Here is a 144,179-nt window from a genome sequence, read left to right as displayed (position 1 = left end):
CTTTGTCTGCCACTGGAAAATGAAATAATTTGGTTACTTAATTTTCTGCACAATTGAACATTTTCTTCATTTAAGCTCTTCCAGTTTTCTCTATGCTTTCTTGATATTATCTTTCATAAATAAATATGTGTTACCCCAGTTAATGGCCTCCACATTCATGTGAACATATAGCCAACACTAACTGGACTCAGTTAAAAATATTAATGAAAATACGAGAACATAGAATTGGAAACATGATAATATTAAGGGTCCGGAGGAGAACTGGAGGGAGAGAGGTGCAGAAACATTGTATCTATGTAGGAAACTTTTAAAGAATTCATAAAAATGATATTAAAAAACAAAATTTTCTCTAAGAAGTTTTTATTGCACTATTTTGGCCAGTTGAGTCAGTACTTTGGCTAGCTTTATAATAATAATTCATTTTCTCTCCTTAGCAACTTTATCTGCCTAAAGTCATAGATTAAACAGTATTATCCCATAGATTCATTAATGATTGTATGTGACAATCAGGGGGTGATTACATAAGCACTCTTGACCTCTTGCTGATCTCTGAGAAGCTTTGAGAATAAACTGAATTATTGCTTTCCTAGGGTTATACTGTTGTTTCAGATGTAAATATTGAATGGCTTCTCTCTTTCCCTCTTTCCTTAGAGCTGGCCTTTATGATTCTTTATTAAGTTTCTTTCTTCTTCAAAACACTTACCTTTAATCTCTGTGAGGGCGTTAGGCAGATTCAATTAAAACTCTGCATGGCCACTCCTCAGATAGTCACCAGGAGACAGCTAATGGAGAAGCCACCAGAATGACTTATCTCAGAGCTGCCAAATAAACCAGAAAATCATTTTTATGAAAGCATTTGATATTGTGTAAAAGACTCAGAATAGTCAAAGATTTGAAGAACCTTTGGAAATGATGGGTGTTAGTGAAAAATGTTAGCATTTGTGGGTATGGGATCTTTTTAAATCCTGAAATACTTAAGAGGCAAGTTGCAAAGTTTCGAAGTCTGCTTATTTATTGTATGTTGAGTATATCCAATTCTTTATGTGGCCATTTTAAAGGATTTAACAATGCTGTTCCATAAAAGAACCTCAGAAATATGATAAGGTGAACAAAGTCCTCCAGGAAAAGAGAGATTTCAAAGAACTGATTCGTTTGATAGAGCCCTTCTATGTTGAATAACATGGGTCAGGAGTAACTGCATTAAAATGGATGAAACTCCATTTTTTCCCATCTGATTTTTGCATCAATTTCTTAGTCTGTTTAGGCTGGTGTAGTAAAACCACTATATATACACAGTTCATAAACATGGAAGTTTGGAGGATGTTAAGATCAAGATCCAAGTGGTGGCAAATATCATGTTAAGTAACAGACACTCCACTTCATAGATGCTCATCTTCTGGCTCTGACTTCTGATGACAGAAAGGGCATGAGATTCATTGTAGATATATTTGTTAAATGAATGATTAATTCTTCTAGGAGTATCTGCCTTCATGACATGATTGCTCATCCTGCAAGACCATCACATTAGAGACACGTTATGTACTGGAGGGGTCACAGATATTCTCATTGTGAACATTAGAATAGAAGGTAATCTGCAACTTTCTTGCTTCATTCAACATTCTTATTACTGTTCATTTAAACTGTTCATTTCCAACTCTGGAATCTATAAACATGTGTCATAATAACCTGTGCTATCATGTTTATGCTATAGTAACGTCCCACTTTGTTCTATTTTCTTGTACATACTTTCATGCTGTGTGTGTGTGTGTGTGTGTGTGTGTGTGTGTGTGTATGTTTGGTTTTTTGAGACAGGGTTTCTCTGTATAGCCCTGGCTGTCCTAGAACTTATTCTATAGACCAGGCTGGCCTCGAACTCAGAAATCCACCTGCCTCTGCCTCCCAAATGCTGGGATTAAAGGCATGCACCACCACTGCCCAGCTATGTGTGTGTTTTGTTAGGGGTTGAATTTATGGCCTCATCCACGGTAAGCGAAAATCTACCACTAAGCTATATCCATAGCTATTTCTTATTTTTACTTTTGAGATACGGTCTCTTTAAGTTAGCCATCCTGACCATAACGTTAACACTGTAGCTCAGACAGGCCTTGAACTTGTGATCCTCCTGTTTCAGCCTCCCAAGTAGCTGGAGCTATTGGACTGTGACACTACCCGTAACTTTTAGAGAATTTTATTTTACTTTTTCTGTTAATTAATTTATTAATTTTACATCCTGGTTGCAGCCCCCTTCCTCCTCTTCTCCCAGCCCCACCCTTACAAATCCCTTTTCTTACTACTCTGTCTCCTCCTCAGAGAAGGGGAAGCTCCCCCGCTCAGTACCATCCCACCTTGGGACAACCAGTTGCAGCACAACTAAAGACATCATCTCACACTGAGGCCTAACTAGGAAGTCCAGCTAGTGGAAGGTGATCCAATGGGAGTCAAGGACAGCCCCAGATCTAATTGTTAGAGGACCCACATAAAGACCAAAGTACACGTCTGCTACAAATGTGTAGGGGACCTAGGTCCTGTGGAGCAAATGAAACCCTGCCACCAGACAGAAGAACTGGTAAGGTTGATTAAGGAACCATGGCAATTCTCATAATTGAAAAGGGTTGGCATTTGAACCCACTCCCAACCAGGTTCCTGTCATAGAGCAGGTGACCACAACATCCCACTAAGAGGACCATGACAACTGATCATATAGCATAGAGCTGAGAGTTCTCCATGCTAATGGGGTATCTAGATAGGTCTCGAGGGTTTAGCCAATAAAATTCCCTTTCTAACCATATCTTCCTGCAAAAGGTATTTAATCTCCAGTGAATCCTGAATAAGTCTAATGCATCCTTTTCTGCCATGAATAAATAGTTGGGACAAACAAGGACTGTCTCTCTCATCAAGGACCACCTTGGGGGAAGCCTTCGTCACAGAGAGCCACATCTAAATCACCCACAGGAGGTCCCTCCACACTCCTGACACTCACTCTGAGCTAAGCTGGAATCTCCCCACCCTGGGCTCATCTCAGGCCCATGGGTCCTAGTCCTCAACTCTTTGGGGTTCCCAGTAAAGTCTGTGTACCCAGGAGTTTGAGAACCATAGCTTCTGTCCCAGCCCATCCATTTTTCACCTGGAGAAACATGGGCTGGGACCCCTATCTTAGGTTATGCTTTGTCTCCCCTGAGCTCCATGTTGGTGTCCCATGAGCCCAAGAACCCAATAAGGAATGTAGCACCTCTGTGTTTTGCCTCCTCCAGCAGCGTTCTGATACCCAGCAGTGAGGTGAAACACAGAACCACAAGGTCCAGTCCCTGAGTGCTTTTCGGTTGGTAGTCCAGTCTCTGGGATGCCCCATGGACCAGGTTACTTGTCTCTATAGGTCATCTTGTGGTGTCCTTGACCCTTCTAGCTTGCTCAATTCTACCCCCTACTCTTCCACCAGACTCCCTGAGCCTTGCCTGGTGTTTGGCTGTGGGTCTTTGTATCTGTTTCGATTCTATACATTGGAAAAAAAAAAGCATCTTCAACAAATTGTGCTTGTCTAACTGGATGTCTTCATGTAGAAGAATGCAAAAAGATCCATATTTATCACCCTGTACAAAGCTCAAGTCCAAGTGAATCAAAGACCTCATTAGAAACCTGAATACACTGACTCTAATAGAAGAGAAAGTGGGAAACAGCCTTGAATGCATTGGTACAGGAGAAAATTTTCTCAAGAGAACTCTAATGGTTCAGGCTCTAAGATCGATAATTGATAAACTGGACCTCATGAAACTGAAAAAGAGTCTGTTATGCAAAGAACAATGTCAACTGGGTAAATCAGCAGCCCATAGATGGGGAAAAGATCTTTACCAACCCTACATCTGACAGAGGACTAATATCTAAAATTTACAAAGAACTCAGGAAGTTAGACACCAACAATCCAAATAACACAATTAAAAATGAGGTACAGAGTTAAACAGAGCATTCTCAACAGAGGAACTTCAAATGGCTGAGAAGCACTTGAAATGTTCAACATCCTTAGTCATCAGGGAAATGCAAATCAAAAAACCCTGAGATTCCACCTTACATGAATCAGAATGACAGAGATCAAAAACTCAAGTGACAGCACATGCAGGTGAGGATGTGGAGAAAGGGGAACCTTCTTCCATTGCTGGTGATTCCTGATTCTTATAAATGTGATGGATGTAGAGACATCTGCCATGACTAGAATCAGCAATGAGGCCGTTAGACTGAGGGCAGTTGCAGATAGTAAAGGGTAGAACATTGACCAGTGGGATCATGGGAAGCTTCTAAACTTCAGTGAAATAGAAATAAGCCAAAAAGACTCTTAGACATTAGACTCATGTCCTGGCAGTTGACAACACATGCAGCTAAAACTTTTCATGCCAAAACAGTGATTAGGAAGGCTGTTCTTTCCAGCAACCAATGCTGCAAGGAGTCACAAGGGGAATGGGATGCATTTCGAATGGGGTGGGCATGCTTCCATATTTATATTTATTTCTATTTCTATTTACATTTATATTTTATTTATTTATTTATTTATTTATTTATTCTTTTTAGATTTTCCAGGTTTCTTTGAATACATATTTTTATTTTATTTTTATTGGATGTTTTATTTACATTTCAAATGTTGTCCCCTTACCCCATCCTCCACCCACCCAGGAACCCCTTATCCCCTCACCCCTCCTCCTGCTTTTCTGTGGAGGTACCCCTACCTACCCCCCCACTCCCACCTCCCCACCCTCAAATTCCCACCCCCTGGGGTGTCCAGCCTTCATGAGGCCAAGGATCTCTTCTCCCACCTATGCCCAGCAGGGCCCTCTGCTCTTACATATACAGCTGAAGCCATGGGTCCCTCCTTAAGTGCTCCCAGGCTGGTGGTTTAGACCCTGGGAGCTGTGGTTGGTTGGTATTGCTGCTCTCCTCATGGGGCCACAAACCCTTTCAGCTCCAATGGTCTTCACTCTAATTCCTCCATTGGGAACCCCATGATCAGTTCAATGGCTAGTTGTGAGCATCTGCCTCTGAATATGTCAGACTCTTGAAGACCTCTGAGGAGATATCTATATCAGGCTCTTATCAGCATGCACTTCCTGACATCCACATCAACATCTACCTTTGGTGACTGCACGTGGGATGGATACTCAGGTGGAATGGTCTTCAGATGGCCCCTCCTTCAGTTTCTGTCCCTCACTTTGTCTCCATATTTGCTCCCTTGAGTATTTTGCTGTTCCTTCTAAGAAGGACCAAATCACTCCCACTTGGTCTTTCTTCTTCATGAGCTTCATGTGGCCTGTGAGTTGAATCTTGGGCATTTCAAGGTTCTGGGCTAATATCCAATAATCAGTGAGTGAATACCATGTGTGTTCTTTTGTGATTGGCTTACCTCACTCAGGATGATAATTTCTAGTTCCATCCATTGGTTTTTTGAGACAGGTTTTCTCTGTATAGTCCTGGCTGTCCTGGAACTCACTCTGTAGACAAGGCTGGCCTCAAACTCAGAAGTCCACCTGCCTCTGCCTCCCAAGTGCTGGGATTAAAGGCGTGCGCCACCACCGCACAGCTTATTTATATTTATTTATAGGAAAGCTTATTAGAACAGGAAGAGAGGGCATAAGAAACTGCCTTCCTTAATTGTTAGAAGTTTGTAATCAAATTCAACATCTTTACATTAAGCCCTGTTCACAACCAGCTGGGGCCACAGAGAACACTTTGTTAAATAAGAAATCATTGAAATCTAAAAGAGAAAGAAAAATATTTACAGTCAGGTCATAAAAATGATAATGTTAAAAGTATCTTATATAAACTGACATTTTAAATTTAACCAAATAAAACCTAGTACTGTCAGAAACCAAACAATTATTTGTAAATCAGATGCTTTGGGTTTAATAATATCTTGTCATTCCTCTCATGGGTGGTAAATTCTCCCAGACACCATTTAGAACTGGGACTTTACAAAGTTATCTGATTTAAGCCCTTTTTCTTGTGACAGAGAAATGCCTTCATCAATTAGGGCAGATTGTTATTGATTCTTCCAGGAAATCTTGCAACTTTTGTTTTTGGCAGTGCACTCTAAGATTTCAACATCAAGGCCAGGAATTTAATCCTTGTGTCTAACCAAGCTCTCTCCTCACTCTTCCAATTTTAGTATATTTCTTTTCATTGTTTCCTTGGTTAGCATCAGGAATATTTAGTTCGATTTTTTACTCACTGTATTACCTTTTTAAAAATTTTTTTCCATAGCAGTTTCTTTTCTAGTCTGTATGATTCCAGTCCCATATTGGTTTATCTTTTCTCAAAATAATGCTTTTCCACTTTTTTGAAGTCTATGTAACTATCTTTCATGATTTTACAGCTGCTCCCAAATCTCTTCATTATTTTAACCTACAAACACAGACACCAGTCTCATTGTCAGAAGTAGAGGGTTGCTTCTGTTTCTTGAAGCTTACTCTGCTGTTATTACATCCTGTGTCCCGTTCTCTATCCATCGCCAATAACATTAACTTCAAAAACATTTGTTCAGCATCTATGTGAAGACCAGCTTGCAAAAGTATCAAAAGAAGTTTGGACACTCATCAGGGAGCCCAGAGGGATAGACATAAGAAAGATTTTCAAACCCAAATTACCATCTACTTATGCAAGTCGGAAGACTCTAAGAGTGTAAGGTGCTGCTCTTGCTTAGCACGCTGGCACTGAGTCCAGAAGAAAGAACAATATGGGAGATGGAACTTTGTCCTCAAGCCTTTGGTTATGAACAGGAACATTTACTTTTTGCTCTGAATCTGTGGAATTTGCCCACACATCTTCTTGTCTTACATCTGAGGGCCTTTGTTAGGTCCAGTGTGGCTTGTGGTATTATATTTTTGTTGTTGTATATTGCACTTTTGGGAAAATATTTGCTTGTCTTCCAGAAAAATGCAATATACATCAACAAAATATAATAGTCAGTCGTGTGTTTTATAGGTATTTTTATTCTTAAGTTTATTCATTTTTGTCCTTTTTAGCTCCTATATACAAAACACAAGCTTCTTCTATGTTAAGGATTCAATTCCTCTACCCTCAGCACTAAGCCAAATATGGGGCATGGAAAGTTTCTTTCTTTCGTTCTTTTTGTTGTTGTTTTTCAAGGGGAAGGTGATATTTGAGAGGCTTTAGTTTTGTGCACTGGGCATTCTAAACCCCTTGAACACTTCCTACTCTACCTTTAAAAACAGTCAAGATGAGATCATTAACTATTATTGTTGTCATTAGTGAATAACATCCAAATATTTCTCTCAGTGCAGTTCAGTAGAAAAGGCTCAAACTTCCCCTCCTGAAAGAAAAATGACCAGAAACTTAGAAAAAAATTAAAACAATAGGAACACCCAATTCACATAGGAGATGCTCATGTTTCTGAGGTTTCATGGTGGATATTATTTGGTACACTGTTTGTGTTGTCTTATTTATTTAGCATTTCTCAGTCTCTACAGATATTTGATGTTGTGAGGACACAGATAAAGGAATTCTTTCTTAATGAATGAACCATTTGTAGTAAAATGTCTGGAAATCTTGCATACTCACTTTGGCTTAGAATGATGGATTTTGATTAAGAGCATTGACATAAGAAAAATCATCATTAAGCAAATAAAGATAAAAAGAATAGGAACTGAAAAGGGGTGTACATTAGAACACATTCCAAGAAAGACACAACTGTGCTATATGAATAAGACTGACTTGCTCACAGGAAATGATCTCTCTCTTTGTTTCTCTTCTACTTTCTAAAAGTTAAAGGGGTGAAGTCAATTGACATTTATGCTTATTATTTAGAGAAATTGGTTCTTCCCACAAAAGAGAGAAAGAAAAGTATTTTCTTATACTCCTAGGGCAACCTCAGTGCTGTTTGGAAATTGCAGATAGAGTTAGGAAGGCAATTCAGTGTTATAACATCCAAATAAATTCACTTTCATCATATTCAGTTTACATATCCACTAGTACAAATGTACTATTTCCTATTAAATGACATTAGTGTGTATGGACTAGCACTGTGATTGGTGAATAGCAAGGCAGGGACAGGAAAGCAGATGGTTTTTCTGTGAAGAGTGGAGCTCTAGTCATGTAGCAAACGGGGTGTAATGACCTCATTTGTTTTTCAAGATGCTATTGCTAGAACCCAGGAAGTAATTTTTAATTTTTTTTTAGTGTTTCAAACATGAAAGTTGCTCTGTGGTAATGCTGCCCCTGTGTTCAACCAGGGAGACCTTAGAATTTTAGGACTGGAAAGTCAGACTCAGAGACTGGTGAAGACATTAGAAACCAAATAGTCTTCATATATGGAGCCATTGAGACCAGAAAAATGGCAAATTACTTTCCCAGAGCCTCAGCATGAAATGCTAGAGAGACATGGGATTCTGGTCTCTCGGCATTTATTTATGAACTGTCTTTCTTCTGCTACATGACTTGAAAGTCTCATCTCTGTTGACCTAGAGATAGTTAAGTGCATGGAGATTAGTAAAAAGTGCTAGTTATGTTTACAAAGTACTTCCATTAATGATAGTTTTTCAATGTCAATAAGTCTTACTTCTATAGTCTCCTTTAAATAGCATGCCATCTTGGTTATTCCTTGTTCTATCTCCCAAAATTTGTTATCCTATTGGTTAATGTTAGCAATTACCAGTTGTTTGTTTATTTATTTATTATTGATCCTATCTATGCATCTATTGCCTATCTATCTATCTATCTATCTATCTATCTATCTATCTATCTATAGTTGAATGCCATGGCTGTGGATTCCATACCCATGGTCTTATGTTTTTGTGGTATGCATTCTATTATAGCTCATCTGTATATCCAACTCTGTCAGTTATATTTTTATCTATACAACTTATTTATGCCAATGTAAGGTAAGGTTGCAGGTTATGAAATTTTTGCCCATTTTAAGGTTTTTCATTGTCTAAACAGGATCACTTCTGAAAGAATGCAAAATAGGTCCACAGTGTTTGTGTTGAATGAAAGACACCTTGGCAAACCAAAGAAAAATTTCTATTGTTTAAAGATTACATAAAACACAAACCTTAATAACCTTTGTTCTAGTTGGCTTTAATTGTCAACTTGGTATGGTTTAGAGTCATCTTGAGAAGGAAGTCTTACGTGAGTGATTTCCTAAATCATATTGATCTGGGGGGATTATTTTGATTGTTATCTGATTCAGGAGAACTAGCTCCAGTGTGGTCAGTTCCATTCCCTATGCAGGTGGTACTTGACTACATAAGAAAGCTAGCCAAACCCGACATAGAAAGCAGCATTTATGCTACTGGTTGACCACCTCCCCTGGTATCCCTCAACATTCTCTACATTGCTTTGGTAGAAGTATTTTTGCCATAGTGTCCAAAGTAAACCAACTTCAAAATGAAAAAGAAATCTTTGTGTGTCTAGGGATATGATTTAGTGTTAGAGTACTTTAGTGCTAGCTAGAATGTGAAAGGCTCTGGGTTCAATTTCCAGCACTGTGAAACAAAAGAAGCAGCATCAAAAAGAAGACAAACAAGAAAGCAAAATGATCTGTGTGATCAGTTTGTGTTTTGATTAAGTATTATTGTATCTTTAGGTAGTTGGTAATAAGTCATTTCCTTCCTAATTGCCTTTAGCTCAGTCTCCCAGTACTTCTCCTTACATGCTCCAGACATCCCCATGCTTATAGAAAACAAAGGGTTAAGGACAGGCACCGGAGTATTCTGAAGTTCCTATTTATCACCAGGACTCCTGCTATGCAAGCTTGTTGGATTTAGACTATTTTGGGCAAAACCTGTGTTTTGTAAATAGCATGAGTATTTCTGTATAAAAGCTGAGACTGATTACTGGATACATATTTTAGCTTCTCAGCCAATGTGATTTACTCAGTTCTTCTGCTAATGTTATATTTGGTGACTGACTAAATGGCTCCTCAAGCGCCTATATACCCATCATGCGACACTGCCTTTAATGGTCTGTGCTCTGCTCTGGCCAAGTTCCGTAATGCTGGCCCAACTTTCAAATCCCAGGAATGTCTTCTCTGTCCTCATCTTTATATTTTTTTTCCTGAGACATTTGACACAACTGACTGATCTTTATTTTGAGAACGTCCACAGCAGCTCAGCAGTTGTTGCTTTAGTCTTCTCTAACTGAATGCTATTTCTCACTGTCCTTCATTGTGTTCTCTTATTCTGTCATCTCCTTAAACCTAATGCTTTTCAGGATCTTGTTTACAGGATGACAGACTCGTACTTACCCCCTTGACTTTTCCACAGCTACCAACTGACCATTGCCCTATCTTTACCTATTCTTCAGGTCTCTCTTTTGTTTTCCTCCTCATCAGCCTTTTGAAAGTGAATAAGTTCCTCAATATATCATCCATATCAAACAGATCTTGAAGTGGTGCTGAATGTTTATGCCTCTCAAGTGGATGCCCCCACATCTGTCAGGCTACATCACTGGAATCGTTAGCTCAGGCCCTCATTTCCAGTTCTTTCATTCCGATACACTTCAAACAAAAAATATCAGCCAACAGGACCACCCAGAGCTCCCAGGGACTAAACTACCAACCAAAAAATACACATGGAGGGACCCATGGCTCCAGCTGCATATGTAGCAGAGAGTTGCCTTATCTGCCATTCAATGGGAAGGGAGGCCTTTGTGGAAGATTGATGCCCCAGTGTAGGAGGATGCTAGAGAAGTGAGGCAAGAGTGGGTGGGTGGGATGAGGAGCACCCTCATAGAGGCAAAGGGGAGGGGAGATGGAATGGGGGCTTTGCAGAGGGGAAACTGGGAAGGGGGGCAGCATTTGAATTGTAAATAAATAAAATAGACAATAAAAAAGATATAAAAATGAATTAAAAAAGAAACCAGAATGTATTTGTGTGTGAGATTTGGGCCTCTGACATCTCTGTTCCTAGTTTTCACTGTATGAGATGCCATGTACAATGACACAAGACTGTACTGTTTCTGGATGCACATCTTCTATGAGGATGGACATTCTAACCCAGGCTCTTTTGCATTTGACTTCAAAGCTATCATAGTTAATCTTTTCTCTCTCGACATTTGAGAATCAGGTTCATGATCTTTAAAATGTTGGTGGTCACTATCGGCAGTAGTGATTAGTATTTTTGTACAGTATGGGTGTTCAGTATGGGCAGCCTAAAAGTAAGAATTGGCCCACTGTGAGTGTCTTGCTGTAAATGACCAGCTTTGAAACAGTTCCTCTGGGAATCGAATCAATCTTTGTGAGTAGGGACATCTTGCACTGCTGCTTTCCAGGAAGCTGCCAGATGGTGCACAAAAAAGCATCCTTATTTAAAATCCTCTGAGAGGTATCCTGGGAAAAATGTGGGCAAGCACTCAAACCAGATCAGTAAGTAAAACAGTGGCTATGGGAAGGGCCATCATTTAACACACCTACTCCCTGTCGGTTCTTGTGCCAACATCCAAGAAAGACTGATGGACTGGCTAATATTAGTCCTTAAGCTCTGACTGTTAACTCCTAAGAGGACTCTGCAGTAAGCAGGCAAGCAGCAACCCCTCGGCCTTGAAAAGATATCACAGAGACAGTGCTGGGCTGCTCATAGGACTTTCATTAAGAGAAACTGTGGATGGTAGCTCTTCCATTCAAAGTAGTTCTCAAATATAAACAAGTTTTGGAGCATAAATGGCCAGTATTCAAGAGCATATGAAAACAACGAGGGACAGGGAAGGGACTCATTGGCAGAACAAAGACTCCAGTGTCTCCTTCATGAAGGTTTTTACCGAATCTTCTCCAGTCTTTCATGTGACCACATCAAAGGAACTTTATATGCTAGCAAAAGTTGGATATAAGATACGTTCATATCTACAAACAGAAATTTCTAAGAATTTTCCTGGAACCAGAAAGATGAAGGCACACTAATAATACCAAGCCTTCCAACTTGGGGACTAAATTACCCTATAGGAAAAAGGATAAGAAGTTGAAAGACCTGTTTTCAAGGGCATAGAAAATGTACATCCTCATAATTTCTTGAAAATATAAGATAAAAAACATTTATATTCAATCAAAGATGAAACTAAAACATTGTAAAAATGGTATAAATAAACAACATACTATGACTCCCCACCCTTAAACCTTGAATGCATAAATAGCTAAGCAGTCTTTTTTTTAAATTTTAAATTAATTGAATTTCTGTTCTCCATTGTGAAGAACTGAGGATGCAATCAATTTGCTTTCTTTGTGCTGGATGCGAGGTCAGACTTTTAATGAATTCACATTTTTGGTCTAGAAGGAAGATTTATCACAGGCTGAAGGGGGGATTTGGGCATTTGTCCTCAGATGGAGTTCCTTTTGAGTTCTCTTCCACGATTCTGGTGCAGATGTGAGAGCCGACAGGAGGATGGGTCTTCTGTCCGAGGCTGGGTGGCTCACTGGCCATCTGTGAGTAATTATGTGAAACATCCATACCTGGGAGGGGGGAACTGTTTTACTGCCAGATGTGAACACTAAAAAGGAACTTTCCAAAAACTGGTGAGAAGCCAGCTAGATGATGGAATGATGTCGCTTTCCCTGAAACAAAAGAAAAGAAAGAAAACTCAGAGAAAATACAATTACTTTAGCATAAATACAGTGAGTTCTTAATGAAGCTCGTGGGGCTTGTTTAAAGAAACACTTCCTTTATGGAAAGGTAGAAGTAAATTCTCTCCCAAGATGTGGACAATGGAAAACATTTCCTTCACTTACTCTATCAAAATGTGATGTGGCAGAGGTTTTCTTTGAAATCAATCCCTTCTCCTCTTCATAGATCACTTCCAAAACTGAGGAAGGTAAATATACCATCTAATCTGTTAATCTTTGTCAGACACAGTTAACTGTCAGGGGTGCTTATTTTTGTCATCTTGCTTTGATACATAGATACATAGAATCACCTAGGTATAAAGACTCAGAGGGTGACTGTCTGGAAGGCATGTCTGTAAGGAACTGAGGTAGGAAGACCAAGCATGGAAGTAGGTGGTACCATTTCCTAGTGATTAGGTCCTTGACTATATACAAAAGATGCGCTGAGCCAATGCATGCATGCATTCCTGCCTTGCCCTGGACTGTGGGTGTGAGTCTCTTCAGGTTACTGTCACCTGTGATTTGTCTGTTATGATTGACTGTAACCTGGACTTTGAGCTAACTTCTTTCCCTTCTAAGTTGTTTTTTTCTGGGTATTTTGTCAAAGCTACAGGAAAGGGGACCAGGACACTGTAATTCACATAAAATAGAGCCAGATTGTGAAAGGAGTGCAAGAAGACATCACCATACCTTTCTGTCTGGAAAAAGACCTTTTTATAGCCCCTGTGCCTTTGGTTTATGCTTCAACTCTTGCACTGAAGACACACCCTATTCTGCTTTGCCTCTATTATGTCTTCCTTTTAGCTCACCCATTCGTGACCTTTCACATTGATGTTTAAAGAAAGCATGAGAAAAAAATAAAGGGACTCAGTTAAAGTGAAGTCACTTTATACTTAATCTCTTAATGGCTTTTATTTTTCCATCAATAAAAAAAAATTCTCTCAAAATCACAAGCATATGCTGTTATAAGAAAGGGTATTCAGAGTACACAATTATGCCATGTTTCTCTTTAACCATGAAATCATTTATTCAAGAGACTTGTTAAATAAGAGATTATATGAATTAACATAATATTCATGTTTAGCAATTCCTTTAAAAGAGGAAAGCCACCTTTGAAGCCAAAGTGAAATAATTTTTTTTATGTATGCGATCATTAAGGGAATGGTTGATGTGTGTTCCATAGTTTACATGTGAATAAACCATAAAGCCATATAATTTCATCAGAATAAAAGGAAATTAAAAATAAAGAAAGAATATCTTTGGAATGAACCCATTCACATGCAAGAGATACAAGCATGCACACACACACACACACACACACACACACGTACATGCACTCACGGGTGCACAACACACACACACACACACACACACACACACACACACACACACACGGCCCATAGACTAATATGCTCAAATCTAGAGTTAATTTATTACAGTTTATAAATACTTAGCAATAATATTGCAAAATTCAACCGTGGATATGCTATAGTAGGAACTAGCACTTCATTTTCAGAGTAAGTGTGTACATATACTTGTGGAGGAGACTGTTGTCTGTTATGTAGGGACTGACGCCAGTGTAAGTCAGTGTTTGTTTTATAAGGGATTGTTTTGAGTTTGTTTCTAGTGACTTGAGGTTTATTTTCCAGACAAAAAGTTTGGCTTAATTATCAGGGAACGTCCATAGACATTGTCCTATTCTCACTGCTCTCGTGACCTGACATAATCACCGCTGATTCTTGTGAATAACTCAGATATTTTTATGGCAACGAGATCTATTTCTGAGCCCTTTGATCTATTTTAATCCAGTTACCAAATATCTGGAAATGACTATTTTAAATATTTGCCATGATGCTACAGATCAGTGAGGGAAGAAACTGCTGGCTTCTCCCTCATTTTTTTTTCAACACTCCACATCGTCCAACATAAAATATAAGCTGGGAACATCTGGAAACAATCAGTAAACAACAGTTTGGAAATTTCTACTTCATTTAGACTTGACATACTTCAGAAAAAAGCTGTTCACAGGAAAATTAAATTTACATTTTGATTTCATTTAGAAAATCCATCTATTTGGCGTCTCCAAAAATCATTAACTTTCCTTTTCCGTCGTCACTATCTTTATTTGTCACTGATTATACTTTGTCCCCCCCCTCCTCAAAATGTGCACATCTGGTCTCCAGTCATAAAATGTTTGTTATGAAAACTTAGAATAGGAACTGTATTTCTCTGAACTTCATAAGCCTCCAAGGTCTCCTAGTGTGTGATGGAAAGGTGCTGCACCCACTGTCTTCAAACTCAGCACCCTTCACAGACTGGGCTCCTCTGGCTCCATCTTGCCTCACCTCTTCAGACAGCATCCAGCCATGGCTTTATGCTTTAGTGTTTTCTCTTTGCTTCCTTCCTCAGCCCCTCCTTTACTTGTCTTCTTCCTTTTGACCACATTTACTTTCTTTTCCTCCTCCCTGTCAACATTTTACTTTTAATTTTGATTGTGTATTCTGTCTTCAAAAGAAACCCCTGTCACTCCCTCTCCCATCACTGTAAACTGGTACTTTCTTTGCTCTTTGTAAGTTCATATACTTACAACATATTTGTTCCATTTCTTAACTTAAAGATAATGTCTCATCACTTGCTTTTCCCTTGACACCCTAGGCTCAGGATCTCGTTCACCATTTCGATGGTTTTTAGTTTTGATTGTCAACTTGATGGGATTTAGAATCATGGTTGAAATAATCCTAGGACAAGTCCCAGAGCGACCTTCTTGGTTGGGCTAATTAAGGTGGGAAGATCTATCCTCATTGTGGGCAGCAGCAGTCTATCAGCTAGAAACCATTTACTCTGTAAAAAGGAGAGGGTGAGCTGAACACCAGCATCCATTGCTTTCTGGATGCCTTGTGATGGTGTGCTTCAGGCTCTTGCTGCCATGATTTCTCAGACATGATGTGTTAGACTCTTTAATTGTGAGTTAGTAAACCTAATCCTTAATCTTCTCATGCCAAATATTTTGCCATGACAATGAGAAAAATAAATTAATATATCCCTGTATCTTACAACACCTAGTATTTTAGTGTGCACCTAAAGTAAGCTGAGTAAAAGCAAAGAGAAAAAGGAATGAATGCACAGGTGGCCCTGTATTAAAAAAAATGTATGACTCACCAGACCAAGTGTTTCAGGTTTAAAATGACTTAATCACAGTGTTAACAACACAGCTGCATGTGGCTATCAACAGAAGCTAAACTAAACACAAGAGAGTTGTTTTGCTACCAGAAAACCAGGGCTTGTAGTTTGGAAACAATATAGGGATTCCGGTAATCTTGTATACACTCACTATGAAATTTTGATTTATAATTTTGTACAGAAGTATTCTGTGTTTTATTGGATTGATGCCTGTGTATTCAGAGTGACCTATCTGGCTCTGAGCTGCAAAGAAATGATGGATAGATGCTATTCTCAGAACTTTAAGTTTGTGAACTTAAGCTTCAGCGAAATTGATGGTATCAGAGGCTATCTTAGTTCTGCCAAGACTGTAGAGGTAGTGTTCTAAACTGGGGCTACAGTGGCTAAGACACAGGAATTGGGGGTATGCTCCAGATGATTTTTGAGGAGTTTTCCAGGAGCTTATAGTCTTTTTGTGTCCCCTAGCCATTCTACCATATATTAATCACTAAGGTTCTAGTCCTCCAATGACTGAGGTATTTATGCTAAAGAATTGAGCTAAGACAGTAGAAGCATGGTGCATTGTAGAGAGAATATGTATGGATGTGGTACCTGTCAATAATAAGTTTAATGGCCTATGGATTAAGCAAGAAATAGGAAGTGGAACATGGGGGAGGGGGAGTGACACACAAAGAATTCTGGGAGAGTGCCAGGCAGGAGATTTGCTTTGAAGATGTGATGGAGATGGACACATCATACCTGAGCATAGGTAGCCAGCAGAATGTAAATTAGAATAAACGGGTTATTTTAAGTGTCACTAGTCAAAGAAAAGTCTGGCTATATGGCCAAGGTATTTGTAACTATATTTTGAGTCTGGGTCTTATTTCAGGGAGCATGGAAGAACCAGGCCTAACTTCTACAGTGCATTGTTAGTGTACTATATTGGCATGCAGGTGATGGCACACTGGCTAATGTTTAGAGAAAACAACCTCTTTTCCAGTCGTGAAATCATGTTGCTTTGTGTCTCTAAACCTTAAAAGCAATTCTATGTCTTGCCGACACTCTTTATGGCTTCCTTTCCTTGAGAAGTCTTGATGTAGTTTTAGATAATTTTATTTTCAATTTCTTACCCTAAAGAGGGGATGTAGGGCTGAGTGGAACTTCAGTGCTGAATCCCACAGAGCTTTCAGGAAGCTCTGGATACGACCATCCTCCAGATAAGGTCAGAGGAGAAGCAGAAGTCTTGCTGAGAAACGGACCCCACCACTTTGTGCTGAGGTCAGAGAGCTATCTGGCCATGGTGGACTGCTTCCTTAACAACAGGGTCTTCCAATATGTTTTCTTTGCAAGTCGAGACTCCCTTTTGGGGAAAAGGAAGTTTTATAGGAGCCATGATTAGTTTGTCTGTAGCTTTGTGGAAATAATACCATTCAGTAATGCGGACACCTGATGTATCTGCTTAAGTTCTTCCTTTAAAGAATATTATGCTAACATGACTAAATAAAAATCATTAATTCTCAAATTTCTTTCTAACTGATGGGTTGAGAGCATAAATGAATTCCTTCAAGGTAGTCTGGGTAGTTTTCTGTTTGTTTTTTCTTTCTTTCTTTTTTCATTCAATGTTTCCAAATATAAAAAAGGAAGTCAAGATTCTTACAATTCTTACAACAGTTCGAATGCAACCATCTCAGATGAGACCATGCAAAGCAATTCTTGTATACTGAACCATTTCTCCACCTTTGCTGCTTCATACAGTGTGATGGAGAAAACTGGATGGCTTGTGCTTGGTGGGAAAATGCCATTTCTTTACACCAACACACAGCAGGTTTTACTTTTCTGGAAGTCAATTTCTAACAAGCTACTTTGCTTTTTCTTTTAAACTTAGGAGGCACGTGGAACTGGAGAATTTAGCTGCCCTGTTTTATTCAGTTGTTTTTTCTTTGTTCTAATGATTCACTGATGACTTTCTTGAACTAAAGATCAAAAGACAAGGTATCTCATTCCTTTGCATAACTTAGAAACATAGACCACTTTATGGTCACTCAGAAGTTGAGAGGTAACTAATGATGTGGTTGCATTCAATTATATGTATATGTATATATATAATTTTTATATACGGTAAACAGAAATAGGAAAGGTGAAGTATGAAGAAGGAGTATTGTAAAGTAAGAACACCATTCACAATGTTAGTTATTAATATTAAAAACATTTAAGAAGTTTACAAGTAGTTAACATAACTGATGGTTTCTCAGCCTGGATAATGAGGCAGGTTTTCATTAGAGATGGATATTGATGCATAGGAAGTCCTTTTATGCTAAAAATCACAATATATGAATTCTTATGAGAAAGTAAAAAGTAACTATTTAAATAAATCAATTATTTAGGAAGCCCCCTAGAATAAGTTTAAAAAATAGATTTTCCCACTTCTCTATCTAAATCCAGGATTTTTTTGGTAGTACATAAAAGTACCTGAAAACATAATACTGAACACTTATTATTGAAGCCAGGCACCATGGCTTCAGAATGGGTATTCCAGCTGTAGAGAAGTTGGTTGAAATGTATAGACATTGGTCTGGAAAAGTGCTATCTTGAGTGCTAATATTAATATAGTTGTGCAATTCTTTTGTTTGTAGGTTCACTACAATAAGGTGATTTTTGTAATCAAAATAAATCCTGAACACATTGTTAAAATATCAAACAACAATATTGTAGCATCAATGAGAATTTTTGGGCATAATATATCAAATCTAGATGAATTCTGACTTCTTAAAGGTGGATATGACTTTAATTTCTTTGAATAGTTTAATATACTAAACTACATTACTGGCTCTCTTCTGGAGGTGGCAGAGAGGAACTTAGTGATGGAGGACCTTCCACTTAGTGATATAGGACGCTCCTTCCCATTTCTGTCTTATTTTTCTAATGCGAGATATCTGCTAGGTTAGTCACCCTGGGCTCTTCCCCACCCACACTATTTTAAACTGTGGAAAGGAATGAGTATCTTTGACTTAGTAATTCATTCTACTTCGCAGATACCCTAGAGTAGGGATTATAGGTTTGAACGACCATGCTGGTGCTTAGTGGCATATTTTAATTTGTTAGTTTATATGCAATACACTAAACTAGAAAGTGCTATTATTTTTAAATATACATACCCAACAAAGAACAATAAATGATTAAAATAACAACATGAAATAAAGTAAAATTAGAGAAATATTAATTTATTGAACCCATTTCTTGTTGTATTCAGGCAAGAATGCTATGGTATTAAATTTTTTAATCAAAAATAGATTCTTCTCCCATACAATAGATCCTGACCACAATTTCCCCTTCCTCCACTCTTCCAAGCTCCGTCCTCCTCCCAACTCCTCCACATCCACTCTTTCTCTGTTTCTCTTCAGAAATAAACAAATCTCCAAGAGACAATAACCAAACAAGACAAAACAAGATGCAGAAAGACAAGGCAAAAGCCACCAAAGCAAGGCTGGTCTAGGTAACCCAATACACAGAAAACAGTTCTAAGGGCAGGAAAAAGAGTAAGAGATACAATGTTCCCTCTGTTAAAAGTCTCACAAAAACACCAGTCTATTAGCTGCAACACACAGAGGGACTGGCAGAGACACACGTGGGCTCTGTGCTTGCCGCTTCAGTCTCTGTAAGTGCATATGAGCTCTGCTTAGTGGGTTAGGTGGGCCAGTTTCTCTTGGTGTCCTCTACCCTTCTGCCTCCTACAATCTTTCCTCTACCTCTCCTGCAGGGTACCCAGATCTCTACAGGGAGGAGCCTGATGGAGACCTCCTGTTTAGACTCTGTCTACATGATGTGCGACTGTGGGTCTCTGCACCTTCTCCCATATGCTGCCAGAGGAAGCCACTGATGAAAACTGGACAATGCCTGATCTATGAGTATAGCAGAGTATCATTACGAATCATTTCATTGATTTTTTTCTCATCATGTTTGTTTCTACCCTAGTTCTCTGGGCTATCTAATCTCCAGTTCTTGGCCATCTAGGTAATGTAGGGTATGGGTTACCTCTCACGGCATGGATCTCAAGTTAAAGCAGACATTGGTTGACCATTGCCACAAGTTCTATGTCACCATTGTCCCAGCACAACTTACAGGTAGGATAGATTGTAGGTTGAAGGCTTTGGGCTGAGTTGCTGTCCGGGTTTTTCTTTCCTTAGCTGCAGAGTACCTTTTTACAACAAAGAAGCTATAGTGTAGGGATGAAGGCTCCATGCAGGCACCAGTTTGACCTATGTACAGTGAGCTGTGTGGATGTTGGTCTCATCAATGAGGCCTTGCTGTCAGTTTTTGGAGAAGAACCTTGTTTTCATATCAGCCTGGTTTCTTTAGGGATCTCCCTCCACTAACAACTTGACCTAATGCAACCCTGCCTTACCACTGGAAGCTGTTGCTGTCTACAAGAGATGTGTAGTCAGACTCCTCATCTTCTAGTACTAGCTTTAAAATGTTTTATAAGAGCTTTTAATGACCAAATTCAGGCTGATTTTTCTCCCTAACATATCACATTGTTAGCAGACTGGCATTTCCTGGCTCCTCAGACTTTGTGTTTTCTGAACTCATGACTTAACTTCAGTGTTCTTCTATGAATGATTCCTTATGAAGTACAAAAAAGGGCTGATTTCTATGAAGTACAAAATCGGCCCATAGGGGCTGATTTCTATTTAAATGTTGCTTCTTTAACAAGGGACCATGCTTTCATGTCAACTCCTCCTTGCTTTAGCATCTGAAAACTTAGGATTCTCACTCTGTTATATCAATAAATACAACTTCCATAAAGTTCCTCAAAGTGTATAGTCTTTATTTGAGTTCTAAGCAAGAAAATCAACTGATGCTTTGACTGTTTACAAAAGCCTTATATGTATTCTGAAAATAATTTTGGATAATCAAAATTAATATACATTATAAAATTTTTGAACAATGAATATATTTTTGAACAAATATATGCTATATTTTCAACCATGCTATGCGTTTTTTTCAACCTAAGGGGCACATCAAAGATGGACTTTTGGTAACTGGACAAAATTAAATTGAACTATATAATAAAATGAAATAATTAGTTTGCTGATTGTTTTTTTGAGTTTTTCTATGTTTAATTGGATATCTGGAAAGCATAGATAATTGATCCTTTTTTATCTTAAATCATAAAACTATATTATTTCAAGAATCTCCAAGTTAGATTTAAGGCTAGATATAATGCTGCATTTATCACTCACTGAGCAGATATGTCATGGGCACCTTTCATGACTCAATGAGAAGATGGCCAAGGTCACCCCCCATAGTCCCCCATAATCTAACTCACAAAACTAATCAACCCACTAAAAATGTTGGTAGTTGTTTCCTTACAACTCTGGTTATAAGACCATCCCTGACATTATCAATGACACTCGGTTATGCTTGCAGATAGGAACCTAGCATAACTGTCCTCTGAGAGGCTCATCCAAGCAACTGACTAAAACAGATGCAGATGACTTACAGCCAAACATTGAACAGGGGTTTGGGACTCTTATGGAAGAGTTGGAGGAAGTATTAAAGTACCTGAAGGGGATAGGAACCCCGTAGGAGGATCAACAGAGTCAACTAACCTGGACCTCTGGGAGCTCTCAGACTGAGCCACCAACCAAAGAACACAACTGGGCTTGAACAAGTTTCCATGTAGCCCCCCTCCTCCAACAACTGGAGCAGAGGTTCTCCCTAAAGCTTTAGCCTGACTGAGTTGTCCATTCTCCAGTAGGACTGTGTGGTCTGGTCTCAGTGAGAAAGTGTGTGCCTAGCCCTGCAGAGACTTGATGTATCAGGATAGGGGATATGGAGGGGGCTGTCCAACCTCTCAGAGGAGTAGGAAAGTGGTGATGGGAGAGAATCTCTGTGAGGGGGGAGGGGGCAGCATTTGAATTAATTTAAAACCTAGGGTTTTTGTTGATTTGTTTTCCAGCGATATGCCCCTCTTTGATTTCTCATATATTAGACATAATTTCAAAGTTACTTTTCTCACTCAACCTGTAGGGAGAGTCAGTGAACATAAATCTAAACCGTATTTTACGTTTTTAATTGTCTGATGGTTTTTAATTGTTTGATGACATTTATATAATGAAGTTTAGTTATTTCATCTCCACGTTCTCCTCCCTCGCACTGCTCCTTCGGCTCTCTCCTCCACAAGTCCTCCTCTTTTTTACTTCCACGTCTTCTCTTTGTGTGTGGCACGTTGCATTTCATAATTGTGTGCCCGAGTATGGATGGGGTGTTATTCTGTAGCAACGGCAATTTATCTGTAGGTACACTATTGAAGAAAGCGACACCTTCCACAATTCCTAGTTGCTGACGTCCTTCAGGGAAGAGTGGGGCCTCATACACTATTCCCTCATTCAGGATGAAACACTGAGAGAATATGTGCAGGTGACCACAGCCGTAGATAACTTCACGAGCAGAAGGTCATTTTACGTTCAGAAAGCATCAGAACTTGTAATGTCCTCATCTTCCATCAGAGTCAGGAGAAAACAATGACAGTGTGACGTCAATCCCTTTAGAGATGGGTTGGGAAATGCCTTCTGGTTACATTTATTGATTGCTATTGGTTTCCTTGCATAAACTTCCTGTTTGTGGTGCAAACAGCATTTCAGGAATTTGGAACTGAAACACTTAGAAAACTTGAAAGGAGACCAGGGTAAAGAGGATTAAGATAGATTCAATATTTTCAGTTCTTGGGATAGGTATATCAAGATAAGGAAACTATATTTTCATACTACTGAACATTCTCTCTACTCACTTCCTGTTAATTCTTTGTACTTTCCATATATATGTACATATATATGAATATATATCCATATTCATATCCATATCGATATCATCTATCTCCATCTCCATCATCTCCATCTCCGCCTCCGTCTCCGCCTCCGCCTCTGCCTCCATCTCCGTCTCCTTCTCTATCTATCCATAACAGATATTAAGTAGTGAGTTTAACGCAGAAATAATCTTCACTGGGTTTAAACCATAAGCCCAATATTTTAAAGTTTTAAAATTTCTTAAAAATAAACAGAAGATAAGATATGAAAGGAAAACAAGTTTTGCTTTTTGAAGTACCTGTTTTCTGTGATAGCTATACTAATTTACTGTGAGCAGCATAGAACACCAACTGTGATCTTGCTGATCTGAACTGGGCAGTTCTAGCCTCACATGCTAGAATCTCTTGTTTTTCTTTCTCTTTTAATTGCAGACTGTTTTCTTCTTTTGGAGACTCATGATATCAGAGAGTCTATATTAGACAGTCAGGATAATGTTCTTTATTACTATAATTTTAGTTGTATGTGCAAAAATTTTTTTGTCATATAATATAAAATGTTGATAAATTATAGGTAGGGTACCATCTGGGTACCAGTCTATCCACTACAGATAAAGAGAACTGAAGAGGAAGAAAAAATTTCAATATAGACATGTATTGGGGTGGGATTAGGTTTTATTTCTTTCTTAATTATTGTGTGTGAGTGTGGTGCTACCTGTGACTGTATGTGCTTGCCTGTGTGTGGATGGACATGTTTGTGGCTGTGGATGCCCTTTTGTATTCCTGAGTGTGAATATAGGTACCTGAGTTAATACTGGATAATGTCCTAAATTGCTCTCCACTTCATTCACTGAGGGAAGGTCTTTTGCTTGCCCTGGAGTTCAGGAGTCTACCTAGTCAGCTTCCTCCAGGAATTCCCTGTCTCTGTCTCCCAAACTTTGGGGCTTCTTGTGGTCTGCCACATCTGCCCAGATTGTTAGGTGGGTTCTGGGAATTTGAATCCCAGTCCCCATGCTTGTAAGCAAGGACTTTATCCACTGGGTCATCTCCCCAGCCACTGAAGCATGTACTGATACATTCTGTTAAATAGTATTTACCTGAAAATTGAAGCATTTAATGATTATTTTCTGGGCTAGCCAAACATTTGTAGGTAAACATACAGCTTTGTAGTTCTGGGTCTTATTTTTATCTTCCACTTCTTGTATTGGGTGGTTTTATTTTGAATTTTTGGTTCTAACATTTCAAATATAATTATAATGTTTAAAGATTTTTTTTGGTGGTTCATTTGGAATACATTTTCTTTGACCACTGATGATTTTGGTTTGTTATATGTAGACTTACTTGGATTGCTATAGTGACTCTAATCATAGCTGAACACAGAGGGCTGGAAATTCTTTACACTTCTAAAGATCTAAACTTCAATGAACATAAGGTTGACAGTAATGATTTACACATTTAAGTTGTATTTCATTTGGAACATCACTCTATCCCACAAGGAATTATGCTGAGTATTGTTTATCAAAATGGTTGCTATTTAGATAAGTTTTGTGATTTTAGTAAACATAGTCGTATCTTCAAATACTAGTTCCTAAGCTCTTTAAACTAGAAATAGCTGTACTCTGCTCTGAAGAATCTAAGTGGTTTGAAGTTAAGCAGAGCTTCATTGTGATGTCAGAATTGCCCCTGCTTCTCTTCTCCATAAATTTTCTGTCCTATAGCCTACTTCAATAGAAAAATATTGACATAAATTAAAATTAAGCATGAAGTTACGCTTTGGGGAATTATTTCCTCTTTTTCTTCCTGTACTGACAGCAAAATCCTTCATTTTATTTTGCCTGGAGAAACATATCAGTTCTATCAGTTTTCTATTTACATTTTCCTTGAGAAAAGTGTGGAAGACAGCTGTTTTAAGGTTGAACTTGTTCCAGTTTCTATTAAGGCTGTCCTCAGAAGCTTTAGAAAGTTTATTTTTCACTCTGGCAGAATTTGTTTAAAATAAAACATAAATGACCATTGTTATTTCCCTTACTTAATTTTCTGAAGAATGTATGGTCACCCATGCCTTAATTAAGCAGTAGAAATGTATGCTCTCGAGTAAACCCAAAGTGCACCACTGCAGGATAAACTAGTGCACTTGTGTAATGACTGCTCATTGGATCTGACTAGTGCTTTCAACATGAGATTAGTGAAGCTATTTGTTCTGTTGAGACTCTTGTGTAGTTTTTCAGTCCTGTTTTCTGAGATGTTGTGATTTATGTATAAGGTTTTGTTGGTGGCGAGAGGATGAAGCGGGAGGAGGATGCTTATATTGTTTTAAGTTCTACTGAGAACTACTGCCTTGGGAGGTCAGCTTCCAATGTTTGACCTAAGGGACCTGGGCAGTTTTCTTATGATATGATCAGGAAAATCAATAGGTCCTGAAATACTGCTTAGGAGTCTGAGTCTCTCACCTGAGTCACACATGTATGTACTGTGTATAAAGGTGATAATATGTATATTCCCTGTGCTGAGATGTGCGCAGAAATAGACTATTTTCACCTTGTTCCAGTCTTTACTGGAACAAGAAAAGAATAACAGAAAATACATAGTCCTAGAGTAGTCGGGATCCCAGTTTGCCTTATGATCCTATTCTTGGTTAATTCCTGTGTGAATAACAACTCCATAATAATATTGAACACTGGAAATAAGTTGATGCAAAGTATCATGCACATTCTCAGTTCCATTGTGAAGAGTTAACAAATTATAATAATTATTGTTACTACTGTAAAACTTTCACGTTGCTGGATTTAATTGCTGCATTCTTCATTTGCAAGAGGCATGTACGTAGAATCAGTCACTATCCTTCATCACAGACACGTTTCCAGCCTCAGACTGCACTAGCATCAGTGGCTTTACTAGCACTGTAGATTTTGAGCATGTAGGTGATGCCAAAGGACCTTCTGGGATCAGCTCTCTCTTGGTTGTTTGCTTATCTGCTGCCATGGAAACAGGTATTTAATCATGAAAAAAAAGAAAAAAGAAAAGAAAATGGCTTTATACAAAGCTCTATTTCAAATGATGTTAGTGGTGAGCAGTGATTCTTTCTTTTAAAAAATATGATTTCTAAGTGACTAACCTCATTTTTGGCAACCTGATTTGGGTTTCCATGGAAACAAGTGACAGCTGAGGTCTCTATGCTCTTATAACTGGGAGGGCTCAGGTTAAGTCTTACAAATGTCAGTTGTCTCAAGGCACCTAGCTAGGTACCTTGGGTAAACAAAAGAACAACCCCTCCAAACATTTACAAACTTAAATATACACAGTGGTGTGTAGCAGCAGGCATGCAGGCATGGGGCTAGAGAACTAGCTGAGAGCTCACTTCTTGAGAAACAGCCACAAAGCAGGAAAAGGCACACTGGGAATAATTGGGACTTTTAAAACCCACAAAGCTCTCCCCACAAAGCCAGACCTCCTAATCCTTCCCAAACAGTTTCACCAACTGGCTACCAAGCATTCAAACATGAGCCTACAGGGGCATTCTCACTCAAAACACCAAATACTTGAAAGCTTACCTAGAAGGACACAAAAGAGATATAAACTGTCAAGAAGGAAGTACCTTTACTTATACATTATTTAATTATATACATAAGAGACTAAGGACTCAATGCAAAAACTAACTCTGAGAGCAGATACCATCAACAAAGTGGCAGGATGCAGTAAAAAATTAGTATTGTGAATGGAACTATTTTCTTGATTTCTTTCTTATTACAATTGCTATTAGGATATAAGAAGAATACTATTTTTTTATTTTCTTATATCCTAATAGCAATTGTAATAAGAAAGAAATCAAGAAAATAGTTCCATTCACAATTGTTTCTATTCCCCCAAATTTTTTCTATGAAGCCTAAGGGTGTGAAAGAACTGTAACATAAAAAATCCAAACCAAATCAAACGGAACGAAACCGAACTGAACCAAACCGAACCGAACTGAACCAAACCAAACCACACTGAAGAAAGAAATTGTGGAAGACACTAGATGTGATGACTTCCCATGCTTATGAATTGGAAGAATCAATATCATGAAAATGACTACACTACTAAATATATTATATAGATTCAATATGATCCCCATCAAAATACCAACATAATTTTTTCATGCACATAAAAATACATTCACATGAAAACACAAAAAAACTCTATATAGTCAAAGACAATCTCAGCAAAAGTAAAAATTCTTGAGGCATGACACTTGCTTGGCTTCAGGTTATACCACAGAGCCTGTGTCACAAAGCAGCATGATTCTGGAATGAAAACAGACACACAGATTAATGAAATAAATGAGTCAGCTATAGTTTCTTATTTAGGAAAAAATTCTCCAAAAATATGTATTGGACAAATGATAAATCTTTAACAAATGTTGCTGTTAGAATTGGATACCTAAATCCAGGAGAATGAAACTGAAGCCTTACTATTCACCCTGCACAAACATCAGCCCCAAATGGATCAGACAGCCTAGTATAAGCCCCCAAATCATGAAACTATAAGATCAAAAATGTAGGCTAAACGCTTCAAGATAAAGGCACAGGCAAAGACTGTCTGAATAGAACTCTTGTCTATTCAGGAGATAATGCCGACAATGACAAATGAGACTGTATGAAATTAAAAATTTCCACATAGCAAAAGAAACAGTCAATTGAATGAAGAGATAGTTTACATAAAGAAGAAAAATATTTGTAAGCTGTACATCTTATAGATGGTCAACATACAAAAGAAATACAAAGAAATTACTGAGGTATGTTTGAATGCCATGTTATTGCACTAAAAAAACAACAAAAAATAAATAACAAGAAATTAAACAACTCAATAAATTGGCTAATGAAATAAGCAGCAAGTTCTTAAATAGAAATGACCAATAAGCATATAGAATAATGTTCAAACTCAACTCTAGAGACCTAAAAAATAATCAAAACTACACTGAAATTCCAGCTCACCCTAGTTGAAATGATATTATAAAGTCTCAGTGGGAGAGGATGTGCCTAATCCTGCAGAGACTTGGTGCACTAGGGTGGGGGATACTGCGAGAGTCACCCTCTCGGAAGTAAAGGGGAGGGGGACGAGGGGAAAGAACCCTGTGAGAAGGGACCTGGAGGGAGCAGCATTTTGGATGTGAATACATAAATATATTAATAATAAAAGAAAACAAATGAATTTTGTAAAAATATGGACAAAAGATCCCTTAGTCCATCTCTGATGAGAGTATAAACAAGCCCAGCCACCGTGGAGGTCAGTATACATGGTACTCATAAAACTAACGATGGAGCTAACTCTGATCCAGCAACACCACTCTTAGTTTTTCCAAGTCTATATCTCTCAGAGATCCTTGACCATCCATGTCTACTGTGCAGCATTATTCTCATTACAACACAGGCACCCAAAACAGAGGGGTGGATAAGGATAACGTAGTATACATAAACAATGGAAACATGTGCATTTATAAAGGAATAACGTTATCATCAGGTGAGTGGATGCAACTGTAGTTTATCTTTTTAAGGGAATTAAAAAAGTCTAAGATTAAAGAAACATATGTTTACTATCTTTTATAGTTACTAATTCCATATGGTTATATAAATTACTATATATCCATATGTGTATGTGTATACACACACACACACACAGACACACACACATACACACACATACACACATATATATATACATTAAAGTACAAGTGAAACAAAAGTAGCAAAAGGATGAACAGGAGGAAGGAATAATTAAACAGGAGAGTTGTGTGTTATTAGGATATGCTTAACATACATTAAGTATGTGGGGAAAATCTTTGATATCTATACATCTGAGAGAAGATTAAATATTTAAAATATTCACTCACAAATTAAACAAAAAAACCCAACTTAATCAGTGAATGGATTAGTGAGATGAATAGACAGTTCTCAAAATATAAAATGAAATGGTTGTTAAACATATGAAGAAATTTTTAATCTCATTTGATATCAGAAAAATATCTATAGGTAACTCTATACTATATATGATGAAGATACTCAAGGAGTATTTTTAAGTATTAAGAAATTGAAATAAAAGAAGAATGAAATTACCATTGACATAATTACCTTGTAACTATTACCAGTTAGCAGCCATCAACAATGAGGCAAGAGCCTACATAAGCATAAAAGATTATTATTCATGGATGCCTCAGGATTGTTGCTATTTAAAAAATATCATGATGTAACTTTCAATTGAGGTGTATGTGTTTTTAGAAATCATGTAGTTGAAGTTTAATAGAATATAGTACAGTAGAGCTATAACTTTTATAGGCACTTGGGAAGCAAAGAGGAATTGTGTGGCTTGCTTTATTACAATATTTATTTTATTGCTGTGGTCTGGAATCACATTTCTGAGGTATGTCTGTATAACATGTTATTGAGTTTGTGAAATTTATAGAAGCAATATGTGTGTGACAGTAATAAAACGGGCAGAAATGAAACAGAATAACAAATGGGCAAGTTTTCTATGTCTCACATGAATTAAGTTAGTATAAATCTGGGTCCAATTCTAATAAATTAATATATGTATATATAATTATACATAATTATATATAATACAGTATATATTATTTATATGCCTTATATATGCACACATATGTATATCTTAATTTATATGTATAATATATATATATATATATATATATATATATATATATATATATATATTCCTTAAAGTCATGGTAAGAAAAAAATGTAATAACTTTTGTGTTTTCGTGGTGCATAGATAGAACCTAGGGCATCATGTATAATAAGTACATGTTTTCCACCCAGCTACATTGCCAGTCCCTTCACATGATTACTAACGTAAGTTTTATTATAATACCTGGTCTTCTTACCTTGCTGAATTTTTAATCTTAAATTAAATTTGAAATATCATTCCTTGTGCACACTCAGACAGTAAATGCTAACTTAAACATTCACCATATCCCATCATGCAGCTGCACAATCCTTACTTAACAAAGCCCATGTGTTGATGCTGTCATATATCACTGTTCCTTTTCACTATATATGAAGATTTTAATAAATATCACTATGCATACACCTTGTTGTGATTTATCAAGTTACTTCCTTGGGATACTCTCCTAAAGATCTTACATTCTGCCTTTTTATAGTCTATATGAAATGATAGATAAAACTTGTAAGTTTTGCTCTGGAATCCTGTGTCAGTTGGTACTGCTCCTTATAATGTGTTTTGTTTGGTTTTTCTTTGTGTTAATGTTACTTAAGGGGTGGAAGCAGTCTTTCACATGCTAGTTGAGCACTGAGCTGTATCTCCAGCCCTTCATTGTTAGCTTATAAGCTTTCTTATTTGGACAGACAAAATATACCTTAGTTTTATCCAATGTGCATTTTTTTTATTAGTAATTGAATTTATTTTGTACACTATATGTTAATCTGGGTTCCTTTCTTTAATTGCTGGCTTTATTTATTTGTTTATTACTTGGTGGAATATTCCTGAATTCTTTTGGGAACAGATTTATTGAAATATATTTTATAATATATAAAGAAATCAAAATACATAATGTATACAATTTGATGAGTTTGGATATATGCATACAGTTATGTTAGCAATACCACAATTAAGGAATTAGACAAACATATTGACTCTTAAACTTCCCTTCGTGTCAATTTAGTATGTATATAGGTACATTTGTCTGTATTTGGTAAGAATATATACTTTTAGCACGAAATTTACTCTCTTACTAAGTCTGAAGTGCACAGTGATGTGTTGTTAACTACAAGTACTATACCATACAGCAGATCTCTAGAATATATTCATCTGTTGCATCAGAAACTTTGTACTTATTAAAGAATGTTTTCCACTTACCCCTCTCTGCAGTTCTTGGCAACCACAACTGTGCTCTGTGTTTCTAGGTATATTTGATTATTCTAAAGACCGTTTAAACATGAAAGCATGCAGTATTTATCTTTCTGTGACTGCCTTGTTTTATTTTTAGCATAACGTCTTCCAAGTTCAACCTTAGTGTCATAAATGGCAGGATGCTCTACTTTTTAAGCCAAACAATGTCATTATATTTATAAGCTACATTTTATGTGTCCAGCTTTAGTGGGCACTGAGGTCATTTCTACATCTTAACTATTAAGAGAATGTTAGGGTGCAATCATGAGGTGCTTATTTTAAATCCTCCTCATATATACCTAGTAGTGAGAAAGATGGTTTGTCTGACAGTTTTATTTTTAACTTTTTAAGAAACTTCCGTACTTTCCATACCTTCAGTATGATCTTTTGATGTGGTGCATATTAATCCTTTATCAGACATACTATTAAAATATTTTCAGTTTGCCAAACATATATAAAATACTTTAAAATTAAAATCTTTATATAGTCACTATAGTTACTTATAAATTTTTGCCTTTTTCATCATCTTGAGAACTCTACCATAAATTTTATCAAATAACCTTAGATTTCCCTTTAATTAAAAATCTGTAGTTTAGTTGTTTTATATTTACTTTGACCTCAAATTTGCAATTCTGATTCATCCTTCTAAGTGTTGCAATGACATATGTAAGATGATTTTCACACTTTTCGAGTTTATTACTCTCTATTGGTAAATTATTTACTTTTGCAGAAATATTATACTATTTATTATTCCTGTACAACACCTCTTAATAAGGAAAGTCCTTCTTGATTAGTATTTGTTTATATTAAATTTATAGGTTCACTTGGTGAAACTATCTTTATAAGATTTGCTTGCTGTTAGGAATCATGGGTAATATTGTTAGTATCGTTTGTGATCTTCTGTTGGTTGTAGTTCTCTGCCCACAACCCCAACCCCAACATTTCCCCTTTACTGCTTTTTCTTCTGTCTATCGAGAACATGATGTTGTACACGATTCCTGTATGTGGCATTATGTTGCATGCTCCTATCTCCATCCCCACATTCTACACTCTGTGGTCCACTCCTAGTTTTTTCTATTTGTAGGAAACTCTGCAGTATCTGCATTACAGGGAAGTTTATATGGTGGGAAGTTTCTATTCATGGGATGATGGTTTCCTTGGAAACAGGTAAAACCAGGGACAATTCTAGTTTTCCTTTTCTTTTTGTTTCTTTTTTTCGTTTCTTTTGTATTGCTTTCAATTAATTCTGGATATAAATTATGCTAGATCACATGTTACAGTTCTATTTCAGGGTATGAGTGAAAAAAAATGAAGAGGAAGGCTCCTGTCCCTGACAATATACTTTCCTTTGCCTAGAAAAAAAGATTGCATTTTATTATTATAAGGTTATTTTATTTTGATTAAAGCTTGTAAAAGAAAAAGTGTGTGTGTGTGTGTGTGTGTGTGTGTGTGTGTAACTCTTTGTAGAATAATACTTAAACCATTGTCTTAGTTTGGGTTGTTATAACAAATTGATATAGACAGGGCCACAAAACTAGCAATACTTATTTCTCATAGAAATAGGGAAGTTAAAGATCAAGGTGCCAGCAGATCCAGTATCTGCTTCTGGATTTCGTCTTCTCCCCGAGTGCTCATATGATAGAATGAATTTCCTTGTTTCTTATGAAGGCACCAATACCATGTATAATTCTGCAGACTGTATTTCCCAATGTCATTGCACAGGAAACATATGCAACATATGAATTAGAGAAGAACAGAAATTCAGCTCATATCAGTATCACCACCCATGAACACCTTAACAAATCAGAGCAGCCTTGTCTATACTGCTGTATGAGAAGCATAAAATTCAGGCTATATAAGTAGTAGTAGTGTGGTGATAACCGCAGATAGGTGTCTGGAAAAGTAGACCACAGCTTTATAAATGTGGGCTGTGATCATATATTGGGTTGTGTAGTTGAATATAGGGGTTAGCATTAGTGAAAGACTGTTGAATGATCAATACACAAAACTTAACTTAGAATCACATACGTAATGAATCTGATGTATTTCTGGCAGCACTTGTCACTGTTTCGTTATGAGATGTCACTGTCACCTTGTTTCAGACCATGCAGTGTCTGCAGAGTGTTGGCCAAAAATACCTTGGCTCAGATCTGAGAGTACTGCATGTTAAAAATGTCAGTGATTTTGTTATAGGTAGAAACTTTACTGCTTTCATAGAAACATATGCTTTAATTATGAGAAACAGACATAATACTTTACTATCATTTCCAGAAGTCATCACACTAGTATATTTTCAGATTTATTATATTTATATGTTTGACTTGAAAACATATTTGTGTGGCCGACTTGAGTTTATAAAAATATTGTTAAATGAATTTTGGCTTGGAATAAGACATAATTTCTAATTTCGTATATTCCTTAAATCTGATTCAACCATTGTGTGCCACGTCTTTATAAGAAATGGCACCCTCGGCACTGATGATGGTAAAGTCAAATTGTCAATCTGTAGTTCATCTTGGAAGAGTTTGTCCTTATGGATCCTTCTCTCATCCAGGATGAAATGTTAGGAGGTCCAAAATTATGCAGATAATCACAGCTGCAATGAATTCATAAGTGTAATGACTGACATATCCAGAGCCATACATGTGGTTCTGATATTCCTTTTGCTATCTCTTTTTTGATGTTCACCATCCTTTGGATACAGCTATCTTATTTTGGAGCTGAATGCACTACCATCATAAGAAGCATTTCTGATGAATACTGGGAGCTCTACTGATTCATGTGGATGATTATTTAAAAGGCAGCTTGCCAGCAGCTGACAGGAGCCTGGTATGGCTATTCCCTGAGAGGTTCTACAGCACCTGACCAATACAGATCCAGATACTCTCAGCCAACCATTGGACTGAGCCCTGGGACCCCAATGGAAGAGCTAGGGGAAGGACTGAAGAAGCTGAAAGGGATTGCAACCCCATAGGAAGAACAATATCAACTAACTGGATCCCCCGTCCCCCCAGAGCTTTAGAGTCTAAATCACCAACCAAAGAGTACACATGGAGGGATCCATGGTTCCAAATACATGTGTAGCAGAGGATGGCCTTACCTGACCTCAATGGGAAGGGAGGCCCTTGGTCCTGTGGAGGCTTGATGCCCCAGCATAGGGGGATGCTAGAGCAGTGAGGCAGGAGTGAATGAGTGGGTGGAGGAGCACACTCATTGAGGCAAAGGGGAGGAGGGAGAGGGAGATGGGATGAGGGGTTTGTGGAGGGGTAACTGGGAAGGGGGATATCATTTGAAATGTAAATGAATAAAGTGATTAATAATAAAAAATAAAAATAACTGGAAAAAAAGGCAGTTTGACATTACTGTTTAACAAAACAATAGTGAGAGGATCTTCTCTAGAGCCTATGATCTCCCAGTCCTTGGTCTTTGTCCTGGTTTACAGAACCAGAAGTGAGTTTCCTCCTATCCTGTGGAATGAGCCTTAAATTCAATTGGAAAACAGTTGGTTGTGTGTACAATAGCCATGTCATTATTGTACTAAAGGACATATGTTGCTTAATATGTTATTATTGTATTTTACACACACGCACACACACATACACACACACCATGGAAATGGTAAAGATGCAGTATCAAGCATTGTTGTGGGAGTTAATTTTTATGCATAAGTTATATAAAAACAAACAAATGCATTCATCTCATTAGTACTCAGATTTCCTTATCAAGTATAAGATTATGTGTATGTCAAAGGTTCATTATCAGTAAATGTTATCCTTGTATACATGTTTTATATTTGTATAGTTACATAAATATGTCTCTTCTGAAAGAGGGTTGTTAGCGGGGACAGTTGAAGCAGTTAGACTGTTAGAAGAGTAAGAGCAGACATTGCAAAGTGACAAAGTTGCAGAAGAAGATATGGAAAATTTGGGGAAAGAAAGGCTATTAGCAGGAACTTAGGATAGCTCAGAAAATAAAGCTTTTTTTCTGTCTGCAGTTTGTCTTGCTTAGTAGCGTAGAAAAATTACATGAAGAACAGAGAGGGTAGACATTGTAGCTGCTTTTACAGTAAGATCCATTAAGGCTCCTTCCCACCAGTCCAATCTCAGCAGGCAGAAGGCAGGGCTATTAGTACTAAGGAGTGAGGAGTTAGGATTTCTGTCCCAGCTTTCTTCATCATTGATGCAACCACTTTAGTGACACGTGCAAACAAGTGTCCAGGGCAGAATTACTTCTTTAAAATGTGTTTTCCCTCTCAACTGTAATCATTAGGATATCATTCAACATTGAATTTTCTAATAAAATACAACCATTTAATTTTATCTAGACATCTATGCAGGGCTATCATTACAGATATGACAAATTAAAAACAGGCAGCTTGCTTCAAGCAGCCATATTTTATGTGTAGCACACACAGCTGCCACTTGAAGCATAGCTCACAATCAACTTGATAAGTCAATCAATTTTCATCTTTGTCCTCATCTCCTAGGTAACCAGAGCATCCATCCAGACCCTTGTCAAAGAAGAACATTAAAAAAAAGCAATATGTATTCATAATCTGTTTTCTTCGAACAGCGACTTAGTAGAAAAGAAAAGATCTTTCCACGCAGGATTTTAAATCACAGCAACTCTAAATTTTCTTTGATTCTGGCTGGAGAGCCTGAGGGGGAACATTCCACAGAATACAACATCATTATACCGCAGTCTCTTATGATCCATCAGGATTGAAAACGGGACCACCTGCTATGTCTGTTATGTATTTTATATGAATAAGAAGTATCCCACCGCTGGTCATTAAAAGAAATTGTAAGCCATCTGACATTCCATTTATCACCCATGCCCTGCCTCATGGTTCTGAGAAACACACAGATTGAGGGTAGATTCATTAGAGTCAGTCCTTTGATGTGAATGCAAGGCATTTGACCCCAAAGGAAGTCATTTATCTGTCAAAAAACATCTCTGAGACGAAGCATTGTGTAAAATATAATTATAGAACAATATTATTGGCACAAGGTAGAATGGAAAAAAAATCCAGCAGCTGCAAAAGGCATTAAGCTTGTCTTACCTGAAATCTTCATGGTCTGTGAACACATGAGAAAAAATAGAACATTTGGTGTGTTTAGCAAGGATACATCCAGGAAGTCATGGATCTTGGCTGTCTTGTTGACATGGCTCAATGACTATACAAGTTTCTCTGGGCCTAACTCCAGCTACCTGAACACAGTTAACCAGCTTGTCCAATAGTTCCCGAGGGATATTTTAACCCATGCCCTGTAAAGGTTCAAAGCTAAATGTGGCCATATATAGAGGGAAATGTTTGTTAGTTGTGGAGAGGGATAACTGGAAGCTACCAACATGAATGAGACTCAGAAACAACCTTTTGCTTGAATGTGTTGTGCCTTGCAAATCACCTGAGTTTCCAGATCCTAAACAAAAGGAAGGTCAAGTTTAGCTATTGTGTTCACTTTGAGAAATTGCAGGTCTGAAAAATCCATCCTGGATCTCTGAATCATTTTCTGGGAACTGTAGGAACTTCTTGTTTTTATCTTTAACATCAATTTTAAAATAGGAAGCGTTAGTGGAGAGGCTGTGGTACTTGATCCAGTTTTGATGTTTATCATGTTGAGATAGGTGATGAACACCTTAGGGATTATTTTCATCCTCACTTACATTAATATAGACTACACTCATTTAAAATACCCCCAAACACAGAAGACACAAAACCGAAAATGTTTCACATTTAAGAAGATATCGTTAGGAGTTGATTTGAGTAGGTGTCCACAAAATATAACACCGCAAAAGCCAAGTAATGCTGCTGTGATGGTCAGTCTTGATTGTTAACTTGATTTAGAATCACCATGGGAAAAACTTTTTTGTCTATCTGGGAGTTTCTAGATAAGGCTAATTAAGGTGGAAAGCCCCATTCTAAATGTGAGCAGCACCGACCCGGGGTGGAGTCCTGGACTCAATAAAAAGGAGAAAGCCAGTCAAATGCAAGGATTCATCCCGTTCTGCTTCAATGTAATGAATGCAATGTGACCAGCTGTCTCTGGCTCATGCCACCATGACTTACCCTTTCATGATCAATAGAATCCTTTAAATGGGAGCCAGAATAAAGCCTTTCTTCTGTATTTCTTGCAGAAACTAGAAAAGAGCTAATATAACTAGGTATTTAGACTTTTTCTCTGAATGAATCTTACTTCATACCAATTTGCCACAGAAGAGCCCAACTCCAACTACTGTGAGATGGTTTCAGGTAGGGATGAAGCAGTGAATGTCACAGTTAATGCAGGGATCCTGACACTGTGCTCAACCCACATAAATGCTGACTGTTTTTTTTTCTGAAACAATGGGGTACTGCTGATGAAGCTGACAATATTTTATGAACAATTGGCACAAAGTTGCATCTCTCAGGTACCGATAAGAACGTGTAGTAAAGAGTTAAACATCTGGGAGCCTCTTGTTTTATTTTATTTTGTTTTGTTTTCTTGATAAACACAAAGAGTCAGAGACTTTTTTTTCTAAATATAACACAAGTTAGTGAGAATTGAAGTTTAATAAGAAGTTTATCTTCTACGTCCCTCTAAGGCTACGATGAGGACCTTGATGAGAAGGAATTCAGTCAGTATACAGCACACTGAGAAGACAAGTATCACAGGCTCTCAGGTCTAAAATGGTGCAGTGTCACCTACGATTGATTTTAATCTGAATCATGGTCAAACTTAAAAGAGTTAGTATGTATACCAAATTATAAAATAGGTTTAATATAAATATAATAACTATTATAACATTTTTTATTTAATATAAAAGATTAAAAGAATTTTTTTCTCCCTCTCTCCTTTAATTCTCTATCCTGTCTGGTAGATTCCTCTGTTTCACCATCTTATGGTCCATCTATCTCTGTTTCTCTCTGTCTCTGTCTCTTGTCTGTGTTAAACACATTTTCCCAAATGTTAGCTGCAATGGTTGGGAAAATTCACAACGAAAACCACCAGAATCTGAATGTTTTGAAAGCAGAAGTGGTTTCCCTATCAACTGTTGTTAACATGAAAAACATATGTTTTATTCTGAGAGAAAACTATGAAAAATAACTTTTGTATTCAGAGCATTCAGTGCATGAAACTGTTTTCATCAATCTTTTGTTTCCCACTGTCTCTTTAAGTTCTACTGTAGCAGGAGTCATTCTCTATTTCCCGAAGAAAACCTTGATCACAGCCATCATCTAAATAACCCTTTGTCAGTAATTCATGTCTAGACCCATGTTGTGGGTATTATTTTATTCTTCAAGTTTCTTTTCTTCTTATGCAAAGATTCAGGAAGGCATTTTGGTATCTTGTGTTCTCCCAATCTTGATTTCTATCTTTGCTTTTTCTCTTACTGTCTGTGTTTCTGGCTACACCAAGATCATGCAGCAGAAGGGAAGAGAGAGGACTTACTAACTCCAGCGAATATTCCAGCACTGCCTGAGTAGCTGTCAGCATCCTCAGGGGCAGCAGATGTTGGAGAATGGCTCTTTTGCTGCATTGTGTGGAACTGGGCTGCAGCTGTTTTGTGAACCTTCGTTAGCCGGAAACTGCTTTCCTGTACTTAGTATGGTTGGTCACCTTCCATCCTGGTCATACTGGGAGTCAAACACCACTGTGTCTGAGTGGATCTATTGAACAAGATGAGAAGAGAAACTCTTTTCCTTAGTACAAGAGAGGGAGGGAGGGGGACATTATTTTTTCTCCATAGCACCCAGTTTCTTCCTCTTACTAAAGATCTAAAGTGGTTGCTAAAATAAGAGTTTCAGCATTGGATTTTGACCCCAATTTCCAAATAGCATCACATTTCCTGGGTGCTGCAGACCCTCTCACAACGTGAGAGTAAATGATCTTTTTGGTGTAGTCTTTTCAGTTTCAAGAGAAGGTCAGTCTCGGCAGCCTTTCCCATGGATTATCCCAAACCAAACAGTGCAATCCACTGGGCACTCGGCAGTGGCATCACAAGCTTGTTTCTTGCCTTTCAGGAAACGTGAAAGTAAGGAAGCATTACATCACATTCTTGATGAGGCATGATGGGGTGTAGAGTGCTCCTCAGCTCACTTCTTCTGATGTTTGGAACTCAATGTGAGTTTTTATATCTGCACTGAGGCAGACATCTATTTGGCAGTCTAAGCTCTGCTTTCCTTTTTGTGTCTAGTCCTATCAATTCACTTTTCAAGGAAGCATTTTTGGTGCTAACAGTTTAAGCAAGGTAGTCCTTTAATACAACTTTTTCCTTGCTTGTGAACTTGAAGAATTCCATGGGGGATAAGAGAAGCTTACCTGATGCTCTATGGGAGGTTTTCTCCTCATTGCTCACATGGAGAGCTTCCTTAGATTCCCCATACCAATAATAAATTAGTAAAGAAGTCTCACAGGCAAAAGAAGGGAACTATGGGCTTACCGGCAGCACATGATAAATACACATATTAATTACACATATCAAGGGAGAAATTTCAAAATCCAGTTGTGTTTCGAGAACAACTTACTCTTCCAGAGGTTCAACTTTTGACATCGAACTTCCTCAAATACAGACCACAACTTAGTCTTAGAAATGAATTCAGCACACCCTATTTTTGGCCTTATTTGTAAAAATAATGAAAAAAGGAGGGGTTGAGAATAAACCATCATTACCAAGACCATGATGAATTCAGTGTTTTGATCTCACTAAGAGGAAAGGAAAGGCTCCCCAAGCCCTAGGGAAAGGTCCTTCTACAAATATAGAGGTAAGTGAGGAAGAAAAGGACTTTATCCAGGAAGTTACACGGGTAAGTAGACAGGGAACAAAGAATCTCCCAAATCTTTTAGACGACAACTGAACTGAACAGCAGAGTTGATGGAAACTCCAGGCAGAGCATATGTGAATGAGGGTCACCACCTCAGGGAATTTTGATAACAAGCTTGATAAGATGCCAAGCTTCAGTTTTATTGCTCCTGCTCGTAAGGAGAGCTATCCTGTGAGTATGTTTAAGGAGCCCAGGAGGCTCTAGGAAAATAGTCCTTATGGATCCCTTTTTATTATAAATACAGTGTAATGACATGCCTCATTTACCAGTTAGAGCCATAATGGCTTATTCAGATCCATCACAGAAGGGTAACTTAGGGACTGTTGTGCATACACGTGCTTTGCTGCCAACAAATACATCTAGACCTCTTGTTACACTGCACTTCACTGTGACATGCTTCTGTGTGAGTTAAGTAAGGGTAGGAAAGGGACAGAGAATTTATGACATGCATTTTCATCATCTCTCATTTATCTGTTAATTACAAGTTTATCATCATGGCTAATTTCTTTGGGACAAATAAACCCACGATAAAGCTAATCATTAAAAACCAGGCTGATTTGGGGTGGGGTGGGGAGATGGCTCAGCCAGTAATTTGCTTGGTGCTCAAGAATGAAGGCTTGATTGGGAAGATGTGGGGAGGGAAAATCCGGGAGGAGTCAAGGGGAGGAATGGGGACTGAAAATGATCAAACTGCATTGTATAGATGAATGAAAGTTTCATAGTGTTAATGAAAATATTATGTCAAAAAAGAATAAAGAATTGGGCTTGGATGTCATTAGACCCTATGCTTAGGGTTTGTGATGGTAAGAACCTTGGTTATCCTGTCTAGCTTCACATTCATTGAGAGGCACTGTCTCAAAAATTTATAAGGTGGAGAATGCTTCCACATAGACACACAGACACACAGACACATAAACATGTGCATATGAGCATGCACACATACAGAGAGACACAGAGAAACAGAAAGAGACAGAGACAGAAAGACAGAGACAGAAGATACCTTGACTACTTAAAAATAGGATTTCTGAATACAGACTTTCTATGGCTATTAACACCTCAATTAATGATTCTATTCGTTTTCTAGACCTGTCAAGTTATATGAGCTAAATGATTAAATTTAACATACTGACCATAGTAATTTATTCTTCTTTAAGGTCATATAAGAAGCCCCATAGAAATGACTTCTTAGTGGATAGAATCTGAGTCTCAAAAAGGGTCAAGGAAAGATTGTTTATATTTGTTTTACCTTTGTTATAATTTTTAAAATTTTTCTCTTACTTTAAAAAAATTAATAGATATTTATTTTTTGAGCCCAATGCCTCAATTAACCACTCACAATCACAACATCGACATTTATCTCTAGTTGTAAGGTCAATCTCATATGCTGGTTTTGAATACTGTGCAGTGAGGTGGTGGTTCTGTGAAGGACAAAGCATGCATGTAAGTATCTAACCGTGAAGTGTGAGAACCACATAGCTTAGAGTAGTTGTTGGTGAATATATATCGAGTGCTTTCACTCCACCCAGAAAAAGGGACCTCTGTCTCCAGAACTCAGCTCTGATGTGCACTTCAGATATGTTGGATGGGAATATTTCTTTTCCACTTGGGGAAGTTTACAGAGACCATAGATTATGGTTTAGTAAGTCAAGAGATTTTCTAGAGTCCAATGTTGTCTATCTATATCTTTAAGACTGATAAACTCTTTGACTTTTGTCCATGTTGCTGTTAAAACTCAAAGTCCTGGTGTTAGTCTTTGCTAGCCTCACCTAGCTCCTTACATATTTTTTTGATTTGATGACAGGGAGAATGCTGCTTTCCCCAACCAGGAAGCTTTCCCAGACTGCTGGGTAGCATTCAATGAATAACCTTTTAATAAAGATCAATTTTACTTAAATCAAGGCTGTAGATGCTGACAGATCATAAGACTCCAGAAAAATATTAATAATCTAAATCATACTATTAAAAATAAAGGCTACTATTGATTACTATATAAATGATAAGCAGGCAAATATTTCACAGGTATTGTTTTATTTAATAATGTACCACATTTAATATTATATTGAGTAGATGCCAGTTATTCTGTATATAGTTCAAAATACATAGGCAAAAAAATTCTTTAACTCTGTCACAGGAAAGTGACAGTGTAAGAGTCTGTGTGAATTTTTTGGGTCTATATAATTTAGAAGCTAAGGGAAACATTTTATTTGTTACATTTTTTTCTAAGAAAAATAATTGGTAAATCAGATTTTAAAATAGTAGCCTAATGGCAGCAAAGCATCACTGGCCTATGAAAACACATGCTAGATTAACTTACTAATTTCATGTATTCTTGCAACCTAGAAGAAATATAGTTGATCATATATATTTTGAAATATATATTGTGCTTAACGGATATTATAATAAATAACCCTCTCATGGAATTAAGAATGATATGTAAATTGGTTTTTAAAAGAAAGAAAGCTAGAGCCGTTAATTTCTGAGTAGTGTCTAAGGTCTAAATCAATATATATTAGTGTACTGTCCTCTACAGTAAATCTTCCTCAAGGATTAAAAGGCACACATACAACGGTAGCAACAGAAACCCTCCTGGGAAGATGGCAATAACATGATGTGGGCATTCTGCATGTGGATGTACTTTGAATATGTAAATATACACAAGGCTTTTAGGAGATGGAGCATGCAGACATCTGAGCTAAGTGGTAAGAAGTTCCATCAGGCAGGGAAGAGCTTTAGTTTATTTCTATTCACTCCCAGAGCTTCAGACATCCATCCTATTTTTTCCCCTCTCAACAACTCCTGCAAACTCTTAATCTACTCTATAATTTGAGGCATCCTACTAATTAATCAACTTTAAGCCAGGCACAGTGGTACATATCTATAGTCTTAGAACTTCAGTGGTTCAGGCAGAAGAATTAGGAATTCAAGGTCACCTTGGCCTACCTGAGACTTCATGACTATGTGAACTACATATGGACTACAAGAGTTCAGTAAACTACTCTTTACTACCCTCGAGAGATCAGCTGTTTTCTATTGTACTATAAGTAAGATACATGACACTAGTCTGTAGGACCATGAAAGGACAGCATGGTTTCTTGTTGAGCACCAGATAGAAATTTCCAGAGACCCCCAGGTGATCCTAAGGGACAGCATACATTTTGCCATGCTACCAGATTCCAGACTCCTGACAGGAGGCCGAAGAGTGAGGTCTTCCAGGCACACAGGACAACGTCCCCAAGCCCCTCCACAGGTAGAGGGCTTGACTACAGGCCAGAGCCTCAAGACAGATCTCCATATTAATGAAATACCTAAAGGCCAGTGGTGTAGCCAATTAAACATTCCTTCCAAGACCCTCATTGCAAAAGATATTTAACCTCAGGCCCACTTTGAGAATACTGGGATATAGTTTCATCCATTTTCCACCATGACAATAAATGTCTTAAGACCATGGACTATTTTTCTTCTTTGGGACCTGCCATGGGGAACAGTGGAACAGGTCTTCATCTAAGATCTCTCTGCGATCCCAGTCACGTCACGTAGGTCAGCAACCCAGCCACCCAAGCCAAGCGAGCAGCTGTGACCCAGCCAAAAGAGTCTCCACGATCGAGAACTCTCATCTTTGCAGGACACAGATGGAGCTCATCCTTCACCTTTTCCTCTTCTGATTTGGGCCAATCTAGTCTGTATGCCCCCACTTTATTCTTGGCCTTTCTGTGGCTCCCCAGCGGTGCCTGGGAACCCAAGGGCCTGAATCAGCCAGTTCCCAGCTGCCTTTTGGCCCTGGGACCAACAAGCCAAAAGCTCGTGCTCCCTGTGGGACCTTAGACTGTGCTCCCCATCCCGAAGAGGTGTCTCGTGGCTTCACATAGCCCGATGTCCGCCTGGTGCCAGCGTGGAGTGAACTCAGTCAAATTCCTGCTGCCTCTGTCCCCACCAGAGGCCCTAGCCATATGGAGAGACAGAGGCAGGACCCATACATCAACTCAACAGGTCCCATGCACACAGTACAATGCGACACTTGTCTTTTTGTCCCTGGTTTATTTCAAACAACACAGTATTCTCCATGTTTATTCATATACTCAGAAATGGTAGTATAGTAGTTACTTTTTGTCAGTTTGACACAATGTTTCAAGAGTTCCCATTTATCAATTGTTGATCTTAGAGCCTGAGACATTGGTATTCTGTCCAGGAAATTTTCCTCTGTGACTTTGAGGCAATTTCCTGTTTTCTCTTCTATTAGATTCAGTGTATCTGGTTTTATGGTGAGGTCCTTAATCCATTTGGACTGGAGCTTTGTACAGGATGATAAATATGGATCAATTTGAATTTTTCTACATGCAGACTGCCATTTACACTAGCACCCTTTGTTGACGATGCTTTCTTTTTAATACTGTATGCTTTTGGCTTCTTTGTCAAATTAAGTGTCCATAGATGTGTGAATTTGTTTCTGGATCTTCCATTCTATTCCATTGATTGACATGCACCATACAGGTTTTTTTGTTTGTTTGTTTGTTTGTTTTTTAATCACAATTGCTCTGTAGTATAGCTTGAAGTCAGGGATGGTGATTCCTCCATAAGTTCTTTATTGTTTGTGGTTGTTTTGGCTATCTTGGGATTTTTGTTTTTCCATACGAAGTTGAGAATTGCTCTTCCCATGTTTGTGAAAAATTGTGTTAGAATTTTGAAAGGAATTGCATTGAATCTATAGGTTGCTTTTGGTAAGATGGCCATTCTCATTATGTTAATCCTATCCTCCTTGTGTTGGAAATGTCCTTCTAGTATCGTCTTTAGGACTGGATTAGTAGAAAGATATTGTTTAAATTTGGTTTTGTCATTAAGTATCTTGGTTTCCCCATCTGTGGTGATTGAGAATTTTTCTGGGTTAGTATTTGTGGTTTCTTAGGGTCTTCAATACATCTGTCCAGGATCTTCTGGGTTTTAGAGTCTCTGCTGAGAAGTTAGGAGTAATTCTGCTATGTCTGCCTTTATATGTCACTTGGACTTTCCCCCATTAGAGCTTTAATTTTCTCTGTTTGTTCAGTACATTTAGTATTTTGATTATTATATGCTGGGAGGATTTTTGTGATCCAATCTATTTTGTATTATGTAGGCTTCTTGTACTTTTATGACCATCTCTTTCTTTAGGTTAGGGAAGTTTTCTTCTATGCTTTTGTTGAAGATTTTTCTAGCTCTTTGAACTGGGATTCTTCATTTTTTTCTATTCCTACTATTCTAATGTTTGGTCTTTTCATTGTGTTTGAAATTTCCTGGATGCTTTGGGTTGGGAACTTTTTACACCTGGCATTTTCTATATGCCAATATCTTTTATGGTATCTTCTATACCTGAGATTTTCTCTTCCACCTCTTCTATTCTGTTGGTTGTATTCAGGGCTTGCTGTGATAGGAGAGCTGGGTTCTAATTGTGCCAAATTACATTGTCTTTTGTTGATTATGGTTTTGCCCTTGCCTTTTGCCATCAAACTAAATACTAATTTGGGAAAGAAAGAAGGAAGTCATTGAAATGTTACTTGAAGTCTCCAAGTATGAAAATCTTCATCACAATGCGAGTAACATAATGAGGCAATTTGTGTTCCAGAATCCAAGGGAAGGGCTTGTAGGATGACACAGCTCAATAGTTTGCAGCTGCAAGTGTAGTCACTATTTGATTGTGTTTTCTATAGTTACCTGTTCTTCATGATTTGTCTATTTTCTGACTGGCCACACAGATGACTTAAAGGGAAATATGTTGGGTTCTACAACCCCTGCATCTTACAAGCACTAGACGGTGCCACTAACTTCTGTAATTGCTCTAGGGGTCTGATAATGCTTTTAGTTCATGCTTCCATTTAGCCTTTCTGACCATAATAGCCATCACACTACAGATCAGGAAACTAATATGTGTATTATGCCAACTTCTAAATATATCCATCCCAATCATGCATTCTGAGACTAGGGAAATAATTGCAGGAAGAGTTCAGGAATCCACTGGACCTTTTGTCAGACTTCAGACAAAAATCTACTAATAGTAGGTTACTTCCATAAGCCCCCTTAGACCTTGGAAAGTTTGATTGTTTCCTTTCCCCCAAACTACCATCCATGGACTTACAGAATGCTTTATTCCCTGTCCACATGTGGAATACCACATGGTATTTCATACAATATTGCTTCTGACAAAGGAACTTGCTTCACAACCAGAGAGGTTTGGTAGTGGGCCCATGATTGTGGAATACACTGGTCTACCATGTTTTCCACCATCTTGAAGCAGCTGGCCTGGTAGAAAGATAGAATGATCTTTTGAAGACATAGTCACAATTCCAATTAGTTAACATCAGCATGGAGGCTTGGGACAGGGTTATCAAGAGGTGGTATATGCTGTGAATCAGTGTCCAACATGTGGTATTGTTTCTTCTATAGCTAGGATGCACAGGTCCAAGGATCAAGGGATGGAAAAGGGAATAGTTCTATACAATATCACCTCTAGTCATTCAGTAGGAAAAAAATTGCTTTCTGTTCTTGTGACATGGACTTCTGATGGTCTAGAAGTTTTTTTTTTTTTTTTTTTTTTTTGATGGAAAGCACTCTTTCTAGGAGATATAACAAAGATTCTATTGAACTAGAACCTCAGACTTCCTTCTGGCCACTTTGGGCCTGTAATTCCCTTAAACAGTCTAAGAAAAGAGGAGTAATGGTAGCAGGGGTGGTTGATCCAGATTACCAGAGGGAAATTGGAGTTCTCCTCTATGTGAAGGTTAGAAAGACTCTGTTTGGAATTCATGAGATCCTTTAGGGTGGTTTTTGGTGCTACCATGTCTTGTGGTTAAAATCAACAGGAAACCACATCCTAATTCAGATAGGATGACAAATGACACAGACCCTTCTGTAATGAAGGGATGGGTCAGTCCTCCAGAAAAAGAACTAAGACCTGTTGATGTGCTTGCCAAAAGTGGAGGAAATACAGAATGGGTAATAGAAGAAGGTAGTTAGAAATACAAGCTAAAACCATGTGACCAATTGCAGAAATGAGGGTTATAATTGACATGAGTGTTTCTGTCTTTCTTTTAAAGAATGTATTTATATAGATATTTGTGTTCTCCTCAATTTCTCTCTCATGTAACATCTGTTACAAGAATATCAGTGGTTATAATATTTAGGTTTTCAGATACTAAAAGAATGTCCCTTAAGGGACATTGCCATCTGTTCTAATATTTATAATGTATTTGAGGTAGTATGAGGGATAGTTATTCATGTTGGCATAATTATGATTTGGTTATTGTTTTTATTTATAACTCTGTAGTCAGTTTGCTATTAGCCAGTTTTAAGGACTAACAATAGTTGCCAACAATATGTACCAGATGACATTAAGAGATATTTTATAATAGAAATATAACATTTGATGAGGTCCTGGGACAGTCTTAAGAATTTAATCATTGCATTAGGAGATATGATTGTTTATTAAGTTGTCTTGTGGTGGCTATTTTGGTCATCAACTTGACTGTATGTAGAATTAACCAAAACGTAAGTGGCTTGGTATGTCCATGAAGGGTTTTTCTTAACTAAATCACTTGAAGTGGGAAACACCTTTAATCAGATATTTTGAGGAGGGAAGATCCACTTTAATCTCTATTTGAACAAGTTTTTGTGTTTTCCTCAATTTCTCTATCATGTAATATCATTTGTAAGAATATCATTGGTTATCATATTTAAGTGTTCAGATTCTAAAAGAATGTCCCTCTGTCCCTCAAGGGACATCACCATCTTCTCCTGACAGCTTATGTGAAGCACATGAAAGAAACTTGTCCACCATGCCTCCTTGTCTTTGCTCTCCCTGTTAAATTTATCCCTTCATGGACGTTAAAGCCCAACTTCTTTGAGATTCTAGTGCAAGTTGAGACATCTAGCCTTGTGAATTATTGAACTTTAAGTTGGTAGGTATTCATTGTTAGACAAGTTGGACCATGACCTATATGCCATTCTAATAAATCTCCTTCTCTATTATATTAATATAAGATGTATTAATGTGTATAAATATTGTATATAAAAATATATTCATTCTATCAGTTTTTTCTCTAGAGAACCTTGACTAATACATGCTGTAAGTGGTAAAATTATTATTCTTATGCAAAGCACACTTTGTATTTTGATATTAAAATTAGAAAGAATGATGTTGCAGTTTGAAATGCTAAGATTGTCCCAGGACCTCATCAAATATTATATATCTGTTACAAAATATCTCTTAATGTAATCTTGTGTATATTGTTGGAGACTATTATTAGTCCTTAAAACTGGTTACTAGCAAACTGACTGCAGAGTTATAATGCTGTCTCAGGTCCCCAGGTCTACTCTACAGCCTTCTTGTAATTGGAAGTCTCATAAAGCACTTAGGTAGCTCACTACCCTCATTCTGACACTTTAGGAGTGTTATCAGCTGACAGTTCTTGCAAAGATTTATGTTTCAGGTGCCATCATAAACTTCTTAATAAGTAGCTGTGATGGTTTGTATATGTTTAACCCAGGGAGTGGCACTGTTGGGATATGTGGCCTTGTTGGAATAGGTGTGACCTTGTGGGTGTGGACTTTCATACCCTTGTCCTAGCTTCCTGGGAGCCAGTCTTCCACTATCAGCCTTCATATGAAGATGTAGAACTCTCAGCTCTTCCTGTACCATGCCTGCCTAGATGTTGCAATGCTCCCACCTTGGTGTTAATGGACTGAATATCTGAATCTGTAAGCCAGCAGCAATTAAATGTTGTCCTTTCTAAGACTTGCCTTTGTCCTGGTGTCTGATCACAGCAGTAAAACCCTAAGCCAGTAGCAAAAATTAACTTTTTAGTTTGTAGTTGCTCAAATGGGATAATGAAATGGGAAGGAAAATCCAAAGTATTCAAGAGGCATCTATAGTGAAGGTATGCACGACAACTTTCTAAAAAACACAGTGGAATTGACATTTTAAAGTAGATAACAATATACATATAAAAAGTGTAAGGAACTTTTTCTTTGTTTAACCTTGACTTGCAAAATCCATTTGTATTCAAATCTTATGATTTTTACTCTGTAAATTATTTCAATTTTTGTAATGATAGTAATTGTTAAATGCCATTTTATATTATTGTTTGGCACTTGTTCTAGATGAGTGACTTGAAATTAGCCCTGAAGATAATTGAAAGAGACGTAATGTTCTAGACATATACTCTTGTTACTGGTGGTTTTTTCTTTTTTTTTTTCTTTTTTAAAAATAACTCACTTTAAAGCAATGTTCAATTTAAGGTGAACCCATTGCATAGGATTTCTGTAAGGGACACAGCACACTATTCAATACATTGCTTTTCTGCATCCTGAAGGTTTGCCTTCTTATCTGATGCTTTATAGACAGTTCAGCCAAAGCATCAGTAATGAGAACAATGTAGTTGAGGTTCAATGATAATTGATTTTTTTCATGTGTTTTAGCTTCTATGGATAAAGCATACAGACATATATACTTACATAATCATTTTCCCATTTTTTATTTTGTACTTTGGTCCAACAGATATTTCATCTTTGAAAGACATAAAACTAAAATAAAACAAGAAAATACAATTTTGAGTTAGAATGTAGAAACTTCAGAAGCCAAGAAATGTTTTATGCATACCTCATGAACAAACTAGAATGTAAAAATATACTACATGGATGTTAATTCTGTGAATTTCACTTTATTATAAAATACTGCATATAATTAAGCTGTGCAATGAAAACCCAAAGTGAGGAATATGTTAAAAAATAATCAATAAACTAAGGTCTCTAGGTTTCCTATCAATTCCATATGATCTAACCAAAGCAGGACATTGAAATTGCTGGCTCTCTTGCCTTTCAACAGAACATGCACAACTTGCAAACAGGGCTGATAGGATTGGCACTCTTCATAGTAAGTATTGTCAGAAATACAGACTTGAGCATCAATATTTTGAAAGCTCTTTCTTCCTCAGATTTGGATATAGTCAACATAGAGCATTTACACACACATTCATAACACTATCTATCTCTATCTCTCTATCTCTTTATCTATCTATCTATCTATCTATCTATCTATCTATCTATCTATCTATCTCTTTATCTATCTACTATCTATCTATCATCTATCTATCTATCTATCTATCTATCTATCTAATCTTAAAATAAAAATTGATTTCAACCTAAGGGAAGTTTTTCCTGGTATGTTATGTAAGCAGTAAGTAACCAGAGAAGTTTCATTTGGTGCATATTTGCTGCTGGAATGCTTGACAAATTTTTGTTCAATTTCTTTGCTTTTTTACCTCAGTGAGTGTAACACATCCCTTTACAATCCCAAGCTCTTGAAGTCTTCTTTTAAAAAAAAGTTGTTCCATTTAATCAGGACTCATTTTTCCCACATGCTTGGTCTGCTTGTACTGTCTGTTTCTCCTACACGTAAAGTTTCCTAACAACGTGAATTATTCAGTGGTTCTAACTAGAAAAAAAGAATGGAATTCAATTCTTAGCTATTGAGAAATATAAAAGCAAAAATACTTAAAAATACACTTAGTGTTTTTTTAAAGGAAGCCCTCAGGTTTTAGACTTTTGAATGCTCTTCAGGCTTTAGCGCTGGTATTGTGAATGATCTGTCAATTTTGACAGCTCTATTCAAGCAAGATGCATGAAATAATAACAATCATCTAGTTTTAGCTTTCGGGAAACAAGACTCTTGTTTGTTGGTGTCAGTGAAATTTCCAACAGAAATTACTTTCTAATATTCTTACAAACTATTCTGACTTCTTGATGAATATTTCAGCAATTTAACTTTTGGACATTTGGTAGCATTTTTCATATGGAAAATATTTAAAGATAATTTTCCAGAGGTTCTGTGAGCAATTTTTATATTTACCCTGTAATAGGATATGTGCATGATGATTACAGAACATACAGATAAGGAGATAATGAAAGGTGGAAACATGGTATGTTCACACATACCATAGTTAGTATGGAATGATACACAAACGTTTACTATCTATTTTTCTATGTATATTAGTATGATAGTTTGTATGTTTGTATCTATCTATCTATCTATCTATCAATCATTTATTTATCATCTATCTAATCTATCTACCTACCTAGTTAAATATTCAAATATTTAGATATATGTAACAATTGTATTATTTCAATCGTTGACGATGTGGGTAATAAAACATGTAAACTAATGATCCTACTTTCTCCCCTTTATTATTTTATAAATAAGTATAATAATTTGTGATGTAGTTTTAGTAGAAAGCAAGAAAAGAAAACACTTGAACCAAATGTGAATAGTAAGGTGAAACCCAACTGATATTTGTAGATGCAGATGATGGGAAGTTATCTTTAGACAAGAGTTTCAGGGCTGGTTTCTTTTTCTTAAGCCTCCTTTCTCACAAAAATATTTGTCTGGAAGAGTTACCAATCTTCTCTAGCTCCTGGTGAGACTTTATTTAAAAAATTTAAAATTCTAGACTCCCTTTCTCTGTGTATGTTTGTGAATACATTTGTGTGTGTATGTGTGTGTGTGTGTGTGTTTGTGTGTGTGTGTGAATTCATATATGTCTCAATTTTTGAGGAGGACAGAAGACAGTGTGGGCAAGTTGACTTCCTTCTTTTACCATGTGTTGTCGTGGTAGTCAGCCTTGGCTGCAGGCATTTTTACCTGCTAAGCCATTTTGCCAGCTCTTTATATGGAAAGAATCTTGGCTTTATTTTCTTAAACTGTTTTAATCTTTAATTATCAATAGTCTTATCACAAGCAAATCATTTATTACTTTAATCAGTGTCAGAATATTTTAAATATCATGTAATGAGTTGCTGTTTGTTCTAATGTTTGTAATACTGTTGATAATGGAAAAAGACATTAGCACTTTTCGAAATCATTTTTGACAAGGAAGAGATCTCAGAAAGGTAATACAATGTAGAATACATCATCTTGCATGATCAGTCTACAAGGCTTCTCACCACAGTCTTATTCAGAAGAAATTACAAAAAACACACTCACCTCCATGCACAAATGCTGAACACGTTGTATGTGTTGAACACTGACCATTGGCATTTTGTTCTTAAACTCAAGGAAAGTGACGTGCTTTAACCTGATAGCTGTATTTAACATTTTTTGTCTTCTATTTTTATTTATTTATTTATTGAACACTACGTGCTTTATCTTTTTGTACCCCTGGTTCCCCCTCCCAGAGTTCTTCACCCCGTCTCCCTTCCCCTTTGCCTCTGAGAGGGTACTCCCCTCCCCCTGAGTATCCCCCTTCCCCGGAGCATCAAGTCTATATAGGATTAGGAACATTTTCTACTGAGGCCAGACAGGGCCATCCTCTGATTCAAATGTTCTGGGGATGGGGTGCTCAGACCAGCCCATGTAAACATGTATGCTCTAGTGGCTTTGTCTCTGGAAGCTCCCAGGAGTCTAGGTTAGTTGACACTGTTGTTCTTACTATTGGGCTTCCCCTTACTATCCCCTTCAGTTCCTTCAATCGTTCTCCTAAGTCTTCCATAGGAGTCTCTGACGTCAGTCCAATGCTTGCCTGTGAGTATCTGCATCTGTCTCAGTCAGCCGCTGACAGAGCTTCTCAGAGGACAGCCATGCCATGCTCCTGTCTACAGCACAACATAGCATCAGTAATAGTGTCAGCGTTTGGTGTCCACCCAAGTTAGGCTGGTCACTGGTCTGCCATTCCTTCAGTCTTTTCTAAATTTTTGTCTCTGCATTTATTTTAGACAGGAATAATTCAAAAAAGAGTATTTAAATCTTAGACAGATCATGTATACTGTTTCTCCTCTGTTTTAACCTGATGAAGACATACTAACCCTTCCTGATCCAATCAAGAAGGTTGGATGCTGGGCAGTTGAAAACTGATTATGTGAGTCTTTGGACATTATTCCAGCACTGTTCTTATCTTTCTGAAAGCCAAACTAGCTAGCGGACATATCACTCTCCTTCTTTTTTCATCCCATTTGTTCTCTCTCCCTCTCTCTCTCTCTCTCTCTCTCTCTCTCTCTCTCTCTCTCTCTCTCTCTCATATCTCTATATAATTGTGGTTATCCTGAAACTCACTATGTAGACCCGGCTAACCACAAATTCAGAGATCTGCCTCTTAAATGCTGGGATTAAAGACAAGCACCACCATGGGAAGCACACATTCTCTTTTTAAATATTTAAATATTTCCCATTGTCTTCATACTTTAGTTTTACAGACATTCTCTATGTCAAGATCTTCCATCATAATTCTGTTATTGTAGTACCTTTGGACTTTCTCAATATTTACATAGTACTCCACATGATCTTCCTTAGGAAGTCCTATGTGTCTTCTACTGGATTGCTGAAACAATTTTAAATGATACATATTTGAATTATCTTAATCAATGTCACATCATTTTTATTAATGTACATCCTGGTAATACATTTTAAGGAAATATCTGTTTGTCTTCATAGAGACTGAGAATATGTACTGTATTTTCTCACCTTCCTGAGTACAGCAGTATGACATTCTTATATTTCCAGAGCTGTGCTTCCTGAAAAGGCCCTTGTAGATATTACATCTGTGGCATCTCCTAGCTTCTGGTAGCTGTAGAGATTTTAAGTATACAACATTAGTAGCCTACCCTATGCATTCTCTCTTGATGCACATGAATATTTGGTTACAATGAAATTAACCAAAGAGAGTGTTTTAAGGAGAAAGAAATGTGTTTGGAATCTAATTTAACAAGCCACAAGTTTCTAGTTAATTCTGAACAGCTACAGCTATTCATGCTTATTTAGGAAAATTTGACTTCCCATCATTTTCCTCTTACTGCTTTCTTTCTTTCTTTCTTTCTTTCTTTCTTTCTTTCTTTCTTCCTTCCTTCCTTCCTTCCTTCCTTCCTTCCTTTCTTCCTTCCCTCCCTCCCTCCCTCCCTCCCTCCCTCCCTCCCTCTTTCTTTCTTTCCTTCTTTCTTTCTTTCTTTCTTTCTTTCTTTCTTTCTTTCTTTCTTTCTTTCTTTCTTTCTTGTATTCAAAGCTTTTAAAATTTCAACTCAAAGTTTAGTTAACTCATACTGAGAAACTCTTAGGTATTGCATTTTGTTCTAGGTTTTTAAATAAGCATCATTTTGTTTAGTCTTCACAGCAAACAGAGACCTTTAGAGGTTAAGCGTTCACATTATCTTGGATTTCATTTTCTTTTTACTCCACAGTTCAATACTGTTTGTATACATTTCTACAAAATAACCCTGGAAAGATACCTTTTGGCAAGGAAGAGGGAAGGTATATGTTAAACCTCGGTGGGTATGACCTAAGTAGCTAATTGACAACCTAATATGACTGATCTCATAGCAATCTAGAGCAGAGATGTGTCTTGGCCAGCCCTGGACAGGCTAGTAAGCCTGCCAAGAACAATTGCATTCTTAAGTCTGGCCTTGTATGTGAGGACACAAGTGGGCTGAAAATGTCTGGGACCAGATGAGGGTAAGGGGGTGGAGGAGCTTACTACAAAAAGATTCCTCAACTGGAGCTGCTCCTAAGAGGAGGCAATGTGTGTTGGGAGGAAAGCTGCTGTGAACAAGTAGGTGGTCAGTTGTTTGTAGTATGTGCCAGACTCGGGATTTCTGTTTCTGGGAACCAGTTCCAGCTGGTCATCCTATAGGATGGAGCCCACCCTGCAGAGGTGAAACAGGTGGGGACCAGACTAGGAGAGTAGTAAAAGCCCAGGACCAGACTGAGTAACAAAAAAAGATGTTATGAACCCAACCGTGAATGGATAGCTGCCAAGTGTCAAAGGGTGGGGAGCTCTTGGTAATGGAGTTAGGTCCACTCTTGTTTGTAAATAAGCAGCTGTCTGTGGAAGCTATAATAACTGCCACTTTTCTGATCTTGTTTCTCATTCTTCCATCACGGCAAAAATTCTATAATTCATAGTCTTTAAAACTGATTTTATTATTATGTGAGTCACAGGATTTGGCTTTAAAGCACAGTTATCATTTACATTTTGTTTGGCCTCAGTATTTTTGGTTCACACTTTGCAAATGTTTTCACATTCTATCTCCTTCCTTATATAGGGATTTGAGGATCAATAAAAGAATATACATTCTTTCTTGGGAAAAAAGCTGTGTAATATAAGCAACCCTGGGAAGGAGTTGAAATGGCATAGAGTATCAGATTTTCAAAGCATATAAAACCTTACTGATTAGTTATGGTAAAAGGAGAAGGCAAGAGAAAGTCCATGCTTCATAAGGATAACTTAACTCCCTCATATGTTCTATTATGTATTTGTTCATTTTACTAAAGTTTTTGACCAGAGATTCTGGTATGACAGCTTTTGCTGTCAGATTTCTATTTACCTACAATTCTGTCTTTATCTCTAGTTTCTGTCTCCACCTCCAATTGAATTTCTATCTCTTCTCAAATAACTTCCTTGCTAAGAGGGAGATTAACCTAACACTTAGGATGTATTTTGTATTTCTCAGCACAATAATAGAGATCTGGAATCATTTATTTGCCCAGGTACATCAGTATCCTTTTCTTCTTTGATTCTACTTGGTATACCTATGTAGGTAGGATATGGTTATAATAGTGGCAGAGAAATAATAATACTAGGCACACGGGTTACACTCTATAAATGGGAATTCAGAGGAAATACAAGTTCTTAACTGGTTTCTTTAGAATCAAAGACAAGAAAACATGAAAATTGAGCAATAATGAAATTTCTACTTCATTTCTAATGAGAACTAAGGATATTCTCCCAGTTGTCCTTTTCTCACTTCTGTAAGCTGGTTGAAAGGAGGGCATTATGAAGACATCAAGTGCACAGATGAGTTCTCCCAGAACTGGCAATGTACACATACATCTTCATGAGACATATAATTATGGGTACCACTGTATCATGAAGCTGAATAGAACACTGGCTAGATTCTCTGAATTATTCAACACCTCACTTATTATTGATATTATAAGATACTTTGCCAGTGCTTATAGGGGATCAATCCCCAAGAAAATTGTAATTTCTACTCTTAGAATTAAGAGGAAAAAACAACAGGTTCAAAGTTAGCTGTGTTACTGTTTTTGTTATTTTAGATTCAGACATCTCAAGTTTTGGACTCAAAGGACCTAGATATACAATGAAAAATAATAGAGTGAATGAGATCTACAGAACATGGGATTTAGAATGTTTTAATCATGTAAGGCTTTTCATGACAGTGAGACATGTCAGATCCTGGCTGTACCCGAATACTACTTCAAAGACGATGATGAGCATTGATGACTCTCCAAATGGACTTTGCTTCGTATGTGGTAAAGCTAGCTGGGCAAAAAACTGCCCTTGCTTCAAACTGCTGAGAGCATGCTCTCCAAAACATGGCCAAGAAGGACATGGAGGAAGTCAACTGCCAAAGTTTAGCAAAACAGAGTAGGCCAGTCCTTTGTAATTCCCACTTAAGAAAATGTCTTTCAGATATTCTGGGTGTATAGGCTGAAGATGGATGCTCCAATACTGCAGAGGAATCTTGGGTGACAATCCAGGCAGCCAGCTGTCACTGTTATTTCTATAGTTTTGGAAACTGCTTGCTCTGCACATCCTGTTTAGTCATGTAATATTTATCCTTTTCAGGTCTCTGTTGTGGTTGAAGACTAGTTATCGTCTCACGTTAAGCTTAAGTTGCCGAGGATTTAAGAAAATGTTTTAAGGCCTAAAAAGATGTTTTAAGGGTGATAAATGCAAGAAATGATAGAAAGTGATTCAGGTACAGAATCTTGAACTCATCTAGGTAGGGTAGATAGTAGAGTGTTTTCTCCAATATTGCCAAATATCAATGGACTAGATGTTGTGAATGTAATTTTTACCTGACAGTTCTCATAATTGATATTATTATATATAGTTTATTGATGCTAGAGAAAGAACCTCTCACTGAATAAAAAGAGGAAGATGCTGGGATAATCTCTTGTATGAAGCATTACCTGTCTCAGTGTTTTGTAAATATCTTCTCCCTTACCTTCTGATTGGTTTAATAAAGAGCAAAACGGCCTATAGCAGGGAAGGAGAAGAATGCTGGGACATTCAGGCAGAGTTAGGCTCACTGAGAAAGAGTCTGAGACGAGAGATTCACTGGTCAGACATGGAGGAAGAAGCAAGTGGCAGTACACAGGAGGTAGCAAGCCACATGACAGAACATAGTTTAGTATATATGGGCTAATTTAAGCATAAGAGCTAATGGGAACGAGCATAAGCTAAAGTCAAACTTTCACAATCAATAAAAGATTTCTGTGTCATGATTTGGGTGGCTGACAGATCTGAGACAATCTGGTCATTGGGAGTAAGAAGATATTTCTCACTCAGCATTCTTTAGTTGCCTGTATTTTTTTTTGTATATTCATGTGGACATACATGCATGCATATATGTACATATCTGTGCATACACAGAAAATATGTAAACAAACATAATATATTTCAAAGTAGACATAAAATATTAATTCTAAGAAAGTTGGTCAAAATATATTCTAAAATATCTGTGGGTATGAGACAATTCTGGTAACCCTGTCAGGTTAAAAATTTAAACTGAGCACATGAAATTGTTCATGTAAAACAGACCCACAATTGCTCACATTCTCCCCCACAAGTATCGATAACTAAGAAAAATAAAAGAATAATAATATGGTAAATTCTTGACAGACACTCCTTTTCCTCCCCTTCACTAACAGCTCTGGCTGTGGTATTATTTTTTTAGATTAAGGGTGGCCATACTTTATAATGGTTTTTCAGTGACAGATAGAAATGAATCTCCCTCCTTTTTTGTGTGGTTCTCTTATTCTGTTGTAAGAGAATTCTTAGTTTTTTACTAAATGATCTAATTTACTTGTTGTTCATTGACCAATTTTCTAAAGCACCATAACAAAATACCACTGCCTGGGTAGTTTTAACAATAGAAACTTATTTCTCAGCAGTCTGGAAGCCAAAAGTCTGAGATTGAGGTGCAAGTTAAGAGAGCTTCTTTCTGAGGATACTCTTGTCCCCCTTTTGACTGGCAGATCCCTGACTTTTTTCTGTGTTTTCACACAGTTTTTCTTAGTGTGTGCATTATCTATGTTTCTACTTCTTAAAAAAAAAACCACTCGAGATCCTGGAGTAGAGTATCTCTGTCATTACAATCTCTCTTTAGTTTAGTTACCTCTTTAAAGACATTGTCCCCAGCTATGGTTCCATACTGACATCAGGGATCAGGAACGCAACATATGCATTTTGGGGGACACAATTCAACCTGTAACAACTGAGTCATTTCTAGTCATTGTTGTATAGGACATGTGATATTAGAGACTTTTGTTCCCTTTGTTTCCTTCTGTGTCCTAAGAACCTGTATCATTGCCTGAACAGTAACAGGCACCAAATGGATATTTGTGGATGAGAAAGATGAATGAATTGAAGAATTAAACAAATAAGCCAAGTGACAAATTTGTAAATCCCAGAGTTCTCTGTGCATGGCAGATGCCACATTTGCTAGTGAAGATCATTGTACTTGAATTAGTAAGATTTGAACAGCCTTAGTTATGCTTATTCTGACATATGGGCAAGTCAGTAACATTTGTGGATAAAGTATGTCATTAGAAATAAGTACCAAAGAAAATGCATTTATGATATCAAAGTAAAGTGTGGCATACACATCAGCTGCCGAGTAGAAACCCACATGAGTAGTAGTTCTTTTAAGGCAACAAAACTTTAAGGACAAAGATTTGCAATTAAAGTTGGAGTGAATTTACTCTTTTCTGCTAGTCACCTTTGTGTCATTAGCCTTTTCTGATGGACGGCAGATGGAGCAGAGGCATGGTCAGGCCACAGCTCCAGCTTATGGCAGGATTGCAACAAGCAGAATTTCCCTTCTGTGTATGTACTGCCTTGCAGAAGCACGTTTCCCTGTTTCCTTTACACGTGGAAATTGCTTCTCTTTTCTGTTTTGTTTCAGTGAGACTCATTAAAAGAAAGTATTTAATGCACGTGGAGCAAATAATGCATTTGAGAATTTCTTTCTTTTTTTTTAATTGGATGTTTTATTTACATTTCATATGTTATCCCCTTACCCCCATTCCTCCCCCCGGAACCCCCCTACCCCCTCACCCGTCCTCCTGCTTCTCTACAAATATACCCCTACCTACCCCCCACTCCCACCTCCACACCCTCAAAATTCCACCTACTGGGGCATTCAGCCTTCATGAGACCAAGGATCTCTTCTCCCATCTATGCTCGATAGGGCCCTCCATGCTTGAGGCACTTGCTTGGTATGTGCAAGGCCATGGGTTTATACTCAGGTACATATTCCAACATTCACATGTACACGTGTGTATATACACACAGAACTTCCCTCAAAAGATAGACAAAATCAAGAGAGAGAGAGAGAGAGAGAGAGAGAGAGAGAGAGAGAGAGAGACAGAGAGAGACAGAGAGAGATGCAGAGATACAGAGAGACAGAGAGACACAGACAAAGATAGATAGGCAGGCAGAGAGAGATAGGCAGGCAGAGAGATATACAGAGAGATGAGACCAATAGAAAGAAAGAGACAGACATAGAGAGACAGAGACAGACGCAGAGATAGAATACAACAATTTTTGTCAAGAAACAACATACCTTTTCATTAGTGTTCTTACAATAATTATGAAACTAATTGACTGTATGTCAAAGTAATTGTCTTCTAATTGTAAATTTGTGTGGGCATGAGGAAAAACACATGTAAAGTAGATTTATGGCCCTACAGGAAGAGGTATGAAAACTCACTTTCACTCTCTGCCATCTCCACAGGAGGACACAATGAGAGGATAACCAGCTGCAAACCAGGGTGAATGTCCTGCCAAACAGCAGGAAGAATGGAAGAATACAGTTCTATGTTCTAAGTCACTCAGCTTATAGTTTTAAAGTCACTCCACTCTAGTCAGTAAAGATTACTGTTTTATTGGTTATTTTACTTATTTACATTTCAAATATTACCCCCTCTTCCCAGTTTCCCCTCTACAAACCCTCATCCCCTCTTCTTTCCCTCTTCTTCCTCCTGCCTCTATGAGGGTGCTCCCCTACCCACCCACCCACTCTTGCCTCAGTGGCCTAGAGTTCCCCTATCCTAGGTCATAGAGCCTCCACAGGACCAAGGGGCTCCCCTCCCAGTGATGCCAGACAAGGTCATCCTCTTCTGCATATCCAGCTGGAGCCATGGGTCCCTCTGTGTGCACTCTTTGGTTGGTGGTTTAATCCCTGAGAGCTTTGTGGGTTCTAGTTGATTGATATTGTTGTTCTTCCTATGGGGTTGCAATCCCCTTTAGCTCCTACAGTTCTTGCCCTAACTTCCCTACTGAGGTCTTCATGCTCAGTCAAATACTTGGCTGTGTACATCCGCTTGTATATTGGTAAAGCTCTGGTACAGACTCTCCAGGGACAGCTATATCAGGCTCCTGTCAGTAAGTACATCTTGGCATCAGCAATAGTGTCTGGGTTTGGTGTCAGCAGATGAGATGGATCTCTAGGAGGGGCAGTCTCTGTATAGCCTTTTTCTTTAGTTTCTGTTTCACTCTGTTCCTTCATTTCCTGTTGAATATGGTCTCTACAGGTTCTATCTCCCCTTTGTTGGGTATTTTGACTAAAGTTCTCCCTGTTGGGTCCTGGGAACCTCTTGGGTCCCTGGCATCTGGGACATTCAAGTGGCTACCTCCTGCTCCCCCTTCCCCACTGCTATACACTTACTTTCAAATTTCTGACCCTCTGTACTTCTCCCCATCTCCTCCCATATCTGATCTCACCCACCTTTTTCTCTCCCCCTCCTGTCCCTCTCAGATCCCTCTCTTCTTCTACTTCCCAGAGTATTCTCTTCCCCCTCTGAGTAGTACTATAGCACACATACTTTGACTTTGGTGTGATCTTCTTTCTTCTTGGGTTCAATATGGTCTCTGAGTTGTATCATGGGTATTCCATGGGTATTCCAAGCTTCTTTTTGGCTAATATCTACATATCAATGAGTACATACCATGTGTCTTCTTTTGTGACTGAGTTAACTCACTCAGGATGATATTTTCACGTTCCGTCCATTTGCCTATGAATTTCATGAAATCATTGTTTTTAATAGCTGAGTAATACTCCATTGTGTAAATGTACCACATTTTCTGTATCCATTCCTCTGTTGAGGAACATCTGGGTTGTTTCCAGCTTCTGGCTATTATAAGTAAGGCTGCTATGAACATAGTGGAACATGTGTCCTTATTATATGTTGGAGCATCTTCTGGGTATATGCCCATGAGTGGTTGGTATAGCTGGGTTCCCAGGTAGAACTATGTCCAATTTTCTGAGGAACCATCAGACTGATTTTCAGAGTAGTTGTACCAGCTTGCAATCCCAGCAGCAATGTAGGACTGTTCTTCTTTCTCCACATCCTCGCCAGCATGTGCTGTCACCTGAGTTTTTGATCTTAGTCATTCTGATTGGTATGAAGTGGAATCTCAGGGTTGTTTTGAGTTTCATTTCCCTGATGACTAAGGATGTTGAATATTTCTTTAAGTGCTTCTCAGCCATTTGAGATTCCTTAGTTGAGAATTCTCTGTTTAGCTCTGTACCCCATTTTTAAATAAGATTATTTGGTTCTCTGGAGTCTAACTTCTTTGTATATTTTGGATATAAGCCCTCTATCGGATGTAGTGTTGGTAAAGATCTTTTCCCAATCTGTGGATTGCCATTTTGTCCTATTGACAGTGTCCTTTGCCTTACAGAAGCTAATAAATATTATTTTAACATGAACTTAAATGCCACGTCTTTCTGGAGAACGTTTAGATGCTTAGCATATTCTTATCTGTTACTTTCTTTATAGGACCTTGTTTCCTTTAGTATGTCAATCATCAGTCAACCAATCTATCTTCCTATCATCTGAGTATCTTGTTCATTATTTTTTATACCTTAAGATTAAAAACTTTTTGTTTTTAATTATTTCATCTCTATTATATGGCTGTTACTATTAAATAGCAAATAGCTAAGAATAGTTATTGTATATTGTTGAATAAATAATTAAAAGGCACCTATTTACTGCACCCACACACACATCTTAATTTCTAGCACAAATATTTTTTGTATCATTTAGAACTGATAACTAACAGGTACCATAATGATATGTTATAATTAAAAAATAGATTTTATAAATTCAGTGTTGAGTTTTATCTCATAAACTTGATTTAGATTAGAATCATACACAAAAATCTGCAAAGGTGGCTGAACAGGTTGCATTCCCCATTAGACTTTCTGTACCATTTTCTTTGTTTCCTAGAGTTATTTTGGTATCTCAGGTTTCACACACACACACACACACACACACACACACCCAAAAAAGAACAAAAAGTCAGTTTCTCTTGTGCATATAAGATGCAATAGCATCTTTCCATAAAGATGCAAGTACATTTATAGATACTTCAGCTTTAAATAATGTGTAGTATTAATTCATATAAGTCATAGTTTAGGTATGTGTTCAGTTGAGTTAGCAGGAAGGGAGTTGTAGGAATTTCTACTGTAATTTGGAGCATAGAATCACTCTGCTTGCACACATCACTCTACTTGATCACATGTCTGACCTTGATTGAGTCTCTTATACTCCACGTTAAGCTATTCTGTATCTACTTAAAGTTATGTTAGAAACAGGAGAACATAACGACTTCCATTGAAAGTAGAGGCATGTGAATGATAACAAACATTTACAATTTTAATCCAAATAATTTCAACTTATTGTCACATGCAAAGGAAACAATTCAGACTATGTTGTATACATCAGACAAGTTTTGAGGATATTTTATCTATCTAGAAATCTACCTAAATCTGTTTTTTTCTGTCTCTCTGGGACATGAAGCCCCTCCTCTTTTGGCAGGATTGTCAAGTAGGCTCCTTCTACTGTGGAAAAGAGGCAGATACTTTCTCCCTGCTCTCTGGCTGAAATGGGCACCCAAGCCCCAGCCTTCAAATGTTGCAATTAACTGAAGGTTTTAAGTTAACAGTAATCATGGAGAAAAGTCACAGGATGCAATGGTGCAAATGAGTATGCTCATTGTAGTAATACTGGTTCTTAGATGTAGTGATTTCATTGTTGTTGCCTTCTTTGCATCCTACCATGTTCTGACAATGCTTTACAGTCTTCTTGTGAATGATGTGAGATACTGGACATCTGCAGTAGGCACATGCTAGGATGCCCATAATGTGTCTTGGTTTAGTGATTACTGTCCTTGTAAGTAGTTCTTTCTCCTTGGACCTGTGCTGGATACATTCACTCACTTCTCACAAACAAAAAATGACAAAGTTATGGCTTTTGATATTAGGCTAAAAAATAGAGTGTGCCTTTCATGAACTCTTGGAGGGAAATCAGCTGACATTTTGTAATTCTATAAAGATTCTTATATGGCAAGGAGCTAAAGATTTTGGCCTTAACAATGAAATCCTGTGTCTTGTCAATATTCATGTTAGTGAGCTAGAAGTAGATTCCCATCTAGTTGAGCCCTGATATGACTTCTGACCCAGTCTAAACTTTGACCATAATTTTCTGATAAGGTCTGAGGCAAACCACCAAGTGAAGGCATTCTGGGTGTCTTGACCCAAAAGGTATGAGAAAGTAGAACAAGTTTCTGTTTTCAACATTAAATTTTTGCATAGTCTATTACACAGAAGTATAGGACCAATTCAATGTCCATTCAGAAAATCTCTTCTGTAATTTAGGAAAGCATAGTTATTTTCTGTTGATTGCAATCAGCAACACATATCTTGATCACGTGGAAATAAAATGCAATGGATGTGATAGGATTAGAAAGCAATGAAAATATTCTTAACATTTTAAGAAAAGACCTGGTAATAGCAAAGTTACTTAAATTTTACATGTTTTCAATTTATAATAAAATGTTCACTAAGGTCCTGAGAAGATGAGTCAATTAATAAGGTTCTTGTCATATATGCGTGAAGACCTGTGTTTAGACTGTGCAACCAATGCAAATAATTAGGCATGAGGTGACTGCTTGCAATTTTAACACCAAGAAGCCAGAGACAGTGGGAACCCTGCACCCTGATGACTAGTTAGTCGGCGTGAATATGAGAAAGATCCTGTCTTAAAATACAAGGTAAGGAGCAACTGAAGAAGACAGTGTCAGCTTCTGGATACTGCATGCATCTGCACACATATAGCCACATATACAAACACATACATGATCATATATAAAAACATGCAACACACACACACACACACACACACACACACACACACACACACACACACCATTAAAGACCAAGGTTTGAAAAATATGGTCCACTGTTTTAGAAAAATGCTAGAGGTGTCCAGAATTTTTGGGAGATAAGTTTCTTCTAATAGTACTGAACAGATACAGAAGAATGAAATATTGTGATTAATTACAGCCTCTGGTCAAAGTCAAATGTTCTTTGATATTCACAAAGATTCACTAACTTCTGCAAGCTATTAGGGAAGGTGAAAGGATATAACAGAATATGGGAGGAAGGACAGAGAGTATGGAAATTAGAATACTCACAATACACGATAGACTTGAATGTCATAAAACCTATCACTTTATCCAACCAGTCAAGCTAATAAAATTATAAAATGAAAACAAAATGTTGCGCTTGTTAATCCTGTAAATCTGATGGGATTTTCAGTCACATCAGAGAAAAACTTTTGGTCTTCACTGTGAGGGTATTTTCAGAGAGATTTGACTGAGGTGAGAGGGCTCCCAGTGAGCTCAGGTGACACTATCCCATTTGCTGTGGTCCTGCACTGAATAAGAAGGAGAAAGCACTATCATCTGTCATCTCTCACTCTCTGCTTTCTGAAGGCAGATGTACTGTGACTGGCTGTCAGCTTCTGCCACCAGGGTTTTGTCATCACAATGTTCTGTAACCGTAATTTCAGAGAAGCTTTGAGGATTGTCAATATTCGTGTCAGTGACCTGGAAGGGACCAGCTTCAACTCCAGCATCTCATACAGTATTCAGTTACTTTAGTCCATTTGGATACAGGACAAAATAAGTAAAACTGGGCCATTTAAAATGATGGTTGATCCTAGAGTGAGGCCAGGGAACATACTTTCCTTGTTGTTAATAAAAGGGACAACAGATTTATCACAGTAACTGGAAGGCCCATAGGAAGCCCATGGTAGATATGGGGAGTAAAAGGCTTGGTTGGTCTACTGGATTTCACTTTTAAGAAGACATTTGTTTATTTTTATTTTGTGAATATACATGAGGACATTTACCTGCATGTATATATGTTTACCACATATGTACCTGGTACCCACAGAGGCCAGAAGATAGCACTAGAATCCCTGGGACTGGAGTTCCAGAAGGTTGTAAACTGTCATGTCAGTTCTAAAAGTTGGACCCAGGTACTCTGCAAATGCAACAAATGCTCTTACTGGTAGATCCATCTCTTCAGTCTCATGATTCCTATCAACCAAAACTAAAGACCACCATTACGTTATTATCTGTTGTCTATCCCCTGATACCCAAATGACTTACCCCTGGTCTATAAATGATAAGATTTCAGAGGACCTTATAGATCTTAAAAGATTCTAGAATTTTTTCAAACTATTATGATGTTACTTGTCATTGCAATAGGACAGTTTCATAACTGCTTGGAGCCAACCATGAGTGGACATTCCTTTCTAGGAACAATACTGCAGATTGTGGTCAAAGTGGGGGTTGGTGGAGCAGCAGCTGATGAATAGAATTTTGAACTAAGAAACTGGCATCACTGGGAGACATCAGGCTAGAGCCATAAGCAAGTATTTTAAAGATTCAAAGAAACCTATATTTTCTACATTCTCTTTTGATCTTCGGTATGGCCGGTGCTCAAAAGTTTTAGAGTGGCAGGTGATTACTACAATGACAATGTCTGCTTCCATGGAGATCTTCTTGCTGGATGAAAGCACTGTATTTTGGCACCTGGTGTGCAATTATATCAAAAGTGTACTTAAACATTAAAATCCCGTGGATCAGAAGAGAACAGGGTGATTAATAACCCAAAATATACCAAAATTTAAAGGATGGATCCATCAACAGATAATTTTACTACATTGAGCATGCTATGCTGATGAGACCTGGAAAATGATTATCTTAATGATAATGCATGTACTAAAATTACATGCCATTCATTTGTTTGTTCATTCAGAAATAGATATTGAGTACCTATTTTGTGTCAGATCCTATTCCCTTGTTGAAAATACATCAATAAACAGAGAGGGATAAATTCCCAATGAACTAACATTGTGGAAGTGAGAGACAAATAAACACATTGCATGCCAAACTCTGATGACTGCTACGCTGTGGTATGAGTAGAAGAACAAGGGGCTCCAGAGAACTGGACACTCTTATGCAATGCTGGTGATCAGGAAAGGTTGGAACAAGGAGATATGCCAATGGAGGCCTGAAAAAGGTGAGGGAGAACAGTGAAGTGAAAGAGTCTTGGGGAAGAAAGCCCCACATAGAGGAAACAGAAAGTGCGTTGGTCTACATTTAACAGTGAGTGAAAGGGGGATAAGAGAAGCTGCTGCTGAAAGTGTGGGGCTTCACTTCACTCTGAAGCAGGAGCATGAGTTTGTTCAGGAATGGGGCAGGCCCTGATTCATATTTTAAAGGGATCACCATGGGTGGCAGATCATGAATACACCATGTAGACAAGCAGATGGTGTTGGGAGCCCATAATTGGGTAAGATGAGGACTGAGGGTGTAAAGGAGCAGGTTGGTAGAAGAGGACGTAGTAAGAACCAGTCACGCTTTGCATCTATTTTTTAAAGCAAAGCCAGAAAAAAATTGATGATATCATTTATTGTATAAAATGGAGATGGTAGAAGAATGCTTCTGACTTTAGATTAGATGGAGAAGAACAAGGCACCAAGATTTGGGCTGGAGGAATATAAAAGGGAATGGATATTCACAGTGAAAAAAGAAATGGAGTTGCCTAAACAGGGACCTCTCCATGAGTGTTTATAGCCAAGGCTATGAAGAAAATCATCACTGCTTGATACCCATGAGAAAGAACGGCTTTCCCTAGCACTTGCCCTCTACTCTTCATACATGAAGGTATATGTAGATAGGTCTGAAATGATGTAGAAGAAAGGAAAGAAGAGAGAAGGAGGGAAGGTACAGAAGAAAGAGCGAGATGATGAGGAAGAGGTGTTCAGTGAGAAGGGCATTGATTTCAGACGAGAGCACTGGGATTAGTATGTATAGCTGGATATTTAAGGTAAAAACACATTTTTAATTATATTTTTATTACCTAAAAGCTTTTAAAATTTAAATATATGCTGATCATATTCTTCCCCTCCTCTGTGTCCTTCCAGATCCTCATTCTGTCTCTGATCATTCTAAAAAAACCCACAAAACCAAAACCACCCCCCCCCAAAAAAAAACAAACCAAAACCAGTTTTTAAAAGCTACAGTACCCATTTAGAGATGACAGAATGGCAGAATTCAGATTCACAAAGTCTTCAAAGTTTCTCATGCTGAATGCCCAACTCTGCTGGTTCATGTGACATTAACTCTTCTAACGAAAGACTTGGGTCCATATTTCCCTTGTTCTGAATCTCATGTTCCAGCTTCCTCTTAATTTGGACTTTGTCGTCTTATTAACAAGGTGATTTGTTTTATTTTCAACTAAGATCCTGCACTGGCTTTTCCATACTCTGAAGAGAAGCAATAAATCATATTACCAAGGATTTATAAACTAAAAGTCAGAACTAATCTAGTCTAAAGTAAGGATGCTTTGTACTGAGTTCAGATGCCATCCCGTATGACCTGTCAAATGTAGTCTACTTATAGGAAACCAGACCATGAAAATAGAATCACAATGAGAGCACGTGTATTTTGTGATACCTTTGACTACATTGCTAATCACAAAACTAGAAGAGAAAGTCCTGAAACACATGAAGAAACACACGATAACAATCCACACTGAGCTCCAGTGTGCAGCCATGGAGAGAAGTGAATTAATTAAACTGTTGATTTTTTTTTTTGAAGATGAAATGCTTTTTTATAGCATGTTTTACAAGGGGAGGGGGTAAGAGGGTCCAGGTGGTGGAAAAGTACAAAATCTTCTTGGCCTGTGCCTTGAAACATGTCATGGTCTATATGGTACACTGCCTTGAATTATGATCTACCTGCAGTTCTTCAGAAGATATGTTACACTGCTTGAGTTATGGTCTCCCTGCTATTCTTAAGAAGACATGGTACTCTGCTTTGAGTCTATATGCAGTTGCTAAGCAGGATCTTGCAGTTGCCAAGCTTCAGAGGACATTGTGCAGGTGGGGAAAGGTAGGGGGTAAGGGTAAGGGCGAGGGTCCTGGCTTCTGGCATCTCCCCCTTCTCTGTTTAGTTAGAGAAGGCGTCTTATGTTCAATCCCAACTATGTGAGTTTTGAATTTGGATGTCTAATTATGGGGGGTCTTAGACAAGTTCACAACCCCAAAACACTGATGTGAGTCGAGTCACATCGATGGTCGAAGGCTTTAGGCTGTCGACGATGGGCAACGTCAACGGACTCTGATGTGGGTGAAAGGAGGGTGAGAGCCCTGTCTTAGGCCATGTAGGCTGCACCCACTCCCAGCACCACGCACTCCTTTTCGGCTGCATTGGGTGGGCCCCTGGGAAGTGGACCTACAATAATCCCGTCATTGGGCTAACTCACAGCCATCCTAGTCTCTTGTAAATGTTCAAGTTACCAACCATTTGTCAGTTTGGGGTGTAATATTGTCATAAAGGAAGGCTCCCCAATGTTAGCGGCCATATCAAGGGTGGCCTTGGTTTAGGAAACAGCCAATTTTTGTTGTGGTGATCAAGAGGCCAAGCTCTCTAGCGAGAGAAATGAGGGCAAAGCCAGGCATACCAGGAACCCTTCTGGAGGGCATGGAAGTCTAGGGGTAGACCGTAGGGGGAGGCAGGGGAGCTGACAGCTGTGTCAGTCTCCTGCGGAGTCACTTCTGGATTCTCTGCAATTTTCAGCTGATGGTAATGAACTTCAACTGCCTTCTTGATGGCAGCATCAACCTGATTCCGTGGACGACAGGTCACGGGCGATGATCTCTGTCTTGCTCAATCTTGATGTCGTGCTCACATCCTCTCAATGAGGGTCCGTCCGGATGGGACCGTGCCTCGAGCCCCACGTCTGGGTGCCACTTGACCCGACCGGCGGGTCCTGGTTATTCGTGGGGGCGAGGAGGACTGCAACCTGCTATTCTTCAGAAGATATGGTACACTGCTTGAGTTATGGTCTCCCTGCTATTCTTCAGATGATATGGTACACTGCTTTGAGTCTATCTGCAGTTGCCAAGCAGGATATTGCAGTTGCCCAGCTTCAGGGGATCTTGTGCAGGTGGGAAAAGGTAGGGGGTGAGGGTAAGGGCGAGGCTCCTGGCTTCTGGTCCATCTGGGTTAGAACTTCTAATAGCAGGCATCATGGGTGATTCAATTTTACCTGGGATGCTGCGTGAGTTCAAGCTCCTGGGAGTCCCTGTTTTTCTTGGTTTTCTGCGGTTGGGTACGGAGCTGCTGCCTGCGACCTGCTCTAGGCTCGGTCCCAAACCGGAAGTCCAAACTGTTGATTTTTTAAGAAGTTCTAAGAAATATATTCATGGGGACTTGAAAAGTGTACGTGGATAGGTCTGTTTTTTAAATTGTATATTATTATGTAAGGTGAATAGATTTTTAGCAGGAAACATATGTTATATGTATGATATATAAATTTTTGCAAAACCACAACCATAATAGCAACAACAACAAAACAACCTTGGAGTCACAATTTGGGAAGTTGACTTTTTCCTAACATTCATTGCAATAAATAACCATTAGATTGTATTCGTGCAAAGCCCTCATACAAATAGTCATGCTTACTGTTACTATGTGTCTTGCAGGGTGATCCAGTCTCTTCCCTCTCACTTTATTTTCCCCTTTCATTTTCCCTTTCTCTCCCCTGCCTTTTCTTTAATCATTTTTTTCTGTTATTCCTTCTGGATCAATTATTTTCTACAATGCAGATCAATACTAATTATGTACATCACAATCTACAAGTTGACCAATGTTCACAATTTTAAATCACGTTCCGAAGGCAGCCCTCATCCAACCTATCCCCTACCTCTTGGCCATCAGGGACTTTCTTGTTGTCTTCAAGTAACACCCAGTAGCATCTATTTCTCATTCATATCAGTGTGTTGGCTTACTTGTGGTAAGACATCAGGGTATAACATGGCCCCTTATTACATGTTCCAAACTGGTATAACTTGGACAATACAGCACTGTTCACTATGGTAGTCGTCAGTAAATGACAGCCTATTTCAACTTCCAGCAAGGTGTGCCCTTTGAATTTTCAAATCTTTCTTTTGCTGAGGAATAGATGAAACAGAGTTATCTAGAATATGATTTATAATGGATTTTGATAGGCCAAGTGTAGTGACACCTGTCTGTCATTCTTACACTGGGAGCTGGAGCCAGGGGTATTGTTAGTTTTAAGTCTAGCCTGGGTTACATAGTGATCCCTGGGGCCTGGGGGGGGTGGCTGGGAGAGGAGGAAGGGATGTTAGAAGGCACACAAACAAAAGATCTGCTACAAAAGTATCCACTGCTTAGGGTCTAGTGATTTAGTAGCTTTCTTATTCTCACAGATAACAAAGAAGAAAACTTCCACTACCTGAAGGTAGCATTGAACTTGAGCCCAATTTCGTAATTCTTAGCCGACTGTCAGATGACTTTAATGGCCATCTGTGAAATGGAATTGAGAATTATCAGTGACCCACCCAGTGACCTGGCTGCCTGTCCTGGGAATGTTATCATTTACAATGTGAATAGACTTCCTTCTGGGAAGGCAGATAGTTTTAAACTGTCACCAGGAAAGCAAAGAACCATCAGACTAAGTACACTCTCTTCTCCTGGTTCCTGTAATTTTTGATGATGGGAATTTTAGGAAAGCATTACAAAAGTCTAAAATGCCTTTAAAATTTTATTTCTTGCATTATGTTATACCAACTTTTATATTCTTGTGTTTTAAAATGTCTTTGCGAGACCATGCCGAAGTTCCTTTTCTTGTTGCATTAAGCATCCCACAATAAGTGTTGAGTGGTGTCATTCTTGTAAATGAAGGGCATTTACAAGGGAGTGTAAATGAAACAGGATATGTAGGGCAAAGTGGGTCCCTTTGTGGTCCCTACCACTGTCAAAAAGCCAGGGAAAACAAAGCTTCTAGAATATTATAAGGTATCAACCAAGGAATGTAGTTCTCTGGAGGAAGCCTAAAAATGAAGGGCCAAAAGAGGAGGGGCAACATGTTTGCTGTCTGCATTCTTGTCATCCCATGGAGATGATGTCTTGGCTTGATAGAACAAATAGAAACAAAATAGATTTATATTTCTGTGGATGGTCTTCATTCTCCTGACACTCGGCCTTTTGTGGGGAAATATGAGAAAGGCACTGTCTGAGCATTCAACAGTCCCAAAGCAGTCTTGATTTAGAAAGCAGCTATTAGCATAAATTATCTGGACCAAAGTGGCAAGTATCTCAGAAAGCAGGTATTTTAGATAGTCAATAGAAGGTTTGGATCCAGGGAGAAGGAGTAATTGGTCTCACAAAGAAAGCAAGAGCCTCTGTGGGCTCATAGCAGAAAGGATGAACTGCTGTACCACTGTTGGTCATCTTGGTTCACAGAGAGCTGCACATACATTAGATAAACCGTTTATCCCTCCATTCCTAGAACATGGACGGGGGAAACCTTTATTTTCTGACTGCATCTTTTTGATGTTTCAGGGAGAAGTCATGGTAGAGGGATGATGCCTCTTTTCTGCTTCCTCACACCCTCTGTGTCTCCTCCTTACTCCCTCACATAGATCCCTTTTACCATGCACTGTCCCTTTACCTTCTGTCTGAACGACATGCTCAGCTAAACTATTTTGGCCGTGCATAAACACTTTACCTTGCAATATTTTAAGAATGCATTACTTGTTCTATTTTGATGAGAAATTTACTCTCATTCTGATCTTTATTCCCTTGTATGATTTTATATGAGTTTTGTATGATTTTTAGTGTGATTTTTTTATTTGTATGATTTTTAGTATGATTTTTGAAATTCCTGATTTATAACTTGTCTTTGAATAATTTGATTCTGCTTAGATGAAGATCTCATGATATTTCTGTGTTGACTGAGACAGGGTCTTGCTGGGTAGTTCTGGACTGCCATGAACTCAATCCTCCTGCATCATGTGAGGAGACTGAAGGTGTGAGGAACCCAGGTCCTGATTTTTGTTTTGTTTTTATGATATTTATTGTGGATTTGAGATGTGCTGAAACTCTGATATCAATGAGATAGTATTCCTCAAATTTGAAAGATTTTGGAACAATATTCTTCTCTTTTTCTTCTCCCTCCCCACTCACTTTTTTGGTGGACTCCAAGTGCATACATGCTAGTTTTCTGCACTTTAATAATGGTACATTTTTCTCTCGTTTTAAAAAATTATTATATATTTTAATTTTTGGAAGGTATATCTTCATGGTCACAAATGTTTCTACTTTAATAATTAATTAAGCTGTTATTAATTTTATTCATTGTTTATATCTATTAAAATCTTATTTGGGTACTCTGTATGGACCTTTGTGTGTGAACGTGAACATGTGTGAGTGTACATGAGTATGTGCGTGAATACAGATGAAGGCCAGAGGAGGATAATTGAGCAGTGTTCTTCAGATGGCATTTGGCTTTTTTTTTTTTTTTAAATGGGTCTCTCAATGGGATCTGGGGCTCACCAATTAGGCTAGGCTGACTAGCCTAGGGTTCCCCTGCTCCTGATTTCTCCAGTGCTGGAATTACAAATGTGGATCACCACACCCTGCCTTGCATGAGCTCTGAAAGTCAAACTCAGATCCTGATGCTTGCAAAATAAACCTTCTACTAAATGAACTGGAACTTCAAACCTGTCTACTCAGTTACTGTTTTGTTAGCCCTTTTAATTTTCATAGAATATTCTTTATTCTACATTCTTGATTGTCTAGAATAAAGATATGTACACATGTACATATTTTAATTTATTCATTTGCAAATGTCACCATCTCTGACCTTTCTGGTGTGTTTCTATTGATTGATTTGTAGACATCATAATGCTTATTTTCTTCCTTTACTTCTCTGGTAATGATTATTGACTAATTGACAGGTGTCATATTTTTTATCTTATTGATTATTTTCATATTATAATAAATATTCTTGAGCTTTATTTTGAGATAGCCTTAAGTTACTTGACAACTGATATTTGGGGATATTTAGGGTTTGTTTGATGGGATCAGAGCTGCCTAGTGGTGATGGTCATTTTTACTTCATTATGAAGGCAAGTACCTTTGCAAATGCTTTACTTGATGGTTTGACTATTGTGGAGCTTTCTAGTCTTTCTGTTAGGAACCCATTCTCTTCCTATCCATATGAGGAAACATTCTTTTTAGTCCTGTGTTTGTTTTTCTATAATTGTACCCTCACTAGCTTTGCATAGTTTCCTTATACACATAGGTCAATACTTAGAGAAGTCCTTTGATTATTTTAAAGACTTTCTGTTAATTTTTCTGCTTTTGGTCACATGTCTCCTATCTGGCACTCTGTCCTGTGAATTAAGCCATCTGAGCATCCTGGAACTCTTGAGTTTGTTAACCCAGTAAGAACTGTGAGTTTTGTCCATATTACTCTTCTCTGTACCGTGGCCTGGTATCTTTGTCTTGGAAATAGATGGGACAACCAGAACTCTTATCTGGGTAGTATTTCCTTTATCAAAATCACATTTCTTCTTTCCATCTTTCCTGGAAACAGAAGTCCATTTAAATACTATCGTGAATAAAAGTTCATGATAAGACAATGCTGGAAAACTTCTCTCATGGATATTTATTACTTGAGTTTATAAATGTTTCTTTCTCTACCTTATAACTTTTTATTGGTAACGATTAGGGTGACTACTCAAAATGTCCCTAAAAAGTTCTTAATTGGCATGATTTTACTGATTATATATAGACACTATAAATGGATAACCTTCAAAAGTATTTATTTAAAAGTGAATACAGGAAATGTACCTTGAGTTATTATAGAACAATCTTTAAAATTTATTTGTAATGAGAATCAAACAAATATTGGAAAGTTATCCTTTTTTATGGTCCTATGAAGATATAGCCTTTGAGAGTCTTTGATATCCTAAAAAGTATTTAAGGGACTGGAGATGGAGGTGAACAGGTAACACAGTGACGGAAAAGGTAATGGAAAAAAATGGTAAGGAGTTAGAGTTAGGTCAGTGGAAAGTCACTGGAAGCATCTTTTCAAACTGGAGAGAAGGAAGCCAGTCCTCCACAGAGAGCCAGTGTGTGAGTCCCATAGATGGAAGAAATGAACAGATAGACGGATGTTGATGATGTTTGAATGTCTGACACAACCAGACAGACCCCTTGTGCAATAACCAGAGGCTAAAGGGAGGAAGTATATTAAAATTAAAAAAGAGAATCCATACTCAAAAATTTCATTTAATCTGCACAAAATCAAGCACAAGGGTTTATTTAAATATAGCTTTACATTTCTTTTTAAAAATATCAGAAAAATATCTGATTTTTGAAAAATATCAGAAAAACCCTAGCTGGCTTACAAAACAATGTAAATAAGAATCCCCAGATTCCTCTTCATCATGGAAATGCTACTGTAAAATGAAATCGAAGTGAATAATTCTGAGAAGAGTTGAAGTGCTAAATTTTCCACTTAACCAAGCTGCCTCATATTTTTGAGCAGTACAAAGACATTCCCAAATTCTGAAGGGCTCAGACAATATATCTCATATAAATGAAATAAAAGTAAACATTAGCTCAAGAAATATTTGATAAATAACAGGCACATTGAAGAAAAGTAGCAATTATTATAGAGATAGATTGAGTGTCCCTTTAATCACCATGACATGGATTTGCAGCTCAAATCATATAATACAGTTTTCATCAGGCAGTAGTGGGGTTCAAGGTGACTTAATCACATGCATATGGAGAGTCTAACAATTTATTCAGTAACAAATATCAATCATAGACTATTTCTTAATTTTATTTTATATGTAAGACTTTGAAAATTTTACTAGTGACACTTAGAAGGTTAGATGGGAATATGCTAAATATGTAAATATACAAATATGCAAATATACATGAATAAAATATTATAAGGTACTAGCTAGATCAGTTCACCTAGACACAAGGTCTTAGAGCCACGGATGACTTTGCTTTATAAAACCAAGATCCAATCAGAATTCAGTTGCATTCTATCTCATTATCAGATAGAGGGTACTTAGCATAGTGATACTTCTGATTTGGGGGGATTCCCAACGGCCAGGATTCATGCTATCTCAATGTTAAGGTCATAATAAATAACTGCTTTGTATTAATGTACTGTAAGTAATTCTGAAAGATTTATAGCAGTTATTTATTAGCTCTTGGCTATTTAATAAGATTGCTATCCTTCTACCATTTTAAGAAGAGATTTATTTTAATTTTGCACGAGAAAGCTAATTTCACAGTTTTAGACATTAGGATTAGAGATACTATTAGGGATATAACAAAGAGTACTTAATGCTGGTGTTACAGTGTCCTACAACAATGATGGCATTACAGGAAGTTGTGGATCCCAACATTACATATGAAATATCCAAGCTTATTCCCACCTCTCTATATTGGGCTTAGGAATACTGATCCTTTACTGGTCACACACTTTATGGCATGGACTGTCTTCTTTATGCATATGCTTACATTAAATTAAATTATAATGCTTGATTTAAATCTAAAAATATGTAACCAACTTTTCATTCTGCATCCATGGGGCTCTATGCCTGTTAACTTTGTTTAGCTAGTGTGGTTTCCGGTTCTAGTAAATAATTCACTATCTCACTATGTATGACAAAAGCTCAAATGCTAGTCCTCATTTACCCCATCCACAAGAAACTCAATTCTCTTCCCAAGTCATTAAAAATAATTAAAAAATTGAAAGAACAATTAAAGACATTATTTGTTACCCTTTAAGAGATTTGTAGTTTGTTATTCTTCTTCCCATGAAAGAGATATGACATTTATATAGCTGCCAGCTTCCGTTTAACATATGCTGAGGTTCAAATGATCTGTATTGTTCTCAATAAGTCTCCAAATATGAACTAAGTCTATGGACTGGTATTATTTCATACATGTCATATCATATAAATAGGAATAGGACTGTACTCAGGTCAATTTTTAAGACATAAGTAGGCTATTTAATCATCCCATCCATTTAAAATACTAAATAATTTATTTGTTAAGAAGCCTGATTTATTTTGCTCATGAAAGAAAATATTTGAAGAACAAAGCTTAAAAAGAAATATGGTTATGCTTCCTTTAGCAAAAGACCCAGAATACCCGATCCTCCTTATTCTTCTAGCAGGGATTCTTCTTTCCTGCACCCACAACTCACATCCTTTCACACTGTATTATCTTTACAAATGGAAGGAGACAACATACAAATTAATTTAAGTAAAGGTCTGCATTGCAACTGGAAGCCATTAACTGGCAAACCGTTTACCAAAGCAGAGGCAAAAAATCAATTTTAATTAGTATTTTTGGCTTTAATGAAAAGTGATTACAAAATTGGCATTTTAGCTAATACTGTTGAGATTTATGTTGAGAGGGATGCTAATTAATTTTCTGTTGAAATGCCTCGAATATCTTCAGTAAAATCCTATACACGCTGATACAAGGGTTGCAACGGCAGTTTCTAATTTTACAACAAAAGCCATCTTAACTCTTTACAGGTATGTTTTGCACAATTGCTCTTAGGCTATGGTAGGATTATTTTTTCCATAAATGACTGTAATAGGCAATCAAATTTCATACCATTTTATAAATTAAGGCCATTTTATTTTAATGCTTTTTGAATGCCAGCCAAAGAACCTTTTATTTCAAACGAAGCTTTCTTTTGTTTAGGTACATGTGGGAAAGGGGGGCCTAGGAGACTTTAATTGTAGAACATTTAGTAAATGATATCCCTTTACTCCCAATTTTTCTCTTTTCTTGGTTCTATAGACGATAAGTTGGCTTCCGTGCCTGGCTGTATGTTTTAGACGCACTTGGAAGGAGGAATTAAGAAGAGTGATGGGCTACAATCCACTCTCCTGTGACTGGAGCTCTTCACCAGTTTCACTTGGTATTCACTGTTTTTTAAAAAAAGGAAGTAAAGATTTCCAAAGGCTCTGGAAATTGTGTAACATTTCCCCACAGGCTTCATATCTAAATTTCCAGATTGTTTCTGACCTGTGATTGGAAGGCGATTTTGCTCAGCGGCTGCTGCTAGGTGTCACTGGCAGACTAACCAGTAGTCTCAACCTTCCCAATGCAGTGACTGCTGAACACAGCTCTTTATGGTGTGTTGACCTGTAACCATAAAACTAACTGTTCTGTTACTTCATAATTCTAATTTTGATACCTTCACGAAATATAGAGTAAGTGTATGATATACAGGATATCTGATTTGAGACCCCTCTGAAAGCTCGTTCAACCTCTTAAAGGAGTCCATTCGACCTCCTAAAGGTGTCATGGCCTCCAGGTTGAGAACCACTGCATAGACTCATGTAAAAGAGTGGTCACTGGGGATGGAGGAATGGTGAAGGAATCCTAACTCTGTCTCCATGTGGATGAGACTCAGGTTGCTTCTCCACTTTAAGCGCTAGTTTTCTTAAATATGACATAGAATAACTATGGTCATCTCACAAAGATGTCATAAAATAAAATAACAGTTTTAATGTAAAAAATTTAATAAAAATAATCACCAATGATATTTTAGGAAAAATATTCTCTTGATTAAAGCACTATCTTATTACAGAAAGAAACACACACACATATGTATACATACACACATACACACACAGATACACATACATATACATGTACATGCATAAACATACACAGCACACATACATGTATACACATACATCTTTTCTTCATCTCTCACCAAACAAACAAACAAACAAACAAACAAACGAAGCCTTCTTTTACCGTATTATCTTGCGGCTCATAGATTTAGATCTATGGTAACAAAATCCCAGGCCTGCCTGAATTTAGTATTCAAGTACTAATAACTCATACAATGACAAATCAGAAAATAGGACCTTACAAAATGCTTATGTTCTTGCTTTGATGGTGAAAAATTTAAAGTGTTGAATAATTCTAATGTCTGCCATTGTCTCCCAATTAGTGCGAAGCAGATCTGGAAGCTACAGTTCAGCAACCTAAGTCAGTTCAGCAATGCTTCCTTTGTTCCTTGTCTTCAGTTGTCTAGTAGTAAGTTAAACATTGTTTATTATGTGAACATACATTATCTTGTTGTTTATATCATAAGATTCATGTTTCCATATAGTGATAGTGTATTTTAACACAAAATTATCTTTTAATCTCTTTTTGGTTGTTTTGGTCTTAATACAGAACTCTTGATAGAACACCCACTGGCCTAGAACTTGGTATACAGAAGAGAATGGCTTCAAATGTGTGCTAATCTTCCTGCCTCCTCCTCCCAAGCATAGGCATTAGATACTTGCCATCATACTGGTTGAGAAAAACGATCTCTAGCAGGTAAAATTGTGAAGTCATGTGTCTTTCATGAGTGCTAACTTGTGGATAGGCTGAGTTGTTGAATGGATGAACTTTGATCCTTTCTCACTTTTCTTCTTTGTAGTATCAGAAATGCTTAATGTGCTTCATCATCAGGTCCCTTATTTTATATATATATATATATATATATATATATATATATATATATATATATGTGTGTGTGTGTGTGTGTGTGTGTGTGTGTGTGTGTGTGTGTGTATGCATGCGTGGGTGCATGCATGCGTGCGAGTGTGTATATATATTGTTATTTAATTTCATTGTATATAAAAATAAATATAAATATATTTTTATTGTATATATATTTGTATTGTATTTACTGTGGTTCATGAACACAGAATTCCATTCCAGAGAGCCCTGGCATGTGCTGAGAGGGAGTCATGGCATGTCAGCAGTGTACTGATATAGATGCGGATGCTTGCAGCCAACTATCATTGGTATGAGCACAGAGTCCCCAATGGAGGAGTTAGGGGAAGGACTGAAGGAGCTGAAGGGGTTTGCAATCCCATAGGAAGATCAACAACATCAACCAACCAGACGCCCCTCAAAGCTCCCACAGACTAAACCACCAACCAAAGAGTACACATAAAGGGACCCATGACTCCAGCTGCACATGTAGCAGAGGACTGCCTTATTTGGCATCACTGGGAGAGGAGGCCTTTGGTCCTGTGAAGGCTTGATGACTCAGTGTAGGGGAATGCTAGGGCACTCAGGCAGAGTGGGTGGGTGGGTGGGGGAGCACCCTCATAGAAGCAGAGGGAGATGGATGGGATGGGGATTTGTGGAGGGGAAACTGGGAAGGAGGATAACATTTGAAATGTAAACTAATAAAATAACCAATAAAAAGGGAAAAAATGAAAACACAAGAATAAAAAGACAATACAGGACAGAAAAAGATTCTGTGTTTTCCATTCTAAGCAGAATTTCTTTAGATTGGAGAAAGATACTAATGATGTTATGGAAAACACAAGTGATCAAGAACCTATGTTCTTCTGCACTCATGATACCTAAAGAGTTGTGCTGAAAGTGACAGTATAGAAAAGACAAGAGAGAGAAACTCATGCTTCCTTTGTCTTTGTTGGTAAGAGGCACGTGTATGACGAAATGGGAATAGAGCCAGTTTTCTGCTATTTCCACTTTTCTTGCAAGAATGAAAGATACACACGCACACACACACATACACACAACTCTCTCTCTCTCCCTCCCTCCCTCCCCCTGCCTCTCTCACTCCCTCCCTCCCTCTCTCTCTCTCTCTCTCTCTCCCGCTCTCTCTCTCTCTCTCTCTCTCTCTCTCTCTCTCTCTCTCTCTCTCTCTCTCTCTCTCTGTCTCACATACACACACACATATGAAATATAAACTGTGTCATTTGGTGATCTAATATACAAATAAGTAAATGTATTTGGGTTTGCATCTAAAATCCACATTTTGCAAGTTGCAAAACTAAATAAAATTCATGTTAGTGATTTAAAAGATTTATTAACTTAGGGAGGCATTAAATAGTGGATAAAAAAATACAGCATGTTGTCAACAGACTGGGAGAAAGAAAGTCTTATTTTTAGGCATCTCGAGTGGTATATTTTCTTGCTCTTTTGGCTAGTAGCCTTGCTTTTTGTTTTCCTATTGAGTATCACAAGTTAGAGATCTATCTGTGAACTCCTTATGGTCCATAAAAGAGCAATCTATGTCCTGCTGGAGTTGTCTTGCCATTTCTTCATGCAGAACCTTCGATTTCTTGATAGCAATCATTGTCTTCCTTCTGTTGACAAAAAAGGAAAAAACCAAAAAACAAAACAAAATTCCGTTTATTTTCTTCAGCTTTATTACAATATATTTGTCCAGACAATCTTTCATTTCACCAATAGCAGCCTAACCATGTCTTTTTTGAGGTTAAACTTTGGCCTCAATTGTATTTTAGTTTAGTTTTGAGTTGATCTTTTAGGTTTCCCTTAGGGATAGTTAATTTCATCCTAGCCTACTTCACAGAGCTGTTGTGAGAAGGGTGGAGACTTTCTTCAGCAAACTAGAAGAAATGCAAGAACCACCATTTTGTTTAAAGACCAATTTTGGTCCCAATAGCCTGAAAATCTGGGTTTAGAGATGCTCTTACTAACCCTTCCACATTTAATCAATAATGATTCTGGCAGAAAGAGAAAGTTTATCTTTTCCTCTAACATAGATACTTGACTATTGCCTAATTAAATTAATGGGAGTACTTTGATGCCATAGAGACTAGTGATATATGGGAGGCTTGACAATGATAATTGTATATGAAGTTAGTTAGTGTAGAATGAAGGGTATTGGGCCAAGAAGCTGTAGTTCTGAAAATAGTCCTCCATTCTGTTTTTGAATTTTGGGTCTATATTTTTATTAAAAATGGAACTATCATTTGAACTATGTTCAACTTTTTATTGCTCTACCATTATTACCTTTATATTTAATTACTTTAGAGTGCTAGAATTATTTCTGGTTGGGAATAAACTATAATCTTATTTCTGTCTGATCAACATAGGGAAGGCTATACCCCTGGCCATCTTCACACTTATATTTACATTGCAATAAATTTAAAATCAAATACTGAATAAAGACCACTGTACCACATACCATATCAGTTTACTCTCATTTTGATTGGACTTAGATATAACCATCTCTGTTCTATATGTTGTGGTAACTCTCATGGGAAATACACTTAATATACATAGTGACTTGGAGAAAAGTGACTGTCTTGGGTGTGCGTCCCCTTGCCTTGTATAAAACTCATTGGTGGAAGATGACAAAGACACTCCCATGTGAAGACTTACAGTGGTGAAGGGAGGTAAGCATAAAGAATAGTTTAGCAAAATGGAACTGCTCTTAGCTAAGGGTGTACACATACTCCTCTACAAACATGCACCTTGCAACCTGTTAGCTATCTAGAGCCCCCATCTGCAGTGAGTTGCAGTGCTTTACTGATATGCCTGCTCTAAACAAGCATGACAGTTGCCACCTCCTTAGTGATGCTTGATAACACCGATTCTATTCAAGCACACCCTGGAACATAGCCTGGATAACTATGCTCCATACATGCATAATAAGGCAAAAACTTCAAGTGAACTTTAATTATGAGACTTGTATACATATTCAATGACATACGATGATATCTGCCCTTCGTGTTCTCCTTCCTCCTTCCCCTTCTACATTTCAAGGTCACTCCTCAACACAACATCCATCTGAACTTCATGTGTCATTATTATTCTGATAACCCACTGAGTCCAGTTAATGCTGTCTCTAACTGCATGGATATGGAAACATCTACTAGAGTGTGCGAAACCTCCCAGTGGCTAAATCTTCAAAAGTAAGTAAGTAAGAAAGTAAGTAAGTAAGTAAGTAAGCTATCCACTGTCCATAGTTCCATTAGAGCTTAGAGATAGTCTACCCATTCTATATTGGAATTTCAGCTGGTTTGATCTTGTGGGAGTCATCCATGGTAAACAAGACTACTGGAAGATCATGATTATGATGGCCATGTAACATGTAGACGACAACGTTTTACAGCACTCTTATCTATTTTTTGGCATCTAAATTCTTTCTATGCCCTTTTCTGTGATGAATGCTTAGCTTTGAGATTGTGTATGTGTGTGTGTGTGTGTGTGTGTGTGTGTGTGTGTGAGAGAGAGAGAGAGAGAGAGAGAGAGAGAGAGAGAGAGAGAGAGATGTGATTAATAGAGATGTACCATATAAATCTTAGTGTTTAGTCTCTTATTCTTAGCACTTTGGTGAGTTGTGTCAAGTGAGATTTTATAGAGAATAGCCTACTTTCTATGTTGATGTCCATGCATAATTGGGCATGCATATAATTAAAATTAGACATATGATGGGAGGGGACATATGCCACAGAAAAAATAGAAAATGACCTCCTGCGTTGATCAAAATAGAGAGCCACCAAGAGTGTTTTCCAAGGTAACCAACACCTTCTTCCTTTAGAACCCATAGAGAGCAACTCCAGTTCTTGAACATACACTAATATGGTCAGTTTTCAATCTGTAATACATTCTAACCAGTAATCCCCCTTTGCTTTGAATGAAGTTCCTTTGGACTTTGCAATCTGTGTGAGCTTTTATTTCATCCTTGAATAACAGACAAGGAACTGAAAACACACTATCCAAACTCTGACCACTAACAACATTTCATATTCTCTTAAAAATTGATTTAGAAATTTTAATAGTTATAACGTATTTTCATTCCCTTTCCTCCTTCCTAATCTCTCTAATACCTTTCCTTGCTCATATTCAGATTCATGGTCTCTTTTTGACTAATGTTTATTGCATACAAATATTATAAAATTTTGTAGCTTAAATAGGTTTTTTTTGCAAATTTAGATAATTCGCTAGTTGTCACTTTGAATAGGACAAAAATATGATGTAGGTGGGAGAAGTTTATATGAAGATATATGGCTTTCTATATCTATGTGATAAGTAAATTTAATGTTGCTGTATCTTCACACCCATGAATTTAGGCACCCATTTACACTTAGTTGAGAACTGAGAAGTTTAATACCCATTAGCACTTACTGGCAAAATATAATTGGCAACCTATCTGTATATGCATTTAAAATTTATGACAAAATCTGTTTGCGACAATTGAACTTCAAAATAAGTATCATGCTAAGTTGCTGAATAATGCTTAAAATGGATGAGTAATTATGAGATTATGAGAATTAGAATTTTACAAATGTATTGATGATGGGGGATTAAGAATATTTTCCTGGATCCATTTTAAATTCATAGGGAAGAGAGATGCTCCTCTAATTTTGACAGGGACATGTCCTGTTAAATATACCCTAGCTTTAAAACATGGTAAATCCATTAGCTGACCTAACATATTGAGTATCGTGCACCATTACAGCATGCTGTAGAGTATGAGTCTTTGCCCATGTGACTGCATGGTCAATTATGTTTTGTGGCTTACTACACTGCCAACTAGGCCTTACTGCCACTGCTAGAAATCATCAGAGAGGCTCAAAGTGTAGTTTCTACTGAAAGTGTATTCTTTACACTATAAAATTAAACATTCATAAGTTAAGTCAAAATCTGTGGTTACTGCATCAACGACTACATGAAGTTTTCTATGGATTATCTATCCTTAGATGATAAAGTTCAAAGATGAGAGATACAACTCAGTCCAACTTTAGAGTATTGGTTGAGAGTTATTATCCAAGAACTTCAAGGTTTTGAAAAGGATTTTTTGTTTACTAATAATTTTCAGATGATAAAGAATGTTTGAGGTTCTAAGTGATTTTAAGTTTAAAAATTGAAACAAATGTAGTTATTATAAAACTATATCACTTTTCTATATTTTGCCTTAAAGGACATGAGTGATTTATATCATTCTTATACTTCCTGTCTAATATAGATGAAGCACTGTCTGCAAGCAAGATTTAGCTTCAGTAATAGTTGTCAGTGATACAGTTGAATAATCTCACCACAGGTGCATGGATGAGAGTTTTTCAATATTTTGGGGAAGCGTACAGTCATTCAGTATTGTCATTCAATGAATCAGAATGAGTAAATCTTGGAAAAAGTGACAAATCTCTGTGAAGACTTTTACATTTTTTGTCTTCATCAATAAAGTAAATTGTGCAATGGATAGACATGTTTGGCTATGCTGGAAGCATGAATTCAAGACCAATATGGTTCAAATACACAGAGATATGACTTAGGAGAAAAAGATGTTTTATTTCAATGTACATTTCATTCCCAATTGTGTTAGTTTATTAATAGAGTTGATAAGACAAAATATTGTCAGTTGTGTGGTTTAAACTATGGAAACTTATGTTTTCATAATTCTGATGGCTTGGAGTCCAAGATCAAGGTGTTGGTAGAACTGGCTTTTCCTGAGGCTTTTCTTTATGGTGAGCAGATGGCTGCCTTCTTGTCCTAATTTCTTTTGTTCAGTTTTGTACTTTTGTAAACATCTTTGATATATCTTTGTTTGATATTTCCTCCTTTTAAAATGGCACTAATCAGCTGTATTCAGGACCAATCCTATTTTAAACTAAAAACTTCTCAAGCCAGTGAAATGGCTCAGTGGGTAACAGCTTGCTACACAAGCCTTGTGACCTGGGTCAGATCCCCAGAGTTTTGTAAAGGTAGAATGAGAAGATGAACTATCAAGGATTGTCTTCTGACCTCTACACCTGATGAATGTGATGCATGTGCCTTGCACATATTCACACATAGTACACACACACACGCACAAACACACACACGCACACACACATATACAGAAAGACAGAGAGAGACAGAGACAGAGAGACATACAGAGAAAAAGAGAAAGACAGAGAAAGAGAGAGAGGTAGAAGAGAATAATAAATACATTGATCAATTAACAATTTAATTGATTAATAAATTAAGGACCTTAACATGAAACATATGTACATTTTAAAATATTGGCAATGAAGTCTTCGGTCTGAGTTTTAGAGGGAACTCAAGTCAGTCTTTAACATCGACATAATTATATGTCTATCTTTATTTGTAGTATCTCTATTAGGTACTTCACTGATCAGGGATCAAATGACAGTGAAGATGGGATCTCTTATCCATGGAGTTAACAGTTGAATGGAGGAGTATGTGACCAAACAACAGTGATTACAAATATTGCTAGCAGCTAACGAAGGAATGGATCAGAGCTGTGTGACAGGCGGACGTTACCCCATATAACCTTACTAGGATCTTTGGGAAACACTCCATAGAACATTCTTTTTTTTATTAAGGGTAAGCAGTGACTATGTTTGAAAAGGAAAAAGGAGACAGGATGAAATCAATAGATAAGAAAAAGGGAAATTATATCCACAGGAGGTGATCAGATATTTGTATTTTTATGTCTTTTTAGGCTATGGGAAGAAGTTTGAGTATTATTGAATTTCAATGTGAATCCCTTGAATGTTTTTAAGCAAGACTGCTGTTACTGTTTTAAAAATCTTACACTGGCTATTATGTCACAGGTCAGAAGACACAGTAGACATTGGGAACCCACTTAAAAATTGCTGCAGTGGTTCATGGCAGCAGTTATAGTTAATTGGTCCAAAAGACTAGCACTATAAACATGTGAAATATAATGCTACAATATTTTAAGGGTGGAGATGACATGACTTGAAAATAAGTTGGATTGCGGAGTAAAGATCAGTCTCCCGAGCCTAGACAGTCAGTATAGTATACATCAGCAAAATTTATTGTGAACAAAATGGCAAGGGAGGGATAATTTACACAGGGAGCAGGTCAAGGAGTGTGGAGATGCAAGTCGAGTGTTGATTTTAGGATGCCCATTGGGTTATTCTAGGAGAGCTGTAGAGATTTTCAAGTTAGAAGTTCTTATGAAAGCAAAAAAAAAAAAATCATTTCTAGTTGTAGGGAGAAATACCCATTTGTTAACGATCATCAGTGACATACAGTATGAATTGTGTCTGTATGGCTGAATGATGTACTTTTAAATTGTTCTGACTAAACAAGTCCTTTTCTCTTTACGATGTACCATGTGGAAAGCATTGACAGGAGGTATAGATCCTAGAGTGACACAAAAGTTTTCATATTTGTGTTCTATCAAATTTGATGGTCCTCTGATTAAGGATATGCTAGAGGGACAGTGTCAATTTAAAATGATGGCTATTGTGCTCGGTTTTCATGTGTGATAGAAGAGTGGTTTAGCAATCCCATGGAAGAGACAAGCAAAATGCTTTCAGTGTGACTTTGCAAATTGTAAATCTGGCAGGGATTCTAAGAGTGTTTGGCTCCTCTGCCTTCAGTGATTTAGTAATTTGGGGAGAGTCTTGTGTTAACAGCTTCTTAAATATTTAATGTTTTAGGCAGAATGATAGGTTGATAAAATGTTTGCTGTGTCTGAGGAAAGTAAATCACAGAGTTCAACCCCCAAACTACTGGAGTTTGAAAAAGAACCTTGGTTTTTTTTTATATTAAGAAATGCCTCCCTGTTGTTTTCAAGTGTCTTAATAATTTTGAAAGTAATTTTCTTTCTGTACAGGGTCACAATCCTGTCAAAACAAGACTACTGGGATTACAAAGTTATAGTATTGTGCCTGGTGTTGAAAATAATTTTTAATGAAAAACAGTGAACAGGAAGAAAAGGTGGAAGTTCATCTATCTCTGAGCATCTTAGACTTGATGAGGATTTCACCATGACTTTCAAGTCAAGGAAAAGGAGTTTATCTATGATGTCATTATCAGCTTTCCTGAAGATTTTCCCCCCACAGAAGAGGACTGTTTTATTTTATTTTTTTAAATTTTTTTATTCTTCAATCTTTTTACAGTCCAGACTCAATCTCATTCCTGGTTTACCCTCCAACTGTTCCACATCCCATACTTCCTCCCTTCTGCCCCCATCTCCAAGAGGATGTTTCTTCCCTACACCTGTACCTCACCCAGCCTCCCTACTCCCCAGGGCCCAAAGTATCTTGAGGGTTAGGTGCATCTTCTCTGATTGAGTCCAGACCAGGCAGTCCTCTGGTGTATATGCTTTGGGGGGCCTCATATCAGCTGGTGTATGCTGCCTGGTTGGTGGCTCAGTGTCAGAGATCCCAGGGGTCCAGGTTAGTTGAGACTGCTGGTCATCCTCTGGAGTCACCTTCCTCTTCAGCTTCTTCCTGCTTATCCCTAATTCAACCATAGGGGTCACCAGCTTCTGTGTATTGGTTGTGTATAAGTATCTGCATCTGACTCTTTCAATTGGTTGTTGGGCCTCTCAGAAGACAGTCATGATAGGCCCCCGTTTGTAAGCACACCATAGCATCAGTATTAGTGTCAGACCTTGGGGCCTCCCTGTGAGCTGGATTCCAATTTGGGCCTGTCACTGGAACTCCTTTTCCTTAGGCTCTTCTCCATTTTTGTCTCTGCAATTCTTTCTGACAGGATAAACTAAAGTTTACCAAGGGACATCCATCCCTTCATTGATCAGCAAGATCCTTGATTTTCTATGTATTACAGGCTAATCCTAACTTACAGTAGAAGAGACCCACTCTGATGGAGCTATATGTGACAATTGCATTAGAACAATTCTGTCCAAAAGATTAGGGCAGGAAATGAAGACTGTCATGGGCAACTAGACCTTCAGGAGGAGAAAGATGTAATCATGTAAAGTAAAACTTGGCAAAGAAGGGTAAGTATTTTTTTTCTCTTGCCAAAGAACGAAAGGATCCTTACAATACCTACTCTGACATCACAGACACATGGGGCTATTTATTGAAATGCTGGGGCAGCAGCTCTCCACTGACCTCAGAAGACATTCTGTTGCTCACAGATGCCAGTAGCAGCCAGAACATCTTTTATTTTTGTACATATTAAGTTACTTACCTCATCTGACATTGTTTAATTTGTGGTAGACAATGAACTAATATTTTACCTTGACTTCACTGTAAATTACAATAATTTTAAAAACCAAGTTCTGTTTTGTTATATACTCCCTACTCCCCAGGGCCCAAAGTATCTCGAGGGTTAGGTGCATCTTCTCTGATTGAGTCCAGACCAGGCAAAATCAATGCTGTCTTACATGAGATACAGCCTTGGGATCCTCGGGATTACAGCTTGTGTATGTTATCCCTGAAGAAATACTAGAAGATACCAAATCATTGATGGTGGTCTTTTGTGGATCCCAGATGGCTTTTCAGCCCCAGATAACCAGAGTCAATTATTCTCATAAAGTAAAAATATCACTTCTATGATGCTGAAGAAGTGGAAGTCATTCCTTCTCCCTGGAAGACCAGAAGCTACAGACTTAATATGCAAATTACCCCCGTAAAATCTTCACTGTGTTCTGAAATGTCTAAACCTGTCTTCTGTCATCTTGACTGCTCTCAGCATTGTATTCCAAACTTCCACAACAGAAGCTCATTATACTCTGAACACTGATTAGCTTATCTAACCCATTGTTCCAAAGCACTTCCACTGTACTGAAAATGGTCAGGTCTTTTGCAGCAATACCTCACTCCTGATAATGATTTCTGCTTTGGTTTGCTTCTAATTGCTGTGATCAACACCACAGACAAAATTATCTCAGGGAGGACAGGGTTTGTTTGGCTTCCATGCCCCAGTCATTGAAGGAAGCCAAAACAAGAAATTACGCAGGGCAGACTGAAGCAGAAAAAATGGAGGAATGCTGCTTACTGGCTTGCCCCTCTCTGGTTTGCTCAGTTTGCTTTCTAAGACATTTATGGCCCACTTGCCTGGAGATGGGATAGAGAAAGGTATCTTGGGTCCTCCTATATCAAACAGTAATCAAGAGAATGCCCACAAACAAGCTCACAGGCCAATCTGATGGAGGCAATTCTTTAGTGAGGGTTCTTCTTGCCAGGTGTGTTGACAATGAAGATTAGCCATCACAGCAGGTAAGCTTCTCCTGTTTTTCTCTACTCTCTTTTCTATCCAATGGTTCCCATCTTCCATTCTCCCTTATTTTCTTAAATATCTATTGCTATGTATATCTCAAATTAATACAAAATAACTTTGAATAAAAATAATTATTTTGTGTAAGTATCTATTCTGTCTTCTACTTGTTCTAAGTTTATGGTTTTATTATTCATATTTCTTGTCTCTCTTTCATCATAATTCTCTCATAGCTATTCATGAATGATAATGGGACTGGGGTTGCTGGTTGCCATTTATCTTCTGTTCTATGCACCTTAAAGAAATCAATGATATGAAAGTGACACATGCAATTACATCCTTGGTTCAGACAATCCAGAATTTAATCATATAATATATTATCATGTACATTATATTTCTTTCAAAATTTTTACCCTGAATTCTTAATTCCAATGTTATCTGTATTTTCAAATAGGCTTCTAAGGAAATAACTAAGGTTTGATAAAGTTGGGAGGGTGGAAGTCTCACTGGATGATATTAGGGTCCTCCCAAAGAAAGATTCATGGTGCTTGTTAGTCTGTTTATGCAGAGTAAATGCTCTCTGAACACACACTGAGAAGATGAAAAAAGAACCCTTATTAGATACTCACTATGACATCCCCTTTATGACTGACTTCTGCCCCTCAGAACTGTGAAAAAAACTCCATTTCTGTTGCTTAAACCATTCAGTCTAGGCTATTTTGTTATGGCAACATGAGAACAACGATATACCTGGTCACTTCAAATGAGCTGAGGAAACTTCATTCAGATCTCAAAATTTTCATTTGCATTTTTAAGGCTCATTCTGAATACTCCAGGTACAAACTCCTCATGATCTGTGGTTTGCTGTTCACTTGTGAAACCCAACCTTTTCTATCTACAAAAAGACATTGCTATCTGTACTTTTTGAGTCAGAACCCTATGAGTATTCTTGATGACACATTCTCTTCATGCCCATGTTCAACCCACTTCTCTTTCCATCATTTCATTGTCTTTCATATTTTTCAGTGCTGCAGAGGAGCACATTCCTATTATTAATGCACGATGCTCAAACATCACTTCAGTTTTGGGAATCAGAGCTACGGATGGAATCTGCAGAGGAAATTAGAGGAACAAACCCAGAAGGCAGACGCTAATATGATATCGCAAAGGGAAAATATCAAGTTTCAGAAATTTTTCAAAAGTTTAAGTATTCAAAGACATTAACACAATGAATAGAGACCTAATATGACTTATTGCAATAAGAGAGTCACAGTGGCTTTGATGAAATTCCAAAGAAACCCAGGAGCCCAGATACTGAGAGTCTTAATACCTCGCAATTTTGCTATGCAGGAAAGTAACACAATGTTGGGTTATGATGGAGATGCTGAGGGACTAATATGTCACCTAAATGAATAAAAATATTTCCCCAAGGCTTCAGCATTCTCAACTTCTGTATGCAGACTTTAAAATCAGGTCCCTGAAGACAATCAAAATGAAAATAGCAAGATTCTGTTAAAGCCCTTCAGTGTTGATCTTGAGATGACAAAGAAGATTTAGTCTAAACAGTTGTTGCTGTGGACAAGGATGGGACAGAAGCAGAGGAAGTAAAAGAAAAGACTTTCCCACCTGGGGCAGCAGTGACATTGAGGATGATGATGAGTTTGAGTACTGATGTAGGTATTAGTGAAGGTCTAATACTCTAACAGACACAGATTTTGGAGGGATGACAAATACTAACAAAATACTCCTAAATCAGATATCTGACATAATAGAAAGAATGACAGCTCCATGTTTGTAGAGCACAGTGGTTAAAAGAAATAATGATTTGAAGTAACAAATATATAAAGAAATGCAATATAGATTCTTGGGACAATATGTCGCATAAAAGTACATTGCTTACAATTAAAACTATCCTTAGAGTAGGGTGTGAGGCAAGAGACTGAAATGATTGAGTAACATGAAGAGGAACAGTGGAAATAAATGAAAATGAAAAATTATCAGACAGCAAAAATTATAAACAACGGAAGTTAGGGGAAAAGCCGCCTTCTCAGGTGGACATGGTTGAACTTTTTGAGAGTGAGAAGTGACAGGTCTTCTTCTGGGAACACCACTGAGCATCCAGGTGTGGATACTGATTTTGCAGGTGACATACATTAAAAGGGAAAATCCATGTCCACAATTTTTAAAAATTCAAAGAAAAAATGAAGCATTCATAGAGTGACATAAATTCTGATTTCTTAAATAAATAAATATAAGAAACTCCTATCAAATCTACAGGAAAAACAAAAAAAATTAGAAAAAAAGAATATTACTTATTGATAAGCATTTCATATGTATGGTTGAACTCAAATGTTAAAAAAAAAACCTACCATGAATCCTAAAAATGTCTAAAAGAAAATCAGCAGAAAAATTTTCTTAACATTCCTGAGATGTTCTTATAATTTCTGGTCCCTTGAGGAGCAAAGGAAAGGAATAGATACAGGTGATCAGAGTTCTCAAGTTTCTGCGTTCATAAACGAGAATCCAGGGAAGATGAGAGAAAAAGATGGAAAGACACATCAGTAGGAAAATGAGCTCTTAGCTAAGATTCAGGAAGCTGACTGCCAAACTTTACTGACTTCTTTTAATTTATTAGTGATGATATATTGAAGATGAATAGCACCGCATTAGTTAATTTGAAGTGGCTATCACTGTTGATACACAGTTTTTTCTCTCTCAGGGAGAAATTGATTTAAGAGGAAATCAATCATGTACTCTTGGGCTAAAAATATGTATTTGTCAGAAATGCACCCAGATTCTACTTCTTGGCTTTGAAGTGGGTGCTGCTGTAGATCCAAACTCAAGCCTCACGCTTGTGCAGCAGGAACCCTTCCCCACTATGCCATTGTAACTAAATATTTTGAAATGCCCTGGCGCTGGCGCAGGCGCTGGCCGACTATCCCGGCAGCAGCGGTGTGTCTCTGCTTAGCACAGGCAGCCATATTACGTGGCCAGAAGCCAAGCACACCACAGCTGGAAGCGGCCAGAAGCCACACCCGCCACGACTAGACCCACCAGACGCCAGTGTGGTGGTTGGCTCTGCCAATCCACCATGCTGTCTCTACAAAGCTTGGCTGAGCCCAGATCATCCCACTATCCACACGGTACGTAGTAGAAATGAGACTCTAAAGCTTAATTACTATATAAAGGCCTTATATATTTGGAAATGCTCAATTAACAAGACGCCCACACAATTAGCGTTGTTACTCAGTACCTAAGCTAGATATTATAACTACCTTAGAATGCTAGAGTCATGCGCACATCTTCAACCATCTTCTCCTCTGGTTCCTCTCTCCTAGCTCCTCCTCTTTCTTCTCTTTCCTTTCTTTGCTCCTCCCACATCAGCTCCTCTGATACAACGTAGCAGCAGCAGGAAATCCTCCTGCTACATGCCATCCTCTAAGTTTAGTAATAATTTATTTCAGTGTTATGTTTTTTAAAATTCTCTTTTTTTCTCAATAATTTTCTAAACTTAAAAAGTTTCTAATATTTTTTTTCAACTGCATTACTTGTCAGTTTGCTTTTGGTGCCTGATGCACAAAAATGCAATGGTCAACACAAACTACATTAGATAATTTCTAGGTAAATGATTAAAACCATCAAGATTAAATGTCGATTATGATCGGCTTGTTTGTTCATTGTTCTGTAGATACACGAGATGGTTAAGGACCCAGCAGAAAAATTTATCCTTTGAATGCCATGAACCAGGACATGAATTTTCCTAAATTTGATTTTGAAAAGTCTTTGTATACAAACAGAAACACCCACTCTTCCTGAATTTTGCAGTTGCCATTTGCCACAATGAAACTCAAATCATTTCTTTTGTTTCTCAGTCAGTCACCTGTACTTGGCCTGGAACTACACTGTCACTATTCTTAAATTTGCAGCTTGTCACTTGTAGATCTTGTGCTGTTGAGGCTGTGTGTGTGTGTGTGTGTGTGTGTATGTATAATGATATTATGGGTATCTCATAAACATATGCTTTAGGAACACAAAGGCTTATGCATTCACAAATACACATGCACACAAACTTTCTCTTTGTAGTCAGTCATACCCACTTTTGAATTCAAGCTAGAATTAGGAGCCCTGCATCATGATGGACATTACTAAGCACTATCTGTCTCCTGTGAACATAGGCCAATCATTCATCTTTGGTTTTCTTCATCTAACTATCCTGTTTATTCTTCAAGAGATCCTAAAATGTTATAAGGCAAATGAATGAGTTTAATGAGTAAATGGGTAAATAGATATGGTGGTTTTCTCTATTATAATGCAATAGTTCAGTCAAATACATGTAGGAATCGAGAGATGCATGTATTTGCATACTTGACATTTTGTGTCAGTGGTATAAGTTCTTCCATAATAAGATAATGAACGAAGTGTTATTTAATAAGTGGAGAATTCTAATGAAAGAATTGATCTCCTGGAGATTGCAATCAAGATGCTGATGAACTGGGGAGAAGAATCATGAAGACTACTGTTACATTCAATTTCTAAGACACTTAGAAGAACTCCTGTGTTTGAACGAGTGGCCATTTATCATTCAGAGGCACTTAGGATATGTAGGACTTAAGACAAATTTGATAGAATATGAGAGACCATGGCACTTTCGGTTTTCTTGGCAGGGAACATTCAAAAGAAGTTCTGGTTAATTGTTTGAGGATATTAAGAAATGCATTAAAAAAAACTTTTAGCAAGAGTGCTGTGGTGGCACAGAAGAAGAGTTGGAAGACTGTGGCTGGTTATAATGCATAGCTGTTTAGCATAAGCAACCATCCAATTTAGCTGCTTCATCAGCAAATTTAGAAGACAAATATTCATTAAGTCTCAATGCCCACCTCTTCTATAAAGTTATACCAACTTTTGATAGAGAATTTATGAAGGGTTTTCATATTGATTACTGTTTCTAAGATGAGGCCAGTGGTAAATTTATTTGGAAACTTATAATTTCTTTTTTTTTCTTTTCAGGTCCTCGAATTATAATTCATGCCTCTCAGTTATATTTCCTGTGAAGTATTAGGTTATACATTTTACTTGTGCTATTAAAAAGCTGGGAAATTATGCAGTTGATTTCCAATCCTATTTCATAAATATTCAATGTTTATTTTCCTGTAAACCAATATTTTCAGGCTGGAAATTACTCAATCTTAAGAAGACTGTACAGCAATCTTCTATCTTTTAATCACATGGATAATTTTGTACTGAATTGATAAGCTGCAATATGGGGATGGCTCTTAATCTAATTTATACTTGATTATTCTATTTCAGTGTTATTTGTTTTTAATGGGAAGCTGTAGGTATGTATATGAGAAAGAGACATGTGTGCTTATATGTGTGTGTGTGTCTGTGTTCATGTGTGTAATGCAGATTCATGTGTGCTGTGTTGCACATGTGGAGACTGGGGGACAACCTGGGTACCTGTGTCAGTCTTCCATCTTGTCTAAGACAAAGTCTGATTGTTATACAACAGTGCATCTGCTTGTCTAGGTAGCTCATGAGCTTCTACAGAACTTCTTATCTCCACTTTCCATCTCACTATAGGACATAGCGCTTTACTGGATTTGTGAATAAAAACTCAGTTCTTCATACTTGTGAGGCAAATTCTTTAACCATAAAGCTGTCTGTCCAGAACTAGAGTCATTGCATGTCGTGTCAAGGCAGTAATCCTGTGCAGATTTTGTCTAACAGGGAGAAATTATTAGTCTGGTCAATACAATACTCATCTATATATAGAGATACTGTCTGTATCGTCCTTTATGAGTAGAGGCTTAATCTTTGGGATCTACATTTCTATTTAATATGGTAATAAACCTATGTGCCTGGATGTTAGGTACTACTTAATGCCAAAATTAAGCTTTACATTTATCATTACATGACATATATTCTACAATCCCCTTTAAAAACCAGGAATACTTTTGTCTTAATGTTTGGTTATACTTTGCTGGTTTGAATTTGCTAAGAACATTGTTAGCCTTTCCAAAGATGTAGCTCAATAAAGAAATCTAATTTTAAATTAGTTGAACCAGGCTATGGTACTATGCAGCTAAGTAGTCAGCTGGTAGCAGACATTAAGGTATTTAGTCTTTAAAACATTCTCAAACTATTAAACACAATTTTGTAAAAATGTAAGTCTGATTGAAAAGCAATTTTGAAGACTGCTGATTAGTTAGAAGTATTCTTTTTGATGTGAGAGTAATTTCTGTCACACTGCTTTTAGTGACCAACACTAAAAGAACCACTTACAGTTTGTCATTTGAAATGATGGTGAGAAAGAGATTTTGGACAGCATTCCGCTTACATGGATGCAGCCTCTTTACTGAAGGAGCTGACAGTAAACCCAAGGCATAGTAGTAAATGGGACCAGCAGAAAGGATTAAAAGAATATTAGAAGTTATGGTGAATAACTTATGGTATTTTAATTAACTTTTGTTACTTAAAATTAATATTAATTAGTATGAAATTAACCACAAACTACATTCAGAATCTTGTGTATACTTACTGATGATTGCACAATCAATTTCTCTTGTTTTATTTTGATTTTTCTGAAAAAAGACAGATTTCTTTTCATTAATCAATTTATTCACTTTACACCAAAATCACAGCCCTGTCCCTCCTATCCTCTGAGTCCCACCCTTATAACCCCCTTCTCTCACTCTCCTTGTTCCTTCTCCCCACCCTCCCACCCCAACCCCACTGGTACCAAAGTACCATGGTACATCAAGTCATATCAGGAATAAGCACTGCCTCTCCCACAGAGGCCAGACAAGGTATCCCAGCTATAGGAAAAAGGAATCTAAAGGCAGGCAACAGAGTCCAAGTCAGAGAGAGACCCTACTCCAATTCTCAGGGGACCCTCATGAAGCTACACATGTGCTACAAAAGTGTAGGGGAGCTAGGTCCAGTTCATGCTCTCTGCTTGGTGGTTCAGTCTGTGTGAACACCCAATGGCCCAGGTTAATTAGCTTTGTAGGTCTTCTTGTGGTGTCCTTGGACCCTCCAGTTCCCCTAATTCTTCCTCTGACTCTTATAAGACTCTCTCATCTCCGAATAATTGTTGGAGATGAGAGTCTCTGGGTCTCTGCATCTGTTTCTGTCAGCTGCTGGATGAAGCATCTCAAATGACAGTTAGGCTAGACTCCTGTCTGCAAGCATAGCTGAGTATTATTAATAGTGTCAGGGGTTGGCTCTCTCCATTAGGTGGATTTCAATTTTGGTCAGTTATAGGTTGGCAATTCCCTCAATCTTTGTTCCACGTGTATCTCTTCACATCTTCTGGGAGGGACAAATTTGGGGTCAAAGGTTTCAGAGGTGGGTTGGTGATACTTTCTCTCCACTGGAATTCCCTCTTGGGTATAGAAGGTGGCCACTTCAGGCCCTATATCTCTTGCTTCTAGGTGACTCAGCTACAGTCACCTTCAGATCCTCTTGGGAGTCTCTAGGTCCAGGTCTCCAGTTTATCCCAGAGATGATCCCCCTCAGTCGCTTGCTTTCTAGCCCTCTATTTTGGCTCTCCCGATTCTCACCCCCATTCCCTTCCCCATTCCTCTGCCAATCAGTTCCCTATCTTCATCCACTTTTGATGTCTAGTTTGTTTTCCCTTTTCAGTGAGATTCATGCATGCTCCCATGGGCCTCCCTTGTTACTTGACTTCTTTGGGTCTGTGAAGTATATGGTATCCTGTACTTTATGGCTAATATCCACTTGTAAACGAGGACATATCATGTATGGTTTTCTGGGTGTGGGTTACCTCACTCAGAATGATATTTTCTAGTTCATCCATTTGCCTGAAAATTTCATGATGTCCTTGTTTTTAATACCTGAGTAGTATTCCATTGTGTAAATGTACCACATTTTCTTTACCCATTCTTCAGTTGAGGGAGATCTAGCTTGTTTTCAGTTTTTGTCTATTACAAAAATAAAGTTGCTATGAATGTAATTGAGCAAGTGTCTGTGTGGGATGGTAGACGATAATTTGGGTATATACTCAGGTGTTGTATAGCTGGGTCTTGGGGTGGAACTGTTCCTAACTTTCTGAGAAACTGCCACATCAATTTCCATAGTGGTGTACAAGTTTCCATTCCCACCAGCAATAATGTTTCCCTTGTTCCACATCCTCACCAGAATATGCTGTCACTTGAGGTTTTACTCTTAGCCATTCTGATGGGTATATGATGGGATCTTGATTTGCATTTACCTGATGATTAAGGGCATTGAACATTTCTTTAAGTGTTTTGGGGGCATTAGAGATTCCTTTGTTGAGAATTCTCTGTTTTGCTCTGTACCCCATTTTAAATTGTTTTATTTGGGTTGTTGGTGTTTACTTCTTGAGTTCTTTATATATTTTGAGTATTAGCCCAGCCCTCTGTCAGATGCAGGGTTGGTGAAAATCTTTTCTCAATCTGTAGGCTACCATTTTGTCTTTTTGACAGTGTTCTTTGCCTTACAGAAGCTCTTCAATTTCTTGAGTGTAGGTCATGTGAACTGAACTACCAGATGGGCATAAGAACTGGCATGGTGGGGCATGCTCAAATTCCAGGAATCTCAAAAATCTGAGATTCAAAGGGAATGAAGCTGACCCCTCCCTTTCCTCTGTGCCTGCTTTGGAAGATGTGGTAGCCATGACCCTCATCTGACAGGGCCACTGTCAGCCAGCCACACAGTACAGTACCTAAAATGCCTCTTCATGCTAGTGAGGTATCTCAATAGCCTTAGCCACTGTCAGCTAATGACCTTCTCTTCTTGGATAGTCTCACACCCTGTATAATCTCTAGCCCACTCCAATAAAGGAGCATGAGTGAGCTAAGATCTCAGAGAGCTGCTTCATTAGATATCACCACTGGGAAGGCCTTTACTTAAAAGGCCTGCAACACTTAAGACTCCTGAAGAAGGTCTTCCCTCTTCTGCGGCACCTCTGTAACCCAGTATTGACTATCAGTTGAACAGGATCCTCTTTGCTGTGGGACCCTTCTCTCCTTCAGCTGTGCTCTCCCACCCTGAAGGGAGATGACCCCCTCCCAATACTCCCACCCATTCCTGAATTATTCTCTAGGTAGTATATTGGCAGTGGCCTAGTGCACAAAGAGGAGACTTGGGGAACCACAGCATTTGTCCAGATTTTCTTTCCCATTCAGGTCTGGTGAGTAGTAGTATGCTGACTCCCAGAAGGGAAACACTGGCTTTGGATTCTGCCTTCTCCTTTCTGAGCTGGTTTATTGTAAGCACCCAGACATCACTTGCAAGGAGGAAAACCTGGAAACTACATATTATATATCATTTATTAATTGTTGATCTTAGCAGCTGAGCTATTGGTGTTCTGTCCAGGAAGTTGTCTCCTGCACCAGTTTGTTCAAGGATATTCTCCACTTTCTTTTTATTTGATTTAGTGTGTCTGGTTTTGTGTTGAAGGCTTTGATTTACTTTGACTTGAGTTTTGTTGCAGATGATGAATATGGATCTGTTGCATTCTTTTACATACAACAATCCAGTTAGACCAGTGCTCTTGTTTAAGATGCTTTGGTTTTTCTATTGTATTCATAGTCTTGACTTCTTCATCAGTCCAACTTCCCAACAGCTGTGAATGGGAAGACCAAGGATCTAGTAGTTACTCAGTACCACACGACTACCTGTTTCAGCTGGTCTCCTGTAGACGTAGATTCTAACAGATGTGCTGGCAAGTAAATGCAAACAGGTGAAGAAGAGTGAATCTTCCTTCTTCCAATGTCCTTATGTAGGTCTCCAGCAGAAAGTGTGGCCCAGATTAAAGGTGTGTACCACCATGCCTGGATCTGGGACTTGTCCCAGGCTGACCTTGAACTCAGAGATCTCCTTGCCTTAGTCTCCTAGGATTAAAGACATGTACTACCTTGCCTGGGCCTAAGCTTTTCATAGCCACTATGCCTCAAGGTCTCCATGCCAAGATACAGGTCAGAAACTGGTGTCTCTCAGCCTCAACATCTGGATTACAGGCAAGCCCTCCACTTTTAGACTGTACTTTATTCCAGATATAGTCAAGTTGGCAACCAGGAATAGCCATTACAGCTCTGTAGTACAGCTTGAGATCAGAATGGTGACATACCTCCAGTATTTCTTTTATTGTGCAGAATTGTTACAGCTATACAGTTTTTTTCCAAATAAGGTTGATAATTACCTTTTCAAAATCTTTAAAGAATTGTGTTGGGTTTTTTGATGGAAATTGCATTGAATCTGAAGATCGCTTTTGACAAGATAGCCATTTCTACTCAATATAGTACTTGAAGTTATAACTAGAGCCATAAGACAACTAAAGGAGATCAAGGGGATACAAATTGGAAAGGAAGAAGTCAAAATATCTCTATTTCTAGATGATTTGATAATATACATAATTAACCTCAAAAAATTCTACTAGAGGATTTCTACACCTGACAAACCCCTTCAGTAAAGTGACTAGATACAAAATTAACCCAAAGAAAATCTTAATCAACAAAAAGAAAAGAAAAAAATTAAGCTGGCAAGATGGCTTGGCATCTAAGGGCACTACCCACCAATATTGACAATCTGGAGTTAATGTTTAGGACACACACAATGGAAAAAGAGATCCTACTCTCACACTTTTTCAACTTTCCTGCTAAGTCTGTACACACTTGACATTGTGTACACTTGCCACTTGCAGAAAGAAATAAATGTAGAACTTGAATCCCACCTCTAAAAACAAAACACATACATGCACGCACACACACACACACACACACACACACACACACAAATGTGTACAAGGTATTATTAGATATCCTTATGGCATTTTTGCAACAAAACATGTTTAGTAGATGTTTTCTTCTCTTTTGTCCCCACAGTGATGTGAGACCCACTCTTAGTGTCCTCTGTGACCTTCTCTAAGATGATTTTCCTATTTCATATACTATGTGCTCTTTTGTCCATCCCACAACTTTCTGCTCACCTATTTTTACTTCCTCTTTGTCTCTTTGCTAGCTTTTGTAGGTATTACTAATATTCACACCCATTTATATATGTGTAATCCCTAGGCTTCATTCTGCATATGAGAAAGTACATGTGGGTTTGTCCTTCTGAATTTGGGTCATCTTGCACAGTATTATACTTTCTAGATCTGAATATTTAATTTCACTATATTAATTCTGTCACTTCAGGAGTATAGATAGAATCACTTTTCATCATCTAATATTCTCTGATGCATTAAAAAATCATGGAGTTTTCATTATAGAAATCTTTAAATTCCTTCTGTTTTATGTTCGTTCCTAGCTATGTTCTTTCATTTCCTTGTGTTTTTCTACATGAGTTCCTTGTTGTTATAGATGAAGGCTACTGATTTTTGTTCTTGAAACTTTACTGAAAATGTTTCTTAGATAATGCATTCTATAGTGTCTTTAATTGTAGAATCATATTTGCGAATAGGGAAAGTTTGAATTTTCTCTTTTCTATTTTATCTATTTTTTGTCTTTCTCTAGTATTATTGCTATGACTAAGACTACAAACACTACACTGAATTCACTCAAGTATAGTGAATAATAATTGGATTCTCATGTTTGATTTCAGAAGAAAAGTTCTGAAGTTTTAAATAGTCTTTATTAGTTTGAGGTTTGACTCATCTCTTCCTAAAGTCTCCAGGACTTTTGTCATGAATCACATTGAGTGTTTTCAAATGCTCTTTCGGTATTTATCCAAATGGTTATGTGTGTTTTTTCTAAGCATATTTATATAATGTACTATAGTTATTGATTTGCGTATGAAGATGATCTTCTTAATTAGTTTCTGAATTCAGTTTGGAATATTTTGTTCACAATACTTGTGGCTATGAATATCAGTAATGTTGGTCTGAAGTTTTCTTTTAGTTATAGTGTACCAATTTAGATTTATTTTTGGAATAATTTTACTAAAATTTTATTCTTTTGATAATTTAAAAATACTTTTTGAGAATTTTCTATATGTGTACTGTACTCACTTACTTTCACTCCTTTCTTCTCTCACTGTCTAACTACTGCCCCTTTATCCCCCGAATTCACAAACTTTTATTTAAGTATTAGTTTATGGTTTTCCTTTTTATTGTGTTTATATATAGTTTTGGTATAAGGAAAATATATTTGGTGTTGGTAAATGAACTTAGTAGTATTCTTTCTAATTGTATTTTGTGGAACTAGATAAGAAATGTAGGTATTAGATTGTCTTTAACAATTCCAATGAACTCTGGGTCTCCTGGAGTTAAATCTCTAGTCCTGTATACAAGAAAGTTACTTTTGAGTCAAAGAAATTATGTGGGTTTAAGTCATGAACAATGAAAATTCATGTGTAAGGTAAAACAGTAACAGATGGAATTCCACCTGTTGCACAGCTTGTCACCTCCCCTAAGGGTAGAGAATCTCATTAAGTCTATTAAAAATTTTTTAAAAATCTCCAAAGATCTTTTAATTTTTAGAAAAAGTTTTGTGGGAATTGATTGTGCAATGGCTTTGATAAAATGTTATTATCTTTAAGTGTTTTGTTGTTTTATTTATTATTAAAATTGGTATTTTGATATATAAGGACTAAGCCATCACATATTTTATCAATGTATGACCTCTTCGGTGACAGTAATGGTTGTATATGAAATACTTTGGGTGTAGAAGCTATTACAGACTCTCTCAGTCTGGATCAGGAAGTGATGACTACCATGAAAGTTTCAAGAGTAAGATTACGGTGGGAGTCTAAAAAATAGTGTCAAGCAACCAGTGGAAAAATTTGATATCCATAAGGTAAAGAAAAATTTCAAAGGCAAGTGAAATTGCTAGCAATTTGAATGATGTCTCACTGGTTTCCTCTTAAGAAATGCATCAGTTGCGGTCTGTCATCATTACCATCTGTGTTTTTCATCGATAATATATGTCATGGTATGAAACCTTTATGTACTTCCAGTGATTATATTAAATTGACTCAAGCTTTCAGCAAAATTCTGTGTTGTGCTTTCTCCCATTGACCACTACCTTAGACTAGAAAAAAAAATTCCACTTCCTTTATCTATTTACTCTGTGAGTTGTAAGGATTGATCAGTCAGCATTATTTATCCTAAAGTATAAAGTAAATTATTCATATTGACATTTCAATTCTTTTTTTTTTCGAGACAGGGTTTCTCTATGTAGCCCTGGCTGTCCTGGAACTCACTCTGTAGACCAGGCTGGCCTTGAACTCAGAAATTCGCCTGCCTCTGCCTCCCAAGTGCTGGGATTAGAGGCGTGTGCCATCATCGCCCGGCTAAATTCATTTTTTCATAGCTACCTTTTAAATAGAAAATAATAGCTAAGAGATAAAATGACTTTGTCTAACATATTTTATTTAATTTGCAGTCCCAAATTCAGACACTTAAACATAGATAATATGTTTTCAAATTATTTATTATCTAAATTATCTAGTTGATGTTTCAAATCATTTGTATAGTATCACATGTTAGCTTATTTAAGGTTATTTGTAGATTGTTGTAATATAATTTATTAAAATATTTTTATTTTTAAAGAACCAGCATCTGACCAATAGAGACATAGACACTCACAGCCAACTATTGGACTGAACCCAATGGAAGAGCTAGGGGAAGGGCTGAAGAAGCTGAAGGGGATTGCAATCCCATAGAAAGAACAAGAATACAGAGTGTATACATGGAGGGACCCATGGCTCCAGATACATATGTAGCAGAGGATGGCCTTACCTGACATCAATAGGAAGAGAGGCCCTTGTTCCTGTGGAGGCTTGATGTTCCAGTGTAGGGGAATGCTAGAGTGGTAAGGCAGGAGTGGGTGAGTGGGTAGAGGAGCATCTTCATAAAGACAAAGGGCGGTGGATGGAGCATTTGTGGAGGGGTAGTAGGAAAGGGGGATATCATTTGACATATAAACAAATAAAATGATTAATTAAAAGCCAAAATAAGAAGTGAAAAACAAATCCTAGAATGTGTAGTATAGGACAGAAGATTATTTCCTTTGGTATAATTTTGAATTGATATCACTCATAGATAATGCATGTTGGAAAGATCTTTTAAGCATTTTGGTTTGTGAGACAAATGAATCTAATTAATGCTCAATGAATTGCTGAGATACTGCCCATCATATGGCTGAAAGAATTGATTACATAGAAAAATAACTACTCTTTTTCTAAGGATTGCAAGATGGGGAAGCTGTCCTTTATCTGGAAAGAAATCTTATCAGGCTGTGGACACAGCTCTGAGGATAATGAGAAATCATTGCTAAGTAACTTCTGACTTAGACAGTTCCCTGCCACAGAAGAAAAACTCAACAGAAATGATTCTGCCTTTCCAGTTCTGCCATCTCCATCTATAACTATCTATTCTATTTCCCCTTTCTATGGCAATCTCTCCATAGCCTCTGTCAGTCCTTACTCTATACCAAACCTATGCTCTGTTGTTATATGGATCATAGCCTGTTTATCAGAGACTTAACAGCTAACATTTGAATGTAAGAAAATGCATATTTACCTTTTTGGGTCTGGGTTACCTGTCTTAGAATGATTTTTTTCTTACTCCACTCACATACATGTGAATTTCATGGTTTTATTTTTTTTACATTAAGTAATAAAGCATTATGTAAATGTATGATATTTTGTCTATTCATCCATTGATGAACATCTAGGCAATTTCTGATACTATGGATGGAGGAGAAATGAACACTTTTGAACAAGTGTTTCTATTGTAGGATATAAAGTCCAGGGTATTGCTGGATATTGAGGTAGATACATCCCAACCTTCCTGAGTAACAGGCATGAACAGCTCAACGTAGCTATAAAAGTTTGCACTCCCACCAGCAATGACTGAACATTTCTCATATACTTTGTCCTCACCAACTGTCATTTGTTTTGTTAACCACCCTGGCAGGTGTAAGATGAAATTCAAAGTAGCTTTAGTTTGATTTCCTTGAAGGCTAAGGATATTGAATATTTTTTTAAGTGTTTCTTAGCCATTTGTGGTTCATCTCTTGAGAACTATCTATTTAGTTTCTGTCTTTTAATTATGTTATTTGTTTTTTTTTTGGTGTACAATTTTTTAATTATGTATTTTGGGTATTAGCCCTCTATTGGATGTGTAGCTGGTAAAATCTTTTCTCACTCTGTAGCCCATTGTTTTGTCTGAATCACAGTATCTTTTGCTGTACAGAAGCTTTTCAGTTTTATGTGGTCCCACTTTTTTTTTTTTTTAATTGATAGGGATTGAGTTGACTCTGTAGCTTGGTTTGGTTTGATGCCCATTTTTACTATTTTAATCCTACCAATCCATGAGCATGAGAGATCTTTTCATCATCTGATCTTTTTCAATTTCTTTCTTTAATGTGTTTAACATTTTATTATACAAGTCTTTAATTGTGTTGTTAGAGTTACCCCCAGATATTGTTTTTGAGGCTACAATAAAAGGCATTGTTTCCCCGATTTCTTTCTCATTCAATTTGTCATTTATATACAGGGGGAATATTGATGTATGTTAATTTTGTTGAAAATTATTGGGTATAATAATTCTATTTTGTTGAAAGTGTTTATTGGGTATAAAAGTTATCCTGTAGTGGTAGTGAGTTAATCCGCTCTAAACTCTTTGGTGGGTGTGCATGCTTCCTCTACACCCTCCCAAATGGTTGGATTCCCAAACCACAACAGTTTCCTGGTGGAGTTTTGGGCCATTTGTGTATAGTAACATATCATCTGCTAATAAGATACTTCATGGCAATGAGCTTTTCAAAGTTGTCACAGTGTATAAGAATTTCTAAGTGAGACTAATTACTTGATGCTCTTAGTTGTTCTGGTGGATCCTCTATAAGTTTAAAGACAGAGTTGTAATGAGGTTGAGATTATGTATATGTTGAGATATTGCAAGAAATGGTAGATGATTTAGAAGGGAATATATGTATTGTATTTCCTTGTGCTTTCTAATATGTTGACTTCATTCTGAGGTTTGGAAAAGGTGATATGTAACTTATGATACATGTTTTTAATTAACAGTATTATTAAAAATTTTGGTGAAATTTTTAAAATCTGTCTCATATATTCTACTATTAGGGTTCTTTATATTTTCTGCTTAAAAAAAAGACATACAGAGTAATACTAAACCACTTCATGGAAAGATGAAGTACCAAAATAAGTCATGTACATTAAAATAAATTTCTTTTCAAAGTTTATATGAAGCTGTCTGAATTTCAAAGGCTGTTGCTTGTGAGAGTAAGAAGAGAAAGAAAATCAGGAAATTTGCAGTAAGAGTAGAAAGTTAGTATATCTACAGATACCAGTTCTGAGGATGAGACATGAAGGAGTGTGTCCGTACAGGACCCCTAGTGGTTTGATTAAGAGGATGATTTCAATTTCTCTTCTAAAGTTTAGGTGTAACACAAAGGAAGAGAGTCAATTGATTATGTCTGAAAAATTAAAAATTTTCTTGCATATGTGTGTTTTGAGATGATATTCAGAGTTAGGTCTGATTCAAAGTAACAAATTCGACTGTGTGCACAAACAAGACAGAGAGCTTTTTCCATATGTTAAGACAGAATTCTCAAGGAACTTTGTGAAATAGACAATATGCTCCACAACTCCAGAACAACTGTAGCTCTGACATGATACTCTGCTGTAAGCCATGGAGTGGACATAAATCCAACACTAGGTGTGTACTCAGGCAGCACATGGGTCACTTTGCCACATGACTTCTACTTGTTAGCAAAGTTGAACAAAATATTAATTATTTTATAGGATTTCATGACTGATATGCTAAATGTGTAGCCATATACATATATCATTTTTCCTTTATCTTCCTAATTCACTTTTACTCAGATTTCTGGCCAACTTTTTTTCAGTGATGCTGAGTGTAAATGAAAGTGCTGCTTTCTTCTTCTCAGATGGGTTGGGATGAGAGCTGTACCTGAGCACTCTGAATACATGACTTGGGCTGAGACCAGAACATTTCTAGCTATTGATAGGCTTAGACTTGAAGGCTTTGTTTTAGCATCTGTACAATCCAATGTTCTACAAACCTGGAACTTGAAAACTTTAGTTTCTAGCCTCTGTCTGCTAACCTAGGCCTAGAGTGTTTCAGCCTCCAAGACTTAATGCTGAATAAACTCATTCTTTCTAGGTCTGTGTGAATTCTGGCTGGCTGGTTCAACTCAACTGTTCTGGCTTGAACTCCTCTCCAAGCTGACTAAGGGTTCTCTAAGCTTCTGACTGAATTGCTCTGCTTGGAAAGACTGCCTCTGAACTCCAGGAACTGAACCACTTCTAATTGAACTGAACTGCCTCTGAACTCCAGGAACTGAACCACTTCTAATTGAACTGAACACCGCTGAATTAAATTCTCTCTTCCTCGCTGCCCTTGCTGCTCTTTAAATGGCTCCTCCTTTCTATCTGTTCTCCAAAGAGAGTTGGTCATATCCTATCTCTGACTTATTCTGTCAAATCTTTCTCTGATTCATCACTTTGCCTTTCAATTCGAAGTCACTATTTGGGATTAAAGGTGTATACTAAGGACATGTTTGCATTCCAGTCAGAGGGATCAAAGGTCTGTATTTTAGCCAGAGGGATTAAAGGTGTGTGACATGTCTGTATTCCAGATTATATCTTTGGATGAGATCTCTTGCCAGAGAAGCCATGTTGCTGGATTAAAATTCCTCTATAGATGTGAAATTTAATTTCTTATTCATTGACTGTACTATATAGTCCTGAACATGTGAGTGTATAACTGCTATATGTAAGGCTATATATACATGTGTACATAGAACTGTGCATACAAAAGCAGCATTTTGTCCATATAGTTTTAATAAACATTAATATTGCTTCTTTCTCTGATCCATGTTGTATCATGAGTTATTAACATGTAGGAATATTACTCTCTAGTATCTCTTACTGGCAGAGTTAAGGTTTCATTTTACTAGAGACACACTTGTGTGAGATTTGAGGGCTTAAAGGGAGATAAAGCTATGTTTCTGCTCCTTTGTTTGCAGTAGGCTCATCTGTGAGCTTTGGCAGGAGAAAAGTTTCCTGTGCCCTCTGGATGTTCCAGTGTCAGACAATCTGCTTGTTGCAATAGGCAGAAATAAGCGTTAACTTGTTTGAAAGCTGACAGTCACCTAAAGATTTTCAATTCTGTCGCCATTACATGAATTTTATAAATAATTAATTTATTGCATTAGGATTCCATCTTGATTGATTCCAGGTGTGTCTTCTGTTTCCTGAGAAACATGGGAGGACTCATTTTACATGCATAATCAATGTGATACTTTAAAAAATGTCTCTTCATGGAGGGACATCACTCACAAAGTAAATTCCCAATTTATTCTTAAGGACTAAATTTCAAGACAGAGCTCAGCAAATACTCATCTTACCTTCAGCTCTCTGGCTGCAATGTGTTTCATTCAGTGGCATACATGTTTCTGTTAGAGTTTTCCCAAGAGTTTATAGTAACTTTTCTACCCTACTCCTCCATTCGCCTTCTCCTAACTTGTTCCTATTTTCCAACATGCATGGATTGAGTGGCCTTTATATTCATCCATGACTTCCATTCTTTATGAAGTGTTCCTTGGTTTATGCCTTGCATAGTGATCTCATTTACCTTTGAATGCTGCCCATTCGTGTCATTCTTTGACATTTCTTTAAGTGGTTTGTTGTCATTTCTTCCTATGGGTGACTTAAAACTAAATTAATTGTGAGTGTTATGAGGGGGAAAGACACCATGAATCTTTGTACTTTTCATTCCCCTGACACAAATCCCTGAATGTGAGTTGCCACACATTATAACCCTCAAAATAGCTCCTGAGATTTCCTCTGACATCTCTGAGAGATGTTCATCCAAGTTCAAGTGATAGAATGCCAATGATATGTTTTGATAGGTAGAGAAACTAGGAGAGCCTTTCCTTTACATCTACTTTCAAGTTCACTCACTTTTCCTTAACTAAATGATTTTTAAAGTCTCACATATGCTGTGTCTTAAATGTGCCATCATTTTCAGCCTTTGCGTGATCTCATTAAGGTTTTGTTTATATACCCTAAAGAAATATTTTTTTAAAACAAGTTTATTCTTCTTTCATACAATAATACATCTTGACTGCAGCTTTCCATTCTCCACTCCTCCTGCTCCCCTTCCCATGTCCTCTTTCCCTCAGATCTACTCCTCCTCTGTTTCCCTTCAGAAAAGAGCAAGCCTCCCAGGCATATAAAATGAACACAGCAAAACAGGAATACAATGAAACTAGGCACAAATGTTCATATCAGTGCCAATCCAGTAGGAGGAGAAGGATCCTAAGTACAGGCAAAAGAGTCAAAGATACCCCTACTCTTACTTTTAGGATCTAACAGAAACACCATGTTGACAATTATAACATATATGCAGAGGACCTAGCGCAGACCCAGACAGGTTCTGTGATTGCTGATTCAGTCTTTGTGAGCTCCTATAAGCATTGCTTAGTTGAGCTTGTGGGTCATGTACTTCTGGTGTCCTTGACCCTCCTGGCTTCCATAATCCAAACCTCCCAAGAAATCTTTATATGTACAAAACCTGGTATTTACCATTACTTAATACATCTAAAAAATCTCATATATATTTATGTTGAAATGCTACTTTTTGCATGCATGTATGTGTACATGTTTACAAGTGTGTATCTGTGCAAGAAGTTAAATCTTGAGGTCAGAGCTTGGCACTGGATGTCTTATTGAATCCTTTTTGAGACAGGATATCTCATTCAGTATGGAGCTAACCAATTCATTCAGATGGACAATAAGCCTGAGGGATTCTCCTGTCTCCATCTCCCTAGTTTTGAAATTATAGGCCCATGCTGGTGCATCCAACTTTTTAAGTGAATACTGTGAATATGAACTTGCATCCTCATGGTTATGAGGTAAGAGCTTTACTCACAGAGCTATCCACACAGCCCCTCTTTTATTTGCTAGCAATCTAGTTATGAATATGTATGTACCTATCTATGGGGAACTACAGTCTTTCAACACATTGCCTGATGTCACAGTAGTCATGTTTATCTCCACAGATGTTTATTGTTTCTTTTTGGTGAAGACATCCAGAATCCTTTCCCTTAGTCCGTTTGAAATACAGTACATATTACTATGGAAGTCCATCTTACTGTGTGTTTTCTTAGAATAGAACTTTCTGCTCTTACCTAACTGTAGCTTGATATCTGTTTACCAACCTTTCCTCAAGTAACCCTTATTTTATCCTTAACTTCGTTGAGATCACATTTACATTTTACATGAGAATGTTCGCTTTTTTTATTCCTTCTTAATTTCATCCCATACAATGATCTTCAGATCTATTCAAACTGTGGCAATTCAAAAGATTTTATTCTCATTCTGGATGGCCAAATGTAATTCAATGTACATTTGTCTATTCCTATGGGTCCAAATGAAGTAGAGCTTTATCAAGACAGCCTTACTGGACCCTGAGGACCCTCTGGCTTCAGTGCAAGGATATGATACAGCCATTCAATTCTGTTCTTTACCCCGATCGTACTGTTAGCTATTTCCTCTTTCTTTCCTCTCATCACTTCAATTTTCTCGTCCATTCTCCTACAATTTAAAAACATATGTGCTGATATTTTATGGTATTTTACCACTAGTGAATTTTAAAGGCACAGTTTAAAGTCCACTTTGTCTTCTGTTCTAAACCTTTCCAATGAATAGAAGTACTTTCTTCACATCATATATTGATTAAATCAGGCTATTCATACAGTGATTTATATTATAAACTCTCTAACCCATTTTATTGGTCATAGCATCTGAAATATGAAAGCAACACACAGAATATCATAGCCTTTTGTGTCTTTTAAATGAATGCATGGATGTGCTATGCATTTTTATCCAATCTTACATTACTTCTACCAAACTACAATTTATTCTATGGTTTTGAATAAGATGTAGTTTTAGCTCTAAGACTACAGATTAAGCTATGTAGTACATGTTTTCTTTCTAAGATATCATCCAAATGACAATAAAGAAATAAAAACCTTTTAATCCTCCAGCAAAGCAAAGGAGATGGGGTGGCCATTTGCAAACAAGATATCTTACATTCATTGCAAACAGAAGTCAGATGGATGATTTTATCATGATGAGCCAAAGTAAAGGAAGCTTCCAATGTAAATATTTATGAAAAATTTTAAGTGGAAGAGAGTTGCAGAGTAAGAGGTTGCAAGACAAATGAATGTCAGCAGTGAAAAATGAATCCACAGTCAGTGTCATTAGAGAAAATACTTAACAATTGATCCCAAAGAATGTTGGCCACTCAGAATGAACATTGAAAATAAACATTGAACAATGACCTTGTCAGTGCATACTGATTAGTTATAATTCATGGGTCTTTTAAATGCAACAGTGTACTTTCGTACACTGTTACACAGAATGATTAGAAGCTAGAAGCTTGATGTTACACACAAAGACCAATGAAGATTTTGTCTCTAAAGAAATGGAATAAAAGAGTAATGCTAGAAAAAGAATGTAAATGTGCCACATGTCCCCTGAGGAAACACTGGAGTGTCAGGGATTCCCATTTATACTGTAGCAAAGAGGCTGCTAGTCAACAGAGTCCAAAAGAAAGCTGATCAAAAAGTAGACATTTGAGGAAGATTACACACACACACACACGCACACACACACACACACACACACACACACACACACACACACACACCCCACATCTCTGAATATTAAATGGCTATGAGATTGATATATATTTGATTATATTTACAACAGTTGTTTTTATTCCATTTTCATTAGTCTTTCCTTTTCTTCCTCCTCTCTATCCATCTCTTTTACCTTCATTGTTTTTGAGCTAGAGATTGAAAACAATGTCTCACTCATGCTAGGTAAGTGCTCTACACCTGAGCAGTACACGGGTCTCTTCTTCTTACCTAGAATTTCTATAATGTCTTATTTTTCACTCTTCCTACTTTTCTCCCTATTTTCTTACTCTTTTTAGTCAGCTTTAGAAACATTTAGAACTAAGTGTATAGGGAATTCCTTTTCCTAGCTAAGAGATATATAAATATATTTGACAGTCCTTACAAAGATGCCTGACTTGCATTGAAATATAACCATGTAACAAAACTGAAAATATTATAATACTAAAAAAAAGAAAGACAAAAAACGAAGTCAGTAGATATATTTTCAATACCATAGTATATTTCCAGTTACCACATTTTTTTGTTGATGTTTGTACTTAAACATATATTAAAAAGTTTCTTATCCTGAGTAAAGAGCATTACTGAAATTACTGTGTGCCACTCTGAAAAATGAGAGAAACCCATATTTAGTTTCCATAATGAAATCCATATTTGCTTGGTTGTGATCCAAGTTGGTTTTGAAAAGTATATATTTAATTGAGGTAGATGAAGTGGTCCAAAATTTAATAAGTATTAAAAAGAAAGGAAAATTTAAAGAGAAAATTTCCAATTAAAGATGAGTACCTGATGATTGCTCAGGCCCAAGAATTAATATTGATTAATGTTCTGTAATTTAGCAGGTCTTGCCAGGACAGAGATGCAAGAATGTAAACTCAGCATCATACAAAGCAGTTATGCTTGCATCTTTCTCTGATGGGATCAAAGCCCATGGAAACATTTAATAAGCTGAGACTTCAGTGAACCAACATTACCACTTTAGGTGAATAAGTTCTTAAAACATCTGGGTTATCATTGTCAATTTCCCAGGAAATGCCATAAATATCCTTCTACTATTTTAGAAGTCTGCTGTGTATTCCTCTACCTGAGTTTTTTCTAGGCCTGCTATTCATAGTAAGTGACTGTGGTACACTCTATATTGAACACTAGTAGGTTTGAGATGGATTTTAATTGTACAAAGAAACAACATATGTTTGTTAGTTGCAAAATATCATTGTCTTCGTCAGTGTTATATTGCTGTGAAGAGAAACCATGATGACAGCAACTCCTATAACATAAATATTTAATTAGGGCTTGATTACACTTTCAGAGGCTTAGTCTGTCATCATCAGAGCAGGAAGCACAGTGGCAGGCAGTCAGTCATGGTGCTGGAGAGGCAGCTGAGTGTTCTACATCTGGATCTACAAGCAGAAGGAAGAAAGATATAGGATTTGGGATGAGCTTTAGAAAGCACAAAGCATACCCCTAATGATACACTTCCTCCTACAGAGCCACACCTCCATTTCTTCTCAAGTAGTACCATCTTCTGGTTGCTAAGGATTCAGATATATGAGCCTATGGGGACCACTCTTATTCAAGCCACCACAAGCACCAAGTAAGATCTGAGTGACGAGTAGGTATTAAAAGTCCATCATCATCTATGGAAAACATGTAAACCAAGGCTACAATTTATTGTGGTTTATTTATGTTTGTCTCTCATCTGTGTTTGAAAGGGTTATAAAGCAATTACCAATAGTTTTTTAATTAATCGTTTTAATAATTTACATTTCAAATGATATCCTCCTTCCCTGTTACCCCACCACAAACCCCCCATTCCATCCCCCTATACCCTTTGCCTCTATGAGTGTGTTCTCCACTCCTGCCTCACCGCTCTAGCATCCCCCTACACTGGGGCATCGAACCTTTACAGGACCAAGGGCCTCCCTTCCCATTGATGTCAGATAAAGCCATCCTCTGCTACATATGTATCTGGAGCCATGGATCCCTCCATGTGTACTCTTTGCTTGGTGGTTTAGTCTCTGGGACCTCTGGGTGGTCCAGTTAGCTGATATTGTTCTTCCTATGTTCTTCAGTTTTAAAGGGAGTACTTACCAGCTATTTTCATAATGCTGTGATCACAACACAAACAGAAACAACTCAAAAAAGAGAAAGATTTATCTTGTGACACAGTTCCAGAGGTCTCAGTGGTGAGGAGGCTATCCTGAGTTCATGAAGAAGGGAAAATGTGATTGCTCACACCATGGCAGGGCAGGAAGGAAAGACAAGCTGCAACTTGTAATAATTTGACTCCTTGTCATCCACTTGGAACAGCTAGACTCTGCTTCCTCACACTCCAACAGCTGGACTCACAAAACATGGGCCCATGAGGATCAGTTCAGATTTAAATCATAGCAAGGCTTTTAAAATTACAAAGAAGGGTTCATACTGATAAACTCTAAAGAAATGCCTTTCATACTTCTCTAAGTCATGTATTGATTTCATAGTCTTTAGGCAAGTGGAACCAGTCTCAACAATGAAGGCTTGGGACAATGGTGAATACTTTGGTGATAGACCAGCTTCCAGACTGAGTCTGCTGAGTAGAAATACTGCAGTCTTAGTGTATTGGAGGAACAAAATGAGACAACTGAGATGTTACAAAACTGAAAGTAAGAACTTGGAACTAAAAGCAATGGCATTAACTTCTTTGGCATAAGTTTCTGCTTTTTCATCCTAAAATTTTATTTTGGCACAGAGAGAGCAATAACACTAAGCAGTCTACTGGAATCCAAACAAAAGATAGATTATTTTGTCTTAAAATTTTCATTATAATGGACTAACAGTGGAGCAGATGAAAAGCATTTTAATTTAATGGCAAGAAGTGTGCACACTAGAGGTGGGTAGCTTGTATTTAAGGTACCTCTTCTCTTATAAAATAGAAATACTAAGATCTAGCCTCGTAGATTCTACAAATAAAAAATTAACAGAAAAGCATAAGATATTTTAAATTATAAATTCTCATGGGAAATGAGAATTAGAATAACTAAATTTGACATTTATTCTGTTTAAAAACAAGGAGATTTGAAGTCTGTACAGTCTTTGCTTCCTTTGTAGGGCTATTATATAAAGAGATTACAGACCACGTGGAAATCACACACAGAGCTCAACGTAGAATCTAAGTTAGCTATGAGAACCAGCCAATGTATTGTATATCTGTTAGGTTGAAAAATTATCCCTAAACATGGTATCCTTATTGTGGCTCATGACTTTGTGGTGGCCATATAATCATGTGGACATAGTTTGGGATTCCTGTTCACTATGTACCCAAGAAGATATAGTTTGGGATTCAAGCTTTATCTAATGTTTGCAGGGCTGACCATTTGGTATTGGATAACTGATAACTGATGACTGATATTGGTGTGTTCTTCCCTGGGGACAACTATTTTTTTCTGCTTTTGCTGTCAGTATTCCTTAGTTGCTTGCAGTTCTCTTACTACAGTTGATCCCTACTGAGCTTTCACCATCCATGTTAACACTATGTTAGTCTAACATCCATGTTAGTCTATTGTTATGGTATTTGTTCACATTCATGTTCACTTCATTCATTCACAATCACACAGTAAGCTCCCTGATCCTCTTATAGCCCCATGTCCACAGGGAATACTCACCTGCTGTTTATCTGAGCATTAGCTGCAGTAATGTTTTACAGATGATCCTTTTGGGAATTAGTTACATTTGCTTTTTGATTGGTGATTGTGCTATTTTAGTATAGTATTGGTTGTAGGTTCTCCTCCAAGATCCATGACTTCACTAGTCCTGTGTAGTTGACTAGGTTTCCATTACCAGACAGTTTTTCTCTCCTGCTGAATAGATCTTTAGTCCAATTAAAATGCTCTTGGATACCATGCATAGTGCTACTGTTCTCTTACGGCAATTGTGGCATGTTGGCCATTGTTGTGCTTCATAAGCATCATAGCTGGTCTGGACTGTTTCTTCCTTCCTTCCTTCCTTCCTTCCTTCCTTCCTTCCTTCCTTCCTTTGGAAGCTTACATGGCACATTCTGGTACCATGAAAGTCAGTAGTCACAGAGGAAGCTCTCACGTCAGTTGCCTCTTTTCCTTGTCTGATATGCATGGTGTCTTCAGCAACAGAGACTTACCTTCCAACTATGGGGGAAAACCAGGGGTGATAGCAATAATATCTAATATTGTAGGAGTCTCCTGGGTAGCTCTGACAAACTATTCTATGGCTTGTTGTTTCAGTTTTGTTATAATGTCTATGGCTCTTGGTGGGAATATTGTCAGCAAAGATGCTGAATTTTTATACATACACACACACACACACACACACACACACACACACACACACAGAGAGAGAGAGAGAGAGAGAGAGAGAGAGAGAGAGAGAGAGAGAGAGAGAGAGAGAACTATTTTAGGTATATAGTTAACAGTATGACTTTTATGACTTTTACAGACATCCTTAATGTTTTCTTACCCTCCTCCACCCCTCTTTTGAATTATCTCCCTCTGCTCTACTTAATTCAAACCCCTTATTTTTCCACTCCCCATTTCAGATACTTATATTCTGATATTCACTTATCTATTACACCCCTTGCCTCCAATCTTTTGCCTCCATAATGGTCCCTATTTATTTGTCTGCTTAACCTGGACTACTTGTAGATCTCTAATTTTATTTGCAGACCTTTGGTTTTTTGAATGTGAGGGAGACCAAGAGCATCCTTTAAAGAGAAGCTGAAAGTCAGCTATTTCTACTCCCTCTTGGCAACTAAAATAAAACCAGAAGACAGGCTTAAACAGTCGTAAAGTTTCTATATGAGGCATTATGCTCTTATGATATGAAGAATGAGAGCTTCAAAATTAAATCTCCAGAAATGCTAGTTAGAATAATAGCCTCTGCCAGCAAACCAGGGCCAGCGGTTTCAGAGTAAACTGCAATACCCATACTAGAATTATTTTGTTGCATGATATTGCCTTAATACCAAAATGCCTGCCTAATTTTTTGCCTCTTATAAGCCAGATTTTTCAATTTGTCTGTAATTTTGACTTACTCAATATAATTTTACAAATATCGTTGCTGACTTTAATCAGAGTATATTCGGTTGATTTCAAATAAATCCCTTATTGCATATAAAACCTACAACCCAGACCAATCACATTTTATGTTGAAGGGTTAGGGAACCAGGAGCTGGTAAATTAAAAAGGGGGTTAGATGGTTTTCATAGAATAATTGATATAGAAATGTAACACAATAAGTTTGAGATGAGGCTATTTGAAGTTGCTTATGCAAATCCACATTATGTCTGTTAAGAGAGGATACATGTTGAGTGACAATATTTTGGGGAATATATGAGAAATATCTACTCAACTTCGGATCAGGAATTATTGACAGACTAATGTACAAATAACAATGAAGTCCAACTTGGTGAAACAATAAACTTGATTGGTAATACTTAGAGAAATATGGGTGAGGAGTCCAGGAGCAGAAATGATTCAATGATACCACACCAATGCCCATTCCATCATGGGTTATAGTTTATGAAAACTAGATACCTGAAACACACTACACAAACTCTAGGTAGCTCAACAGGTTGGACAGTGTCCTTTCCCAGAGGGTCAGTTGACTTAATTCTCTTCTAGGTAGCTCAATCAGTCTGTCTCTTCTAGACAGTTCAATTTTTCTCTGCTTCTTTCAGAGGATTTCTACTTTCAGGATGGTTGGCTAATCTTTGATTCTTCAAGTATCTTGTCTTATCTGAGAGTTTTTGCTGTAGCTTGTCTTGTGTACAAGTGATCCTCAATAGTCTTTACAGCTTATATTCTCTTAGGTATGAAGGAACATAGTGATCTGATCAGATTCGTGGACTTCCTGCATTATTTCATGCCTTAACCAGCTTTGCTGCAGGATGGAGTGTCACATCTCTCTGTAGAACACCCTGTTGTTTGACCTGCTTGAAAAATCCTGCCCTAAAATATTCTCTAGTTTCACTTCTTTCTTTTATCATTATATGTCTTAAAGAGTTTCTCTTCAAGATAGATGACTTTAACCACAAAGTTTTCCTAAATATATCATAAAGAAGTATGATATATTTCTTTTACTAAGGTTTAGTGAGTTTAAGAATTATTGAAAACCACTTGTGTAGGTGTTCTCTCTGAAACAAAGAGAGCATAGAAATTTAGTCAAGAAATGGGTTCTTAGATATCAGTAACGTTTGATCCATATTAATAGAACTCAATGTGTTCAACATTTTCCACCTTTTCCATTGACCAAGGCGTTTCTGTTTTTATACAGTTTCTTTAGTGGGATAAATGCATTATATCTCTTTTCTTTCTTTTAAAGAACTGTTCTTTTATAGTTATATCCTTAGTTACTTTGTAAAGAGAGCTCTCTTATTTTGTCCCATAATTGTACAGATACTTGTTACAGTTTTGTACTTCAACCTTGGTAGGCTGTCATAGTATGAAGATATTCATGAATAATGTGCTACAATTATAATTTAAGACCAGTATTGAGATTTCCCTCATATGTAAGACATGTAACGAATATGTGGACTGGTGAAATAAGATATACCTGACTTCCTGGAGAACATTTATGGTAACTAATAAAAATAATATCACTTGTAGAAAGAGATGGTTACATACTAGAGAGCTGTCATTTTAGTATTAAACTCAAAGCATTTGAAGATGAAGAGAGCAAAGTTAACACAAGTAATACAGATCATGTTTTAAAAAGTTAATAGAGTTAACTAATTGTATAATTCCACTGTAATGTTTCCCATATGATTCAGGAGTTAGTATTTGTTATACATATGAAAAATCCCAAGGCTGTTATTATAGATTATATAAGGGAAGGATAAGAATTCTGAATGGCTGACATATTTTAATTTGCTCCATTGGCAAATGACTTCTCACCAGTTACTTACTTACTTTACAATTTAAGTTGATCTGAGATTCCTATTACATGAGATTAGGTTATTCCAAGTTTTCCAGATTTCTTTGGTGCAACCAAGAGTAGACGTCTGTTTGACATTGTTCAACAGAGGGGAACTTCATTCACAATCTAGGGGTAAAATTCATCAGCAGACCTCTCTCCTATCATTTACAGAATTTTGAAGGATGTGAAAGATAACACAGTAAAATAGTCCTTCACCAGAATATATTTATTATCTGTACAATGTAAACAAATTTTGTGTTAGCTAAAAATGATGTAACATTGGGATATGTACCTTTAATGTGCTGATGAGGACAGATACAGTATAATAATGATAATAATACATAGAAATAATTGCTATTAGAAGTATGTATCAGGAATTGTGAAAATTTGGAGAGCTGGTATAAATTTCTGTCATGCAGAATTAGTTAATGGTTCACAAGGGAGCAATATCTAACTTTGCTCTTGAGAGTACAGCCATTCAACAAATAGACTTGGAACTAAAGAAATCACTGTTACCAGTCATTACAGGGAAGGCTGACATAAAGCAGCCTGCCCCAATGCTTGCTTGCCAACAGCTAGATATCAGAATAAAGCCATCAAAGTCCAACTGACAGCAAATACTTGAGTCCAGCTGAGTTCAGCAGAAGTACTGAGCAGACCCTAGCTCAAATTGTCTTCCATTCACTGGTTACATAAATGGTGTTGTCATAGATGCTATATTTTAGTGTAATTGTCTTAGTTACATTTATATTGCTATGATAAAACATTACAAATAAGGCAATGTTCTTACAAAACAAAACATTTAATTGAGCTAATCATTTCAGATGGTGGAGCAAAGGCATGGTGGCAGGAACAGCTGAGAGCTCACATTCAGATCCACAAGCAAGAGGGAGAGAAAGCTCACTTGGAATGGCAACCTCAAACTGAATCCCCAAAGTCCACCCCAAGTGATACAATTCCAATAAGGGCAGACCTCCTAATCCTTCGCAAATAGTTCTAATGACTGGAGACAAAGAATTCAAACATATGAACCTATGGGTCCCATTCTCATTCAAATCACTAAAATGTATTATTAGGTAGTAGTTTATGACTTATGCAGTTATATTGGTATTTTCAAAATGAATTGGGTGGGGCATATAGTAGTCAGTAAAATGTTTGCCATTGTAATCATGAGGATCTGAGTTTTATCCCTAGAACCCTTGTCAAAAGCTGATAAATCCTTATAAGTTCAAATAGCTGTGAGGAAGTGACAATAAAAAGGCAGATGTTTGGCCAGATAACCTAGCCTTGTTGATTAGAACCAGGCCAATGAAAGACACTGTCTAAAATATCATTGGACAATATCTAAGGAACAACAATGGTGGTTGATCACTGGCCTCTAGGCACATGCATACACATGTGTATTACTACACATGAACACACATAAACACAAAGAGTAGCTGTAGAGGACAGATTTTCAGAGATGAGAAGGACATACAGAATATTGAGAAATTGCAAGGTCTTAGTCCAGACCAGTTCCTGTTGCTCAAGTCTTTGTTCCAGAGCCTGGTACTTGGCGCCTCATCCTCAGGTGCAAATAATGCGGATAATGTCTGGCTTCTTCTACAAAGCTTCTCTGCAATCAATGGTTGCTGATTTTTCCAACATGAGTGTAAATCACAAGCCAAATAATTCTAATGCTGTTCTCCTGGGACTAGCATACTTTTAGCAGAACTCCCTGTCTGGCCAGGGCATATTAGTCTGAAAATTCACAAAACTCTCTGCTTCTCATTCCTTGTTCCATATATCAGCCCCTCTTAATTCTTATTTTGGAAAGAGTATGCATGGTCAAATGCACCAAGTCTTTCATATATGTAATTTTTGAATGATCAGTATTACAAGTTAACAGTGTTATTCTTCTGCCTTCTTCTGCTTAGACTTTCTATTCTGGACTGAATTGGTCCACGCTACTAGTAAAGCTAATTTCTGTTTCTTCACTGATCATTTCTTCGATGGTATCAAACTTATGGATGAGTCTGCTGTGAGATCAGTGCTTTCCTGCAGTCCTCTCTATGTGCCTTAGCTTTGCTATCTCATTATCTGTAGACTTGTGGGGGCGAGGTTCCTTTCTTCTCCTCTCTATGGGCTCTGGAAAGATAGTTGACTTACTGAGTGAATGAACCCACAGAATACATTTGATGGCATTCGATAGTCTTTACTAGTCTTCAAAATCATCATCATCTTCTTCTTCTTCTTCTTCTTCTTCTTCTTCTTCTTCTTCTTCTTCTTGGATAATTTCTTTATTTATATTTCAAATGTTAACTCCTTTTCCAGTCACCCCCCAAAAAACTCCCTATTCCATCCTTCCTTCCCTGCTTCTATGAGAGTGTTTCCCCACCCACCCACCCTCAAATTCCCCTACACTGTTGCATTGAGCCTTCACACTACCAAGGGCCTCTCCTCCCATTGATGCTCAACAAAGCCAGCCTCTGCTACATATGTGACTAGAGCCATAAGTCCCTCCATGTGTACTCCTTGGATGATGGTTTAGTCCTGGGAGCTCTTCGGGGGGGGGGTCTGGTTGATTGATATTGTTGTTCTTCCTATGAGGTTGCAAACACCTTCAGCTCCTTCAGTCCTTTCTCTAACTCCTCATGCTCAGTCAAATAGTTGGCTGCAAGCATCCACGTTTGTATTTGCTCTGGCTCTGGCAGAGCCACTCAGGAGACAGCTATATCAAGCTTCTGTCAGCATGCACTTCTTGGCATCCACAATAGTGTCTAGGTTTGGTGACTGTATATGGGATGGATCCCCAGGTCGAGCAATCTTTGGATGGCCTTTCCTTCAGTCTCTGCTCCAAACTTTGTCTATGTATTTGTTCCGATGATTATTTTGTTCCCCTTCCTAAGAAGGACAGAAGCACCCACACTTTGGTTTTCCTTTCATGTGGTCTGTGAATTGTATCCTGGGTATTCTAAGCATTTGGGCTAATATCCATCCACTTATCAGTGAGTGTATACCATGTGTGATCTTTTGTAATTGAGTTACCTCACTCAGGATGATATTTTCTAGTTCTACCCATTTGTCTAAGAATTTCATGAATTCATTGTTTTTAATAGCTAAGTAGTACTCCATTGCGTAAAATACCACATTTTCTGTATCCATTCCTCTGTTGAAGGACATCTGGGTTCTTTCCAGCTTCTGACTATGATATATAAGGCTGCTATGAACATAGAGGAGCATGCGTCCTTGTTATATGTTGGAGAATCTTTTGGATATTTGCCCAGGAGTGATATAGCTGGATCCTCAGGTAATACTATGTCCAATTTTCTGAGGAGTAGCCAGATTGCTTTCCAGAGTGGTTGTACCAGCTTGCAATCACACCAAACACGAGTGGAGGAGTGTTTCTCTTTCTCCACATCCTCACCAGCATCTGCTGTCACCTGAGTTTTTAATATTAGCCATTCTGACTAGTGTGAGGTGGAAACTCAGGGTTGTTTTGATTTGCATTTCTCTTATGACTAAGGATGTTGAACATTTCTTTAGGTGCTTCTGGACCATTTGGTATTCCTCAGTTGAGAACTTTTTATTTAGCTCTGCATACCATTTTTTAATAAGGTTATTTGATTCTCTGGAGTCTAACTTCTTTAGTTCTTTGTATATATTGGATATTAGCCCTCTATAAGATGCAGAGTTGGTAAAGATCTTTTCCCAATCTGTTGGTTGCCATTTTGTCCTATTGACAGTGTTCTTTGCCTTACAGAAGCTTCGCAATTTTATGAAGTCCCATTTGTCGATTCTTGATCTTTGAGCATAAGCCATTGGTGTTCTGTTCAGGAACTTTTCCCTTTTGCTCATATGTTCAAGGCTCTTCCCTACTTTATCTTCTATCAGTTTCAGTGTATCTGGTCTTATGTGGAGGTCCTTGATCTACTTGGACTTGAGCTTTGTACAAGGAGATAAGAATGGTTCAGCCGGGCAGTAGTGGCGCACGCCTTTAATCCCAGCACTTAGGAGGCAGAGGCAGGCAGATTTCTGAGTTTGAGGCCAGCCTGGTCTACAGAGTGAGTTCTAAGACAGCCAGGGCTACACGGAGAAACCTGTCTCGAAAAAACCAAAAACCAAATCAAAACAAAACAAAAAAGGTTCAATTTGCATTCTTCTAAATGGTGACCTCCAGTTGTACCAGCTCCATTTGTTGAAAATGCTGTCTTGTTTCCACTCGATGGTTTTAGCTCTTTTGTCAAAGATCAAGTGACCATAGGTGTGTGGGTTCATTTCTGGGTCTTTAATTCTATTCCATTGATCTACATGCTTTCTCTGTACCAATACCATGCAGTTTTTATCCATTTAAATCAAGTTGTTAAACAAAATGTTCTTTAATATTCTTCTTTATTTTAAAACCATTTACTTAAGAATAGTTTATATATTCGTTAGTTCTTGCCTATTCTTTAAATTATAACATTATTAGGAACACAGTCAAAAAGCCTTTTGTCTTTTTATGTAATTAGTAAATCTTCCTGAATGATCTAAAGTTCTTATGCCTCCAATTACCAACTGTATGTCAATGTCTGAAAAAAAAAAAAAAACAACCAAAGTTTACTGGAGGTATCTGTGATAGCAATTCTTTGTTGTCAACTTGATGTCATCTGAATCAAGTAAAAATCCAAAATAGAGGAAATATGTGTGGGAGATTTTTGCTTAATACCTGGGAAAGTCTACTTCTACTTCAAATCTTTGAGTGATGAAGACTCACCTTTAATTCATATCCTGAGTCCAGATCTAACCTCAGCAATGTTTTTTTTTTTTTTCTGAAAGTTTATATAAGGGCATAGAAGAAGGATGCTTTTGCTCTTTGCCTGCTTGCACTTGCCTTGCAAGCAAGTCCATTTCTTCACTGACATTAGAGCCTACTTTCTGGGATTATGAAAACCAGCCTTGGGGAACTAAGTAACTACTGGATTATTGAACTTTCCGTTCATAAACAGCCATTGTTGCATTAGCAGAATCACAGGCTGCACATTATTCTAATTCTAATAAATCATAAATATGTATATTTATATGCAGGCATATATATGGAGAGAGATTTATTCTATAAATTCTGTAACTCTAGAGAGCCGTGACTAATATAGCATGTGATTTGTATTTTACACCCATGTGTTCATATTTCAGGTTTATGTGAAGTCAACATCTCTTTTGAAGCCATTTTTCCTGTTTTTTAAATGTTATTCTTCCCTTTATCTCAACTGATAGTAGTATAATTTTTCACGTGGTTAGCAAGCTAGTTTGAATAAATGAGTATGAATGCCAACAGAAGTTGAAACACTGATGGGATCCAGAATGAATTGAACTTGAGTGCAAATAATTTGTTGATATCCAGTGCTTCAGCAAGAAGTGGCCTCACTGCTGCTTTACTGAAGGGGTCAGTCAGTAAGGCACCAGTTGCCAGTGGCAGAGGAACCTTGTCAGACTATCATAGTGCTCCATTATCAAGAGCAGAGCACTGGTACAGTAAGTGATGCATCTGTGCCCAATATGAACTGTCATAACAGTAGAAGCTGTGAACCAGAGCTTCCCAGCCTGGAGCAACTGTTTACTGATGGGTTATTGGTCCCCTTAGCCCAGAGGATGGCTGGGCAGAGACTTGGACATCTGGAGCCCCCAGGGCAGTTTTGTTGGATCATTTATTCTAACAGTCTATACAGGGTAATTTTCCATGGTGCTGTGATGAGATAAATATTGGGAAGTACTGTGATTTAAGGAACCACCAACCATCTGCTAGATGCAATGCCAATTCCATTGCTCTAATGTTACATACCGAGTGATGCATCTTGCAATATGAAAGCTCATAGCTCAGAGGCTGACCTGGCCTCCTTGGTTACTGACTGAGTGTGTAACATAGAATAAGTTGTATTTGCTTCTGCTTAGTTCTGTTTATACCCAGTATTTTAAAGTAAATACTTCTCCTGAAAATAGAATGATGGCCATACTCATGAATTTTCTTCTGGTAAGTAGTTTATAATTTAGAGAGGAGGAAAGATTGTAAATAGATGAATTGTAAGGTTTAATATTAATCAAATATTCCATTAAACAATGAAATAGACATTTTAAAACAAAAGTGGTTATAAGATGAAAATAATTTTGAAAACTTGACTAAGGTGAATTGTTTAAGGATTATGGTTACATTAGTTTTAAGCAAAATTCTGTTTAAAACAGGAAAATTATGGAGTCTCGGAAATTGTTTGGTTGGTAAAGTTTTGCCTTGTGAACATGAAGTCTTGAGTTCAATTTGGAGAACCTAAGAAAATTAGAACACGTGGTACAGTCCACTTGCAATCCAAATATCGGAGAGTCAGAAATTAGCAGATCCCTAGAGCGTGATAGTCTCAGGCCAGATAGAGACTTTGTCTCAGAAAATAAAATGAATTAGGAGTAACACTTGAGGTTGATTTAAGGTCCCCATCCATGTACATTCATGAACATAACACATAGATGAACACAAATACACATGCAAATGCAAAATAAAAATTAAAATAAATTTTGTGTTTGGCTCAGTGCACAGCAGTATTTATCTTTTAATTCCACTTTACAGAAATGTGAAATTTTTTACTGTCTATGCTATTGTTGTTTAAATATTAACTACAACTGGGTTTGAAATGGACTGGGAAATCAATTTACATGGATATCCTTTCCATTACTACACAATCTCTGGAGCACACAGACATCTAATTTTAATTATTTTCAGCCTTACCTGATATTCAGGATTAATTGATAGACTACATAAGTTAATTTAGATAAGAAAGCTTGTTTCCTAATTCTCTTAGTAAATGTTATAGATCATCAACTTGTTAAAAAATCTAGGGGAGTCTGAGTGCAAAAGTGAGGGAAGAACCCCATTCTCAGTGAGTTATTTTTAGTCATTACAATGCGCATAACAGGGAGGTGGTAGAGAGCAAGATGGGCGATGCCTTCCAATTATGAGATCTTCCTCAAAAATTTCAGTCTACATCCTTAGACATTTCTCAAAAGGTTTTCCTTGCAGATTCTGGTCTCAAAGTGATAATCTTTCTATTGTCTGTCTGAGCCTTATCCAGCATGATCATGCAATCAGAAGCCACTGTTTCAATAAAAGTACAAAACAGCATCTGATACTGGAATGCTTTTTTAAAGATGTTAACAAATGCAACTTAAAGAGGTCTTATATGTCATAGTTTAGTCAACATGGTTCCTGCATAAGACCAATCATTCTTTTCTAAATATTTAACTCAAGATCTAATGGAACAACCTCTTCAATACTCAAATGCAGAACAGCTCACTCTAAATTCCCCTAGCATTTGTCTGTACAACTTTCTTCTCTCTAACTTCTTTTCATTAATCATCTCCTTTCTTCCATAGATGTTTCTGGGGAGTGCAGTTGCTATAGTTTAACTACTGCATTCAGCATCTAATACAAGGACCAGTTAGCTGTTCCAGGGAATTCTCTTTGTTTTTTGCAGTTCTTTACATATATCTTTCAGGTTGATGTTCTGCAACTATGATAGAAGAGATAGCTTAACTTTAACTCTAAATTTCTCTATCACTCTTTTATTTTTATACTCTATAGGCATTTTTAATTCCACAAGTTAAAAAATAATGAACCAGGCATATTTAATGTACACCACTTAGACATATACTAGTGAAGCATCATCACTCATAGGCTAACGAACAAATGATCTTTAATAATTCTTTGTGGTCTTTTAACCTTTTCTTTCAAATCTCCTTGTAACCCCGATCCCTTACTAGCTGCTGACTTATTCTCTGTTTCAAATCTTGATGTTCAGGTGAAATATAATAGAAAACGCACCATGGTGAGTAATGAATTACCTAACTGCTTGCTTACCTCTTAAGCTTATCTAACTAGTTGAGGTTGATATTGGTTTAAGAGATGCATGAAGGATAAATATATATGGTTTTGTTTGTTTATTATGATTGTGTTTTGATTGATGGTAAGGATTGAACCTAGCCTTGTGTTGATCTGCAAGCACTCTACTCCTGAACTACCCAAGTGGTTGCAGAATTATTAGCTTAGCCCTAGGCTAAGCCGCTGAGATGTCAGCATAGTAGATTTATCAAGATGCCATATAACAATAGAATAATGATGGAGATAAATAAAAATGTATACAGCTTTTAAAGCTGTATTTTGAGCATGGGAAGGAGCTTCAAGACACATATATGGATAGTCTTGAGTCACAGATATTAGGCGTTGAGGATCATTTAGTATGCTTAAGGCAGATCCACATCTAACATCTCAGACTCCTCATTTTGAAAAGGTATATTTCCTTTTAAAATCTAGAAGAGATAGGTCCATAGATGAAACATGAATGCTTTTGTATTTGCTGAAGTTATTTGCTGTATTTACCAGTGAGATGCAGTAGTTCAAAGTTCCTCAGATGATGGTTTCAGGTTGCATTTTTTTTCCTTTTAGTGAAGAGATGAAAAAATATTCTTCAGTAACTCTTGAAAAATCCTAAATCTACAGGATTAGAGACAAAATGTAAAGCTATAGGTTTGAAGAAAATTGTTCACAATGTGTTGATCTTATTGAGCATACACTATGGATTGTGTCCAATAAAAATGTATTTTTTACTCAAGAACTAACAATCCCTGTGTATTGGAAAATAATCGAGAAATGTTAGTAATATTATCTATGTTAATTTGTTTCCTGGATCATTTTTTCTTTTTTCCAGATTCCCCTTGGTTCTAATTTGACTTTTATATGTTTATGAGCTAGAACTGTAGAAGGTCCAGCTCCTCCCTCCCATCTCTCTCTTATTTTAGCTGATGTTTTTTATTTCTCCAACAGTAGACCACACTGACTCATACAAAACTTCTGCTATCATCAAAAATGAAGCTGGTCATTATTTGTACACTTATTTTTACTTAAAATGCATATGAATTTGCATGTATACAGTATATGTATGTATGAATGTATGCATTTGTATGTATGTATTTATCAACTATCTACCCATCCATCTATATAGTTAAGTACTTTTCTACAGAATGCATAGCTCTTTATACTTCTTGCAACAGGTTTACATGGCAAGAATATCTAGTGAATATCATGGCCTTCATTTTTATCTATTCATCTATTCAAATTTTACCATATGCAAGAAAGTTGAAATTCTATGTTCAACCAGCATTTTCTTTTTCTTTTTTTTTATTGGATGATTTATTTACATTTCCTATGTTGTCCCCTTACCCCATCCCCCACCACCCCCTCGGAACCCCCAATCCCCTCGCCCCTCCTCCTTCTTCTCTGTGGATGTAACCTCTATCTACCCCCCCCCACTCCCACCTCCCCACCCTCAAAATTCCCACCCCCTGGGGCATCCAGCCTTCATGAGGTCAAGGTTCTCTTCTTCCACCTATGCCCAGCAGGGCCCTCCACTTTTACATATTCAACTGAAGCCCTGGATCCCCCCCTACGTGCTCCCAGGCTGGTGGTTTAGACCCTGGGAGCTGTGTCAACCAGCATTTTCTAATGTGATTTCATATTCTAGTATAATCACCATCAAGAAAAGCAAGCTGCAAATTGCGATGTTTTCAACACAGGCAAGACGGATTCACTATCAGCCATCCTTTCACCTTGCTATAAAGTCAGAGTATAACAGCATGCCACTAACACTGCCATTGCCATAGAATTTTCATAGTTGTATGGTAGAGCAACTAGGTTTTTATTTTTTGTTTTGTTTTTGCTGTTTTGTATTTGTTTTCCATCTATCAAAGTATGAGTTCAGAGGTTTCAGAATTTTATTATTACTGATAGGACTTAGTAAATGATGTATGTATCTTCCTATTCATGTACACTAAATAAATACATATTGTTACCCAAATGTATTATTCTTAGCAAACAGTTGCTATCTTAAGTTTAGCTTCTATTCCTGAATATACTTTTTGACAAATAACTCTTGAAGTAAGTATGCTTAAACTATTTTAATTGAAATGATTAGTTTTCAATTTTATCATTATTTTTCATAACTCAAACAAAACTATATATGTAAGATGGACTAAATTCAAGGTTACTAATAAGCATACACTCTTCTTTTTTTACCTTTAAGATCTGTTAATCTTGTATACTTCCTTATGGTCTCTGGATAAGATCCATATACTCCATTAAATTTTTATAAAATATGGGTATTCTGCTGAAATACCGTAATTAATTTGTGCAGTTTAAATATAAAGTTAGCATATTGTTGCAACATTTTCTGGACGAAAGCCCCTGTGCGTTAGGATGGCTAATTAAAACACAGTGCCAATGTCTAACAACTCAAAAGCCACAAAACTTCCCTACCAACACATTTCTTTTCCACACTTAGTATATTAATGGGCTCCCTTTAATGCCAAAAGGTCTATCACTTCCATGCGACTTTAGAAATAAGATCACCAAAGGCTAGAACACAGTTGGAATAGCTTAGAAATCAAGAAGGATGACATAAAAGACCATACATATAGATTAGAAATGAAGCACCACCACAGCTAATGGCTGGATAGTTAGAAATTCCATTCATCACATCAATGTACATTTCCTGCCATCCCTAACAGTGATGCTTCAATTAGAGGCTTATTCATTTACCAAGTTTAAGGTGTCCATCAATTCAAAGTGGTTTCATTAATCTCTCTATGTTTATTGTTTGACAGAAAGCACCATAGTCTCTCCCATAGCCTCATGGTCAGTTTATCATCAATCAGTTTACGTACAAATTTGCATAGTTCCTTTGAAAGATCACTTGATTTCTCTATGGTATAATTGAGAAAGGTAGTGGGTTGTCCTTGTTAAATACTTTGAGCTTGATATCTAAAACATCTAAATGAGGAATGCAGTGAGAAGGTCCAACTCTTTTCTGAGCTAGGTTACTTATGGAGGAAATCACAGGATCATAGATTTATGCAAACCAATGAATAAATGTCTCCTTAAAGTCTATTATTTTTCTACTTCAGATGTCTCCTACACTGATTTTGTATGCAAACTTGAAAATTAAAATAAAATTTTCTGTGCTTCTTTGACATTTGGTAAAACTAGATTGGCTCATTTTGATCTTCATACAAATGCATTCCCCTGTTATGATCCAGCAGATGAAGTCTTCTAGGTAAATAATCCCTCATATTACAGGGACCAGATGTTATGTATCTTTATTGATAAGTAGAAGTGTTTCATGGTAGCCCATGTAATCATTCAAACATGCCCTTTACACCTCATCTTTTGTATATGAAATCTGAATATGAAACCTTTTGTATGTGCAGTCTGCTCCACTGAGCATCAGGTTGTCCATTTTGCTTCAGTGTGCAGCTCTGTGAGGTTCTTGCATGGATACCAAGTTGTATCTCCAGAGAGTTTGTGAAAGTGATATGTAGCAATTGTTGCTAATGCTGGAGTTGGCTAAGTAGAAATGCCATCTAGGGTCAAGAAAGAACTGATTCAAACAAGCAAAGGGAAAACCAGGAAGTAGCTAGCCATAGGTGGCTTATAAAAGTCTGACATGTTTCTGAGGGTCTAGAAATCCACATGTATTTGTGATATAGTATTTATGCTCAGGAAGTAAAAGCTAAGGCAGGGCTGTAATTGCTTTGCCATGTCATGAAGAACAGACTTAATTCTCTCTTCCAAGAGCTCTGGGTATAATGACTATTCCTTGGAACCTATAAATATGCTTACTTATTTGAAAATGGGGACACCACACATGACTGAATAATCAAGTGATTACAATATAATCACTAAACTCCTTAAAAATGTTAAAAAGATACATGAAACATACAGCTCTAGAGTTGACAAAATATGAGGAACTGAGTTATTCCCCATATCCTCTGGTAAGGGATATAACAGTGCTAGATATATGAATTCAGTCCAATGATTCTATGCTGGATTTTGATGACAGTACATTTACGTTTGTGTTGATTTTTGAGAGTCTTGTTATAACCCAAGTTGGTCTTGATCTGCAACCCTTCTAGTTCATGTCCCCAAGTCCTGGAATTGCATGTACCAACATGCCAAGTTCTCACATGCAGATATAAAAATAATAAGTAAACATATCTTTTCTCATAGTCAATATAAACTAATTCATAGAAAACAAAAGATTAAAATATTTGTATTCCTTACCAAGTTTTCAAGATACAAACTATACAAGGTAGGTATACAAAGACATACAGGTTAGAAAATACACAAAGTAAATTTATTATAATATACTGACAATAAAACAATATGAAAATATAGTTAATTCTTAAAGTTATGATTAAAGTGGAAATATTCTGCAATGTGTTTTATAGATGCAGTAGAATTCCTATCAAAATTTCGAATGGAATTTGTCTTTAAGAGTGAGGATAACAATATTCATATATATGAATAATTATGGACAAGAGATATACACTTAAATTTATGACTGATCAATAATTTGACTGGAGTACAAAGATAATGCAAAGCGCCATAATGAGTTTTTGTTCAGTAAAAGATGTCCAGTAGTAGGAGAATCTGCGCCATAATGAGATGAGAGTGCTGTCAAACTGTATGCAAAAGTCATAGTTTGTAACTGAACTTATCAAAAGAATATTAAGTTTCAATATTAAGTGATTAACAAATTAAATTTGAAACAGGCATGGCTATGCATGCTTTCAATCCTTGTGAACCTGACTTAGAAGGATTGCCTCAAGCTGAACTTGAGAACCTTAGTGACAACTTTCCCATGCACAGAAAGCAGAAGAGCTGTGTAATACCATGTTCGGAGGGCCAGACCCTTTCAGAAAAATGTTCAGAACCTGCTGATTTATAGCTGCTACTGGCCTGGTGTCTTTCAGCAGCCTAAGAACATACTCCATCCACCATTAAGTAAAGTAGTTGGTCAGTAACCAGACAATACAGGGTCTGGTCCTGAACTAGAAAGCCAGTAATATTATGAAAGACTCATCATGTTTTCCTTTATTTCTTTAAGGCTTTTGGAGTGCCACAGTCCCAACCTTTGGTTATTATGCATAATAGATTTTAAGAGGGCTTTTATAGTGTGTGTATGTGTGTGTGTGTGTGTGTGTGTGTGTGTACACGCACACGTGTATGTACAGGCACATGCACATTCATGAGTGTATGTGTGTCAATTGTGTGCATGTGTTTGTGTATGTGCATACATGCATGCATATACATGTGTGTGTGCATGTATCTGTGTGTATGCATGTTTGTGTGTGTCTTTGGGGAGTGCACCTGTGTGCTCACCTGTACAGAGACCAGAGGTTCATGTGAGGATATCTTACTTAATTTTTCTGATACAGGGGTCTCTGTCTCTTACTGAACGTGAAATTTACCATTTTGGTAAGACAGTAAGTCTGCTGTCCCTGGTCTCCACCTGGTCGGCACTCTGTTTATTAATGTGTGCCACAGTGTCAGGACTTTGAAAGGGTTAGTTGGACTCTGAACTCAGGTTCTCATGCTTAAATGGTAGGGACTTTATCCACTAAGCTATCTACCCAGCCTTACATTGTTTCCATTCCTATACAAAACTAAATCCTTAGTATTTCTACTCATTGTTTTTCCTTTTTCCCTCATGGAGACAATAACTTAAACTTATTGCCACAGAGACTTCTGTTATTCATATTTTGTTATTGATAGTGATGCTGTATTGGAGTCTCTATTCAAGCAAGTGATTATAAAAATAATGATATAAAGAATAAATTTACAGATAATTAAGATATTGTTAATTTTATTTTGGTATGCTATCACTACAATGACACATTTTTACGCAGTTCCTATTTTCAGAGATAAACAGTGGTGTGTACAGGCAACAGAAAATGTTTCATAATAGTTTTTACTGAGCTGTACTTTAAAATAATCTACTATACACACACACATACACATATGTATATAGTACTTTAAAATAATCATATATATATATGTCAATGTAAAAAGATAAGCACAAGTTTTTAAATTTTTGAAATGAGAGCATGGAGTTTATATGGTATTTAAACTGCATAGTATATTCAAATTTAAAAAAAAGAGATTTTACTTTTTAGGAATATCACATTTTTATGTCATATATACTATTGAGAAAGAGAAAGTCAATAAGCAGCATTGAGTGAATGTCTGTGTCCTTCATATGCTGAAAACCTAACCACCAAAGTGACAGAATGTAGAGATGGGGTCTGGATGGTGATTAGGTCCTGAAATGAGTGTGGATAAAAATAGTCTATTTATAAGAAGAGACATAATAGTGTCTTCTCTCTCATTAGCCTCTGTGGAAGACACAATGAAAACTAGTTATCTGCAAGTAAGGAAAGAATATTTTCACCAGACCCAAGATGGTCTGATAGCTTGACTTTGCATTTAGATAATCTAAGTGACATTGTAAAGAAGATAGGTTATGGAGGTATTTAAAGGGAGCATCAATAAGACATAAAATTTATGTATGAAAATATGCTGCCATATAGGATCTCATAGATACACTTTCAAGAATATATTACCTATGATTCCTAAAATTAATTTATGTAAAATTATTTTTAATATTTTTGTACTTGCTAATGGTATTCTCATAAAATTGATAGACTAAATCACTCTTCAAGTCTTTAAAACAATTAAAGTGAAGTACATAGCATGGGTCCACTTCATAATTCACTATTGTACAGAACCTACTTTTATATTTTTTCTACAAATTTATATAATTATATAAATACATTACGGTTGAATACATTTAACAAACAAATGTGTTTTATTTCTTATCGGAGTTTGTCCAGTGCTACTGGATACATATTCAATAGCAACTGTATCTATTAATTTTACTTAATTATAAAAAGAAAATGATTGTGGTTTTATTTTAATAAAATTCTACAGTATAAAACATATTAAGAAATATAATTTTTATTATAATAAGATTCAATTTCCGTATTAATCACCAAATATCTGACAAAGGATTTTTTAAAATCTTGCACCATTACTTTGTGGAATTGCTTTTGGTCTATTACCCTGTTACTGCAATTGGAACCTGACATTTTCCATGACAAGCCTTATTAATTTATAGGAATTTTAGTCCTTCGCGTGGCATCTGTTCTAAACGCATTGCAGTAGAAGGGCCAAAGGGTTGGAAGGAAGTATAGGAGGGAGTAGTTTAATGCACTTAAGAAGAGAAAGTGATACTGCAGAAGCAGAGGAAATCCCGTGAATTTGAATAATAGATGGTAAGAATTCTGGAGTTCTTTAGAAAACTACTGTCCCCTTAATAGGACTTGACACCTGGAAGGGACCTTCATAGATATCTGGCATTACCTTAACTTCAACAGAACCTCAAATGAAGTACTTTAGACACAAGAAGAAATGCATTAAAATCTCTCGGCAAGAAGATGTTCATTAAATTCACCCAGTGGACCACTTATCCTTTGGGAAATTACATTCAGTTAAGTTTCTGATAATACAGAAATGGTGTGATCTTCCTGGAATGTGGCTGATGAATGCCTGGCAGTTTTGTTGGCTAGACGCTTGTGCATGTGCGTGTGTGTATGTGCGTGTGTGTGTGTGTGTGTGTGTGTGTGTGTGTGTGCAATACCACCCTAGTATTCTCCACTTTATTTACATGCCTGTGTTTCTCTATAAAGATATGTAAGAGCAATCCTAAGAGAATGTATCCTCTCTCTCTCCTTTTAGGTGCTGAACCTCATCTGTATAAGCCAGAAGCCCACAAACTTTTGGTGATTCTCCTGTCTTGACCTCACTTTTACCTACTAAGCGATCTCTCCAAGCCCTTTCACAATGCTTTGAAAGAAAATACATTTAGGATGGCACTCACAAGAAGTGTCTCTACGGACTATTTTACTTCAGTAGAGTGAGAAAGATCAGAGAGAAATGAAAATGATATCTGTGTGCTAATCAGTAACCTACCCCAGCTTAGTTTCTGTTTTAAGGGCTTAAATCTATGGATGATGATATATAATACAAGTATTTACTTAATGCCTGTCAATTTCAATCTCCTTACTTGTAAAATGGTAATTCTACCCCTGTTAGAAGGTTATTTTAGTGGCTAAATTAATTTTTGTTCCATGTCAGGAACGTAACAGAAGTGCTTATCAAGTATTGGCTTTGTCTTTTGTTATTATTCCTGATAGACTTTCTCCCCTATGGGAGCGGCTGGTAGGGCCGACTCCATGTTCTCTATAACGTTGTGTGTGATTAGAATAGTTCTTGACAATCAAAACAGAATGAGATACTTTGTACTTCAAATAGAGGATATAGTGGATCTATGTGGATGAAAAGCGGCTTGAGAAAGTCACTGTATCCACAAGGCTGAATCCTGGGAACTAACAGCCCACCCTTAGAATGGAGATGAAATCTGTCAGAGTGGCATAGCATAAATGCCCTAATGGATTGGCCATAGTAACAGGTGTTGGCCGGTCTCTCTGAAAAGAATCTGTTCCTCAAATTAGTTAAAGAGAACACCAAGTCCAATTCTGAAAAGACACATGGTGTTGCTCCCAGACTCCAGCTTGGCAAAGGCTTGTCTATTTCTTGAATTACCCAAGTATAACTTGCTTCATGGAGAATGTTGTTTATCTCTCTTGTTTTCATGTTATCATTATTCTGTTTTAAGTGATACATACTATTTGAATATATTTATGAAATATATAGTACGTTGCATGTCTATGGTGTTCTCTATGTGCATGTGTATGATGTGTGTGTGTGTGTGTGTGTGTGTGTGTGCGAAGGTGGGTATGTATATCCATGACACATGAGTGGAGGTCACAGGATAAGCTCTGCCCTCAACCTTCATTTCCCACTATTTTTGAGTCAGGGTCTGTCTTTTGCTGTTCCCCATGTACACCAGGGTATTTGGCCGATAAACTTCTAGGGGATTTCCTTTCTCTGCTTTCCATCTTGATGTAGCATAGAGATTAAAGATGTGCACCACCACATGTAGCTTTATGCAGGTTGTGAGGATTTGAACCTAAGACTTTATACTTGTTCAGCAAACACTTTACCTACCAAGCTACTCTCCAGCCCTGCCTAAAGTATTTTATATGCTTAATATATCTTCCAAGTGTGGAGACAGGTTGAGGCTGTATACTTTTAATGGTTATTTTATATATTTACATTTTAAATGTTGTCCCCATTCCTGGTCTCCCCTCTACAAAACTCCCATACCATTCCCCTCCCATTTGCCTCTAAGAGGGTGTTCCTCCACCTACCCACCCACTTCTGCCTCAATGCTCTTGCATTTCCAACATGTTGAGGCATCAAGCCACTACAGGACCAAGGGCCTTTCCTCCCATTAATGCCAAATAAGGCAATCCGTTGCTACATATGTAGTATAAATCATGTATACTCTTTGGTTGGTGATTTAGTCCTGGGAGCTCTGGGAATGGGAGTTCTGGTTAGTTGATGTTGTTCTTCCTTTGGGGTTGCAATCCCACTCAGGTCCATCAGTCTTACCCCTAACTCTTCGATTGGGGTTCCAGGGCTCAGTCCAATAGTTGGCTGTGAGTGTCTGCATCTGTCTTAGTCAGATGTTGGCAGAGCCTCTCAGAGGACAGCCACACTAGGCTCCTGTTTGGGAGCACTTTTTGGCATCAGCAATAGTGAGGGGGGTTGTTGTGTGCAGATGGGATGAATCCCAAGGTGGGGCAGTCTCTGGATGGTCTTTCCTTAAGTCTCTGCTGCAGTTTTTTTGTCCCTGTGTTTCCATGTGTGTCCTTTTGTGACTGGATTACCTCACTCAGCATGATATTTTCTAGTTCCATCCATTTGCCTGCAAACTTTGCGAAGTCATCATTTTTTAATAGCTGAGTAGTACTCCATTGTGTAAATGTACCACATTTTTTGTATCCATTCTTTTGTTGAGGGACAACTGGGTTGTTTCCAGCTTCTGGCTATTATAAATAAGGCTGCTATGAACATAGAGGAGCATGTGTCCTTGTTATATGTTGGAGCATCTTTTGGGCATATGCCCAGTAGTGGTATAGCTGGGTCTTCAGGTAGAACTATTTCCAGTTTTCTGAGGAACCACCAGATTGTTTTTTAAAGTGGTTGTACCAGCTTGCAATCCCACCAACAAGGAGAAGTGTTCCTCTCTCTCCATATCCTCACCAGCATCTGCTGTCAAAGTTTTTGATCTTAGCCATTCTGATTGGTGTGAGGTGGAATCTCAGGACTGGTTTTATTTGCATTTCCCTGGTGACTAAGTAGATTGAACATTTCTTTAGGTGGTTCTCAACCATTCAAGATTTCTCAGTTGAGAATTCTTTGTTTAGCTCTGTACCCTGTTTTAAATAGGGTTATTTAGCTCTCTGGAGTATAACTTCTTAAGTTCTTTGGATATTTTGAATATTAACCCTCTATCAGATGTAGAATTGGTAAAAAAAACATTTTCCAAATCTGTAGATTGCCATTTTGTTCTATTGAGAGTATCCTTTGCCTGAAAGAAGCTTTTCTATTTTATGAGGTTCCATGTGTGGCTTTTCACCACTTTCTCTTCTATTAGATTCAGCGTATCTGGTTTTATGTGGAGGTCCTTGATCCAGTTGGTCTCAAGCTTTGTACAAGAAAATAAAAATGGAGAATTGCATTCTTCTACATGCAGAACACCAGCTGAACCAGCACCACTTGTTGAAAATGCTTTTTCTCCACTGGATGATTTCAGCTTCTTTGTTAAAGATCAAATGATCATAGGTGTATAGGTTTATTTCTAGGTCTTCAATTCTATTCCATCAATCTACCTGTCTGTCTCTGTACAAATACCATAAAGTATTTTTTAAAGATTTAATTATCTTGTGTATATTAGTACAGTGTAGCTATCTTTAGAGACACCAGAAGAGGGCATCAGATCCCATTCCAGGTGATTGTGAGCCACCATATGGTTTCTGGGAACTGAACTCAGGACCTCTGGAAGAGCAGTCAGTGCTCCTAACTTCTGAGCCTTCTCTACAGCCCTACCATACAGTGTTTATCACTATTGCTCTATAATACAGCTTGAGGTCAGGGACGGTGATTCCATCAGAAGTTTTTTTTTTTTTTTTTTTTTTTTTTTGCCATCCTGGAATTTTTGTTTCTCCATATGAATTTGAGAATAGGCTCTTTCTACATCTTACCAAAAGCAATCTACAGATTCAATGCAATCTCCATCAAAATTCTAACTCAATTCTTCATGGAGGTTGTATTTCTATATGCTATATTTATGGCATTTATTTTTTTAAAGAGTTGTCTGTGCCAGCTCACACTGATTCAAAGAGCACTGTAGACTGGGTGACTTAACCAGCAGATAGTTATTCCTTGACAGTTTTGGAAGTAAGGATTCTGAGATCAGGGAGTATGGGTATTTGATTTTTAGTTAGATTGCCCTTCTTAGATTACAGATATCCACCATCCTTCTGTTTCCTCACCAAGTGGGAAAGAAGGAGAAAGGATGTATTATGGTGTCTCTTCTTATATGAACAAGAATGTTACCAGATGGGGCCCTATGTCATGACCTAATTTTCTTGAGTACATTTACCTAATTTTCTCAAGAACTACCTCTTACTCCTGGAGAACAGATAAATGGGGGAAGGGAGGCACAAACATTAATTCGACACAATGTCTCAAAGTAATAAGATAAAAAAACCTTTTATAGACAGTGCCACAAATTATTTGAAATGTTGCAACATCAATCTATTCCCTTAACTTTGTTTTACATTGTGATTCATAACTCTTTTATTTAATATATCAATAATGTTGGCTATATCATATTGGCTTGGATAAAGAGTTGAATTTGCACTCTGGAAAAATTACTCCTTTTTTCCAGTCATTTCCATCATAAAATATTAATATATAATATTTAATCTTCCATTGTCTCTGTTTTAAATTAATTTGGATGTTTTTCTTCAGCAATGTGGAACAGAATAGGACTTAGACCCAGCGTCATTACTGGAGATGCTTCCTAGAAATTTCCCAGTATTATTATGTAGTTGTGGTAACCATGGCAGCAGGAACTGTTCAGTGGGTTCTCCACATCCAGCTTGGTCCTTTATTGACATCATTGACACAGTCCTTCTTTTCTTTCCCGATTTTGCTATTTTCCCTCTTTCAGTATTAAAACATTTGAAGAAAAATTACTTCACCCCTTAGAAATTTCTGGTCAACACTGATAAACAGTACTAATATAAGGGTCTAGAAATATATGGATGAAAAATTAGCTGTCTATATACCATGTTTCCTGTTGGAGCTCACACCTTGTCTAACCATAGGCTTTTAACCAGATTAACAGTTATATAATATACAATATATTCACACACACACACACACACACACACACACACACACACACACACACAGTATATTACTTTACGAGCAGTAGTGATTTATGATTTTTCAGCATGCTGAAATGACTCGTAGGTGCTCAGCCCTAAGGTATCTGTATCAACTCACCTTAGACCCAGGGAACACTGAGGACGTGTGTGCATGACTGTAAGAGAGATTCAAAGGGGAGATGTGAAGTGCTACATGCTGGGTATGGCATGACTGTAGGATTGCAATCACACTGCAGGTATGGCTGTCTCTTTGCACAGATGTACATACAAAAATGATGTGAAAGGGAGAGGGACTGGCTAGGAAGGAGATTAGGAGTAGAAACAGGGAAAGGGGGGATGGGGGTGGGCTTTGTCACAATACACTGTATACATGTATAAAATTATAAAAATTACGTAATAAATATTAAATGTTGCAAAGGTATAATTTTGTTATTACTCCTGATTATTTACCTTCCTGCTGCATGAAAAAAGATAACCCAACTTAACCCCAGTGATTTAAAAAAAAATGGAATGAAATTCGCTTTGGCCAAGGAAATGTAAGAAGAAAGAATATATTGTAGATCAGAGGGCACATTATGAAGCAGCTTTGCAGGTTTCTGGGAGTTTATAATTTATTTATTTAGTTTAATTTTTTTTAAAAAATACAGTACTTTATATGCTAGTGTTTCTGTGGTGTCTAACGCAAAGAGAGACACTAGTGAATTGTGGGAAAAATAAAGCATTGTTTTAAGGGGCTGTTGGTCAGTGGTAGAACACTTGACCTAGCAACTGAGAGTCCCTGGCTTTGATCTCCAATGCCACAAATAATATTTTAATTCATTAATTGTTTGGTGGCACCATGAGAAATCTGACTAATATATATCTAAGAAATTAAACAGAAATGAACATATGCTCCCACATAAAACCATACAATTAAATAAATTAAATATTAGTTTTTTATCCAAATAAACTTTATTTAATTTTAACAATATATTTTTATTTATTCACTTTACATATCAATTGCTGCCCTGTCCCACAACTCCTTCTCCTTCCCCTCTCCCCTTCTCTTCTGAACAGGTGGGGCCCCCTGGGTATCCCCCAATCCTGGTACATCAAGTCTTTGTTGAACTAGGCATATCCTCCTCCACCGAGGCCCAACAAGGCAGCCCAGCTAGAAGAACATATTCCACAGACAGGCAACAGGTTTAGGGGATAGTCCCCACTCCAGTTGTTTGGGATCCACATGGAGATCGCGAAGCACATCTGCTACATATGTGTGTGGGGATGGGATGGGGGCTAGGTGTGCAGCCCGTGTATGTTACTTGGTAGGTGGTTCAGACTCTGAGATCCCCAAGGATCCAGGTAAGTTGACTGTCTTCCTGTGGAATTGCTATCTCTTGAGGGCTCCCCAATCCTTCCCCCAGCTCTTCTGCAAGAGTAGCCAAGCTCCACCCACTGTTTCCTTGTGGATCTCTGAAGCTGTCTGACTCAGCTTCTGGTTGGAGCATTTCAGAGGGCAGCCATGGTAGATTCCTGTTTGGAAACATAACACTATCATTAATAGTGTCAGCGATTGATGCTTACCCGCAATGGTGTCTATTGGGCAGGTTACTGCTCAGTTTCTGCTCCATACGTCGTCCCTGAATTTTATATTTAATATTGGAAAATATAATATATTAATACAACCTATTTTGAGCATAGCCATGGTCCACTTCTGCCCTCCATCCCCTTTCAGAATATCCTGTAAAATGTTCCTCCTCTCAATGTCATATCAAATTCATGAGTGCAGCAGCTATGTCGTATTCAGAAGAGAGAAGAGCATATCACTCCTCCAACTTCCAGCTCTCATGTTCTTCCCACCCCTCTTCTGCAGTGTTCCTGACCCAAATGGACAGGGGTGACACAGATGTTCCATTTAGGCTGAGCACTCACATTCACGTTATTTTCATGTATGAGATCCAAAATGATTTTCTTTTACTATATGTTTTGCTTTATCATTCTAAAGTGAACAATTACATGAATGCTTCAAGTTACATATCACCATGCATCATCATCTACACATAGTGATAGAAAGAAGACAAGGCATAAAGTATCCAAAATAAATGGTTTGATTATGTGTATAGAAGAGTCTGAATGTGAGGTGCACACAAAGGGTCCCCATGATTTATCTTCCCTATATGGTTTGTCTCTTACACAATTAAAACAAATATATGAATTACTTAGCTGTGTACCAGGAGATTCTCTTAAGATACTTGTTGAAGAATCCCAACATACTGTCATATAATAACAGAATAATAGTAATACCTCAGCCAACAGCACATCCTTATCACAGAAAAAGCATGAGTTTGTTGTGCAGTATTAGGTTAATGTCTCCTATAAGATATAGATCATATAAGATGTAAGATATAGATCTCCTATAAGATATGGAGTGCCTGCAACCTTCTTTATCTATAGAAGTTGGAGGTTTCTAATGTGAGTGCCCCTCAACTGTAAAATAAACTGATTTCACATTATGTCATATGATCATGGGAGTGTTCAAGTAATTGGGTTTAATGCCTTGCTTTTTCTTTGACTATTTGTGTCTATTATATTGCTTGTTCTGTGACTACTTGCATCTATTGTATTGCTAGTCCCTCAACCTCGAACTAACCTTAATACATGCATGTAATCAAAATGGTATAATAGCAAAAAGGAGGAGGGGGGATGGGATAGGAGTTCTAGGGAGGGAAAATGGGGAAAGAGGATGGCTTCTGTATATTAAATAAATAAAATATCCAATAAAAATAACATACATATTAAATAAAAATGCAAAAAACATAAAAAATACTAGCAAAAAAACAAAGGAAAATACCTTTCATCTTTCTAATAAGGTATCAGTTTTAAGCCATATACAATGTATCTTCTTACTCATGTTTGTAAATATATCTAGCAACTTTCTTTGTCACTGAGAATGGTTTTTAAGTAAAATATAAACTCCATGCAATGATGAATATTCATTCCTGTGCAGCATAAAGAACGCACCGTTCTCTCACGTCCATCTTTGTGTGTATACATTCTTCAATCCTTCATGATGAGTTACTCATTGCTGTTTAATGGAGGTGAGCATGCACCTCCCCCACCGATCATCCTGTTTTTATATTTGATCTCTTCTGTCACTGTCAGCTGGTGGTCATCTTCAGTGCTACTGTTAAATAATGGCGGTCATATTTTATAATCACTACAGTAAAGTATGGAGGGAACTTGGAAGGCACTAGCACCTGTAGTTAGCCCACGACACTTCTTCTTAAGGTACTTTGTCTCTCTTTTTTTTTCTTTTTTTTTTTAAATTTTCTTTGAACATGAAATGCTTTTTTATAGCATGTTTTACAAGGGGAGGGGGTAAGAGGGGTCAGGTGGTGGAAAAGTACAGAATCTTCTTGGCCTGTGCCTTGAAACATGTCATGGTCTATACGGTACACTGCCTTGAATTATGATCTATCTGCTATTCTTCAGAAGATATGGTACACTGCTTGAGTTATGGTCTCCCTGCTATTCTTCAGAAGATATGGTACACTTCTTCGAGTCTATCTGCAGTTGCCAATCAGGATCTTGCAGTTGCCAAGCTTCAGGAGACATTGTGCAGGTGGGGAAAGGTAGGGGGTGAGGGTAAGGGCGAGGGTCCTGGCTTCTGGCATCTCCCCCTTCTCTGTTTAGTTAGAGAAGGCGTCTTATGATCAATCCCAACTATGTGAGTTTTGAATTTGGATGTCTAATTATGGGGGGTCTTAGACATGTTCACAACCCCAAAACATTGATGTGAGACGAGTCACATCGATGGTCGGAGGCTTTAGGCTGTCGGCGATAGGCAATGTCAAGGGACCCTGAGGTGGGTGAAAGGAGGGTGAGAGCCCTATCTTAGGCCATGTAAGCTGCACCCACTCCCAGCACCACACACTCCTTTTCGGCTGCATTGGGTGGGCCCCTGGGAAGTGGACCTACAATAATCCCGTCATTGGGCTAACTCACAGCCATCCTAGTCCCTTGTAAATGTTCAAGTTACCAACCATTTGTCAGTTTGGGGTGTAATATTGTCGTAAAGGAAGGCTCCCCAATGTTAGCAGCCATATCAAGGGCGGCCTTGGTTTAGGAAAAAGCCAATACTTTGTCTCTCTTAAAGAATGAGGATGCCTCTCCTTAAAACTTGGCTAATACTTTAATAATTGGTCAGTTATTCATAGATCTTGCTTTTGATGGGTTGGGAAAGAAGTGCTACTAATTTTTGACTATTTATCAGATAGGAGAATTGCTTTAGTTTGCAAAGAACACAGGCCAAAATTTGTTTTTTTTTTTTAAAGAGGAAAATGTAACTTTTTTTTTCTATTAGCCTGGCTAATAAACACATCTTCCACTGTCAGAAAGTAAAATTTTATCATTATTGAGAATAAAAAATCTGCTCTTTTATGAGCTACCCAAGCTTATGCTTGGGTTAGTGAATCCACACTTAGTATAAGCAAATGGCTCTTTGTTTTACTGAGGAATGATGGTGTCAGATCTGATCAGAGTCTTTCATTGTTATGTAAAATGGACATTTCATTTCCTCCTCTTATACTTACACTTAATCAAGTTTACAATTTGCCCTTTGCCTATCATGTTAATTTAATTCTCTGGCGTTTTCACACATAGCCTCTCAGTTGGAGTAGAGCTGTTCTAATTTCTTATAGTGTCCTATTTTAGCTTCTTGTCCTTTTTGATTTTCATAAAACCCTATTAAAAGAAAATCATAGGGGAAGCTCAGAATACAGAACCGATAAAAAATGAGCAGTTTTTTGGAAGCAGGTTGGTGACCCACATTACACTCACCTCTCCTCTGGCCATGGCTAAAACTATCATGTTTTTATCAAATTTTATCTTTTTACCTTTGTTTTATCTGGCCTATTTTTTCTCATATCACTGTTCATCTCCCTTGAAGTCTTTTTTAACCTGTACTGACCACTGAGCTAACAATGGTATAGTCCCGTACATCTACTACACTCTAATGCTCTGTCAGAGGCTATTGCTCAGACTTGGAAACTGGTTGAGAGAGGATGCCTTTCATTTTGTGTCCCTCATGCCTAGTGCAGTTTGCAAGTCATGACAGGTATACCAACTGTGTTGCTGAGCTGAATGAGTTAGTGGATGGGTAACAATTTCTATAATACCATATCTGTTTTGATATATCTCATTTGTATGTTAGCTACGGTTAACTGAAATATCAGTCAGCTCTGACTCTCCAGCATTCCTGAAGAGAGAGAAATTGAATGTATGGACAGTATTCAAACATCTGGGTTTGATTAGGATTGCTTTTCATTCTTTTTGTGAGTGTGTGTGTGTGTGTGTGTGTTTATGGTGTGTGAGAGAGGGAGGATAATATATTTATGTCTACATGTGTTCACATGTGTGAGTGGGAGCATGAACATGCCATTGTCTTGTGTGAGGAAGTCAGAGGACAACTTTGGTTGTTGGTCCCACCCTTCTACTTTGAGACTGGTTCTCATGTTCTGCTGCTGTGAACTAAGCTAGTTGGCTCAAAATCATCTTCAAGTTCTCCTGTCTTATGTCTCATGTTGCAGTAAGAGGGCTGGAGTTCAAACATTATCATGCCTAGGTTTGTAGTTGTCCTGGGGATTCAAACTCAGGTCTTCATGCTCATATGGCATACACTTTTACCCACTAAACCATCTCTTTAGACCATGGTCCATCTTTACTCTTGATAGTACTCTTATTTGAATAAAATTCTGCTCAAAATAGTTGATTCTTATGGTCAACTTACAACTCAGAACGATGCTCAATTTCACTGTTTATATTCTCTTTAAAATAACTTTCAGCACCATAAACTTTAGGAATGGGGAACACTATCTCTTTGGTGAATGGCAATTGCCATTCTAAACTGAGTTATCACAAGTATATTTTCCACTATATTGTGACAGGGAAATAAATACTTGTTACAAATTACAATTCTACTTACTAGCCAATTTCTCTATTTTCTTTTTTTTGGTAAGCTTGTGCATGCTGTGGTGGTCTCTAATATTTAGAGTGTTTTAAGGTTAAGTGAATAGAAAATCAAATTCCCTCAGCCCCAAATTAGAGCATATTTTATATAAGCTTACATATATATGATATACATTGATTGACATTCCTTACGTAACACACTAGCTACATGTGTTAGGTATAATCTGGCTTACTATGATAATCTTACTAGATATACTTAACTGGAAATCCAAATGCCACCATATTTTGATTGAGAAAAATCCTCTTTTGCTCACCTCGTTCTAAACATATCACACTGAATCATCAGTATCACTACCTCTAATAATGCCAAAGGTGAATGATGAATGCTTAGACCATCTGAGTTGTCTAGGTCTCTTCCCAGTATCCACTTATCATGAACTCTATGCCAATTTAGATGTGAAACCAGCCCATTATTTCTAAATATTTTAAAGAAATTCATGCAGTCAAGATACTGATTCTGATTTGCATGTCTCACTGAGATCTTAACTCTTGCTTCTTTACTTCTTCACTCTTGTTCCTGTGATGGATGTCTCCATACTAATCTCTCTAAGTGTGTATCAGCTCTACTGCCCCACCCCATGCCTCACCAGCACAGAAACTGGCTGAAAACAGCTATCATGTTAGTATGTTAGAGGAGATAGAACAAGGTCAGTGGGTGAGGTTTACAACATGGCTAGAGAAGTGTACTGGCATCTGTGAAATGCCCTCTTCCCCACCACCTCCACTGGCAACATTTCCCAGCTACTGCTTTGCCCTGATGATTCAGGTCAACTGTAAAGATTTTCCTGACTTTTGTCATGTGTCTCAAACTCCAAATCCACTATTCTATAGGGTTGTATTCTTCTTAGTCTTTGTCTTATAGGAGATATTGAAGTAAATCTGCAAGTCTAAAAGTCTTATGAACAACCTTCTTACATAAATCTGTCATCTATCTTTGAATTGCTGCCTCAGAGTCTCTCCAAAATGAATGACAGTCACTTTATCTACATGAGAGTATATGCATGTGCTCCTCTGTATATCTGCAGATGTTGGCCTTCCTGGAAGAAATGGTTCAATAAGTAGT

Source organism: Grammomys surdaster, unplaced genomic scaffold, assembly GCF_004785775.1.
Source record: "Grammomys surdaster isolate TR1022 unplaced genomic scaffold, NIH_TR_1.0 126153, whole genome shotgun sequence".
NCBI classification, from domain to species: Eukaryota; Metazoa; Chordata; class Mammalia; order Rodentia; family Muridae; genus Grammomys; species Grammomys surdaster.
Note: the sequence above shows the minus strand (reverse complement) of the source record.